General features: G+C 46.1%; 2 protein-coding genes across 4 annotated transcripts; both read left to right on the plus strand.

Moving 5' to 3' along the window:
- The first annotated feature begins 36,755 nt into the window (after nucleotides 1–36,755).
- LOC144138190 (uncharacterized) lies at nucleotides 36,756–67,422 on the plus strand. Of its 2 annotated transcripts, none has more exons than XM_077670359.1 (11): nucleotides 36,756–36,899; nucleotides 48,319–48,675; nucleotides 48,783–48,847; nucleotides 50,230–50,268; nucleotides 51,191–51,226; nucleotides 52,856–52,955; nucleotides 55,633–55,775; nucleotides 61,052–61,099; nucleotides 61,181–61,225; nucleotides 64,551–64,701; nucleotides 67,240–67,422. In XM_077670359.1, the coding sequence occupies exons 2-11, from the start codon at nucleotides 48,342–48,344 to the stop codon at nucleotides 67,305–67,307; spliced, it is 1,029 nt and encodes a 342-aa protein (XP_077526485.1). In that variant the 5' UTR covers nucleotides 36,756–36,899; nucleotides 48,319–48,341; the 3' UTR covers nucleotides 67,308–67,422. The 2 variants fall into 2 exon arrangements, with proteins under 2 accessions (XP_077526485.1, XP_077526484.1); XM_077670358.1 differs by having other exon boundaries at nucleotides 36,857–37,007.
- Nucleotides 67,423–76,588: 9,166 nt separating this feature from the next.
- LOC144139213 (uncharacterized) lies at nucleotides 76,589–119,263 on the plus strand. Of its 2 annotated transcripts, none has more exons than XM_077671634.1 (11): nucleotides 76,589–76,732; nucleotides 81,353–81,435; nucleotides 81,723–81,784; nucleotides 85,264–85,302; nucleotides 86,430–86,465; nucleotides 91,776–91,875; nucleotides 93,646–93,791; nucleotides 115,204–115,251; nucleotides 115,333–115,368; nucleotides 116,818–116,971; nucleotides 119,031–119,263. In XM_077671634.1, the coding sequence occupies exons 2-11, from the start codon at nucleotides 81,354–81,356 to the stop codon at nucleotides 119,135–119,137; spliced, it is 810 nt and encodes a 269-aa protein (XP_077527760.1). In that variant the 5' UTR covers nucleotides 76,589–76,732; nucleotide 81,353; the 3' UTR covers nucleotides 119,138–119,263. The 2 variants fall into 2 exon arrangements, with proteins under 2 accessions (XP_077527760.1, XP_077527759.1); XM_077671633.1 differs by lacking the exon at nucleotides 76,589–76,732 and adding an exon at nucleotides 78,835–78,940.
- The last annotated feature ends 5,744 nt before the right edge of the window (nucleotides 119,264–125,007 follow it).

Consider the following 125,007-nt stretch of genomic DNA (forward strand, 5'->3'; position numbering starts at 1 on the left):
CGGTGATGAACTCCAACGGTATAAGAAGGGCCGAAGAGAACGGCTGAAAAACAGAACTCCAGCAGTATAATTGACCGCTCTACCACCACTACCACGCTCAAGTGAAATCTTTGTCAACAAATGTCTCGCCGACGCAGCCTACACACGTGAAATGTATCGTAAATGGTACACTCTCAATTTGCCCCCAAGATGCCCATACTGTCACACAAGCACCTCAGCAAACCTCACTCATCTCGTGTGGTCATGTCCTACTTTTATCAAGCACCGAACATTCACTGCACTACAACTGCACCCTGATCCCAAACAACTTGACACAAAATTAATCCACCAAATAGCACTTTATTCTCTAAAGAGTGAAGTGCTGAGCGGAGACCTCACCGGTTCTACTCACAATGAGCTATTTTGCTCGGCCCACCAGGTGTGATGGACTCATTTTAAGCGTGAAGCTGAAAAGAACTCAACCCTCATAAGCGTGAACAAGAAGTCACGCTGTGAAATCTGAGAACCGCATCACTGCCCCAGTGCTTTTACTAACCTCTCTCCTTTCCCTTCCCCTGTTTAGACCAGCGGTCTCCCGTTTCAATAGACAGTTTTTGCTACTACTCATGCAAGCTCAGCATGCACGTTCCTTTGCACAGCGAACCGTTGATTGGCCATGCTCCAACAGATCCACGGGGACGAAAGTGTCGAACGTTGAAATCGGGGTAGTGGACCACATGGCATCAATGGCCCCGCCAACACTTTTGCTGACGTGGTAGGGGTGATGGGCATTCTTTTCCACTTTAAAGGAAAACCTTTCATGGCTATGGTGCTATGCATTTTTGTTCCGCGTGTGGAAAACAATTTTCAGGCAAGCCAAATTTCTCGGGGACTCTCGGCATGGTACGTTTTATTTTATCAACACTTCCGCAAAAAGAATGATTCGGCAATTTGCCGCTGAAATGGCTGTCAATATACCGAGTTAATTATCATTATCATTAGTCATTATACTTATCATTACATTACACGTATCATCATCCTTATTCATTATTCATTGTCATTATCAGTACCATTATGCTCGGTGTGGTACGTTTCATTTTATCAACACTTCCGCAAAAAAATGATACAGCGATTTTCCGCTGAAATGGCTATCATTATGCCGAGCTGCATTTACCTGCAACGATTTGTTAGTTCACACTGACGTTGTAAACGTGACAGAATTCCCGTCTGCTGTCGATGCATGCATGGACACGCACGGAAGGAATTCTGTTGCAGAAAACGGCTGTAATCCTTTTTCCAGCGAAACTATCTGTCAACAAAGTCCGTTACAATGAGCCGTTAAGACGACCATATTATTACGACAAACGTTACGTACTTCCAGCGGTCACGTAGTTCACAGCAAGGTTGTAAATGTGGTGGAATTGCCGTCTGCGGTCATTACATGGTCTTCTACGTGAGGGAAACGCAGAGCCTAATTTTACTGTGCCAGGATTAAATTCTAGGGCAGCTGAGCACTCGTCATGTGGCAGTTTAAGCTAAAGAAAGTGTAATTGTGGAACAAATATGTCGGCATTGTGTACTACTTCATATTTCACAGCTGCTGTAGATGCAGGTGGTTAAGACTTAATAGCTTATGTCCGCAAACACTGCACAGATGAAATAGAAAAAGTTTCGCGTGAAAGGCAGCGGGTTCGTTCTATGTACAGTGGTGACGTGGTGCCTACCGTGGCACGTCTCTGGTCACACATGTATTCACTTACACTTAGACTCTTACAGCGAAGCTTTCTGTGGCAGATTATTTCCAGTAACAGAGCGATAGACAAATAGTTTTAGTAGTGGTTTTAGCAGTAGTAGTAGTAGTAGTAGTCGTAGTATTAGTAGTAGTAGTAGTATGCAGTAGAAATTTTACTTTGCTCAAAAGTTGCGGTGGTTGCATCACTTAGTTCTTCCCTCAGTCCTCCAGGCAGCGCGGCTTCCGATATTTCGGGACCTCGGTGTCATCAGTCAACTGGGCTAGGGCTTCTTTCACGAGGGGAGCTAGAGCGATAAACAAGAATCGCACGTGAGGGTGGCGCCATTTCGCGGCGCCGCTCAAACCCCCGGGATAGTAAAACTAGGTATCACGCGTTCAGCGCATGAAAATAATCATAAAAAATATCCTAGGGCCTTCATATTTGAATATAAAGCGGCTTACATTGGCCCTGAAAAAAAATGTCTTCCCCGCAATGCGTTTGTGTTTAGCGGTGAAACGGACTCTCAGGGTATCGGTGCAAGCTTGGGCTTCGTAAGATGGTTTTTACACATTGTGTGTTGCACAGTGAAACATGGCCATCAATGGAAGGAGTACAAATATAGATAACAGGTGTAACTCTTGTTTCAACAAAAGTATCCCGAAACAATCTCTTCTTTCGTCAAAAATATCTGACAATTAGCTCTTAGAAAGACTGTACCTCACGCGGAGTTTCATTGCCTTGTCATAATTAGTTCACAGTGAAGTTTTAAACCTTGCATAATTACTGTCTTCTGTCAATACAAGTCCCTCTAAGAAGGGAGTTTGGCTTCAGGAAACGGCTTGATTCTAAAAGGCGTTACTAAGTTGCACTCTGCAACCAATTAGCTGGGTTCACCTTCAGTTAGTAAGCTGTATCAAGCACAGCCGCCTAGACCAGCAAAATCTGTTTTTTTTTTGTTTTCGAAAAGTTGGCGCTTTGCTCTCTTGAGCGCTTTTGTGTGTATGCTAGACTTTGATGTATTAGTGTTCTCCCCGATTTTTGTGTACGCTTTTGCATGCTTGACCAAATTATGTGCACGCACTGTCTTTATGTTTGTAGGGGTTCTTGCGAGCAGGACAAGAAAGATGTGTATTGACCCACGTGTTCCGCAGTCCTCTCTCATTCTGGAGGGCCCTGGTTCGATTGCCATATAGCGCAAAATTTACCCAGTTTTGTTGTAAACTGAATATTAATTACTTTATATAAGGGAGAAGCGCGGCGTCATTCTGAGCATTCATCGACCTGTTCTTTTATCATTTCAGCAGTCAATAATTTTGTTTGTCGTCGGTATCACGATTTCTCGATTAGTGGTCAGCCATTTTGTGCGCCATGGATACCAGATTTTCGACTAACGTAGTTAATTCATGTTTCATTGACGATATTTCTCTCGCATTAAAACTATAATGCTGGCAAGTTTCATAAAGTGATCACGAAGTCCTAGTCACTACCATCAAGGAATGATTAGGAAGAAATTTCCCGGGTCACTTAATTCTGCCTCCATGCTTTAGGGCGCAAACCTGGCTACACATAAAAACGGCTTCCGTGCTGCTACCGGGTATTTTTTGTCTCAAAGCTGGCAACGTGAGGAGATAGCAAATGGAGTTTGCGATAAGTCTGTGAGAAGCCTGTACCCTGAGGTGAGACCAATGTAACATCTGTGGGGCATAAAGAAAGCGGGTTACAAGAAACGGGTTACGTACAACACACTTGAGGTTTTGCCACTGAAAAATTTGGGGCATCTAGTGTTTAACACGCCCAGGCCCGCTTCACAGGCAACACGGAGTAGACTGCTTCCCGTTGACTTACTATTTGTGCTGCCCCAAGCTGGGTGGTGTGCGTTGAAATCACCTGTGAGCAAGTGTAGGGGAGGTGGACTGGCCAAAGTGTCTTCCAGGAGAGTTTCGTGTTGAATTTTGCCCTCGGTGGTATGGACCCGGTTATTATGGTGAAAGTTGCACTGCCATTCTTTATTGTTGCTGCGACGCATTCATTAGGTGCGTCTTGTGGGACACTGTGAAGCACAAAAGTAAAGTCCTGTCGAATTCCCAGTAGCAGTCTACTCTGGTTGGAGCTCGTCAAAGACGAGTAATTACTTTTATGATTACTACGAATGATTCAAAAGTGTACTGCTGTAAGATTAGGGTGAATTAGGGTAAATTAGTACGCATTATGGTGCATTTGTATGAAAAAGGATAGATGGCTGACTAGTGATTTATACTGATTGTTGGCGAAGGACATTAGGGGAATTATAATGAATTAAAGTAAAATACGGTTGATTAAGATTAATTGGAAATGATTACGGAGAAATAAGATGAATTAGGATAAGTTAATGACTATTTAGCTATTGAGGGTATTAGGTGAGATTGACGTACTCGAAAATGAAGGTGGATTCAGATAATGAAGATAGATTAAGTTAGATCAATATAGATCAAGATAATTAAGATTGATTACGGGGGATTAAGACGCATAAGTTCGATTATACAAGATTATTGCGAAATAAGGTGCATTAAGGAGGCTTAAGATGAATTAGGATGGTAAAAAAATGTAGTTGCTGTGTTGACGGGCGGATATGTATAGAAGATGCCCCCTTCACAATAGTACGCCAGATTTCCTCCTTCAAAACGCGTAAGAAGACTCAAGTGCTCCTCCCGACCAAGTGTTCCCATCGGCGTAACATCAATCCTATTTTTTGCGTGAAAAACCTGCCCCACCACATTTGGGGTTTCGATGAAGATTAGCGGCTTAAGCTTCGCACGTTTACCAATGAAATGCTCATGACAAGTTGTGTAGTGCCGTGGTTTTTTTACAATGGTAACTAATGATGTGGCGCTTTTATGCGATAACGTTTTGGCGTTACGTTTGCACATAGGCAGTGTACCGCCTTTTGAAGAACGTCCTGAAAGTGAACGTCGCAATTACAGAGCTGGTTTATGTAAGTCAGCGAGGAAACGCGTACCAGCCGCTCGGTTCTTGGAGGGGTCAGCGCAGATATGAGTGTGGTCATGGTTGGTGGCCTGGTGTTCAGCTTCAAACGGTGTAATCTGCAGGTGGAGTGAGCTGGGGCCATTTAAAGTTGGGTTTTCCTTGCAGTGGAAGGTCAGCGCAGCCTGCTGGTCCCAAAGACTTACAACTGTACCCACCTGTACGTGTAGCCGGTATGTGAAGAGATTTCTAGTCCTCTCACACGCCAGCCCTTCCTGAACCGTATTTCAAAGAGCACCCGGGTGACTCATGGGTGAGAGGGCAGGTAGGTCTGGCGTGTAAATAAAGCATTGCCACCCCAATCAGAGAGTGCGAATACCTGCCGTGTGATAGTTCTCTTAAAGCCGGCTTTCTTGGGAGCTTCGGAAGACATGAAGTTGAGCGAAGGGAGGGTTGAAGTTTGTATGCCAATTATTACGCGTACGCATAATATGTACGCCATTTATTATGTGTATTCCATTTGTTTGTATGCCATTTATTACGCGTATGCCTTGTATTACACGGAGACGCCATTTATCACGTGTACGGTTGTAAGGTGAAATACGTGAAGAAGGTTGAAGTGGTTCTCGCCGAAGTCCTGTACAGATGCACCGAAAGTCATTCTTCCGATTGTAAGAGAAACGTGTTTGCTATAAAGCTATAAAAAAGCAATAGTCGTGTTATCAGTTTTACACCACAGCAAAGCCACTTTACCGAGTCTCCTCAGGATCATTCGACACAAAGCAGTGCCAAGTGAGGACACATACGCCTAAGTGGCCGAAATAATTTGGCAGCTAGATTCTTTAACTCGTGTAAAATTGGTATTGCTGTCAACAAGTTTCGTATTGTTACAATGTAAGTGTTTGGTTCAACTGAAGTGTCAATGTTAGTTGCTGTGTTCCATGATACATCCTTTGGCAGTGTCGCCTACATGTCTTGTAATGGCCTCTGGGGCCCCGTCAAGCTGCGTAACGCAGCTTTTAGCCCTGCAAGCCTTTCCAGTTTGTTTCTGGAATAAAGATTTTTTTATTGATTGATTGATTCTGACGCACGCGCTATCGGTAGAAACACTTTTAGTGTCGCAGTGCTGGTGGTAAGCTGGTGGTAAGGTAACAATATTTATAAGAGAGTGCTCGGTAAACGATAAACATTGCCACACTCAGGTCGACTATGCTCACGGCAGTTTTATGGTGCCTTTTACAAATGGTATCTTGTGGATGGGAAAAACAATGCTCCCCGGTGAGTAGCTTTTCATCCAGATGGAGGGTGGGGAGGGAGGGCAGAGCCTGAAAGAAAGAAAGAAAGAAAGAAAATGAAGCCCAGTTCCACGCAGTGCGATATCAGCTGAAACGGCGGAAATGCGGTTCCCTTGTGTCAGCGGGGTCACTGGCGCACCCAGCTTTATTGAACAAGATGTTCCCGGCAGAACACGACCCCATCTGCCCGTTCTGCAAAAAGACGGAAGGCACCCTGCCGCACATACTGGCGGAGTGTACTGAGCTCAAGAACCCTCTACCTTCCCTCCCCCTTCCCCTTCCCCCCCTACCCGAGCGATGGGAGATCTTGATGTCCAGCCCCGACCTGTCGACGCAGCAAGAGCTCGCGTCCAGGGGCCAGGAGCTATTGGACTCATATGGGACTCGTGACTAGGGTTCCACCCCGTCTGACGCCTGCGAGCGTCACCTGAAATGGGCTCAGCGAAAGTTGTTTCTCTCTCTCTCTCTCTCTCTTGTGTCGCCTCGAATGTCAACATTCGCTCGACCCAAAGCGGCAGCGCCGACACTGCTCAAGTTCTGCGTTTCTCGCAAAGGCATCGGCAGCTGTCACCGGCGAAAGGCTCCCTCCCCTCTCCCTGCCAAATCAGGAGAGAGAGAAACCCGCACCTGCGAGATCCCTCCCCCCTGAAACGTTCCGTATGTACGGAATTATGGGAATATGGAGTTGTTGCCAATCCTGACCCAAGGCTGATATACTACAAGGCGTAAGGCCGATATACAACAAGGCGTTTCTTAAAGAAACAAAAAAGGGATAAAATAGCGCATACCCTTAGAAAAATTTGACACCATTTTTACTTCTGTAACACTGCCGGAAACGCCAAATTATTCTGCGCAAGAATATCGTATATACAGGGTATACGTCAAACATACGGAGCCTGATTTCGCTTTCAATTGACGATAAAAACACAAAAGCTGCGCCAGTCGTTATTATTATTAAAAATAATTGGATTCCACTGCTTTTGAAACATTACTTCCGTGGTTACGCCTCGGCGCGCTATACTTCATGTGGACACCGTATTCCCGTCGTGTTGCATATTCGGAACGTTTTAAGAGGGCTGCGCCCTCTACTGGTGGGTCTGGGAACCTGCTCCAACACTTGCGTACAGCACGACCTACAGAACATTTACAGAAACGCTGGACTCCCAACAACTCCGCTGATAAAAAACGTGGATATTATATAAGATTCGAATATACACAATAAAAACAAAATTTAAATATCTGATACCTAAGAGTGTATGCGAAATTTAAAATTCGGCGCCTAATGTTTTTACGACACGCCCAACCAATGGGTCCAACCGTAATTGAAGGCGCCTGAAGAACTTTTGCCGCCTGTTGAAACTGCGATTACTTCGAATCCTCTCGCACCGAAAAGTTGTGGTATTACAAAAGAACCTACAAAGAAAGCCCGGAATAAGCTGTTGGGGTCTTTATAGCATAACTTTGGTTAGCTGTGAAGAGTAAGTGAAAGCGGTTAATCGAGCGGCAGGGGTTTCCCTGTCAGCAAGCGTGGATTGTACTCCAGCTGAAAATAAGAAGGACAAACTCACATCTAGACACACGAGTGCAAATAAATAATCAATAAATAAATGAATTAAAATGAGAAATAAATGGTAAAGAGCAAAGTCGTGCAGAGGCTGGTATTTATCGAACTTTCCTATGCGGAATTGAACTTTTTATTGAACCAGGCGGCTTTTGTATTGCGTACCACTGTTATTTGCATAAATTTTACCCGATAAGGATCTAAGAAAGTAACGTATAAATAGGCAGCATAAGTGCAGTCCTCAAGCCGAGACTTATAGCACCCTGCAATGATCTGAGCTCCACACTCAGCGAAGTGTTTTGCGCAAGCATGTTCTGTAAATTGATGAGCTGGCAGCCGACGTTTTTCAGGATGGCGAGAAGCTGGGTGAGCGGAATTTGTCCCAATATGCACTGCAACGAGATGAAAAAGGACAGGGCTTCATCTTTACCAAACAACGAAATCTTTTACTCCGCTTTCTTTTTTGTTTTACTGTTGAAATTACGTCAACAAGCAGAATGGCACACGCCACAGCTTCCCTAGAATCATGGTTTTGCGCTGTTTGTATGTACCGGTTCTACTCACGTGCCAGCACTTCCAGATCACGTTAAACGCTCAACTAATTTCTAGTTTTCTGATTTTTGTTATGCGGGCACACTCGCTCATTAAAGCTCCCGATTCCTGGTCGATGATCCTAGCGTGTGCGTTCCACAAGTAAAGGAACACGAACAACTTTTGTTTTACGCTGGCAACATGCGGAGATAGCACTCTCGATAGAGCACTGGGCTGCTATTGTGCAGGTCCGGGTTCAAATCTCATCAGATGACCCGTGTTTTATGTATTTACTCTTTGCTACGTCGACCATTTCCTCGACTATGTAATTACAACTAAAGCAACAACCGCGCTCTTTTGCAGAATAGGGTACTTAAGATTTCGCCTTAAAAGTAGATTTTTAACCCGCCCCATTTCATACGAGAAGTTCCCTGCATAAACCGGGTCAACTTCCCATCGTTTTCGTCCCTCACAAAGCCCGATCTCAAGGCGAAGGAGCTGCTTGTGGCAAGTATACTAGAGGCTCCCCGCACCTCCCAGGAACGGAAAAGCGGATCATGCCTCCACTGTGGACGCCCAACTTGCTACCCGCCTGTTAAGGGACAGCAGCTGGACTGCATGTCCGTTCCCGCAATTCGTCGTTGAACAACATGACGATGAACACTTTTTTGCATCACCGCGAATGAAATGAAGTCCTTCGTCCTATGGTTCACAGCCAGCATTTACTGCCCTGACGGTCTTGTTTGTATAACCACGGGGGCGATGTCGGCTATTCAGTGCCATGAAGATGAAAATAACATTAAGGCGATATATATATATATATATAGCGAATCAGAAAATGGGAAATGAGGGGCTCCGTGAAATAAGACAGAAAATAAGGGTTGGCAGTCAAGAAAACCTCGGAAAGGAAAGCAAAGGGGAGGTTGTGGTGGGTCATAGAAAGAGATGAAGAATTTTTTGAGTCGAAAAGAAAGTGGTGAAAAAATACCCGCCGGGTGGGAACCGAACCCACGACCTCCGGAATACCGGTCTGGTGCGATAGCCACTACGCTACCGGCGGGGTTGTTTCCCCAGCACTTTCTCGGGTATTTATGTTAATGAATTTTTTTGTTTCCTGCACTTGGGGATGGTAGCCAGCGCCACTCGGACTACTCGGGGTGAAGGGGACCTTCTTTTTAACCACCGGGCCGTGACTCTAGTGTCTACGACATGTCGAGAGTGGTCGCCCAGCGTTGAACCCTCTTAAGCTCCCTTTGGCACCAAGACTGCCAGAACAGAGGCCCTCGCTAAGCATGTAGCGAATCAGAAAATGGGAAATGAGGGGCTCCGCGAAATAAGACAGAAAAGAAGGGTTGGCAGTCAAGGAAATCTCGGAAAGCAAAGGTGAGGTTGTGGTGGGTCATAGAAAGAGATGAAGAATTTTTTGAGTCGAAAAGAAAGTGGTGAAAAAATGCCCTCCCAGCGGGCATTTTTTCACCACTTTCTTTTCGACTCAAAAAATTCTTCTTCTCTTTCTATGACCCACCACAACCTCCCCTTTGCTTTCCGAGGTTTTCGTGACTGCCAACCCTTATTTTCTCTCTCTCTCTCTCTCTCTCTCTATATATATATATATATATATATATATATATATATATATATATATATATATATATATATAGGAAATGCGGGGCTCGTAGAAATCACACAGAAATAAGGGTTGGCCGCCAAGAAAACCTCGGAATGCAAAGGGGAGGTTGTGGTGGGTCATAGAAAGAGATGTAGAATTTTTTGAGTCGAAAAGAAAGTGGTGAAAAAATGCCCACCCGGCGGGCATTTTTTCACCACCACATGCGCACGAGGTGGCGTCTGTCTTTTATCAGCTTCTCTGAAAGCACTGCGTGGAGGACACAAACGCCGGAATCATATCCAGGATCATATAATGGGAGAAAGTGTCAAAAAATATTTAATGGCAACGTCATTTACGGACAGGGCATGGACGCGGGACATCCCCCGAGCAAGAGATGCTTCGCATCTAATCAATCAATCAATCAATCAATCAATCAATCAATCAATCAATCAATCAATCAATCAATCAATCAATCAATCAATCAATCAATTTTGTACTGAGCAGGCCAGATGCCAGGGGCACAAATCTGAAGCGGAAAATATAAGGCTTGGCGGTGTTTCTGCCCTCAGGCGTAAATTTAGAACAGTAGAAAAGAAATCATGCAAACGGCGTAATATTTGTACATGGAGGACTAACTTTTAACCATACTTTGTATTTAGAAGCAGAGAGTCAAAAACGCACTTTAGTGTTAAGGACATGCTTTGAAAGAGCAGCAGCAAAAAATTATCAAGTATAACACTTCTACGCATCTGACGTTTACAGAAGTTGCTCATGCGCGAAAATAAGTACTCCAGAAAAGTAACAGATGTACATTGAAAAAACGATAACAAGTGAGTTTACTAACAAGGTTAGAGAATGGAAAATTAACTGGCGACCATAATTGCGCATGTGTGGATAATAACCATTTTGTTAGAAATGCTGACAAAATGACCAGCAGAGGTATGTTTAACATCTCATAATTGTTTGATGACGACTAGGTTATGAATCTTTACGGCGTTGTAATGCCTTTGTAGAGCGTAATTACACAAAACTGGTGCAACATTGGCATCGTATGCAAAGTTCGTAGGACTCGCACACACAATTAAACTGGCAAAAAATTTGGTCTCCCGCAAGTACCAGTACATCAAACGCATGTTCATAAGAAGGGAGAAAAGAGCATGAAACCGCGGCAATAATTACACTGCCGATGTTGAGCGCATTGTTCAGGGTCACATTGACGCAGCCAGCTGAAAACGAAGATAAATTCGCCCGGGGTGAATTTTTCAGACATTTTCATTTCATAGAGCTTCACAGCAAATGGAGACAGGTGGATTGAGAAAACCCACACAAGAAGCTTATGTTTCTATTCGTTATGCCGCATGCCTTGCTTTTTAGACTTTTAGTAAAATCAAAACGATGACCGTTTCTGCATTGGTCTTCAAATGGGCCAAGACATACCGTAACTTATATTTGTTTTATTACCACGGGGCACTAAGTGTAAAAGAAAGTTGGCCTACATCGGTAGATTAGAGTGTCGTGAATACAAAAATTCCCCCGCAACAACCACAGTTCTTATTAACGCAGAAAATGCGAAAGCGTGAGGACAAGTACGGTGGCCTGATTACTTTCCCACACTATATTTTGTTACATCACAAAACACGACTGGTGAAGCTTGCCTAAGCTGTTTTCAGAAATGAATATAGCAGCAGGGACACGTGAGTGTAGTATAAATCCCTTTGGAATCTTTTTCCGGTCATGCGCGTTTGAATCTCGGTTAGCAAAGAATACAAAACACAATGTCTAAGCCCTAATCGTTCTGCTTTGCTCACAAGTACATCTTACATGCGGTTGAACGCGAGATCCTGCCACACTTACTGACCACTAGCGCGTATATACGAAACAACCAGAGGTAAAAGGAGATATTGTTAGCCCAATGCACTTGGGGCAACTTCGATGAACGGCGCGAGTATTTCCAATGCCTGCTTCCAGGTGGCATTACCTCCTTGGGATTAACCATCGCTACGTGAAGATTTTCGGCAAACGACACCCGGACAATACGGAGTGCTGAGGCGTTGTGGAAAGACCGCTATTTTCTTCTACACCACGTGGGCCTGCCCACACCTCTGGGCAGGGGCCGAACATAGCAAAACATTTGCGCAGCTTGCACCACTGGTGCAAAGCCGGAGAAACAGCAGGCCTTGCCGCTCCCCTGTCTTTGTCGGAGACCCGGCTGTTGCAGCTCACATTATCTCCGAACTTGGTGCTCAAAGTTCTCCATGACTGGCCGGCCCGGGTCATTTTGTCCACAGGCTTTCACTTCTCTGCCAAAGTGGACCGTGTTAGCACGCGCTAGAAACCCGCGGCCAAATCCAAAGCCAACGCCCGCGCTACGAACCCGAAGGAAATGCTGTCCGCCCGGAACGCCGTAAAAGTTCAGTCGGGTAGGCGCCGGTTTCATAACGCGAGCGACCCAGGTTCGATGCCGACCACGGAAAGCGTTCTTCTTTCCGATTGGGTCGACATGTTATTCTTCCCCGCTGCTGCTAATCGCGTACCCCTCGGGCCTTTTTGGCGGCCGAGTGGTTTGGTTGCCGGTTTCACTGCGTAAAGGTCCCGTGCTCGATTCCACGCAAATTCCAAACCACATTTTCTTCTTAAGACTTCGATGTTTTTTGGTGTGACAGACGTACAAAGCTCGGCCTTAACAGTCCTGCGGTTAAAAAAAAACCGCGGCTCACTTCCCCAGTATCATGGGAGGTCGCCATCGCAAGCCCTGACTCAGGCTGCGTTCACACTGTTGTCGCAACTGTCGTAATATATTTAAATAATGACATCATTTGTCGTCTCAGCCAACCGAACTGCGTACAACGCCGTGTTTTTACGCCCGTAGCGCACGATATGGCTGTTACGTCGGTAGTCTGAACATAGGCTTACAGATTTAAAATGACGTAATCAGCCGGGGAAGACGAGAGCAGTAGCTACTGGTGCCCTGGACGAAGGGTTCCACGTGTTATTCTCTAATCTTTCTCTCGCCCAGCCGTGTCCCTCATTTTTCCTTCAATAAAGCTTGTTCGGTCAGCGATTCCGGAGAAAGCTGCTACGCAATCACCAAGCCTCGCCCATAAATCCCGGGACTTGGTGGGCGTCTTTACCGCACCAAAAACCTTTTCTGGTAGGCTGCAGGGAAAGAGGATGCAAAGGGGCCCGAAATTTAATAAAAGGGCCAAGATTGAGTGAAGTCTGGCTTAGGTCGCTCTGGGCGCTTTGTGATGTGCCCTGAAACGTCCCGAAAAAGTGGAACAGAAACGACGGAGAGGAATGACAGCTGAAATTATTTCTCAGAAGACAAGGCATCCTTGACAGTCGAAAAAAGGCCTACAGAGTTAAAAAATGCGTGATGTTTCGTTTAAACAATGTTGCTCAGCCTTTAGTTTGTTTTAAACCGTTCATAATTTCCGGAATAATTCCCTGCTTATTCAGTCGAGGGCGACAAAAATTTAGAATAATGAAAATTACTTTAAAACCCTCCCGTATGTCCTCTATCATACTCTGAATATCTTTAGTACTGCAACCAGCACGTGCAGCCGTTATTTTTTCCGTGAATTTCAGGTAATTTTAATCAATAAACAGCCATTGTGTTTCAACTTCCCTCGCAGTAAAGATGCAAGCTTTCTCGGGGACTAATCCAAGTCCCAAGTTTTCGCAGAAGGACAATGGATCACTATAACGTTTAACACGCTTTTTTATTATGCAAAATACCCGAGAAAGGCTGCGCAAACTCTGAAAAACAACCTTTTTATTTAAAGAATGTGCCTGCACATTTAAATTGTTATGTTCGCGAAATCCTTTTACCCCAAGACACTACAATATCTAATGCACCAAATGTAAATGCACTGCTCCAGAGGACGACCACGTTGCATTTTATTGGTTGCACCTATACATTAATTGATTTATTAACCTTAACACTACTTACTTCGGTGTTCGTATTAGCCAAACCTTTTTTGAAAGGGTGTCATCTCATCACAAATCAATGCAAGGTGAAACTAAAGCCGCGTTTAACTGTGTTTAGGGTGTGTTTAACAACGCGAAGTGCGCGTGTATACCATTACTCGGCTTCCCAAATCCGGCATAAGGGCGTACTGGGATGGCCTCATTTGTTGAGTAGAGAAGATTGAGTGCCACTTCGAAACTTGATGCTACGAAATAAAAACGCAGAAGGGAAAAGCTAGAACACCTAAAACCGCTACAATCAGGTCGAGGGCAGGAGTACACGTGCAGGCGAATTAGGGCGTCAAAGATAGCGGGTGGGAAGTTTCTTGCTGTTTTTTTTTTTGCAACCGAGTAGAAACGGGATTGTTCTCGGTCAGCAAACGCTACTGTGGGTTCACAGCTAACATAAAAAAATCCGCCGTTTTTGATGCAGCATGAAACAGCCTAATATTCTTAGTCCGGAAATGCGGCGACGGCATTCGGCTACCAAGCACAGCTGATTGTCGTCAATGCTGTTGAGGCGAGATCTTTTCGCTTTATTTTGTCGTTGTAAAAAAAACCTGGATGGCATGTCATAAACGAGTACAACAGTGCAAAACTGGAAACGTTCTGCAGCTCTTCAAGTTCCGGTTCTGTGTCCGCTTCCCATTTAGCAGCCCGTACCGAAGTAGACTACGTCCTTGCACAAGCTGTAGCACGTGTCGCCACTTCAATAAAGAAAAACAAGCATTTTGCTTATGCGAGCTGCTGTTTTGTGTCCGCTTGGTATTGAGTACCCTATACTAAAATATAAATCGAAATCCTGCGCGATGATCTCACCCCCTGGTGCTCAATGAAGAGCTAAAAATGGAGCATACGAACATCTCACTAGCAGGGTAAAGCTTTGCAAACAACACATTTCATTGGTGTGATAGATTTGAAAGATTTTATTAAAAAAACGAAGGAAATTGGGGGGAGCTTTGGATTGATTGGGTTTCTTTAACTTTCCCAGCTTTATCAGGTTTTGCGCAGCAGATGATGGGGGATTGTAGGTAGGGCTTTTTTATTTATTATAAAGTACATTTGCTGCCAAACTACATAGACTTAATAGTGTGTCTTCCACATTTTCATCGCCGCCTAGTTTAACGATAGTTTAATATAACGAATAAATTCTAGGCGGAGCGTTGGGTGTTTGATGTTAGTTGAATAGGCTCGTGTCCTCGTGCCTATAGGCCATGGTAAAGTTGACTTCAATTTGCAACATGGCTGCTGGCGTCTTTTGAACTAAGAATTGCCTCATACTTAAACTCTCTGGACCCGGCGACTCCGTAAGACAATAACAGCAAAAAAGTAATTAGCATCAACGGAATATTGTGTGTTTTACACTTCTTGTGGTACTGTAAAAAAAACAGAAGTTTAGAAATAAGACAATGAGGAAAACGCGAGAACCTGTGACGCACATTATCGCCTATAACGTTTAATGACTCCGCCAAAGGCACTTGAAAAAATTTGAAGGGGTCATCAAGAAGGAAGTCCCCATTCCTATAGCAAGTATTAAATGGCGCGGAATGCATGCCGGCAACCAAGTGTGCGCTGCCATATCTGTGGCCAAGCGTCTGTTGCTAGGCGATGTTGTGCCCACGCCCCGCAGATCAGGCACCCCTCTTCTGCTTTACGCGCAAACGGCCGGGCTAGAGCGGCGGCTTGCACGCGTTGGTGGCGGAACTTTACGTCGAGACGGGGCTGCACTGTTCTCGCCGCCGCCGCTGCGAAGCCGTATCAACACAGCGCGCGCCGCCGCTCTAGCCCGGCCGTGCTGCGCTGTCACACGTTACGTCGGACTCTGCGGGATGGCGGTACTTGTCCATGCTAAGCACGACTGTGAAACACATGACTGTTCTCCTGACAAACTCTACCTCACCTGTTTTATTTTGGTGTGTTGTTGGATGCGGGTCGTTTGCCGAAGTGAGTGACCCGAAGGCTTTCGCAGCCGGTCCTCCCAGACGAAGGCACGACCTTGGGAACAATGTGAGGGCGCATGGATCGCTCCCCCTCTTTTGTTGATCGCCTCGCGCGAGAGAAAGGAATCTCTCCCGCCTCAGGAAAGACTTGCTTTGACCCCTCGCTGCTTGAAAAACTGCTTTCCGCAGCGTAGCGATTTTTGTTGTCGCGCCACGCGGGCGACGGGACTGAAGGGGGGCCTCATCCCTCTTCCACTGACGGGGAGAATTTCGCGAGGCAAACTTTGCGCCCGCTGATTTTAACGTCGCAGGTGCCCTCTTGTTCGGCTCGAGAGACCAAGCTCTGTTCACCTAAACTAAGCGCCAATGTGTTGAAACGTATTTCAGCATTTTTACGCCAGCGGCGTTCATGTGTGTGAACATAGGGCTGTCGTTAGGAACAAATACTGTTTCCGCGTTCATGTGTGTGTATGAATGAAGTGTTACTGATGCGAGCAAATACCGCTTTCGCATTTGTGTGGTTAAGCGTCGCGCCGGGCGGTCGATGCGACCGTGTGTGTTCTTTGTGCCCTGTACCGTATAGGGTTAGAACACCTAGAGCACCTAAGACATTTCCAGAGCGGTTGCATTGCTGACAAGCTTAGCAGCGGAACCGTCAGATTGTGTCACGTTGTTGATGCAATCGAGTTGGTATTCTTTCTACCCTGCACGCTGCAGCGTTAGGACTCTTTGGCGTGCTTTGTTGACGTTAACAAGCAGGTAGTTATGCCGATGCCATGGCAATTGTGATATTCGACATCGAACCAAGTGATGAATGGGATTAAAGGGCTACTGCAGCCTGTTTTTTCTGCCCTATACATTGTAGGGTTTGGACGATTTATTGGGCTTTGTTGACATTAACAGAGCGATGGCAAGCTGACAATTTGGCTATTGTCATTGGGATCGCGCCACAAAGGCGGTGCGATCGGAGAGCTATTTTTTCTGCCGTACACTGAAGGTGCGGGGAGTTTCTTTGTGCAGCTAAGCCACCCCGGCTTGGACCACATGACGGAGCGTGTTTATGCTGCTGTCTACTGTTCCGGGCGAGCTGCCGAGCCTGCTGAAGCGGTGCGGTGCAGCATGCCGCCACCAGCCTGGCTGAGAGAGTCAGCAGTCTGGTCGCTCGGCGGCCACGGGCCATCACGGATGTGCCGCCACTTGTGCAACGCTTGCTTGGGTTGGCTGGTGCGATTCTTCCCGGAGCTACCTGCCTGCTGACATCAGCGGGCGACGACCGGGCCTGCTGGTACACTACCAGCGGTGGCATTGGACGAGTGGAAGCCGGCGTAGGCAACACGATGCAGTGACTAACCATTAAATCGACGAACGAACTTTCCGTCGCCTTTAGTCCTGTAGTTAGCTCTCACCGGCGTACGGAAGGAATTTAGGAGGGAGGGATGTGGGGATCGCGACTTTCACGCGAACCCCTTTCTGGCTAACTTCCCATCGCGGCCGGCGTGCACACGCGCCTCGCTCATGCGACGGGAACCATACGGGAGGGCGCCAGCGACCGGACGGTTTGTTGTCGCCCTGGTGGAGGCGTTGACCCTTTTCCCCTCTGCCTTACCCGAGAACCAGTTCTTCCTCGATACTAGCGCCACCAAAAAGGCGAGGTGTGGTGGGTTGTCGGATGACGTGAGGACGCGCTCTTGTCTTGGGGATCCGGTGGCGCGCGGACGTTTCGGAGCGCTTGTCCTGACCTGGGGAACGCGCCACAATGGGACGCGTCCGGACGAGCTGGGAGACTGCAACCGCGCTCGCACTCCGCCGCGCTCCGCTGCTCCGGTATGCCATCGGTGAGTCGAACCATCTCGATCTCTAGCGTTGTTTAATGTCTCGCTCCCAGTGTTACCGTTATGGCCTACGATTAGTCTGTATGCAGTGTATTTGATTTGCACTTTGCAATAAATGCTGCCATTGATGTTTTGCCCTCGCCGCCTCCTGCCTTTGTCTGTCTCCGCAAACAACGAACCCGTCCGCAGCCGGCGCTCGCAAGGCATGTTTGCTGAGCGCGGATGGCTGCGGGGTGGGAAATCACTAGTGTGTGAAATGTCGAACCCCATAAATGACACAGAATCAGGCCACTTTACTTGCTCCTCTCAACAGTGCGAAAGCTATTAAACCTAGAATTACTCGAATAGAAGTTTTATTTTTTTATTACGGTAACTGCAGAAAATCTCGCAAAATCATTGAAGAATCGGGGTTCACTTTTTTTGCGTTTGTAGCAATGTACCTGTATTCTTAGGTACTGTAGTCTTAGAAGTCGATAAAAGAAACCACGGGGATGCGAGAAGCCACGAAACATGCTAAATGTCAGCTTTTTAAAACTTCGGACCGGGTAAAAGGAGTTGGTGATCTTTGAGAATCCCAATCATCCGACACCCGTTTCTGTCTAGAAGGGTGTGTTAAGAGGATGAACCTCATAATTAGTTGGTACACTGAAGAAGTGCCCACTCCTTATTAGACTTTGCATCAGGGGTAACGGTGTTAGGCATACTTCAAAAATTACCAGGGCACTCGACAAGGCTCTGGAGCGCCTAAGATAGAGAAAGGACCCGAGCAAACAACTTTTGAAGTCTTTCTTGGGGGTGCACGCGATATTGCACCGTGAACTCTCATATGGAGGACGTAGATCCGCCTCACGATGTGCCTCTAAGCTTAATGACAGTACTAGGGGCTGAAGTTACTTGTTCTTCTATTTCCTTGTAGGAAGTCCATGAAATTTGCCTGTTCATTGCAACTGCCAGGAACCGCCGCTCTTTTGAAATTTTTCTGAGGTTGACCATTTAGGAAGCGGCCGGATTTTTCACTGCATTCTTGTGGTAGGCAACGCAACTGTTTTCGTTAAAGATACAATCATTCTACGCTCTATTAGAAAGCCATGGACACTATTTTAATTTTCTTGTAAAGCCGTCTGGAGGCGCAGATCGTTCCGGACCGACGCCCCGATACAGACAACATTGGCGTATATGTAAGGGTACTGTCAGCGTGGAGCCAAGCAGTGGGGTAAGTCCGCCATAACGCAATGAAGCAGGAAAGTGCTTAAGGCACTACCTTTTGGGCCGCCGTGTTAAGGAATATGCCTGGTGCTCTCACTATCAGATGCCTGTTTTCGTTCACAACGCATTCCGCATATTGAAGTAAAATGGCATGTTGGGTTAGTTGGTGCAGATCCAGATTCGTGATGAAAAGAAGCGCAAGAAACACAGGGACCAAAAGAAGAGGGGACAGCGCACAGAACTGAACTCGCAACTGAATCTTTACGAGAAAGAAACACGTATTTATACACAAAACCATACTATCGCCTGAACAGATAGTACGGGGGATACGTACAGAGCAACCCCAGTTGACGTCCTTAAACAGCGTGGCACCTGACGATGTTCCGCATCCGAGAAGTGTCATAATCTCCCAGCGGATAAGAAATTGAAATCCCTTATCAAGTAATGACACAGAAGGAGCACTGACGCAGTTGCCCTCGTTACTTAAAATATGAAAAGCCTCTTTTGTCTCTCTTACGTGGTGGTTCCTTGTGTTTGGCTACAACGTTTGTGTCCTTAAAGACAGAACACCATCCCTACACTTTTCCCAGTGCTGTGCAATGTGTGAATAGTCATCCTTCAAAGAACATCTATGTTCCATTCGACGAATGTTGAGGCATCGGCCCGTTGACTCAAGATAAACTTGACCGCCGGAAAAATGAATAACATACACTCCACCAACACTACTAGGCACAAAATCTGACACATGTTTTCTCCACAGCTTCCACGTGTAGCTAAATATGCGAGCCTCCTATCTACCTCGCTACATATCATTCCTAATTTGTTTGGCACCGAGAACAGGACGTTTAAAGGACGGCCCGCTGCATTTTCAAAGCCATGGGACAACAGGTGCACGTATGGCAAGACCGAGAGGTTTTTTTACTAGAATCTGCTTCTCTACCCGCTACGGAACCAGATCTCACGCACTTTTGTACTTTGTCAACGGCAAAACTTAATACAGTAACCCCTCGTTATAACAAAACCGTCTTACTCGAAATATCGCTTTATTCGAAATTTCTTCTGGTCCCAACCCAATCGCATGATTTTTTGGCCGCATTACTCGAAGCGCGCGAACAGCTTGACCCGCTTAGAGCCAAGTGGAGAGCGGAGGCGCCGCCTAGCGGCGGCGACCCAGTGGCGAGTCAGACTATCATCATGGCGGGTGAACGCAAGCTGGTGTCTCCCCGGTGATTTTCTAGAGCCTCTCATGCTCGATTAGCGCTATCTAACTACAAACAAACGACCCAAATCCGTGGTATGGTAATTGAATTTTCTTCCTAGACATTGGTCAATGACGTGGACGTGACGTTGTGTGAACACTGACACTCGAATCATAGAAGTAGCAGTGCCGTCGACAACGCGGCGCCGAAAAACTCTTTGCAAGCTTCAAGGCTACACACATCGAGAAAAAATTCCCAGAGACACGAAGAGTCGGCGAGTGCTTTTCCCAATTAACAATTGTCGCAGCCACGAGATGATAGACAACAGCTCGCTTTACTGCAACCTATGGATCAGGGTATCTTCGAAACCACCTGGAAGCTGTACCGCAAGGCTCTTATGCAGCGCATGCGCACTGGGTACGACGCCAGTAAGAGGTGCAACATTGATTTGCTCAGTGCGATTCATTTTCTCAACTTTTTATGGAAGGAACTCACACCTTCAAAGGTAGCCAACTGCTTTGCGCACGCCGGCTTTTTCCGCACCGTTTTCAGTGACCCTGACGATGACCAGCCTGACGATGGCGGGTCTGGCAGCGATCTACACGAGGCTGTTCATAAAATTGCTGGCCAAGAGGTAGAAGGTGACTTCGAGACATTTGCGTTGGTGGACGCTGGAGCTACCGTGATCGCACCAGTGACGAATGGGGAGATAATTTACACTTGCTGGCCCCGACGATGACGAAGAGCCACGTGAAGTGGCAAGTATGGTGCAGACGAGGGGGTTCCTACGCGTGCTGTGAAATAAAGTTGAATGCATGGGAGGCGACCACAGCCTCATGCAGTGCTTGGTCAAATTGGAGCAGGGGTTGCTAGCGCCCGACAAGAATATTAAACAGCCAAGTCTCAGCGTCATTTTTCACCTTAACAAAAATTTTGCTTCACAAAATACATTGTGTTTCGGTTCCTCGCAGTTGTGGCCAAAATTAAAGATCAACTTTTGAGTTTCTCGCGATTGGTCGCTTATATCGAAATACCGCTTATAACAAAAAATTTTGCAGTCCCGTTGACTACGTTATAACCAGGGATTACAACATCAGCCTTACTATTTGTTTGGAAAAGCAGTTCGCATACCGATGGACACACATGCAGCATCAGGCAGATACAGCTATGCCAGCCTTAACATTCTTGGAATGCCCTGAATAGAAACAAAGCACCGGCTTCCTAGACCTAGGGCTATACTCCAAACAAACATGTATTCTTTTAATAAACTTCAGTTAGAAGAACTGAATCTACTTTTCCTTTGGGAGATCGAACGTATACTTGAGGCCTAAGCCGCACTCTTTAAAAATTTTCAGAGAGACCAATTCTGTGTATCAACTTCCACGTCGGTTTTCAGATACCTAGAAGAAAATAACCGAGGTGCTTGTGAAGGGCTCAGCGTGGACGTAGATGAACTATATTACGCCATTCCGCATGACAAACTTGTGACAACCGTCAGGGAATGTATAACTGAAGACAACGATGAAATGAATTTCATGGAAAATAGCGGCATATCGGTTAGCAGCTTCCTTGATATTATTTTGTTTTATCTTAATTCCACCCTTGCTGAGTGGCGAAATGGGATCTACATGCAAAACAGTGGAATTTGCATAGGTTCGAAGGTGGCCACAGTGCTTAGGAGTGTTTTTCTGGCCAAAGGTGACAGAAATCTTGGAAGGAAATGCACAAGGTTGTTTAGGTACGTTGATGATTTTCTAGTTTTTACAGAACCTTGTCGTCTCGTTAGCAGTGTACCTGATGTAATGAAAATCTTTAAGGAGTGCGGTTTAGGCCTCAAATTTACATTCTAGCTCTTAAATGAAAAGCAGATTCAGTGCTTGTACCTCAAGTTGTTTATTAAAAGAAGACATGTTTGTTTGGTGTATAGCCATGGCCTCCGAGATCGGCTGCCGGCGGCCGATCGCGGAGGCCGTGGTATAGCATTAGGTCCAGGAAGCCCGTGCTCAATTTCAATTCAGGGCTTTCCAGGATTGTTAAGACTGGCATAGCTGTATCTTCCTTACGCTGCGTTTTCGCCAAGTCATGTGTCCACCGGTATGCCAACGGCTTTTCTGAACAAAGAGTAAGGCTGACGACAGCCGGGTACAGACGTTCTGCCGTGGACAAAGTACCAAAGTGGGTGAGGTCTGGTTCCGTAGCGGGTAGAGGAGCAGAGTCTAGGAAAAAAAAGTTATCGTTCATGGGTAAAAAAATGTAGCACGTCGTTATGGTGTAAACGTCCTGTCGTCGGCGGCAAACAAATTAAGAAAGATATGTAGCTCGGTAGATGGGAGGTTGGCGGACACAGCTACACGTTGAAGCTGTGGAGAATGCTGTGTGTCAACTTCTGTGCCTTGTAGTGTTGGTGTGGTGTATGTTATTCCTTTTGCCTGCGGTAAAGATTATATCGGGCCAATGGGCCGATGCCTTTTCATTCGACTCATGGAGCATAGATGTTCTTTGAAGGGTGATGACTATTCACGCATTGCACAGTACTGCAAAAAGTGTAGGGATGGTATTCTGTATTTATGGATACAAACTTTGTAGCAAAACACAAGAAGCCAGCCCGTAAGAGAGACAAAAGAGGCTTTTCATATTATAAGGAATGAGGGCAAGTGCGCCAGTGCTCCTTCTGCGTCATTACTTGATAAGGGATTTCAATTTCTTATCCGCAAGCAGAATGTGACACTTCTTGGATGCGGTACTTCATCGCGTGGCACACTGTTTAAAGATGTCAACTGTTGCAGCTCACATGAATTCCTTGTGCTGTCTGGTCATGCGATAGTACGGTTGTGTGTATATACGTGTTTTCTTTCTAATAAAGTTTCAGTTGCGAGTTCAGTGGTGTGCGATGTGTTACTCTTCTTTTTGTCCCTGGATTTCTTGCCCTGTTTTTCATCATGACCCCACATATTGACGCCAGTGTCGGCCCCACATCCCCATTTAAAATAAAACCTGCTGAAATTCAGAGAATTATCTGCTAATGCGTAGCATTCTTACGCCGCCGTTCTTGAGTGCAAGTTTTTTCCCGCCAAATTTATGGCTTTTTCTAAATCCTGTCCGGCCAATAATCTCCAATTACGCTATTATAACCATTACAGGGCAACCTCCGCGAAATCTTCACTATTATGGAAATGTCATGCGGGGTACGTTTTGACATTGTCTGCAGTTTTCTTGTATTTTTGGTATTTTTTAATTTTCGAAACTCCGTTCGACCAATTATCTCCATTTACGCTATTCCAATGATTAAATTTTTAACTTTTGCGAAATCTGCGTTATTGTGGAAATGCAGAACGTTCCACCGTTCGCCATTTCCCGTAATTACTTTATATTTATTTTTCTTATATATTTGGTTTTTCAAAACTTCGTTCGACCAAGTATCTCCATTTACGTAATTATAATGGTTACAAGTGAAACTTTCGCGAATCCTGCATTATTGTGGAAAAGCCTTGCGGGTATACGTTTTGACATTTTCTATAATTTTTATATTATTATTTTTTATTTTTTCAAAAGTTTGTTGGACCAATTATTTCCATTTAGTTTTTATAACGATTACATTGGGAGCTTTCGCGAAATCTGCATCTTTGTGGGAATGCAGGGCGTTACAGGCTCCTGATTGTGGGGTATTCGGTAAAGAATGCTACGCGTTAATACAAATTGCAAGTTGTGAATGTGGCTGACGCTGTCTTACACCCGTTCAATGTTTGAGATAACGGCAATTATGGGATTTTTTCGGCACTGTGCCTGTGTCACAGAGCGTCTATCCATGTCACAGTGTTAACTACTGCGACACCAGACCACTAGTCTTATGTCCTATAAAAATTGTGACACATATTGAGAGAGCACTTGAGTTATACCATACGTGCATTGTCATCTCGCAGCCATTGTTTTCTCCTCATTCTTGCACAATCAGCTCTTCAAACTCACATGAAGAAAATGCTATTGAAACAATGTCGTTTTGCTAAGGATTAAAGGAAGGCGCGCTATTTTCTGGCTTCTGGAGTTGACAAACCTTTGAACAAAACGAATAGCAGAAAGTCCCCGCGAGGTTAATATTTCTCAGCATGAAATACGTGGTGCTATCCGGGGTCAGAAATTTTATCATGACGATACTTGGATGCGCCCATTGGTTTTATCTCGAATGAAGGAACAGTGAGGTTAGGCAGGCGTAAGGTGAAAGGTCTTGCACCCGCTTTTTTGTTTAAACGAAGGTGCTAAGGCGCTTTTTGTGTGGCGATTTCGCTTTACGCCAAAATGAATTAGCGTTTTTAAAAGCTCATCAATGACGGTTCCTTGAGTATCCTCGGGAAACAGCCAGACTTTAATAGCGGTAGAGCCACTTATGCACTTAGGAACCGGATGACAGCTGGTCGAACTTTGTGACGGAAGGCGAAATGCTAAGAGGAGCTGTGGAAGTGTGTTCAGAGCTGTCATTTTAACATTTGCAGTAGATACTTTGCGATAGAGTGAATTACGGTTTTTTTAATATATGGCCTACAGGCGTAAAGTTGCGCAACCATTCGCCATGTAGATTTTTAAAATCATGTAGAGAAGCCACCCGCCCGGCGTGTAGAAGGCACGGCCGCACCATTGGCACCGGCGGAACCCTGTCTGCGCGTGTGTCTGCCAGTGGCTCTGGCAGTCGCTGTGCTGAGTGACTCACATGCTCACATCTAGAGGAAACTGCGAATCCAGCACCTAGGTTGGAATCGGCGTTAAGCGAAGCTTGCTTGCATACTGACATCAGACTTCATCAACAGCATGTTTTTGAGGCAGATGTAGAATACTTTGCCGGGAACCATGCACTGAATTTGTTTACTTATGCTCTGTTTTTACCGCCCGGCTGCGTCGGGCTGTTTTATTGATCTCCCACGTGAAGCGCGTATTTTATTCTTTCTTTCTTATGCCCCACTGGTTTATTACATTTGATACTGAGAATGTTGCGCTCGAACATCACTAGCCAATAATAGTCTTCTTTAATCTACAGTGTTCTCAATGTAATTCGACAGTTCGAGGAACACCCACGCCGAAAGATAAATGCCCGCAGAGCAGACGCCACGTCATTCGATGCGCCGACACTCGCCTGCGCACAATACCTTGTCGACTGCTGCTTCGCCGCCTGCGTATTTTTTAGTTGTTAGCGGAGCACAAGTTCGCTCCAATAAACATGTTTTTCTTTCAAGACAACGGCGTCATCATTGAATGCGTGACGATATCGTAGCCGGGAACATCGCGCGGAGGGGTCGTGACCATAGGGTCCACCTCGACAGTCACGTTTACATTAGTGGTTTTCGCAGCAAAGGCACTCCTACTGGCCATCACAGTGTTTAGACACCACCAGCTTTAAGCGCAGAAAACGTGATGCACACATGAATTGAGGCTTCTCTGCAACCAGTCCGTTCCTGCTACTATACGGACGAGATACGCCGATGTCAACGTTATCTGGTGTAACTTTCTCGGACGGTCCCGCTTCCTCCCATTCGCTTCCTTGGCCCTACAGGCGTGGTACGCGGAGACCAGCATTGTATGATCTCAGATAAAACACAGTGACGGGTCCGACCAGAAAACAGTGAAGCAGCTGCGCCCATGAAGAAGTGCGAAGAGCCAGAGAAAGCTTCGGTTTAAAAAAAAAATTGTGCGCTTCACCGAAAGCAGGCTCTCCTGCTGTAGTAGAGCCGGTGGTGCAGCGGCTCGCGGAAATCATACTCGCTACGCTGCTCCTGTAGGAAGCGTCTACAGCAATGGTGGAGCAAATGTTCTTGGTACTCATTGTATGATTTGATGCACCAGTCTGAGTCAATTTCTTGGCTCTCTTTTAATACGTCGAAGCTCTCACTGCGACGATAAGCTAGTTCCGCCCATTGTTTAGGCGCAGGCAGCTGTTCATATTAGGTGAGAACAGCCGCTTACTTTTCTGACACGGAAGTTGCGAGCTTGCGTCTCCTGTGTCGTTGCGTAGGGAGGCCGTCAGGCGTTCGATGCCTGCGTTGGTTTCGAGGTCGTTATGCCAGGGAGAAAGTCTTCTAGTTGTTAAGCTTCTTTGATAATATTGCTGCTAGACAGGAAGGCTTAACTTGTGTGGGGAAGTAATCGCCAGCATTTTGCACACCTATTAACTAGGTAATACAAGTAAGTAGGTTACACGAACACAAAGTTATAGTAACAGAGCTTGAGTATCGGAAACCGCAACTACACCTCGTAGACCGGACATTTAGAACTGATAGACTGCATTTGTAGATTGTGCTCTCGACTACACATCCAGGTGCATCAGAGAGATCACTTCCCCACATTGGATTGTGAGATCTAAAATCCCCGCATGCTGTTGCATTGGGAGTGTCTAGCTGAAAGGGATGTGTCAATGAATCGAAAGTAGTGCGGTGAGCATCCTGCATGAACACACTTATATCAACATTGCAGACAAGATATCCGAGAGCGTCTAGGCCACTGACGTGAATGACGAAATGTCAATCTTTCCTAGAGCTAGAGCATATAATTGCTGTACAGGTGCGCCGACGATGCAATGAGGCGTAATTAACATAATTGGACCGAGGAAGGATGTCCTGCATGGACGAATAATTATTAAAATCATAGGCAGGTAAGTAAGGCTAACGATTTTCGGAAATCACCTTATGGTGTTCGCACACTGCTTGCATTTCACCAAAAGATGAACACATCAGCTTATCATTTATACCCACCATGACGCTGTAGGGGCGGTAGGTTGGTGGTACTCCAGAAAAGTAATGGAGAGAAGTGTCTTTAGCTCTGATTGGCTGCTTTCCTCTTGTGTAACGGACATGGTGGAATGTATCGGTGATGCCTAAACTGTAATGGCAGTGGGTAAGCTTGAAGCATATCGTTTCCTTGGCACCAGAATGTGGCCGGGGAGACGTTTTTTTTAGTGTGTTGCTACTAGCTCCTGGCTGCGCCTAGCTACCTTATTTTTTTAGTTTAGTGCGTTTGCTCTTTGTAGATTGTTTGTTAGAAAGAGCGTTTCACCCAGTCGTCACCACAATATGCTATTGTTCTTTGATCGACAGTTTTCGAACTAATTCGTCGGCTCCGAAAAAATAGTGCTGAGAGATAAATGCTCGCAGGGCGAACGCAGCTGTATTCTGGTGATGTTCGTCTGTGCATGTCATTTTGTTGACTGGTTCTTCGCAGCTTGTATTTTGTTTTAGTTCTTTGCGGAGGACAAGTTCGCGCCCATAAATGTTAATTTCTGCAATAACCCTGATTCGGTCATCACTGCGTGACAATATCTTCTGACCCGACGTGGCATGTCACTGAAGTCTCTCTGGTAGTGAAGTAATCCTGGGCTATGGTAGTATTGAGATTTGTACTTTTTGGCTAAAGTCTGGGTATGATTTTTTTTGCACTAAGCAATGTTCATATGCATGAACCGCACAGCCGTGCTAGCAGGTGAAAAAGTTACATATAAACACGTGTTCGTAAGCACTATTATGGCACTTTAGTTATGGGGGCGCCAAACGGTTCCCTTAAGCTTAAATCTGCTGCAAAAAACTGAAGTTAGAAATGCGACACTTAAGGAGGGACGCATAGAAAGCGATTGGTGCTTAGAAAAATTATTCTTAATAATAAAATAGCGGCTGGAGGTTTCGCGAAATATATTCATAGACTACCACAGCTGTTCTTTTCGGTCCGAACGTGCGACGAGTGGCCTGTACTTGCCCAGAATTCTAGAATGATAGCTTTCTTGCGAAGAAATCAGAAGCGAAAGGGACATAAAGGCCTTTGCTTCAAGACTTGCACTCAGTGGTTACTGAAGACGTGAGGTACAAAAAAAAATTAAAAAGCCTTTTAATAACATGGCGTTGAAATACTCTACACAAGTTGATCCAGTTTAAAATTTGTAAATCACATAGAAATATGAAAAAAAAAGAAAATGGGAATAATACGGCCAGAAACAAACACAAGAACCAAACAAAGAAGCAGAAGTACACGTTTTCAATGGGATACCCCCTTTGCCTTTATTTCTGTTATTACCACATCGGCGTTATCCCCACAGCCAGGTGAAACGCCACCAATGCTATGCGCAGCCTTCCGCTCCCATGTAGGTGCAAAACCGGTAGTTTCGGAGCGACGCTGAACGTTTTGTAGCGTGAGCTGCACTGGGCGAGGTTGAGCAGTTTCGCTTGGCTTCTGGAGAGCCATGATGCGCATGCGCGAGGAGCAATGACGTCACATGGCGCACAGAACGTTGCTCGCCGCCCGGCGTCTCTCACACACGGCATGCACCGAGCGTCTTCGCCGACCTCCATTGCGCACGTGGCGGCCCGGTCCACTTGATGATCGTGCGAGGGGTGGCCGAGTGTGGAACCGATGACTCGTGCGTCGCAGCAACACCGGCGTGAACCTGTGGAACCAGCTTATCTCTGGGGCGATTGGTGACGCTGCGCCGATGCCGCTTGATAAATATACATGTGTCACATAATGCGAATACCGCGTGTGTGTCATTGAAGCAGCAGTAAGGATGATAATCAAGCTAATCCTAGACAACCAGGAAAGCTAAGAATAACCAGCTGAACCTTAGTTCGGCTACGTATATCCTGGCATGTCCGAGCTAAGCCACTGCTAATTTTTAAACGTGTTTACAGGCTGCATCTCAAATCTAAATCGGCCTAAAATATTTCAGACCACGTTTATTTACAAAAGCAATGAGAGGAACTGATGCAAGAGAACATTTTTGGCATAAAGAGGAGCAGTGGTGTAATCTTAATAAGTTAAAAATTAATGCTTCTAAAACAAAGTTCGTTGTCTTCCATTCCCACCAAAGGGCCATAGCATCCACACCGTCTGTTACCATTGACAATCAGCCAACTTTCGCTAGGCGTCCTACTTGACTCCAACTTGAAGTATCATCATCATATTGCTAATGTAAAGAGAAAAATGGCTTACGGCATGCGCATCCTCATTAAAGCAAGATCTTTCTTCAGTCATTCAACGCTAATATCACTATACTATCCATTTATTCATCCACATATTACATACTGCATCTCATGCTGGGGCAATACATACGACACTCACCTTAACCCATTACAAATAATACAAAATCAAGCTCTTCGAATTATCTCATCAAGCACGTATAGCGCGAATGCTCATTCATTGCTTTGTTCAAATAATATTTTGTCTGTTTCCAAACTGGTGAGTTATAACCTAGGCATTTTTTTGTTTAAGGTGCTTCGCAATGAGTTTCCGTGTTTCTCTTTTTTGGCCGCTAGTCTTGTTAATACTAACACCACTAGGTTTGCTTTTAAGCACAATTTCCTTTTACCGAGAGTAAAAACTAACTACGGCAAACAGACAGCGCACTTCTCGGCTATTTGTCTATGGAATTCTATGCCAACCGACATTAAGTCTTCTAACACATTCCACAAATTCAAAAAAGAATTAAAGTGCTACCTGATGTCCCTGCCTCAGACGTAACCAAGATTGTTCCTGATGCTTTGTTTTTCAGTGTTTTTCTTTCGAAATTGATTGTGTATAGTTATTGGTACCATGTAATTTACTTATTGACTCTGCTTTACATCATTCTTGTACACTTCCCTCTTTTCATTTGCTGCTATTATTCAGTGTATTTTAAGTTATTCTTGGCAGGAGGTCCCGCTACAGTCTTTGACCTTGGGACCTCCTTCTGTATATAACCCCCATGTATCATTTGGAGATATTAATAAATTGATTGATTGATTGAATAAAATACAAATAAAATTTATTCCTCCTCCTCCTCACCTTTGTGACTTTGTAAAAGTGGATGACCAGCTAGGCTTTTCAGCATGCAATATAAAAATGATACAAAATTTAGGTGAAATATAGGAGGGAGTTTTATAACACTTCAGCATCGACGGGGGTCATCCCCAATACAGACCCTTGCACACGCGCACACACGGTAATTTTACTATACTGATCTTGAAAATGGCGCCTATTATGATAACTAATCCACTGCATTTCCAAGTGAGCAGACCTAAAAGTTTAAGGTTAAAATCATATTTCATGCGGCGTGCGACTTGCGCGTTCCAGCAGCACACACGCAAGGACGTTCGTTTCCCAACGCCGTGAGCTTGGTCGCCTTATCAGGCGCACACACGTCACACACTACGTGATACATTCGGAGAAACACATATGCCCTATGTATAGCGACGATATGGGGCCCATTCTCGTCTTCATAAATTCGCCGTGAATTCGCCTTGTTTTTTCGTAAGCAATACGTAAGCAATCAGTGACGTGTGTCAGTATAGCTATGACGAGATGCCGTGTAATTTGACGTTTAGCTTATAAAGATCACAACTAAGGTATCGAATATTACGCATAAAAGATACAAAAAACATTTGGCATGACTTACAAAAATTAGGACAACAGCTGATGCTGACAAGAAACACATTTTTAAAGTTAAAATTGGCGTCAACGCCACAAAGCCATCAAGTAACATTGATCCAAAAACTACATAAGCGAGTGAAAGGCGTGTGTTAAGCTTAATAACACGAGTCTTTTTTGCCGTATGTATTTATTTATTTCAATCGCCTTTAGTAACATAGTTGAGCTCCCTGCATGGATGCAAGTGTTGTTGCGTTATCACCTTCCCGGCCGTCACCGCCACCACGTTATCCTCGCTGCTATTTTACAAGTATATGGCGTGATCACAGAAAAAGACGACCGTTACCATCGATTCTATGACACAGTAAGGATGGTAAGGACCGCGAAACGCTACGGCTGATAACGGCAGAGCGTACTGATGCCGCAGATAAACTCATTCGTCAAGCTCTAACTCAACCAGTGAAGGAAGTAATGAATAAAAGAAACAGTTGTTTTGCTATTTTACTGCGTAGCAGTATAGGTCTAACAGCCCCCTACCCCCGGTTTTCATTCCGGTGAAGCCGATTAACTCGGAGCCGCCCCGGAGCTCCTCCAAGCAACCGCCGATTCCTCTTATCAGTGTTAGCCTCCTCGCCACCACCCATGCCTCCTTCACAAGGTACGCAATCACCTGACACCCGCCGCGGTGGCTCAGTGGCTAAGGCGTTGCGCTGCTGAGCACGAGGTCGCGGGTTCGATTCCCGGCCGCGGCGGCCGCTTTTCTGATGGAGGCGAAAAGCAAAAACGCCCGTGTGTTCGAGATTTCTGCGCACGTTAAAGATCCCCAGGTGGTCTAAATTAATCCGGAGCCCGCCACTACGGCGCGCCTCATCACCTGCGTTGCGTCGGCGCGTTAAACCCTATAATCAATCAATCAATCAATCAATCACCTGGCAACGCCGGTTGCACAGTTATCAGATGATTGCGGAGAATGAACAGAAGTGCGAATAGGCGTACAAACATTCGAAATACGCCTCCGACGAGTATGCAGCCGCCGCTTTTGCCATCTAAAATTTCACCTCGCCGAGTAGCCGCGAACTCCTCCCAGTCGAAGAGTACCTTGCCTGATCGGAACGCTGGCGTGAGCGCTAATTTCTTCTTCAGTTTAAATGGCTTTCCTAGAGACATTTTTGCCGGTGTATTTTTCGCCTAAGCATGCGCCTATCACTGGCTTCCGGTTTATGCGTGCACGGGTTGGAAGGGGAAGAACGGGGGCGTGCACGCGCATCTAAGCTTCATGCCGCTACCGATAACATGCTTGTTGTGCTCGTGGGAGATATAAACGTGGAAGACTCCGGGCTTAATGTGCCCTGTCAGCTGATACCCGTAATAGAGTGATTTGGGTCTGGGTTGGTGGGTTGCACCGACAGTAACATGCCTACGACGAGAGAGGGAGACGGACAGTCCCATGTTTGCCCTCTAGAATAAAGCTCGAGGCATTCCAGGTTTTAACTCTCTGTGGGACGGACGCATGTCGTTATCTTGGAGGAAGAAGGTCGGGAATAGGTGAAGCGCATGCCCGAACAGAAGCGCGCTTGTGCGTGAAAAAAAAAAAAAAAGCCGCTACCACCGCCGTTGCCAATTTAAGTTCCCGCTGGTCTAGTACCGGAGGAACAGCATCTCTCTCCCGGAGGAACAGCAACTTTCCCGCTTGGAAAACCGATTCGAGCCAATATTACTTGTGAAGCCTAATAGGCTTTGAGAGCGACATTTTCGACGGTATCCTTCACTTCTACGCACGCCCGCATTACCGGTTTCTGTTGTACGTGCGCAAAAGTTGGGAGTTGAGGAGAGGGGCGTTGACGTGCCGCTATGGGTTTCATGCCGTTACACATGACATGTTCGCTGTGCTGGCGGCTTGTTTAACGTGGATGTCAAACGGCCCAATGCGACCTGCTCGGTGTCCTCTCAGTAATCAGGTGTAAGGGGTGCACACTGTTGCCGTAGGTGTAAGGGGTGCACACCAGATTTCTGCGGGACGCGCATCACGTACAGGTCATCCTCCCAAACCGACCGAGAAATTGTGGAAGCGTTTTTGATAGGAAGAGAGGGGATGTATGCGTCAGCGTACCGTCTTTGGCACTATCCGCAAAGGAAAATAATATTTAAGGACATGGGAAGGTGGTTGAGCGCGGGCGGGAATTAAAGGCTGTTTGCACATGTCTGTTAAATTTCCGCCATGTGATATGGACCGGGGCTGTAATGTGGCCTGTGATATGAGTGATAGTGTTTGATTACGTTTTTTTACGATAACCCATTGTTTTTTCGTGTACTTATTGGTGTTTTCCTGTTTATGTGGCATACACTGAGTAGAAGTTCTAGCGTGTGTTTCGTCTCCTCTTTATCTGTGTTCCTGTCTTAATGTTCGCTAGTACGATGAATTCTTTAGTATACTTTGACGCAGTCTGAAGTTTCTACTGTGTGACGTAAACGTTCCCGTCTACTGTTTATATAACGTAACGTCTTCAAAGCCACCCGCAGAGATGTCATGACCTACAAGTCATATTGTTTTGAATATTAAAGATACGCCTGCGTGGTCATGTCAGCTGCATTTCGTCTGCTTTCAGTAGCTAAAAATAAGGCCAACTTTAAAACTGGGGCTTGTAAATGTCATGAAATGTCGAAAGGACTAAAGCACAGAGCCGCATTATCAGCCAGAAGCACGTGACGAAAACTGAAAGCCAATCAGATAAAGATTCCGGCTAATTCAAAATTCACCATGAATTCACGGAGCCTAGGAACGCCGCCTGCATAAACATTGCCTAACCCGTGAACAAAAAATTGCCAAACAGCCACATTCCTGTTGCTGTCTCTTATCCTTCCCCGCTCTGTAGCCTTCCTGCGTGCTTTCATGTCCGCCGGCCAGCGCCGCTTCTCGGAAACTATGCAAAATAGTTGACAGTTTGTTTGGCGTTCCCCAGGCGACGCTCCTACGCCTTTTTCTTTTTCATCTGCCTGTCTGTCTTGGTCTGTCGCTGATAAAACCGCTGTTGCCTCGGAGCAAAATCACTTGCGCTGCCGCAGGCTGATGCCGGCTTTGCGTGCTTATCTACTTGGATCACGGGCTCCGAAATCGTCTGAGTGGGGAACCCCCTCTGTCCCCACCGCATTTCGGTCTTGTTGTGACCCCGCTGTTGGCACTCCGCACCGGTACGCACATTTAAAATTGAGGATTGTACTCTAAAAGCACCCGGACTGCGGGGTGGACCCCTCAGCTGCTTATCCTTTTGTTTTCTATAATCTTCTGAAATTTACAAGCACGCGATATTTTGGAAAGTAATTGTAGAAGTGAGCGCCTGAACAAAAAGGGCCCATCTCGCCGCGAGGGGGACTCGAGTAAATGCGTCGCATAGGGGGTGGGTGTATTGCGTTAACGTTTAGTGTTTGGGGAGTTGGTGGTAGTGAATGCGTTGTATCAGCAGCTTCTTGACGTAGTTTGAATGAGTCAAGGATATAAGGCGCGTTCGTAGCCTTTCATTCTGTGTCGGTTTTGTGGCGCAGTGGGAAGAGCACCATGTACCTCGCGTTCCGCCCACAGGTAGTGAATGCGTTGTATCAGCAGATTCTTGACGTAGTTTGAATGAGTCAAGGATATAAGGCGCGTTCGTAGCCTTCCATTCTGTGTCGGCTTCGTGGCGCAGTGGGTAGAGCACCATGTACCTTGCGTTCCGCCCACAGGGTCGTGGGATCGAAACCAGGCGCCGGTAAGTATTATTTTTTTATATAGTGCAGGGGGAGGGGTGCGGACCTGTTGTTTAGAGCGAGGAGGGTAGCGTGATGCGGGAGAGGAGGAGTGGGGGAGAGGGCGCACCTGGAACGGCTGTTGCGGACGCCGAGGCACACCAACGCCGACAACGCCGGGTGACATCGTGAGTTAAAGAAATGCTCTGCATTTAAAAAACGTGCACGCAATTTTTTTAGATGCGAATCATATCATGCTCAGGGCTGTGTCCCTCTCTCCATTGTCGTTGTCCGCCGTCCGCACTCTACTGCGGATGCGCGTCTCTTCAGCCCCGTCAGCGTTTGGGCTGACGTCAGCGCAGTCCACTATAAAAAGAAATAGTTAGGCGGCGCCTGGTTTTGATCCCACGACTCTCTGGCCGCAACTGGAGGTACGCGGCGCTTTTCCCACTGCGCTACAAAACCGAGACAGGAGCAAGTGCTACGAACGCGCCTTATGTCCTTGTCTCATTCAAACTACGTCAAGAAGCTACTGATACAACGAAGGCACGCGAAGCTGAACGTCAACGGAAACGACGAACGGAAAACTTGGATGTTGAATTTCCCGTGGGAAAGCTGTGGCGGGAAGCGCCACGCGCCTTGCAGCTCAACCACAGAAGTGAACGAAGAGGGCGGGCAGCGGGGTAGGAGCGTCAGCACGCAACAAAGAAAGACGACAACCAGGAGGTGTTCGATCAGGCAACGCGGATGTCGGTCTCTTCGCTCTCTCTACATATCTCTACAGTTCTCTACATTTCTCTGTATCTACATCGGGGTTCACACTACGTTCCCATTCGCGCTCCGATAAATGAAACAACATAACGGTAACACAACGAAACCTACACGGAACCCCCATGATGCTTCGCATCCTCCTCATGGTTCCCCACGGGAAGATGGTGTAATGTTTTTTTTCCTAAATCCCCCAGAGAGGAAAACATCAGTAAAATATTGGCTGCACCATCCGAAAATATCATCTTTCTATTCGCTATTTGTCTACCGGGCAATTAATATGTTCTTACACTATTTCAGTTCCGCCTCCGTCAGTTATCTTTGAAAAAATGCAGCAAGTATGACGCAAGCGCCACATTGAACGGGATCCCCAGTGCGCCCCAGAACTATCTCCCCTTCGTGGCTAAGACGTGAGCGAAACGGCTCTCGAAACCGTACAGGCAAGCTAACAGACACACGTCGTAGAAGGGGGTGCAGCGTTCGCGACTCGCGAGCAGTGACGTAAGGCGAGATGTCTACCGGCGCGCGCCACATAGCGGATGAGTACCTGAACTAGGCATCCCTACTCTTCCCATTGAAAAGCGCGCGACGCGTTAGGCAATGCTTATACAGGCGGCGTTGAGCCGAGAATAGGGCCCATGCACTTGCATGGGTTGTCGGCGCTTTCGGCTTTTTTAGGGGAAAGGTTGCGTACCGCCGGCAGTGGCGATATGCGTTTGCTTTGGAGATAAGCTGTGTATTTTTAAGCTGGCTTTTCCACATTGCTACTCACCGAGGGAGGTAAAAACAGACAAAATGAGACACAGACACTTTCATAGGCTTGCAATTGTAGCTCGCATTTATTTCTGGTGCTTGGAGCGTGTTCACTTCTTCGGATGATGCCTTCCCGTCTTTTGACCTACAGTGTAACTACATCAGCGCAGCGTGTGTTGCGAAAAGAACAGCTTTGCACTGACGTGAACATACCCAGAAAGCAATCAAGAGTAAAGTGGCGTGGCTCTTCCCAAGGATTCGTTGTTAAGGTGCACACTTCCAAAAAAATGTCAGCTGGAATGGCTTGTCGGCGCCCAGGCGATGCATGGTGGCGCAGGGAGAATACACTAATGTGATATGTATTGTTTGTGGACCACTCGGTGGTAAAAACATCTGTAAACCGCGCAGAGGTTTTTTTCGCCAGTGCCACAGAAGATAAAGTGCTCTCTGCGTAGGTGAGGCCAACGCAGCAAAAATGTTAGAAAAATTGGAGGCCTCCGTCTCCGGGAAAGTGTAAGCCGGCAAAGCTGTAGCTATGATTGGTTTTGCTGTGTTGCGGTTTTTCTACAGTGAATTACATATTGTCTTTACTGACTCACGTGGGCGTTCCATGCAGGCAAGTGCTCATCATCTGGGAGAGATGAGCAGCTACTCGACGAGGCGGAACTTGAAGAGGCAACGGTGGCGGCTACACGTTCTGCGGCAGCGAATTCCCATTGTTTTTGTTTGCATTCACGCTTCTGCACGCTCAGATGTTCCTTCCATTTCCGCTATTCTTCCTTCTAGCAAAGGCCCGCTTCCACCCCGTAGCAAGTTCAAAGCACAACTGTTGGTAACAGTGCTAGCGCCCTTATCAGCCGATTTCGCGACCTAAGAAGGAGGCACCGCTGGCGACGAGGGGTATAAAACTATTGAAAGAGGCATCGGCCGTGGCGATAAAGAGCGGAAAAGGCTATGCTGAGTAAATCGTCGCCTCAGGAAGAGAAACCTGGGAATCTACCCCTGTACAGTTAAGCTGTATAAAATTTCTTGTTACGAATGCCTTCCTGGAATCAATGCAAAGAGTTGAGCAACAGTGTGCCCAAGAACTTGGATACAGAACTGCTCTTGAAGAAACAGCTTCAATGCTGTTTGCCTACTGCCGAAGGGATGCAACCGCGCTTCGGCCGTTGTTCGTGGGTGAATGCGCTGCAAGCTTATTGTGTTGCACTGCTTATAAAGTCGATTTGTTAGGACGGGGACCGACTTGCTTTCAGTTACATATGTTTGAACAATGGCCGCCTGGAAGGCCACAAACAATGGTTCAGTGCGAACGTGGGGACTGCTTTGAAAGAAAAAAAGAAGGCAACAAAAGTTCTGACTTCAACAGCTCCTTTTTCGAACAAAAGGGTCGGACCGCGTTACACCTACATGTGGTCTCCTCTCCATTAGTTCTTGAAAACGTGTTCCGAAGGCGTTGATCTTGACCCGCGGCGGTAAGTGTTTTTCGATTTGTCTAAATATATCTCGCCATGAGCAATGCTGCTGGGACGTTCCCGCGTAGATAATGAAGTCTGAGCAAGATGATGATAAGAAGGGCATTAGTAAGTTGCAGTATTATTTATTTCATTTCGATGATGTGTAGTAAATATTTAAACATTTGGCGAATTGCATAAAATAAGAGCATTGCCCTTTGGACTCATTGTTTGTCAGCAGCAGTTCTCGTTTGTTTCGTAGACTGGCCGATGTAAATGGTAGAAAATCTTAGCTCGCGAACAAACGTGGTAATGTTCTATCACGTTATTACATGATGGGGACGCATTAGAATTGGGACAGTTGATAGCGTTTGCGATTTTTCTGTATTGCTGTGAGGAATTCGGTTTGATATAAGTAAGGGATTTATGAGAGTTTCATAAGAGTTGCGCGCAGTATCCAACTGAAATGACTTACTGATTACCCTAAGGAGCTGAGTTGCGCTCCGCACTGCGAACGGGTAATCTATGGCTCGAAACGTCCGGTGCAAAATTGTGATGTCGGATCTTGAACACTTTTAACGAAATTGAGGAATAGTGCTAGAGAAAAGAAACAACGCAATCACCTTCACGTACAATCTGCTGTCAAAAGCAGATTGTACGTGAAGCAGGAGTGTTGGTGGAGCCAGAGTTAGGTGGACATTTCTACGCAAAGTAATCACAGCAGGTTGAAGTGAAACCTAAGCAATTGAAGGCATCCGTTTTCCGAAATGGACCGAGACAGCGAAAATTAAACGCGTGCGTCTCAAAATAGGTACTGAGTCGACACGTGTGTGATGTTTAGGGTAAACAAGTGTTTAAATCCTTAAAAAAGTACAGTTCATGGCTTGAAAAAAGCAGACTTCTGTGTTCACTTTACGTTATGAAAAATGGCACAGCTGTTACGCTAAATCTACCTCCATGCGAGTTGCTCTTGGGGCTACACAGTTTTCGCTGGAGTCACTGACAATGCACCTTCGCAGCGGAAGACATACATAATTACGTCTACTTCGTCCATCTACAGATGTCCTTACGAATCACGTTTGCCATTTATTCGAATAAGTGGCAAGATTAAAAAACAAACAAATTAGAGCCGAGCAGGGTAATCGCTGTTACGTTAGTTCTATACTCGCCTTTACAGTATGAAAAACTGATACAGTTATTTTGATCTTAAAGTTAACTGGGCTTGCTATTGTGACTGCTTTACAATACAATATAAATTCTCTACGGGTGACATGAAGTACCGCGGAAACTCTGCTGGCGACATATGATTCTTGGAAAGGTAATTCGTTCTTTTACAGCAAAAAGTGTTACAAATATGTTATTAGCATCAGAATTATCATCACCATCGCCCTAAACAAGAGCAGCAGACTGTTATTGTACGATAGATGGATTACAATGCACTTTACATGGTACCAAGCTTTTGGTAACTTTGGGAACTTGTTTTTAAATTGTTTATTTCAGCTACAGCCTTCCAAACACGGTATGAGGTATTTAGCGTGAACGATATATGTATATTCGGGTACAAGTTAAGAACGGCAATATCTCATATACGGTATTGCTCCGCCTAAGCGACGGACGCGGATGTCAACGGGCGAGCGCGTTTTGAACGGAGATGCTATGAATACGTGATATCGTCTGACTTTCCTCGAGTAGTTTGTCTGCTGTCGCTGCGGTACTTTATAAGCATATTAAGTACAGAAAATTGCGGGAACAGCTCGTGCCATGTTCAAAATATTCCCAGTAACACACTACATGCGGCGAGCGCAGTAACATGTGACTGAGGTGATGAGGCACAGCGGCAACTTCCGTTGCCGTTCTTAAGTTGTAACCGAGTATAGCTTCGTTTCATGAGTACTGATTGCCTGGAACTGGTGCTGAAATTTCCTCAGCCGACAACCCCAAAGAAACACTCAACAGAGTTATAACCCCTTCCTAATCTCGTGTTCAAGTGGTTTATCAAAGTGTGCAACCAAACGCATGTCTTTGGAACCACGGGAGATTATTTTTACGGGAAAAGTGCGCCGCAGTGCATGGTTTCTATACGATTCCTTTAGAGTGATGCAATTCGTTCAGCTGTGATGACATACAGATAAACGACAGGGAACCAAGTGCGGGTACCTGTGTGTCGTATGTATAGGACGTCAACAAAACCAAACTTAATAATAGTGGTCGAACTGGTTGGATAGAACATAGAGCGATAAAAATCGCATTTGAGGTCATGGGACGTTATTGAACTACAGCTCGTGAGGTGGCTGTGAAAGGCACCCCGTGTTTTGTTGGTTTTTTCCACGTTAAGTTGGGAAACAGTGTTTCATAATACGGGCAAGTGTAAAAGTTCGCCGATCTTCGCTTATCTTATCTTTTAAAAACCTCGAGACAGCTGTTTGAAGCAATCTGGTGATGGAGAACCTCAGAAAAAAGCAAACACCTTATGCAGGTCATAGAAACTGCGGCGCATACGCGGAGGTGTCTTTTTCAATAAATAATTTTTAGCTGCCACTAAAGACAAAATAAATGGTTTGCTCAATGTAACCAGACATGCCAGGGTCCGCGAAATTGGTAAGTTCCATTCAGCGGTGTGACGGCAATGGTAAAGACCTAGAAAGCCTTACCAGTTTTTTTAAAGAATCTTCCATCGAATCATTAAGCATGCAAAAAAGAAAAACAAAATGTTGGCTTTGTTTTGGTGCTGCTTGTTCAAGCTACATTCAGAGTTCGTTTGTGCATTTACTTAAAATTGTGGAATCAGCCTACGGAAATATTTAACTTTGTGTCCCGACCTTTTATCTATTTTGAAAAAAAAAGTAGCTTAAGCTCCAGAACAAATCGCCATACCCGGCTGATTTTTTTTGAAGAAATACAGTAGACTCACGGTAGTTCAGACTGGAATAATTAAAGCTTGCGGTTAAACAAATTTCAAGAATTTGGTTGGCTTGCTAAGCTTTCACTTCATTTTAAAGCCGCTCGTTAAAACTAATCGATTAGGTATTTAGGGTAATTCGTACGTTTTGCTTGTTCTAACCAAAAAAAAACAGCTGTTTTTGCCACTCCTAGCTGCACATTTGCGTTCTCATATATATATATATATATATAGCACGATAATAGGTTTTGTAAATGAGGGGCTCGTTAGAAAATGCAGGAAGAAATGCCGGCAGTCTACAACGCCAAAGAAGGCATAGGGGAATGGTTAGAATATTTTTTACCGTTAGTGACGTTACATTATTATTTATTATTATTAATTACGTGAGAAAGAAAGAAAGAAAAACACGCGCCCAGAGTGGGGACCGAACCCACGCCTTTCGATTAGATCTCGAATGCCTCACCAATATATATATATATATATATATATATATATATATATATATATATATATATATATATATATATATATACATATATATATATAACTTTCGCAGAAAACTCTCGCAATAAACTGGCTGCCCTGGCTGGCATCGAAAGCTTTCTTTTCGAACTCTCATGCAAAGATACACCGCTCATTCATTTGTGACTTTTTTCGAAGTGGGAATAGCAATTCAGTATTGCGTATGAATGTTGCATGTATGAGAATGCTTCGTTGCAACCAAAGTTGGCATGTTACCCCTGGTTACATTTATAAGGACTTTGATTATTAAGACTGGTGATAATACATACCAAATATTGACGTTCTTTTGAGTTTGAATTACCGCGAGTCTAGTGCACTTGAATCTGTGGAAAACGTTTCTTTAAAAAATGTAACTTTACGCGAGTGGGGCAAATGTTTCCGAATAAGAGTGGTTGAAGCAGTACCGAAGTTTACTGCATACATAAGATTCAACCATACTTCAGTGCCTACACTAACGTGTGGTTAATTAGTTATCACTGATGTAATTAGATGAGGGAAAAAGTACGTGAGGTACGGTACGGTACGGTACGGTACGACAACTTTATTGATAGGGCCTGCAGACCGCTTGTAACTTCCCTTCAGCACCATCAGTCATCCCCGACCATATAGTCTAACTACAACACTGCAAGATTCTAAAATGACACTAAAAACTAAAGTGGTTAGTACACTGCGACCGCAAGTTAGCTTAGGTTTATAGTTTAAGCGAGCATGATAAAAAACTGGCCTGAACAATGAGTTATTTTCAACCCTTGTTGCAGAGAGCTTTGCGTCCTCGAAAACATGTAAGGGCAATAACATATACCGAAATAAGGCTTTGCCGAGGCTAAGTGCGACTATATGCACGAACCCCGCGCTCTTCTTTAATACGCCAATACGTCCCGAAGGGGCAAGAGCTTGGTTTCGTCAGCCTTTACGACACGGTGATGCTCAACACAATCACCTGTAATTATAGTAAACACCTTCGATTCATCTGACGTTTGTGGTGGATTAGACGTACGCTGGATTCCAAACAATGGCTTTCCCTGGTGAACTTCTGTTTTCGGTGACAGAAATGCAAGCCTACATTCAGACGGGCGAAGTTTCCAGCGTTCCCTTAGGCAAATAAAGGCTATCATCTTGATGAACCAATGACCAGCAATTGATATGAGCCATTAATTCACTCGGTAACATTGTCCTTGATATGATGAACTGCGAATTGCCGAACATTAATTGGTGTTTAAGAAGCAAGGGGAAATGTGTTGTACGCCTGGCATATAAACAAGATTCATCTTGCAAATTGTAAGTCTGCTTTGGCAAATGATATTTATCTATGTTTGTTAACTGTAATTAACTTGCAGAAGGTCTGCATTTGCAGAAATCTGAGGCAGTATAATTTCAACCTAAGTGATAAAGGGAGCTAAAGAGGGCTAGTTGATGTGTGTTGCTGCTTGGTAAAAAAAAATAAAAGCTGCTTTCTTAAGAGAAGCATGGTTCAAACGCGAAGCTGACTCAAATGCAGTCTAAGTCAAAGTCCAGAATCTAAACTCGGAATGGCGCACTCGGCAAGATGTCGGCTTCTTGACGCGATGGACCCAGGTTTAAATTCGACCATGGAACGAGTTTTTTAAATGCAGGACGCTACAGGGGCCCACCTTGTCGTCGTCGCGCCTACGGTCTCATGGTCCGCTGTCACGATATCACGCGGCACCACGCACCCAAACAGAGTGACACGGCGTCACGCACCGAAGCAGAAGCTTCGACAAGATGCCCGCTTGTCCCTAGACTCATTCTTGCAGCCAAGAGTTAACAGCACACTTGAAAAAGCGGTGTATATAGCCATAACCATGCGAACCTCCCGAACCGCTGGCACCCTTAAAGGAGCCATGAAGACAAAATACAACCTGGGTTTATTAGAAAGACTGCTTAGTCTGGATAACAATGATACCAATATCATCGCAATCTCCGAACAAATACATAACGGAGATATTAAATAAAACGTGTGAAGCAGTCGCGACCCCCTAGCCAATTTCCCGCAACTTTTCTATGACTTCACGAAACCTTGTTTGTGCGATTGGCGGCCGCCTAACTGACGTGTCGCGACCACACATGACTAGACGTCTGTAATGGAGCCTCTAGTTCCATTTGACCGCATCACTTGAATGATAACGTGCAGTTAGCGCACTAAAAATTGTTTTATTGTTGCCCCCGTATGACGTAATTCTTGCTCATAGCACGTCACTGTGGCGCAATATTTGAAAGTTTTTAAATACTTCTTGCTTTTTTTCGTTAAAAAAACATCTTTTGTAGCTCTAATGAAGCTGAGTGAGATACTGAATCCTAGTTTTTTCAAATTAAACCAAGTTGTATTTTCTCTTCATGGTTCCTTTATAGGGACACTGAAGTGATTTGTAAACATTGCGAGATTACTAGCGTAAATTGTAGTCCGGAGTCCATAGGCCATGTTTCGACCACTCTGAGCGCGTTTACACGAATTTATTTAGTAGAAAAAGCAATTCTAAAATGCTGTCCCCCTCTCTGCACCCTTGCTCATTTTTTGTGGTGCTTTCGTGTGACGTCACGAGGAGACGAGCTGGCAATTGGCTGCGCTACTGCACGGTTCACCGACCTTCCGATCGAGTCAGTCGGTACAGCGTTTAGACCGCCGGCCGCCGACGGGTCGTCGCAATTGGCTCACTCAATTTAAACTAAGCCACCACACGTTTGGGAATTAAAGAATGTGCCTTTCTTTACTTTGTTAGTTTGTACACTGTATCTAGCTCCAAGTCGAGTCAAGGTCGCCTCACACAAGCGCTGCACAAGCGCACATGCGACGCTTTGCTGACTTTACGCTAGTAGGAAAATTTAAGGCCACTTGAAGGCGGCAGAAGAGTCAACGAAGTCAATATTGGTACTTAGAAAATAAAATCAACTGAAACTTTTACTGTACAGCGCAAAACTAGGGAGCAGGAAGCATTTTTTTGCGCTGGGTGAACAAGCACAGTGGTCAGCAGCACGACCGCACTTCTGCGAACGCTGTTCCGTCCAAGAAATGCAATTGCTAGACGTGAGATATTGTGGAAGTTCGGGGGACGCTTACTGCACGGGCGCTATACGACAAATAGTCACCTAAAGTACTCCAAATGATAAGACGAAATAAAAGTGTAAACTGGTTATACATTATATACCTAATATATCCAGCCTCGTTAGAGCTGTTTTGTGGTCGAGTGGTCTAAGGCGCCAGGTTATCGTTTTGCAAATCGCAGCATCGAATCCCCGAGAGTGCATCGTTTTTTTTTTTTTTTTGCTAGTCGATTTTTTCGTTTTCGGCCGATGTTTTCTAAACTGAGTTTGCCGTTTTTGGGCCGTAACGTTCACTGTTCCACGAGCGAACTTGCAGAACGCGCGCAGACTGCCACTGACGCTCTAGCGAGTTCTGCTTAGCGTGCTGCTGCTTGCGGGCAGTCGGCACAGGCCTGAATCAGCACACCCTTGGCCTGGTGCGAACACGCTTTTTACGATACAGGCATGAGTGAGGCAAGCTCCGAATATGATTGAAAAGCGCATGGCATTTGAGCGTCAGCGGAGACGCGGAGGGCGTCATCCATGCGTAGGCCTCGGCTAGTGATTTCTACGATTCCAAGCCGTCCTGGGAGGCTTATCTCAGGCATTTTACAGCCGACAATATGGCAGAAGGGCGGTACGGCGATTACTGAGATATCAAAAACGCCCATCCAACGATGACGTCGGATGTCAAACATCTTTTACAGAACCGAAACCGAAACTTGTTTGAATGCTAACCTCGGACATCGTCCAATCACGGTGCCATCTCCTCGCGACGTCACAGCTTTAGTTGGTGCGGCCGCCACACACCGTGCATGGTAGTTTTTCTCCTTTCCCGCTTTATAAAATAATTAACGACTGATCAACCGGATAAACGATGAAAAGTGTGGTAATTTGAGCCAGTATACGCAGTGCAAGCAAAAACAGGAGCTTGACAAATTCACTTCAGTGTCCCTTTAACATGTCCCCATTTTTTAGCGCAAAGGAAACTGCAGACACACTTGCGGCCGAATATATGTAATTAACATGCAGCCCCCGCGCCTATACAGTTAGGAACGCTCGTCTGGCTGGTTTCTACGATAGTGAGCAAAAAAAATGTGGCCGTGGAAGACAGAAAACGACGCCTTCAAAACTGCGCCGTAAGGCTGCTGCACATGCTAGATGAAAGCCAGCACGAAAAGAAGAGAACTCCCGCTCGGGATGTTCCAGGCACAGGGGGCGGGAGCACTGCGGAGGCGGGAAATTTGACTTGCATTGGACGAAACCTCTGTTCAATTCATGAAGAGAAAAGTGAGACAGGAAGGCGAAGAGTGCGAGGGGTGGCAGCAATTAGCGGACAACGACACCCCAGCTCCTCTGGCGAATCATTGCTCTGCACTTCCGACAGCTTTCACGTTGAGTTAAACTGCTTTGATTTTTTGTTTCTTGGGGCGCTTGCATTTGCGAAACCCAGTGCGTCAATTGGCTTTCCTTCAGTGTGTTTCGGGCCCAACGATTTGGATTTCGATCTTTGACTTTAAACTTCCCAGACATTGGCTTTGGTCCAGAGAAAGCTTAGCGTTCCAACCACCTTTCATTACACCTACGATCATCATTATCGCCGAAAAAATCGGCTTTTATTCGGTGAGTTTTGGGGCAATGTCGGCATTAGCGAGGCATAGAAATATGCGGATTAAATACAGCGCTAAAAAACTAAATGATTGATTGTAGGGTTTAACGCGCCGACGCAACGCAGGCGCCGAGGCGCGCTGTAGTGGAGGGCTGCGGATTAATTTTAACCACCTGGGGATCTTGAACGTGCGCCGAAATCTCGTACACTCGGGCGTTTTTGCTTTTCGCCTCCATCAGAAAAGCGGCCGCCGTGGCCGGCATTCGAACCCGCGACCTCGTGTTAAAAAAACGAAACGAATGTAGGCGGCGAACAGAGACAATGGTGCCGGCGTCCGATGACACCACCATTTGGAAACGCATTTCACGAGAAACGTAGGAGGGCAATCGACGAGTCTTTCAAGATCCACACAACGGTAACGCGATGCGCGAGCACACACGGTGGGGATTTGTTCTAAACGGAGACAGTATACCTGAAAACATGATCGATTTCTTAGACATGAGCTATTTCCATCGAGACAAACAACTTTTTCTTTATGTTCAATAAAATGTATCATGTATTTGTTACTGTTCAAAGTGAAACGCAGTTGGCTGTCAGCGTAGTGTGTGGATTTTCTTTTGTTCGTCTTGTTTTTAGCTGCGTTCTTCTCCGAGTGTTTTGACATGTGTATTCAATGTTCAATAACTTCCGGGGTCATGGAGCGTTAGAAAGTAAGCTCGTAGAATTAAGAAGCTTCTCACAAAAACTTGAGAGAGCGGTAATACAGGCGTGTCAAGCAAGCGTAAATGGTGTTCAGAAGGCCTCGTGAAGAGCGCAGGTGCTAGCCTTCAAGTCATTGCAGCAAAAGAACACAATGAGGTGCTCGCCGCGGCAAGGTTGGGGCGTAGGCTGTAGTTTATTTTTGCGGAATATTTTACACGATATCAACGTTTTAGAAAAAGGTTTCAAAGCAGTACGCCTTAAATTATTGGATGCCATCTTGATAGGAATGATTTTTTTCCAATCACAAATCCTGGCGCAATAAAGCTGCACGTGTAACCACCATGAGATGGATAAATTGAAACATTTTTAGAGTATTCGGTTATGGTTTAGAAGAAGAGATTCTAGGACAGCTAAACATTCCTTATGGCGTAGGCGGTGGTGGTGGTGGTGATGTTTATCAACAGGTGAACCAGCCTTGCGTGGCATGCCGGCAATTGCTCCCCCGATCAACACCTTCTTGCCGCTATGGCGGGAAATCACCTGGAATCACTGAGGCTTGTATCATTTAAAAACCTGAGGATCAGGCGCAAAATGTCTCTCGTGATCCAATGGCCTTTATTTTAAATGACATCGTCCAAAGAGGCATGCGGAGTGGCTCTCCTTCTAAGTTCTTTACTCAAAGCTAACCGCTCCGTGGAATGCTCTCAGCAGGGCACCAAAAAAATGTGCCACCTCACCTGTTACACAACACGGTGTGCAAAGAGGTGAATAGATAAGGTTCAGCTTACGAAGCCACGCCGGTGACCACGCTGGCATGGTTCGATTGCGGAACAGTAAGGATGCCTCTGTCCCCTTCCTTCCCTGGTTAACCCAAGATTGGTGTTGTGGTCACCTAAGAGATCGGAAATATTCTTTAATGATGGTTTTTAACATGAGCCGTTCGTCTGGAGTCACTTTCAGGAATGAAGTACACGATGTCGCTTCAAGAGCGAACTTGTTCGCGGTTTCGTTTCCAAGCACTCATACGTGGGAAGAAACCCACTAGAAGCGAACGCTGAGTCCGTTTTCATTTCCCTGCTGAAGGAGACTTAGGGAGTGTTGGGAAGTTTCATATGCGGGAAATCCAAGCTGCAAAAGCTACATGGTGAAGGGCCTCAATAAGGCGGGATTTTTTTAAAAAAAGTGCTGCTATAGAAAAAAAGCGTGTAATTGTGTTTTCAAAATACCTGAATACCTCACTCACCCCTTCATATACCGAAATTCTTTTTGCTGATATATGTAGCCAGTAAGATTCTCTATAATGTAGCTTTACGGTTTTGTCCCTAATTAATACAGCGTAAATTAGGGCATTTCGGAGCAAGATGAGTGTTTTCAGAGATCTCCCAATATTTGCTTCATTCGTTGATACATTCAAGTGGGTCTTGTCGATAAATGTTTCTCCTACACATGCAAAAAGCAGATTTTAATGTTTCGCCTTGCGACTCCGCGCGCACCGCGAAAAGGATTTCTTGAAATTACACCTATGGCAGGCCGAAAAAGCCTAACATTAGATGAGAACACCAAGCCAAACCACTGGTTGTAAAAGTTAAAATTTCAGGAACAAATTGATAATATAAAGTAGGAGCTGAAGATGGTCTAGTTTTAAAAACAAATTACACTCCTGTGAGAGTGAGAAGTGGTAGAACAGTGTTCCACAAGGTTTTATTTTTATCTCAGGCTCGTTGAGCTATCGGACAAGTTTTGTTGATATAGGTAATCAATGCAAATGCGTAGAAGCTGTTTTTCAAGATTATCTCTTCGCAGCAATGTAATAAAGAGAATGATGTGTTTCGGAAATTGCCTGTTTCTACGGATTTCTCAATAGCTACTCAGATCATTGGTACACCCAGCTCGTCTTCGCTTATAAATGCTGCATATAAAAGTGTCCCAAAAATTTCAGGATTTTTTCCCAACGAGTTCATGAAGAGGCGAGTGTTATTCCTAACATTACACCTCTCTCAAGCTGAGATTCAGTTCAAGCTACCTCTAGGAATAGAGCTGGCGATCTGTTGGGAATTTTTGTAACCACACGGCTCTAGTAGGAGCACATGTTATTTATTAAAAACTGTGACTGATGGGTATTTTTCGCACCTACCACATAATACTTTGAATAAGTGAGCGGTTCTAAAAAATAACGAGTTCCAGCCGTTTCCCATAACCACACGCGTCCTGCAGGAGCCCGTGTATTGAGAGACGGCAGAAGTTCCTAAATGTATGCAACTCTACGGTAAACTTCCTAATTATGACAATTAAGAGATAACTCAACAAGCGTTAGAACCATTCCTGCAATAAGTACAGTAGCCCACCCGGGAATTGCTATATATTGCGTCTGGTGGTGGAGTTATATGCCTTCAGAGCGTTAGATTTAATGCTGACGAAAGAAAGCCTACACTCTAAAGACGTCCATTTACGTCGTGTAGATAATATTGTTGTTTCAGCCTCAGTGCGTAAAGGTATTTTCACCACGAATCTGCGTCCGTTGCATGTATGATTATCTTCTTTATTACAGTGTGTCACACGCTATGAGGTTTGGTTTTGTACATGCGCTGGCTTATGTGATACAATACAAACTAAGATTCCAATTTTGTGTAACGTGTAGAATTAACGGACAAATATGGTTGTTTTCGCAGGTGGTTTTAGTATAGCAGCCATCATGTGTTTGCTAGTGGTCATTGCAACATGTGTGGCTGCTGTGGCCTTCGTGGTGCCCGAATTTTACGCCGCTGAAGTGGGAGTGAAGGAGAACCCTGTTTCTGAAGCACTCCAGAGCCCTGAGCTAAGCCTTGATACTATGCAAGGAGGTGCAGTCGTTGTTCCGACCGTGGGTACCAAGACAACTACTGGTTTTGCAAAGATCTATCCTGCTCTGCCTGGCGAGGCTGCGGAAACAGCCACTGCTGCCGGGCAATTACCTGGGGCTGAACGCCAGGAGTCAAAGCAAGCCTCACAGGTTCCAAGTACACAAGTCAAGCAGGTTTCAAAAAGACGTAAGCCATTTTCGCCGAACATTAGATTGGAAGAAAAAATGATAAAAGCTGTCTTCTGTTGAACTGAAAGAAAAAGCTAATCGAATAACTTTCTTGTGTTTTTCAAGCCTCGATATTCGCACGAGCAAAATGTTATCCCTTGAGCTTCCCGGACATTTTGGACATCAACAAGGTAAGACAAGCAAATCTTTACTGTCTGCAGCTACAATTTAAGAAAGATTTCACTGCATTCTTGAATGCACCTTTATAGGTCATGCTTGCGTTTATCATAAAAAATGTGTAAAACGGAAATATTCTTTTAATTATATGACATTTCAACCATGGGTTCACGGTTGAGGCGAAAAAAGAAACATTTAGTTACAAAGCTTCAAAATCGACAATACCATTACGCATGCTACCGCATTTTTAAGCAGTTGTCTGGCTCCATTTGCAAAAGAAGGGCTTGTTTCAGCGGCCTCTTATGCTGCTATAATGATTTTGGCTTCCTGATAAAACATAGCGCAAAGCATGTCATGGGTTGAGGTGGCAGATGTCCATAATGGTCCAGAAGAGAATGTACACTACACTGAAAAAAAAAGCGCCATAAATTGGCACGCATTTTTTCAAACATAATGTTGATACAGGAATGGAGTTTTCTAAATACGGACAATATCCGTGAGACGCTTTTCGGAGGCTTCGCAAACTTTTAGCATTGTCGCAATTTAAACCCGCTCAGTGGTTAGTATGCTTTAACATTTTTTCTCAGGCAACGCACGCACGCACGCACAAAATTCTAGCACCGGTGGTGTTTAACTATTCGTGAAATATTTTTTCGTAGTGCAGTGCTTTCACGTTGAAAACAAACTGGGGGTTAGGGATACTTTTTGTTTTCTTGATTTTTCATCGGTGGGTGTCGTTTCTAATAGCCATTTAGTTTTACTTTGAGGAACTGCTTGGTTTTAAATAGTACTGTCATGAGAGTCAAGCCATCCAAAATCGCCTACTCCAAAGGCTCAAAGCCCTGCTCGAAATCACATTTTAATTATTCTCAAAGTTTGAAACCTATAACCCACAACTCCATATCTGAATAACGCCATAACTCCATAACTGAAACCCATAACTCCACAACCCAATTTTATGTTTAAAAATTCCCAAAATTAGTTTATTGTGATTTGAAGAACTTCATTTGTTGGGGAAAACACTTCATACTAACTTGTTTTGATAAGAAGAATTTAACGACGTTTCTTTACTAAGACTCATTGTATGGTTTGAGTTCACTGAAGCTTCTTCTCAATTCACTGGTGAGGTGCATAGATTTTGCAAGCAAATGTCTGGCATAAATGCATGGAACACACATTCTGCTTGTGCTGTTTGTGCCTCGCAAGCAATTTCTTTTCGAACCACCCACATGCAAACACGAATGACTTTTTAGGGCATCAGCTTGTTTTCAGTACATAATTTGGGCAAACTTTGCTTTCTTAGTTCCTTACAGGTTGGGCTTTTAGTTAAGGAATTGCATATCACACCCCGATGATGCTTGCACCTTGTGAAAGCTTTCTTCCCGAAATTTTACAGTGCCTCGAAGGCTCCGCAAGCCTATGTGTTAAAACTAAGGTAAGTTCAAAAATAGCACAAATTCAAGCTGTAGCAGAAATAGTAAAAATTCAAGCTGAAGTCATGCTTCGCATGTTACTGCTACTGTCCCTTTTTACCCTGTTGCTAAACTGTTGAAAACTATTTGTTTTGCTAAAGAAATGTTGTAGCGATGTTCTGCCGTAACAATGCTGTTAACAAATACGCTTGGAATGCAAAACACTAACTGATGACGTTGGGAATGAAGTCCTATTCGCAAACGATGAATAGCAATATCCTTTGCAAGATAGAAAATCATAGTGTGTTCTTGTACAGAACTGTCGAGTAATGTAGGCTGCTTTGTTAGGGAAATTTATAGCTTCGTCGTTATTCTGATCGAAATGCAATTATCAAGTTCAAATTCTCCGCCGCAGATTTTGTGTACCATTATTGCTTGGTGCTCTATACTTAAAAAAAAAACAGATCCGATGATAACTATCTGAGTTGATTTCCTGGCAGGGCTTTTGAAACTATTTTTTAAAATCATTGTGTTTCCAATATGTGTTTTCCTTCTTAAAAATATTATTAGTTATACATGATGCCCGTACAAGGTGGAGTTTTTTCGCGTTTCAAATTGTAAAACACGGGTGCGACACCGCAGTTAGCCAATTGAGAACAGCGTAAATTTGAAGGAAAGTGAAAACAAGATGTAAGAAAGCGAATATTTGTCTATAAAGAGTTCTGAAAGGATCAATTTTTATTTATTGAACGTTCGAGTGCTTATCAAGTAGCAGTGAGAAGTAAGATAATAATTTTTTTTTCTGATTTCTTTACCTAAGAGTCGGATTCAGTTATATACGTCCTCTTTCTCTGTGAACCAGAAGGAACTAATGACAAAGATCGCCAAATTTTTGTCAAATTTATGTTAAATGCAAAAAAAAAAAACGTTTCTTATGTTTTTTAGAAAGACTTTCGAGCAGTTCTACGGAGGATCGCCTTGGTGAGTACCGAAACACAGCGACTCGGACCTGCAAATGCTAATTTTCATGAATAAGAAAATAATTGAGGAAACAAGAAGCTCCGATTACGTTCACAATTAGATAAATGCCGCATAAGCCACTGTCACAAACAGCAGCGGTCTTGTGTAAAGAAGTGCTAAAACGAAAAAAAAAATTCAAGAAAAAACTAATATAGGTTACAGGCGCATTTTTGCATTGACAAAAGCAAATTCGTCCAACCCGACCCGACTCGATCCTCCTCTTGTTTCTATAATTCGCGGGGTAGTATCCCTTACGCAGTAATCATAACAATGCTAATCATTTGAAGCAACACTGCTGGGCAAGTCATCGTGATTGTGAGCTATGTCCAAAAATTTATTCTAAGGTATGTAACGATGAAGCCAACCTCAAAATTAACCTACAAGCAGGCGTGGGAGTCCGAATTGGAAAGCTTCCCAGCCATCTTCCAAGCAGTTAGCAGAGAAAAAATACAGAGACATAGAAAATTGGGGATACCATACAGCATTATTATTATTGTGCATGGCTAGTCACTGATTGTTCAGACCTCTGAGCCATTTCGAGTGCGTGAAGAAATACCGGACAGTCGAAGAAACGTCTGAAGTTGCCGTCTTCCTTTGGGCGCGGTGTGAGGGAGCAAGTGTTATATCGTGTAACTTCGCACCAATCTAGGGCTGCTTCATATTACGTAGCATGCGCCCGCCTGGCATCTTTTTATCTCCGAACAGTGGGAGTAGAAAACGCTTTAAAAAACTCCCAAGTTTCCGCTCTTTCGTAATCGCTTTTTTATATTCTAACACATAGATTTCTAACTCATAAGTGGAAGCGAAAATGTGCGTATCATATCCTACCGAAAAGTGCGTAAATTGCCGTGATCTTTACGATAAACAAGATGTGTGCACAAAACATGCTGGTAGTTACCAATATTTAAAGAGAGCTGCTTGCTGTAGGTGTAGAAGCGACGTTGATGCGTAAAAGGTCCGCTACCAGAAAGTAAAAAAAGGTGCGGGACCATATATTGCACTAGAATAAATTCATATGTAAGAAAAATTAATATTTTTTCAGTTAAATGATGGGAGTTTGTTCAAAGCGTTAGAACGAAATGGTGTTCTCAATGCACGTACTATTAATTCGCTACTTCACCTACCTTGTGGGGGTGGGCTAACCATATATGACTAACTTTTTGTGCACTCCGGATTTGCTTTGAAGGGTGCGCAAGAGCACTATGGAAATTGTGAAGGTGAAGCAAGCGCTCGCGTAGTGTGAAGCATATTCGCACTACTCGCACTCGCACTATTTGCACTGCTGACTCTTGCAACACTCACGCTCCAGGATTACTTTCCCGTACAGTCTCGTATTTGCATCTAAGGGTGTCTGTGAGGTAATCACGAAGGAGTACAGCAGGCCAAATTATAGAATTCTACCGCGAAAATAGTAACCGGAGATGGAGACGCCTGTAATTTCTTCCTTGCCACGCAAATTTAAATACCTTTTAAGGTAACGGTGTACAAACATCTCCTCTGCAAATGCTTTCATTTTGTTAGTCACTGCCGTGTTAGTACTCTTGTTGGCGCTTCAATTAATGTTTACGTAAAACTGTTTCTATTTTTCAGTGCTGCGTTAAGGCCATTGCCACGGCGAATTTTGGGCTGATTGTGCTGAGGGTGCTGAGAGATGTCCTTATAATAGCATTGAGAGTTGTCTTTCCAATGAGTAAGAAAAGCATGTTTCCTTCGTGTTTTTTGCGTTTTGATGCCAAAATTAGAGTGATAAAGACGAACGTAGAAATATTAGGCTTTTGTTGTAGGCTGGTTCAGAAAATCATATTTTCTCCGACAACGGCAAAGATTGCGCGGTGAAAGTTGTTAGGTTTACTTCAGACATTTTCTTTCAATAAAACGCAAATTTGCTATAGTTGGCTGGCTTACGAATCAATCGAAAAAATTACGTTCCTTTGCGTTCAGCGTAACTTTCAATAACGAGAGAATTCTTTGCATGAGATATTGTTAAAGTGAAAACTTGGTTAAAATCGGACCCATTAAAAAATAACAAAAAATATACATAGGTTACGTTGAATTCTCAAGCAGAATCAGATTATTGTCTGCGACTCATTTTTTGGAGCTCAATTAAGGTAACATGTGTTACAAATTAAACACATTCCTCGTATTTCTTGCATAATTGGGCATAAAACTAACAAGAAATGTTTCAACATGAATAAACCGCGTGAAGAAACTTAAGCAAAAAGTACCCTTCCTAAAAATTGCGAGGCCAGCTTCAAAAACAGGATGTTTCAGTAGAAAATTTCTACTGCAGCGTTTTTGCTTTGAGAAAGAAGTGGTTGATTCGTGACGCACAAAATTACACCAGAATTTGCCTGTCTTCAAGGCGCAATACTGAGACCATGTCTCGGCCGCGAGAAACACATTAAGAATCAGTTCTATGTAACCTATTTTATACGGATGCCCCCCACCAGATTGCTGTAGTGTAAGTAGCTAGTGGGCTGATGGTAAAAAGTTAGTGTTGCTTAGGTTTCAGCTTCTTACATAGCTTTACGCTGCTAAAATATTTGAAGACCTTAAGAATTCCGTGACGGCCATGAACTGTCAATACAATTATATTTTTATAACTTCTAATAATATCATTTTATTGCCTACTGCTTTATGAAACCGAAATCATTTTGTAGCTTTAACCTGCGCAGAATCGGTATCAAAAGAATTTTTCTTGTTCTGTATGAAAGACAGCTTGGCTTGTTTAGTACTTTAAGTGCGACAACATAACGAGTGTTAAAGAAATAACATAGACTTGTGCGTTGTTAAAAAAACAAGATCGTGTGACAAGGAAGTAAGAAAGCTGTTCTGAGAGCACTGGCGTAGAAAACATTTGCACCCGAAAGCTTCATATAAGCTTCATTATAACATGAAGAGCAGATAACTATAAGTGATTAAAATACTTATCGAAAACCACGGAATTACATGTAAGCCCCAAAAGACAGTATAGAGAAAATTAGACCATAACAGTACCGTGCAACTGTATTCAAGTATTCTTTTTTTTTCATCTAATATCAACGACTGGATCATGCTCCAAAATGAACTTGTGTGATCAATAATTGTATCGACTGCCATGAAACGTGTTTCCTGAACGAACTGGTTGCTGTGGTCCGTATTATTTGGTATTATGTTCTGACCTGTTAAGAAGACGCACCTGTATTCCCATCCTATAGCTTCTTTTTGTATGTTTACTCGTTGTTATTTAGAATAACAACGAGTAAACTCTTTAGAATAAGGCCCACCGGGGGCAAAAGGGTATTTGAAATAAATACCTAAAAATCAGCGGCCTTTTTCTAATAGAGAGATGGTTAAAACGCGAAGCTTCCTCTCATGCAACCTAAGTGAAAGCCAATGTCCAAAATTCGAACTGCTTGGACCTTGTCAAAAGGCGCAAGCTTGATAACACAAGAAACCCAGGCTCTATTTCGAACATAAGAAGCGTTTTCGTTTCTTTTGAGACGCTTGATGTGTCCATGAGGAAACCATGGAGGAAAGAAAAACTTAGGGAAGGTCCTTACGTCATCTCTACTGAAGCCGGAGACTCCATTTTCGGAGGTTGCCCGTATTTGCTTTTATTTTGCGTTCTCGTGCCACCTCCATTGCCTTCGCTGTCTCTTTTGTCGTCTGCTTCGTCTCCGCCTTCCGACCATTGTCTACCGGCAGGGCCGCGCAGTGACGTGGGGCCTCGGTGGGTGGGCCATCGGCGCCCTTGCTAGGACGCTGTCGCCAGTGGCCTCCCATGGGAGGTAAAAAAATCACGTGGTTTTCTCTAAACTTCTCCGAATGCGGCGGGAGCCACTCCGGGGGCCAGGTGTAGCCGGGGGCCACAGGAGCCTCTCCTAAGCTTTCTTTCCTCCATGGTGGAAATCCATCATCGTCATGTGAATTTTCGCGTACGGTCCATATCAGCGAAGCAAATAAATATTGCTTTAATAAATAAATAAATAAATAAATAAATAAATAAATAAATAAATAAATAAATAAATAAATAAATAACCTCTTTTACAATAGATGCCTTGTATAGCTTTTGTTGTTCTTCCGTCGGAACATGCTGTGGTCAATTCACTACACCGCTAAGGGTAGGAGGAAAAGCCCCGGGGTTGATAAAAATGAAGAAAGGAACGTATGACGTGGTTATCAATAAACATAACTTTTATTTCCACTCAAACATAGGTATATCAACCCGATACATTGAGTGGGTCGTAAAATGAAACAATATGTTGAGCTCTCAACGATCTCCATGGCTGCAACATGCAAGTCTTTTATGAGAATCGCGCATAAGAAGTGTTCAAGGATGCATGCAGAATCGTTAGTTTGTCTATACATTGTGTTCTCTCCTTTAGCCAGTGGGAAACTCCTTCCACTTCTGATAAAAATGAGGAGGCGCTTCAGGAAGCAGGAAAATCAAGCGACTATAATCTTCACTTCAAGGCCTTGCAACGAGACTGTAGACATTTATTTTCCGGACTTCCTCGGCGTTGCCGACGTAAGCCATTTTCACCTCCCTTGTTGTTTTAACCCGTATACGAGCATATCACAAACTGTCCAACAGAAGACGTGAATTATGCTTTTTAAAAGAAAATGTACATGCTTAACATTGCAGCCAGAAATTGCACACTGAAACGGGAACTTTATATAACTTGCCAAGAACTCTAGCAAATAAAAAAGGAATGTTATCATGAACTTTGGTAACCTAATAACATCTGCGCAAGTTTGGCAAACGAGTACTTTGTGACTGAGCATATGAAACGTGATTGGAATGTAGGGTGTAACGCGCTGACGCAATGCCGGCGATGAGGCGCGCCGTAGTGGAGGGCTGCGGATTAATTTTGACCACCTGGGGATCTTTAACTTTCGTCGAAATCTGGTACACACGGGCGTTTTTGGCTTTCGCCTCCATCAGAAAAGCGGCCGCCGCGGCCGGGATTCGAACCCACGTCCTCGTACTCGGCAGCACAACGCCTTAGCCACTGAGCCGCTGCGGCGGGTAGCATACGAAACTGCCTCAGCACGAGAGAGTTTCAGATGTTCAGCTTATTGAGGTGCAAGGAGAAAGGTTAAGCTTTATTTGAAAATACAACCGAAAATGTGAATGAAATTTAGTAATCGTGGCTACCGTTTTGTTGAGCTTGAAGGAACTTGCCGCGCAAATTGCTTCAGCACTACTCTTATGGATTGTTGTCACGAATCCCCAGTGCTGTTTTAGAAGAGTACCTTGAACGGTGGAGAGTTTTTGAGCGGATAATATTCCTTTGTGAGCTGTCGTGATATTTTAAGGCGCATGGCTTACGTGTCTCAACAAATGCGAAGAGGGACCGTACCCAAGGTCGTTGTCATTGGCCTAAACCCGAGTGGTATTAAAGTGGCCACCGCTGTAAATCGAAAATAAACGGTGGTCGTGTGGAATTTGGACTTGGGTACCCTGGGCAGCAGCGGCGTGCTAACCACGGCGCCAACCCGCTACACTACCGGAAGGGAACAAGAATGAGCTTGATGCGTGCCGTGACAAATGCACGTGGCGGCACGGAAAGTCATGCGAAACTAGGGCGTGAAATGGGACCAGTATGCCTGTTTGAGCAACTAGCCTTTAAAGACTACCAGACGAAGCGAGAAAAGAGACTGGAAGACTATGCAGCAGGAAAGAAGTCCATAATATTCGCTAGTCTTTCGCATTCAAATTGCGGAAGAAGCCTAAAACTTTCGTCGGGTGATGATGGCGCTTTCCCGGCTCTGATTTGGGTCCCAGGTCCAACTCCGCCGCCGGGCTACCGTGTTTACTGTCGGGCTGTTCCCTGCTGATCGAATTTATTGGGCGCAGGTGCACATTTGCATGTCCATGGGGTTTTCTCACTCCACGAGGTCCAACACGCGCGCTTCATCAAGCGGTTTTGAACGGAGTTTTGTTCCGCGCGCATGGCGGGCATGTCCGCGCAAGGGTCACTCGATGTTGAGACAAATTTATGCGTGATCCATCCAGTTTACTCGCTGCATCTCTATCAGTCGCTGTATCAGAAGCAGCAGCGGCAACGGCAACAGGACATACTGTTGTTGCTGCATGAAACAGCCTGGCAGTAGCTTGTGCTGGAGCTCTCGGAGCAGAGGGTTCTTTGCCTTTGTCAATTCCTCATTTATAAAAGCGGAGCTGTCGTACTGCGAGACTTTTCGCAAGTCTGTTAAACATATACTGGTTCGCAGTAGAAAAAAGTCTAGCGTACGTGAGAAATTTCACCCGCAATGTCGGTTGGTCTTCAGCTTCTGTTGAATCAGTGGGGCAGCAGCATGGATAGTTATTCTGGATAAAGTAGCGGCAGTCAGCGTAATATCGAGGTTTACCTACAACCTTGGTTATACTGATGTCAACTATACATAGTCGACATTGGCAAAGGCTCGGCTGCAATTCTAGCCAAAAGAAACTCTTTGGGAAAGAATACGTTATAAGATCCTGTGCAACGTTTTTGCACCGTGCTTTAAATGAAAATATTGTACGCGATAGTATTTGTTGCGTAGAGCTGAGCAAGATTGGCAGCCGCATGGTAACAGCAATTTCCTTTCACCACATTCTCCCACCTCGGTACGGCGTCGGTGATTTAAAAAATACATACCTCGAAGAAACTGCCGTTCTCACTGCAGGCATTGATCTGGGACGGCCGTCATACCTACTTTTCCACCTGTTCGGCTTGTAAACCATCCCCAGAAGGCTTCTGCAACAAGCGGGGCTTCAGTTGTGGTGACAATGCTGCAGCCATTGAAGATGTTGCATCAATTAGTGCTTTCTCCAGTGGAAAAATATTCTGTTTTCGCGGAAGAATGACGGCGGTTCCACGCAGAGATGAACGTGTTACGTTCTTCGGGTATCGTATACCCTGGCGGCCAGCATGGCCAGCGAGTTCAGGAAAGAGGCGTCTGCACGCAGCGAAATCGAGACCCGAAGTATGTTTATTTGTAAGGCACGCACTCTCGTTCCCGGCTGCGCGCCCTCTCTCCAGTGATGGGTTACGTACTACCAATTTCCCCTCTTCGGAGGCGTTGTGCTTGAACGCAGGCTCAAAGTTGTCGGCGAAACTAGACTTTGGAAGTACAGTAAAACCTCGTTACAAGAGGCACTCAAGGTACCCAGGAAACGTGTCTCTTGTAACCCAGGTCTCTTGTATGCAATTTGCTAACATGGTAAGCCTAGGAAAACCGACCAAACCGCCTTCATTCAAATGTCTCTTACAGCCAAGTGTCTCTTGTAGCAGTGTCTCTTGTGACGAGGTTTCACTGTAAAGCGTTGCGCTGACGTCACGCAGCGTTCCGCTGCGCGTGTGCACGAGGGAGAGGTTCAGGAATTCTGGCTCTGGCCCACGTGGCTGGATGAGTTGTGCGCTAGAGTTGTCGGCCGCGGTGTCTTGTACGCCCGGGCTGGATGTTTTTGTTGGCGTCATTTGTGTCAGATGCGTTCGGTTTCCCCCTGATAAGCCTCACGCCCGCTTCAGCTAGTCGGTTGCTCTGTGGGTACCGTGGGGTTGAAGTGATGTGGCGGAAATTGTACTGGCGAGGAAATTCCGCAAAAGCTGACGAGTACGTGCACACCAATTCGAACCCATTGCCGGAGATAACGTTCTTAGGAATGCTACGTCTTGCGAACACCGACTTGCAATGTGCGGTGACACCGTCAGACGACAGGGATTCGAGGTGCGCCATATCTGGGGGTCTATTCGTTTCACCTGCGCCACGTGAACCATTTCAGGCGGTGTGTCACTTCGCCGGTCGTTTCAGTGGTGCAGCTCGCGGCACCTGAGCCGCGCCGTTCGATTCACCGGTGGTGCCGACGGGTGCAAAACGAGTTCACTGCTTTGCCTGCATTCCTTGCCGAGGAGGTGCAGAAGCAGACGAAAAACGTGCAGGGCTGGTTCCAACGATGGCGGAACCCAATTTGCACCGCTGTGAACTGGTTGAAGAGGCGCAGGCTGAATCGAATAGACCCTGGGTGTCTGGAATAGTATGTTCATTCACAAGGGCCGCATCCTCGTTCCCGGCGGCGCTACCTTTCTCCGGTAGCAGGATACGTACTATACAGAAACCAAAGTCAGAAGAGCCAGCTAAATGAGTATCGTTGATTTTACCAGGGCCTCTGGGATAGATATGCGGACAGTTGGTTATGACATTTTCTATGGTGCCATACTCACTTGGGGTTGGTAATATGGTAACTAGTATTATGGCATGGAAGCAATGAGCTGCTGGAGATTTTAAAAACTTAATATAAACTTGCGGAAGTCTGTGCCATTGGGGCCTTTCTGTGGACTCTGTGTTCTCGAATGACTTCTGCTATTGCTACCGGATTTGTCGCCCGCTTTTACCAGCATTGCCAATCAGTGCATGTGGTATGATGTTGTTCTGTCTTTAGTCATATGCTTAGTGTTTTCATACCAATATCTTCGGTTGGTACCGTGTAGTGGACGTTTGGCGACTTTTAACACAATTACGCGGCATAAGACCTACCTTTTCAAACCACCACAAGCATATGTGGGTTCGTCTGGTAAGGGTAGCGGCTCCGTTTACCGTTGTTAACCTGTGCTAAAATTTGCTGCATCAAATGCGGCATGTAAACGGAAAAGAAAAGTTTATGATAGTCGCGCACAAAGCCTTCACCTGCAATACATTAAAAAAGCTCTGATAATTCCCAAGGCTTACGTAGGAGGATAGAAATTGCTTTGTTACGGCAGATTTGCTTGCTTGTTTTAAGTTGAATCACACGCAAATTTAATTCTTGAAAAAAAAAAGACGCACATTTAGGCATGATCAATATTTATTATCATTGTTTACTATAAGACTGAGAGAGCGCCAATGATTACTGAAAAGGCTAGCGATGCGTGCGGAGGTTGCTAATGCAGGCTGAAGGGAACAACGTGGAAATTAAAAAGATGTTCTCCTGGAGTAAGACACCACGCTCCGGTGAAATGTACAAACAAGGTATTTTTGCGTATTCATCTCATCATTACGAACATTCTGTAAATTGCAACGACGGGAAATTTTATTGATTGGTTTACCTATTTGGACGACCATTTAACAGCTAAAAAGCTGGCTTGGTAATTAGTCCATGCCGTTATGGGATAATTGTTTTTTTTTAGAGAAACTAACCCTTCATGCTGAAACGCATTTGTCAAATTAAGGGCAATCTTGCGCAAAAAAGTGCAAAGTACTGTAAACGATACCTTGAACCCACTCCTTAAAGTCAGTAAAAATAGCCATGTGAAATGCTGCGTAATACGAATTGTAAAATAAAAAAATCCCCTCTTGTCCAGATGAAGATGAGGTGGAGGAATAGACGTTTATTTGGTAAATTTAGAGAAGATGGGTGGCCGCTTTCGTCCAGGTTGCCGCTTACTCTCGCTGCTTGGGTGGCCCGCTGAATCAGGTCTTGCGGCCGTGCAGGTCCGAGCTGTTCGGCGCGCATTCCCAATGCTGGAGTGCAGATGAGTAAAAATAAATTTACGCGTACCAAATTTGCTGGAAGCTAAAATAAAGTAGTAGTACTCAAATACTTTGTTGGAAAAGGGAAAGCCAGTTGGCCAGAAGCGGGAAAAGGGAATACCAGGGAGGGGGAATAAACATTTCTTAAATCTCCAAGGGTCGTGTAGGCAGCTTCCAACGGAGGAAATAATGGTCCAGTTCGAGGTACCGAGCGGGTTGTAGATCCTGCTTACAGTACCCATGCCAGACCCGACTTGCGTTTAAATATCGATAAATGACATAATGACTAACTAATTCGAATTATTCCAGTGTATTCGACCTGAAAACTTCATGTGCACGCACAGTGGAGACATAGACGTGAGTACTGGTTTAGATCAAACAATCAGCTAAGCCAATTTTCTCTAAACTAACAGCGCTTCACTTTTTGTTTTCATGAAGCTGTTGCCTACCCAAGCACTTACTTCACTCCTGCTCACTGCCGTGGTAAGTGCTTTATTTGATTTTCATGCTGGGGCAAGACAATGAGGAAATTCATAGCAACGGGGTCTCAACAAGTGAAAGGGCTGTATGAGAACATGCGACATACTAGCGCTAACATTTGGTCCTATTAGAAAAGTATGCCTCAAATGTAGGCGAACTCGCTAAGCCACCAGCCAAGTTAAGGCAAAAAAGTCTCACGATATATGTCTACCGATATTTTGTAGCGTGAGGTACACTGGCCGAGGTTGTGCAGTTTCGCGTGGCTCCTGGAGAGACGTGCTACGCATGCGCGAGGAGCACTGACGTTACATGGCGCACAGCTGGCACGTCGGAACTACAGTGTACTAGAAAATTCTAGTACACTGTACCCGAGCCGCCGCCACCACCACCACTGGATTGAATTGGATTGGATCGGAGTGAATTGAATTAAATTGGATTGGATTGGATTAAAAATCGTTTGAGCAGCGGAAAGCATGGTAATCAGCCAATCCTAGACAACCAGGAAAGCTAAGAACAATCAGCTGAACCTTAGCTCACACTACGTATATCCCGGCATAGCCGAGCTAAGCCCCTGCTAATTTTTTTCTCCTGCATTTAGGGGTAAATTACATCCGGGCTTAAACGGGGAACACGCGTCGTAGGGGCAAAAAACAAGCGTGATGGCAGCTAACACAATGGTTGCGGTAAAAATGAACGAGTTTTATAAACAATCCAAAAGGTATTTCGATTACTGTGGCTCCAACTACGCATTGTATAGCTGCAGTCATTTATTTATCGCCGTTTTGCGCGAACAATACTTGCCGTTCCTTACAGGGTAACTCAAAGGAAGACTTTCGCCATGAGATATGAGCCATGCACATGTACGCTATAGCTGACCCGGGACACCACGTTTTGATGACCCCGTTTCAGTGCACAATAATATATATATATTACCAGCTGGTATATAATTATATATATACCAGCATATATATTACCCTTGTCATTCATCGGCCTATTATTTCATTTGTTAGGGGTTTCTACTAGGAATACACATTGTAAATAATTAGGCAACACCTTTGCTCCAACAGCGTCCTTTCTAGTCTTGAAGGAGCCATGAAGACAAGAGAAAAAATTGGTTTACTAGAAAGACTGCTTTCTCATGATCACAGTAATACAAATTTTATCGCAAACTTTACACAAATATCACTAGAGAGGTTGGCCCTTCAAAAAACAAGATAAACTACACAAAATGGACCGGGCAGGTGATGACCATGAACCAACTAGTCCAGCAGAAAGTTTTATTAAGCCATTTTTTCACACAAATAATCAGGATATACCGAAGACATATAAAGCGGTGGCACCTCCCCGACCGCTTTCTGACAATTTATCTATTAGGTCACAGAATCTTGGTTGTTTTTCTGGGGGCAGGCAACAAACATGGCTGAGCAAATGTAGTGGGTCTTCCGGTTCCGGTTATTGCATTACTTGAATTAGAGCGTGCTGTTGACACTCTGATAATATGTTATGGCTGTCTTGTATTACGTCATTCGTGTCCATATTACGTCACTGTGGTGTGAAATGTGAGAGATTTTCAATATTTCTTGTATGGTACGGTTTAAAATGTTAATTCGTGGCTGGTATCACGCTGGGTAAGTTACCAAGGGCTTGTACTTCCAAAATGAACAAATTTTTATTTTCTCTTCATGGCCCCTTTCAAAACTGCGTGTCCTACAGGGTCTAAACGGCAGGGAGGAAACATGATATTTGGTTTTGTTGGACGATTACGGGAATATTTCTGCCATTTTCTTCTCCAATGGTCATAAAGGTGGCACGGCACAGCCATAATTTTTTAATTATTAGCAAGAGGCCATTGCTCAACACCAAAAAGACGGAGAAAGTTGTAGGAGTTAGAAACTACGTAATGATGAGCAATATGGTCTGGTACGCCATATCTTGAAAAGTTTGCGCCATATTAGGAAAGGTTTGAACGCATCTGGGAAACGACGTTTTCTTAACAGTTGTATGTAGACCGACCGAATTTTCACAAAACCTCTACGATAAAAGGTGGACTTATATTTGAACAAATCAACATTTGTGACGTGCATGGTATATCGATGTATTGATGGGAACCAAGCATAGAGCATTTTTTGGACCTAAACGTTAGTGACGGAATCAGCGGCGGCATAAGTTTTGAGCACCAGTCCGATTGTGGACATAAAGCTAAAGGGCTATAATATAAAATAAAAGCCCAACCCGTACCACGTACGTATCACGGGTGACGCCAATTAAAAATAAACAAACTGGACCGAGGTCAACTAGAGTTTTGAAGAGAAGGAAATACCCACCGAAGTGGAAAATAAAAGGGAAAAATGCTACACAGCGACACCACAGCCAGGAGAGCGGGCCCGGGGAGACTCCCCTGATATCCCCTGGGACGGTAGCAGGAAAGGTTGGGATGAGGGATGCGGATGGTGGTAATAGGGAATGGGTTATGGGAAAGTGGGTGGTAATGGGGACAGCGAGGATTTTGTTCTAATCCTTAGATTTCTGACTACTAAAATAGGCCTGAAAACTCAGGATGGGCGTCAGACGGGGGCTGGTTGTGAAAGGGGTCCAGAGATTAGGTGTCGTCACTCCGTCGCAGGTTCTCCCTGTTCTTCGATGTCGGAGCTCAGATCGTTGGAACCTATAGTGGGGTCCGCTGAATTCCGATTGTGGACAGAAAGAAGCATTCATTTTGCTTTAAGCCTATGCGTCAGTGGAGCAGGATTTTCATGTGGGCGTAACGTACGCACCTTTTTTGTGTGCCACATCTGTGCACATGCCCACCAAAAGCTCTGATGGTAACAAAGCTTTACCGGCCATATACAAACTGTAACGAACGTGGAGGAAGAGGGCCGAGAATACGACTGGCTTTAATGATATTACACGTCTATGTCCGATTGAGGACACTGTTTCCAGCCCTAAAATGAATTGATTACAAACAGCTGTTTACAGACTTATCAATCTATGGCTGCGAGCTTGGGAACATCGTGTTGTTTGTAGTGTACCGAGTGTAATTGTACAATTCTGAGTTAGATTAAGTGGTTTACCCACTATTAGGAGTAAACTTGTTTACTTTGTAACACCTTAAGCAATACTACTTGCTGTTTTTCAGAATGAAGATCTGGAGTGTTCGCTTTACTTTTTTGCATACTATTATGGCCTCAACGTTTTCGCATGCCAAACTACAGAACTACTTGATTGGCAAAATGTCAAGTTTCGATGAATGTGTTGCCGGAGCGCCCTTTGACGAAACCTTGCACGCCTCAAGAGTGCTAATTGTACATTTGGTGGTACATGTTTGCAGTGCATCCTGAAGAAACTGCCATTTTTCAAACCATTCACCATAATTTGGCAGCTGATATGTTCTGCTTTCGACTTTGTACACATGACCATCGGAAAGACGCCAAATACATTTTTCTACGCTTTCTCGGAGATGGGTCAGCTAATCTTCCAATGTAAGTCCACATTTTAGGCTTTATAGGAATATAAATTGTGTAAGAAATATTGAGCAAATTATGTTTCCAGTATTAAAGCATGGGTTGTGCTAACAGCACAATTAAATGCCTTTGCTCAAACCGCAATGATGTGCATAGCCGTATCGTAAAAATCTGAGCCACAGTTTAAAATCTTGTTAAGATTCAACTGGACAGAACACTGGTTATGCAAAAAGGCGACAATGTTTTACCCGCGCGTCTTGTATACAACTGATTTATTTCCGGCACCCTGAATAACAACGCTAGAGGTACGGTAAACAGTTTTGATGCCAAATGGGCAAGACGGAGTTGTTTTCCGCAGTTAATAGCACCCCGTATCATGGTGCTATCTCATGAACGATTAATCTAGAAAATGGAAGTGATTCAATTCAAAGCATATTTTTCACTGTCGAGGCTGTGCAGCGCCTTAGTTCACAACGGGATTGAGTTTAAGTCCTACACAGGCTTGATAAACGGATGTTTAAAATAATGGCAACAATAGGTAAATAACCTCATAACACCACGGCAATGTTCGGTAGGATAAGTAGTGCCAGATTTTCATGACATGTAAAAGTCACATCCAATAATATTTCTTCTGTTCGAAATTGCTTACACCCTTAACAGTAATTTTCGTGTATAACTAACACTCGTACACGCCAGCCAAAAACAAAAGAAAACAACCCTTTTAATGAGTGCTTTCTTAAGATTTCTTAACGTGGAAGAATGTTAGCTATACTACACGCCATTTAAAATGATGTTCTTGTATTCTGGCTGGGGTGTAAGGGTGATATAGACCGTGGGAATTCCTCTCAAAGAGGTAAATTATTTTACATTGCAGCGACAGCGTGGAATGGCGCTGCTTTGTTTTGTGCTGGAAGAGATTTGCGCCGTTGACACTTGAGAAGGATAAAAGCGTAGAGGTTCCAAACAGAAAGCGGTCTCAGATTATGTATGTGTGAGATGTAGCAGCGGAAAAGACTAAACCAATCAAGGGGGAACAAAAGATTAAGAAATTTGCATAAAAAGCGAGAAACTGTAAATTGTCACACAAGATTTGACATGAAGTCGGATTAAACGCTAAAAAGCGCTATAAATGCTATGTTGCGGCCTGAGAGTTTTACTATTTAAAGGCCAAAAAATAGTAATCTAAAGCCCGTAACATTTATAACGACATAAAAAACACCGGCACCTTAAAAAAGAACACAGAAAAAACAACACGGAACAAGAACAGAACGAGACAAAACACGTGTCGTTAGAACACCAAGTGAGGAAATGGTATGCTACAAAGGAGATCTCGAAAAAACAGCCCTGCGATAGGACAACTCCGCAACAAAACAGCACCGAGACAAAGCAGCGCGGACAAAGCAGACAAAGCAGGCTTGTATGACATGCCACTACGTGTCATACAAGTAAATCTTCGAAACGGCACGGTAGGAGGCGGCGTTTCTCACCGACTGTATTTGGTGAATAAACAACGCCGCCGCAGATTAGTTTCTTAGGGAAGACATGCAAACTAGAGGGTAGATAACAGGAATTATTCATCTTCAGCTTCCCTCAGGATGGCTTTTATCAAATCTTAACGTCGAAGAATTTTCACGAAATAAATAATTTTCAGCTCCTTTTGTCTTCCAGTCATTCTTTCCTAGCTTCACTGATGGACTAGAAATCACGTTACTAATGTAGTTTGAAGAACACGCCAGTGATTGAGAAATGCATAGTGAAGTGTATATTTGGCATGAAAAGTTTCTATGCCATTTTTAATTCCAGGTGTTCGCAAACTCCAGGCAGACTGCGTGTATCCAGTGTCACAAATGTTTTTCAACGATGCACCGTAGAACGCCCTGCCTCATTACAAGGCCGTAGTCATCGCCGTCATCAGGGAGTCTTAGAAGAGAGTTACTTCATCATTCATTCAATGCGGGACACCTCCCATGGGCGCTGCCTTGCGGGTAGTTCATGAGAGGGCATAATCGGGCCTAAGGCGCGTAGATTGAACCTGAAAATGCAAACATGGCACGGTGCTTTCCCTTGGGAGCTGCTTTGCATAAGATTCAACAAGCTAAGGTACATTGCCTGGCCATTTGGTGCGTGAGCTTTGGAATGCAATAGAAGACCAGGGGCCGTCAGTGTTTTCACCTGTGTGTGCAGAGTTCTGGGTTACTAGTTTCTACACTCGAAGACGCTTTATGCAACCGCAAACCAATCGGCACTAAATGCAGCGGCACTAAATTCAACAATATTTCGAAACAGCTTTAAGCTAAAGGACATAATTCAGCGACACACTATGTGACAACTAACACACGCTCATTTGGGGGTGTTAAGAGTCGCCCAGGTACGCTGCCACCTGAGTTTTTTTTTTGGTGGGGGGCGGTGATCTTTAAGTTCGTCAAAATATAAGAAGAGGTGCGCATTCTCCAGCCTAAATTACCAAAATGTATGGTACTGTTCTGTGCCCGTTTGAGAAACACACTTGAATCACGCGAATAATATACAACTGGTTTTCATTCTTTCCTTTTTCAGGCCAAATAAAGAACATCCTACCGGCGGGAGTAAAGGGCCACTTACAAGAGCTCAAAGTGTTCTCCTAGGAGCAAGATTTTTCACTCGTTGGTTTTTAATGAAATGCAGTTTGGTTCAGAAAGGTGTACAAAGATTTTACTACAATGCAAGCGAGCAAATAAAAAAAGTTATTCAAATATGAAAGCTTGTCTTACCAATGGATCAAAAAGTTAGAATTCGAGGAATGAACACTGCTTGTTAGTGCAGGAGGTATTATGATGGGAAGTGAATATAAAAGACTACCCTATATCTACAGTGAAACCTAGTTAAACAGTACCCGATGGTGGCGCGAAGAAAGTACGTACTAACCGGCGCTACGGTTTATCCAAGCGCACATTAGGCGAAACGAAAACCGAGTCGGGGAATTGGCTTACATACGTATTAAAAGAAACTGCGGCTTACGCGGGTAGGGTTTAACGAGATTCCACTATATATATATATATATATATATAGCGAATCAGATAAGGAAATGAGGGGCTCGTCGAAAATAACACAGAAATAAGAGTTGGCAGTCAAGAAAACCTCGGAAAGCAAAGGGGAGGATGTGGTAGGTCATTGAAACCGATAAAGAATTTGGAAAGAAAGAAAGTGGAGAAAAAATGCCCGCCAGGTGAGATCCGAACCCACGACCTACAGAATACCGGTCTGTTGCGGTAACCACTACGCTACCGGCGGGGCGATTTTCCCCTCCACTTTCTGGGGTATTTGTGTTTAGGTATTTTTGTTTCCTGTGCTTGGGGGTGGTAGCCAGCGCCACTCGGACTACTCGGGGTGAAGGGAGCCTTCTTTTTAACCCCCGGGCCGTGACTCGAGTGTCTACGACATGTCGAGAGTGGTCGACCAGCGTTACTCTCGGCCGTGCGCCTATAGGCAGTGAAAAAAATGGCAGTGTGAGGTAAATAGCGGCATTCTTGAATTCCAGGCCTCGAACTGGGGTTGATCTGAGTGCCGATGGTGCGGAACCAGTTACTCCTGCTTATTTTTAAAGACGAGAGTCTTTTTGTGAAATCCGAAAATATATGACTGCCTGTAAATATTGTTGGGAATGACTATCCCACCGCTGCCACCACTGTTGGGAATGACCATCCCACCGCTGCCACCACTGTTGGGACTGGGCCCTCTCACCGCAGCCTCCAACTGTTGCGACTGGCCACCCGAGCGCAGTCACCGGTGTAGCGATGTTGCCTTGCTCCGTCCGCTATCGACGTGGCGCAGAGCAGAGCGAAGAAGTTCTCGAGCCGACGAAAACTTGAAGTAACATTTATATATAGTATTTACAGGGTAAGCAAACGTTACATAACTCGCACAAAGGCGACAGCACCCTTTTCACTCGGTGCTTCTGAAGAGACTGGTGCCGGAGAGAAGCCGCCGAGGAAAGCCGACGATGAGAGCCTCCGGGCTTCTTTTATAGCCTGGGAAGTTCGTTGTGGCCCCAAGAAGTTCGAAAAGCTCCAATCAGGGCTCTCGCTGCCTGAAGTTTGAATTCCGACGAATGGTAGCGAAGCGGTGAGTCAGCTGCGCCGCCAATGGGGAAAGGGAGAGCGATGCCGCCGCCGTCTCCGTGACCTCGCCTCCGGGCGTAGCGACATGCCCTTGCTTGGGTCGTTCTCCGCTGAGGGATTCGGCCGCGCCGCAGCGTTTCGAGATGCAGGAGTCGGCCGCGCCGCAGCGATGAAAGGGAGAGGCGTGACTCAGCCTCGCTGTCGGCGCGTCGCCTCGTGCAACGCCTTTGGGCCAGGCGCTCTGGCACAACAATATGTCTGTCCGTCGGCCCCTAGATTCAAACTTCTGGCCAAAAGTTAAGGGAATGCATGAACGAGAGGTTTATATAGGCTGAACTTTTCGGAACCCCTAAATCTGGACACCCACTTCCTACTTGTCAACATTGTTAAGGTAAAAGAAGACATAGGGCATATTTGAGGCAAGACATCAATACATAAGCGGTATTTGCATTGTCAGTGTGTATAAATATACGTATGGCTTTTATGTTTTAGCAATAGTAAAAAAACGCGTTCCAAAGAATAAGTTGACCCAAAAATACAAAGTGAGCACGCGACGAGTTTGGACCACGTGGCGGCGTTCCAAGCTCAACAGTTACGAAAGGTTGCAATAGATAGCGTGCGAGTAGTGAAGCGCGCGAAGATTGAATTGACTTTAGCAAATATTCTCAGTGCTCATGGTGGAGAAGTGAATCCGTAGGGCAAGAACATGACAGATCGGCGAGAGCGAGAGGAGAGCCATTTACGTGGCAAGAAGAGTGGCACTAGCCTATCGTCTTTCGACAGCATTTGCTTAGAAGTGAGGAGATACGCGGGCAATTTTCGATAAAAAGATGGTTTCAGTGTTCTTTTACCTTCGCCAGGTACCCTGGAGGTTTCGATATGCTTGCCTGAACTCTCTAGGAAGTGGTACTCCAAGGAAAAGCTCGCCAAAAGATTTTGAAGGGATGGCAGTATCACCTCAAACCTCGCGTTTTTCATCAGGTCAAGCTGTGTAAGAGCACGCAGCTGAAAATTTCCTTCTGGATCTCGTCGGTGACAAGCTTCCCAGGGCAGCCTGCCATCTAGCCGGCGTAAACTAACTTTATCTGGCCGGTGGAGAGGGTTCTGTGGGTTTGCAAGCTGAAGTTTTCTAGAAACAGACTTCTATCCAGCCTTCTACCAAGTCTTCTACCCAGACCTCTACCTAGTCCTCTAGCAGACTTCAACAAAGAAGAATTCTAGAAACAGACTTCTTCAAGTCACTCAGTCCATAAAAATATTACCCCGTGAGCTTGCAACGGGATCCGGGAGTATATCGGAGACGACCAGAGGAAATAGGGGGTTTGGGATGGGGATATGAAAAAAAAGACGTTTTTGCTGCTCTGCCGTGAACCACAAAGTCTTTTTACCTACACAACCCCACAATGCGCATTAGAAGGCAGAATCCAGCAGCCACCGCTACCGCTATCAACCGCTTGGGTTCTCTTCCTTCGGTTTCTTCCGGCAACCGGTAATGATTGCCAAACTTTCAGTTTCCGTTTCGCAACCGCATAATTTTCTGGCTGATTTGCTTCGGTGGTCAAAATTCTTATTTACAACGCAGTGTTTCGGTGCGGCGTACTGCCCTTGTGATGTCCATAGCAGTAGATAATAGTATTTTGACATTGTCATAGAGTGCAGTGCAGCCTTTAGGCATTATGCAGGTGTGATTCCAGGCTCTTTTGAGTGTTTCGCATCCAGCAGCGAAATGGGCTGCAGCGAATGCTTATGAAAACCAAAATATATCCCAGTGTGAAGATCACAAAGCTGGCCCAAGATCCTCGTGAGGTTTAAATTAATGCGTAGCTCCGATTGAGGTGCGTGTGACAGCCGGCATAGATATTTGCTGTATTCAACCGAGGACCGACTCGATGGCAACCTGCAATTGGGGTTGGCAATTGTTCGATATTTGAAACGGCGGAGCGACATAACGGTGCGAGGTAATTTTTGGGCATAAACACATATCAGTTAATGGTAAAATTTTGAAACAAGTAAATACGGAGGTTTTGTTCGGTTGCGGACCGTATCACCGAGGCTATTTGAATAAATATCACGCTGACGTCTGACAAAATTTACATACAAAATTTCATTTTTGCTCAGTTCATGTCTCACTAACGGCAGTAAAATGTTATGAATGTTTTACCTTCTCTTCACAAGATTTAGTGGTGCTTACAGGTTACAGCGTACCTTTCATGAGACAAAATGGGTTTGTTCTTTAAATGAGTTTCAAGTTTGTACAAATAATATTTACAATAGCAGATTACGGTTCGCCAAGTAAATAATTAGTAACAATAGGTTACGAGGTAATTGGGCGATAGGTGCTGTTTAATACGGAATGCAAGTTTTGCAGCTGAGAGAAGTTTCAAGCACGCCATTTTGACTACAAGTGTTGGTCCGCAACCGGTGCTTCACAAGTGGAAAAAGTGCAACTAAGACCGGTGCTACAGCGCGAAGTGGCTAAGGTGTAGCAGCTGTTTTGCGCGAGGGACGTCATCTACGCAGCTGTGTTATCTGTTGGACGCAGCTGCGGGTGGGAAAACAAAGCATAGAAACAACAATTTTTAAATTTGAAAAGGGGCTTTTTCCACTAGAAGGCTTGCGTCATCCCTTCTTTTTTTGTTTCGGGTACTCTGCTCGACAAATTCGGGATAAAATACGAAGGTGCCTGCTCCCGTGTTCGAATGGAAAGTGCCAGAATGTCGAACACATTTCATTTGAAATCAACTATATTAGAGTGAATCAGCACAGATTGCGCGTTTAAGTCGAAAGTGTACAACCCGTTTCTGCTTGCTTTTTCTAGAAGGGAGGGCCAAGTAGTTCACAGCTGCTTTGGGTATTTTCAATAACTAGCATCAAGTGCGGCCAAAATTTCGGCCCTTACACTATCAACCGTAACTGCAATCACGCCTAATGGTCACGCGTGCAGGGAGATTACTGGTGACGAGCATTACTTACAGATGCACCAGTCGGGACATGCAGTGAGTAGCAAACGGGGAGGGGAGAGAGTGGAAAGTCAGGGGTGGAGTAGCGGATCTAGTGATGGCAACCACCAAACAGTTTGCCGTGAAGGCGTGAATAACTTTAAAAAGGCCGGTACGCTGCTTGGGCTGCAGAAGCTAGTGCGCGTATTTGTTTTCTCTTAGTTGGGTGGACTTCGGTGGTCCTAGGGATACAAAACCATCCCAACGCTGATAAAGGTGCAGCACGTTCAAGTAATGCATGATGCGTAGTGCTGTTATACAGACTCTCTTCAACAGAGCTTTTGAACTACAAGTGCTGGTCTAAAATTTTAGTTTTAAAATTAAATGAGATGTGATTTTAAAAATATCCAGGACACCTAAGCACTCCTTTTAATGGATGTATTGAGTGCAAAAGCATTAGTGCTGAATGGCTGAGCGGATAGGCCGGTATTGTATGCGGTGCCACGTTCCATGGGGATCACGTGCTGGAGTGTTTCATTCTCTTGGCACATGACACTGTTTGCGCAGCATCTGTTGGGGAAGCGTCATACGATGACAGTTGTTTACTGCTGCTATTGAGGTAGAAGCCTCGCAAACAATCGCAGTGGCTTTAACGTCTTCGCTGTCGTATACGTCCCTCTTCTCCATTTCGAGTCCCTGTTGCTCCGCTCTTTTTTTTTTTCTTCCTCCTGGTCTATGTAACGTTACTCGGCGTTTGATTGTCCGCTAGTCTGGCTCAACTTGCCGTGCCCCGGCGGCACCGGTTCTCTTAAACGCCGTAATGCGTGGGTCACCTTGCTTCACAGCTGGTTTTGATGTTGACAGTTGAGAGCAACGTTTACAGATACTTTTTCAGTTTCGGAACTGCGCCTTCCAAAGCGAGCGCGACTTTACCCTAGGCGCTGAGAGGGCGCTCCGGTCGCGAGTTGCGCTGTGTCGGTGGCTGCGGTGGCGGCTCCGGCGGCAGCGTTGACGGCGTTCGCGGCCGGTCCGCTGGGCTCAAAGTTGCGGCCGCGGTGTAGTTGCGTGCCTGCTCTACGAGTTTCTTGTTTTCGCTTGCGTTTGTCTTCACCGTTGCGGGAGAAATTACTTTCATGTGCTGGGCTTGGTGCAATGCCGACTTGCTGAATTCGCAGTCGGCTGTACGAGATTTTACAGCCCACTTTAGCAGTGATGCTTGTGAGGAGGCTGGGCACATGCATCGTGCATGGGGCACGTGCCCTTTACAAAATGTACAACTGTGAGGAGGAGGGTGGAATGTATATAGCTCCTCATGCTAAAGAACTATTATTAAAACAAAACAGACTAGTGAACAAAAACAAAAAATCCTAATGCTAACAATATAACCTGAAAACATGCAATTAAAATCTCAATACAAAACTTCCTAATTTATCCAGGATTTCGGGTTAGCTTTAACCAGCGAAACAATTTGATTTCTTCGGAACAATAAAGGATACGCGGATGTCTTTCATAAAGAAAGCATGCAGTTGCTGCGCATGGCTATCAGGAAATATCATTCGTGCTGCAACGAATTTGCGCGATTGGCATGGCAAGTGAAATCGTGTGCCCACTTGACATTTATTTCAAATTCATTTAAAATGCTGTCGTTCTTATTAGTATTTTATCCCCCTCTGGGCGTACGTACACATCCTTGCATAATTGGCCCGCTTCAAATAAATCACGATCTGGAATAGCGCGGTTGAGCAACTTCCGAGAACAGTTATTTCCTTTCGAGTACTGAGCCAGAGCTAGCTGGTCACAACCCGAGATGCCGGGGCGGAACGTACGCTACGGGAGGGCCGGTTTTTGAATGAGGGCGAAGGAGTCCAACAGCGAAAACAATCACCTGACCACTAACCCTACGTTACGTGTTACGCCACGTAGGTTTTTTTTTTTAGCTTTTTTCCTGATGGTTGTATTTCTCTGCCATTCTTTTCTCTCTCTCTCTCTCGCGCGCGCGCTGCGTTTGCCCGGCGTTGCGCGCGCGCTCCGGCAAGTCGACGTTCTCATGTGGTGCTGATTATTCTTCTCCGTGCCTGCCCTAGGTTCAAGCGCACCGAGCTTTTTTTGCGCGCTCACATCCCGGCGTTCACATGCGGTTTCAGTTATGCTTTCTTTCCAAGCATGGGTGGGCGCCCACATCTGGTAATTGTGTACATTCTTGGAAGCAAACTGCTACAATAAACAGATGGCAATACAAATTTTTTTGCCCCTTGTAGTGGCTCTTCTGAGTCCACTTCTCCAGAAGAGCTGCATACGCGTGCTCCAGTAGGCTGAGTAATTGCGTGTCTCTACAAGTTTCTTCCTTTCGTTTACGTTTGTTTTTTACCCCTGTGCGCGAACTAATATCTATTTATAAGTCGTAGGAAACAACGCGTTAACTATGTTAACGTACGCATCTCTCTGTCGTGAACGAGTTGTCCCAGCCTTATTGCATTCGGGAGCACCGCTGTTCGAGTCCCACCCATAGCAAAATGTGCAAAGTTTGTGCAGTTCAAACAGTTATTTTGTTTCTAGATTCCCTGAGAAATGTGGCTGCATTGCGAATATGCACTGTCAGAATGTGCCTGCAGTTTCCAGTATGTCAATCAGTGTATTTTGAGCTACAACAAAGCCACCGTATTGTCCTTACTGACAATGCGTGATGCAAAAGTCTTTACCCCGAGGCTTCTTTCCAGTCATTCACCTTCGCAATACGTAGAGCCCTGGAACTTTGCTGTGTTTTTTCTGCCATTTTTTCTTCCCCCGTAATATCTTTTCTTTTTTCGGGGTCTGCCCGCCCCAGCCTCTTTAAAAACAAAATCCGGCATACCCTGCGCACTTCCGCCCTTCGTAAGGTCCGAGCGCACGCTGATGAACGTAGACGCGGTGCGAGTTGCGTGCGAGCCAACTGCAACCGCTGTGATGAGTGGGGCAGCCGGAGTTATATCATGGCGGATCATTGCAAATCGAACGAAAGTGGTTGTATGGCGACTCTATTAATTTCGCAGCAATCGCCTCCGTCACGTACACGGATAACTTCAAGACCATCAAGAATTGCTTTAACATTGGTTCATTGATTATAAGATCTAACGTGCCGACGCTATACAGGCGATTAGACGTGGCGTAGTGGAGGGCTCCGGATTAATTTTGACCACTTGTGAATCTTTAACGTGTGCCTAAATCTTGACCCCACGGGCATTTTCGCTTTTCGCCTCCATCAGTAAAGCGCCTGCCGCGGCGGGGAATCGAACACGCGTCCCTGGGCTCAGAAGCGAGAGAATTGCTTTTACATCATTGTTTGCACATTTTGCTGGTGTTAAAGCTCACTGCTCTCTGCGACGCCCTCGGGTCCTGAACGTAAATATACGAAATGAAATGAAAGTAGGCGGCGACAACGCAGCTGCAGGCACACCGGCACCAGAATAGCAGCGGTGCTTGCGGCTCTTTTTGGAGTGCGTAGTCGGGAAAGAGGCCATGTCATGCTTTTAAGGGTGAACCATTTCTCCGATATTCATATTGGTTTCAGTGTCCTGGCTGTATGGCCTAATATCAAAGTTACGATCGAATACGTCGTAGCAGCTACCCATAGAGCAAAATTTGCGGCGAATACACACGGACACGCATAGGCATGCAGACATGTACACATGCGCAGGCACGCACGCACACACGTATACACACACGCACGCACATAAACGCGCGCACCCATATACATAAAGAATATAGTAGATTTATTTCCTGCAATTAAGGCTTCAGGGGGCTTATCTCTGAGTGGGCGTGCGAGATAATAGACAGTAATGGTCCCAAGCAAAAGAACTCTCCGCATTCAACGACAGTCTTCAAAGATAATTTTCGCTTCTTTTAGACCTCCATGTGGAGTCGATAGGTCTGTGTGAAGGCAGAACGAACAGAATGTTCATTGTGTGCTGCACTCTAAAAAAGAAAGTTTCTGCACAAGTAGCCTAGTCTAGGATCATTACATCCTGGATATTTTGTCGTAGCTGGAAACACGAAATTAAGTATTTACTTCTTATTCATAGCGTTCGTACTGTGCTTGCCTCGACAGATAAAAAAACTGTTTGGGAGGCCTTCGGTCCGCGGCCGTGTTGAGCGGACCATAACCTTGCATCGGAATCAGTGAACATTGGAAACTGGAGGTATGCCCTTACCTCCATCGGTGTGACCAATGCAGTGACGCAAGGTTACAGAACTTAAAGATAAATGTAACCCAACTAGAGGATCAAAACAAGTTGAAAAATACAGCAAGGGGGGAAGTTGTCAAGCAAGCAAATATGATCAGCCGACGTCATCGAACGGAACGATGCGTCATATGGTCGGCCACTACGTGTGTTGGAACTCAGACCTTATAATAACACGGAAAACAGTTCTCAAGGATCTATTGTGGCTATGGCAATTTGAAGAATTGACGCAACTAGCAAATTCTTGCTGTTAGGCAAGCTTATTGTGAGCCGTCAATACCAAAAATAAAACGTATACGGCGGCGCCTCCCAGAATTGTGTGACAGTGTTCCATTTACAAGACCTAGCGAGATACCTCTACCACCGTCACATGTAAATAATAGAAATAGGATATTTTCGATGCCCGAAGTACCGACCGTTTGATGTCATTTCTTGAAAGATGGTGACTAACACGTTGCGTTGTCTGTTTAAAATTGAAAGCCTGACAGTGGCTTCTATTTTCGGATCATGGCGAAAGCGGGAAAAAACTGACACAAGAACACTACTTCAATTGTTCGATGAAAATGTAAGCGTAAATGTAATCCAGATGAAATGTAATACGATGAAATGTAATCCAGACACATACACCAAGACCTGTTCATAACTTCGGCAGTATTACTGCTTTACACTACAAACGTTTTCATACCACGTTGATGTCCTTGAGTGGGTGTTAGGCGAATGCTCTTCGTGTGGAAATTCAAGTAAGCCTCGTTACAGTGGACTACGTGAGGCTGGCCCTAAATACATCGTGAAATAGGTGGGTTTAGTTTTACTTTTACAGAGAAGCTACTAAGGGTAGCTCTTCCATTTTTCGCGTGGGTGCTATCGGCCGCAGAAGTTTACGGGATGTGCAATGCGTGGCGGAGCGGTGCAAATCTGCACTGCTGGCCATCTTCCGCCCAGACCGCCGAGTCGAGGCTCAAGAAACTTGCGTGTCCAGCCCCCTTTGTGCATGCCTCTCTTCACTTCGTTATCATCGTTATCAGGCATTCGCTTCTCCGTGTCGTGCTTTCGATATTAGCCGCTGTGGCGCCGCATGACTATCACTCCCGGTCTCCTCCCGATTGGTGCAACAAACACATTTATCTCGCGGCCGCCTTTTGTGCGAGGGCCAAGTTTGTCTCAATACACGTTATCTACGAAGTGATGTGCTGATTGAACATTAAAGTAATTACAATGGAGCGGTTAGAGGCTAGGATCTGAAGAAAGTTTCTTGCGTCGACAGGGTGTGGTGCTGTAAAGCGAACTGCCTGGTGAATGCTCTATACCTCTTAGTCTAATGTAAGTATCTCGAAAATGTAATTGCCCGCTTGGACGACTATGTAAGTACGCCGATGGAGGTTCATTTACTTATCATAATTAGCTCAGAGGGTAGTTGTAAATATTGTGGAATTTCCATCTGCTGTACAATACATGGATGGTCCCATGTTTGTACGGCAGCATAAATTTTCAGGTAATTTTCATTCAGGTAATTAGCCAGGAAGTACGCTCGATCGCAATTTACAAATGTGTCAGTTTCGTGCACTTTTGCTGTGCCCAGCTCCACGGGTCATCTTTCTTCACGGAGTGAAAGGACACTCAGCTTTGTCCCAACTCACTCGTCCGCAGTTTTATTCAGATCCCAGCCGATAACGCCTCCGCTGTACTCACTTCAATGTTGTAACGGACCATCACTTAGTAGATAGGATATATTAAGACAAACGTGATGCCCGCGCAAAAGGCGGGCGCGAGCTACGTGTGTTGTTGCATTAATAGCAAGCAGACCCGCAGCGGTGGTCACGCAGCGCCACAGCGCGGCGGCCACGAATATCGAAACCATGACACCACGGGGAAGCGAGGAACCAGAGATGCCTAATAATGAAGTAAGGAGAGAGAGAGAGAGAGAGAGAGAGAGAGAGAGAGAGAGAGAGAAACAGTTATGTGGGAGCGAGTTGACGAGATTTGGCTACGAGCGAGTTGACGAGATTTGGCTACGGGCGAGTCCCTCCGTCCAGGGCCCCGGCCTCCCACTCCTGTCCAGGCCCGAAAAACACGCATGCACAAAGCGCGCCTGGCGCGCAAATTTCTTCAACCTCGACCCGGCTGCCTGCTGCGGCAGATGGCGCAGCAATGTAGATTTGCGCCGGTCCGCCACTCACACTGTACATACCAAAAACATTTGCGGCTGGCAGTACATCAAGAAAAGCCGGTTTGTACCATACTCCTCACTTAGGCACTCCCTCTCCCTTTGTCCATGTGTTCGTCTCCGCCGCTTCATATTTTGATGTAAGATTGCGTGCCTTGCCAAACGAGAACTATCTTTTCTACGATAAATTTGTGTTTAGAAGTGTCTCCAAATTTAAGGAAACCGATGTGAACTTTGTCTTTTTAGGCTGGTTTTCCGAAAGTGCGTGCTTAGGCTAGGCTGGTTTTTCCAAAGTGCGTGCTGGACAGTGAAGCGTACTCATAAAGACAAAAAAAAATAAAAACAGGCTGCAATAGGCACGAACGTGGCGGGAGGAGACCACCGAAGACGATCGGGCCGCGCACGCTGAGCGTAAGTGCGATGCTCATCGGGACCTTGAATACCGCGAGTGGGAAAACGAAAGGCGCCGTGCTCGCTACGATTCCACTGAATTCCTCCCGAGGAGATGGCGTTCTTTAAGCGGGACTTTCAGAAAACGAATAACCCACAAATAGCTCCGCTTGCCGTCTACCTGCACAGCGTGAAATGGCACGGAATTTTTTCAACATAGAACTTCAGAAAAAAAGGCTTTTGTTTCACGCACCCTGGCTGTGCGTAGCTTTTGGCGTCTTCTGACAACGTGAAGCTGGTCGGTAAACAATGCGAGAATGTGAGTGACATCGACATTTATAGGTCGGTGCGATAGCACTTAGTGATCGGCCAGCATACATGTCGAACACATGCCGCTGTTAAGTGTTGCGCACTCCGTTCCGTAGCTAGGATCACTGCGAACGGCAAAAGGTATGGAGCAAATTGTATTTAATGCTAGATTTGCTCAAAGGGAAGTAAATGCGTTCACGCTTTACGTGCATATTAAAGCAATGTGGGTAATAACTTATTCGTCTCCATCCAATAGTACGGAGCAATGTTCTAGGTTCTTACGTCACCATATTTCGTGGCTGAAGAATAAAACGTACGTAGTTGCCTTGACAATACACTGTTTCACCCTTATTGCAATTTAGCCACATAAAGAAAGGGTAGAAAAGAATTTGCTGCTATAAAATTCTCATGATCTTCGAGAACGAAAGAACATGTGTGAGGCCTTTGAATTCAATCCTCACCGGCCTTTTCATGGTAATGCAGGGGCAACGTTGCAAATGCAAAATGGAGGGTGCCTTTGAAAGTGATGTAATTTTCTGCTGTAAACTATATTAAAAATGGCCTGCTATTTCAGGAAACAATGTACTGTATTTTGAAGCGTATCTCTTAAGCTTACCGTGGAATATTATGCCAGGTTTCCTATTTGTACTATTTGGGTTCAAAATTTTATAATTTTTCTGAGATAGCAACGAAGCTAGAAGGAGGAGACGGAGGAATAAAATTTATTTAGGCGAGCCTGAGGTTCTTATGTCTGGGCAACCGCCTGAGGGGTGGGGGGGGGGGGGGGGGGGGGAAGGGGGGTTCCTCTAGTCCGGCATACCCTGACCTTCACTTGCCACCCGGGCACTCTCCTCCAGGCTACGCTGGGAGGAGAAGTCGGAGCTAGTCAGCCGTGCCACCCACTGCTCGTATGTTTGAGAAATCTTAACAATGTTTTATTTTAGCTCCATAGTAGTAATAACTACCAGAAATGTCAAGGAAGAGGTTTTCCAAGAGGCTCCTGTTCGCGCTATGCGAATGGTACAACCGATCTTGTCAAGGCCCTTCACAAAACAATGTTACTTAGCACCACCGATTTGGTTCTACAGTTTCACGCACTCAAAAACTACTCAACACTTCGTGGTTTGAACAGGAAATCATTCTGGGAGTTAGAATTGGTCATTCGGCAGTTCACCTCTGACGGCAGCTTTCAACATCACTGGGCAACTTCCCGAGTGGGTGTTGCGGGAATGGTGGTTGAGTATGCTGGTATGGCAGCCAAATGAAGATCGGGAGATCGGCTGCCAACTTTTGACGATAGCTGTCACCGTGGTTGGCCAATATCCTTTTCAGCAGGTATGTCACCGTGCCTAAGACCATTCAGAACTGAAAAGGTATGAATATGTAGTAGCTACATGAAATTATCATGACATCACTGAGATGAGTCAGTAAAGGATGGCCAAGAGAAGCAACAACACTTTGAAATTCAAAGCAGCACGTAAGCAGTTTTAGGTTTACCTCGAAAGCCATGCTCCGTGTGGTGAAAGCGTAGGGTAGTAGTTAAGGGGACACTCAATTGATTTGTTAACATTGTGGGATTACTTGCCCAAAGTGTAGTCTGAAGTCCCTAGACAATCTTTCCACCACTCTTTGTGCGTTTAGTTAAGGGGACACTCAATTGATTTGTTAGCATTGTTGGATTACTTGCCCAAAGCGTAGTCTGAAGTCCCTAAACCATCTTTCCACCACTCTTTGTGCGTTTACGCAACTTCATTGAATGGAAAAATCAATTCGAAACGGCTGTCCTCTTCCCTGCATCCTCTTTGCCGATTTCCTATGAAGTTTCGTATGGTGCTTACTCGAGCAGGCTTGGCTTGATTACTTTACTGCCTGGCTCGCCGACCCTCCGACAGAGTAAATCGACCGGCCACCGGTGGGTCGTCGCAATTCATTCGCTCAGTTGAATCTAAGGCACTGCACGATTTGTGCCCGGAAGAATGCGCCTTTAATTTGTTAGTTTGTAGGCTGTATCAAGTTTGGTAAAGTCTATAGTCAAAGTAGCTTCACACAAGCGAACATGCGACGCTTCGCTGACTGGTACGCTAGCAGAAAATCTAAGGCCAATTATACGCGGGAGAACAGCCGGAGAATTTAATATAGGTACTCAGAAATAAAATCAGTCGAAACGTTTATTGTAAAGCGTACGACCAAGGTACGGGAAGCACTTGTTGCGTTGGGTTAACTAGCGCGGCCGTCAGCAGCACGAATACACGTTTCCAATCGCTTTTCCTGTTAAGGGTTGGGATCGCTATACGCAAGATGTTTTGCAGGAATTGTAGGGGACCTTGTGCACAAGCGTTTTTAAAGAAATAGTTATATATGCTGATGGGAATGCTGAAACTAAAAAAAACAACACAGGCTATGCGATGTATTGAAAACACGCAGTATTTTGGGGCCGTCCACTGCTCACACTTCCGGATTTTTCGCCTCATCGAACACATATTTCTTTTGAAATTATATGAAGCTGTTATGTTTTTCTTTGCACTGTGACCACTGTTTCCTTTTATTTTTTAGGATGAGTGCATTGACCGAAGGTCTGCTGTTGGCAACGATTGTAGCAAGCTTGGCTCTGTTACCGCACGTCTGTGCCGAAACTAGTGAGTTCGAGTTAAGATATCCTCTTCCTAATAAACACTAATATTAGTGTAAATCTGAAAAAAATGGGCAAATGTTTTGCCAGTCTCGCTTTCCAAGTCTAGTACAACGTTTCTACTCTGACCCACCAAATGGCAATAAAACAGTGAAATTTTGTTTTTTCGGAAACTTCAATCTCTTCCATTAAGATTGGCTTACAAACGCTGGTATTATATGGTAAAACTATAATTGTGAAATAAAGAACTACTACATGAAAACTCTAAGAGGAATGGAATTCGCTTTGTTTCAGATGAGATCGTGCCATCTGAGTGCTTTCACATGAAGTTCCCTGACCTGTTGAACATCTCAAATGTAAGAAGCATGCTTTCTCTTTCTTTTTTTAACTTTGGGTTGCTTTTGATGGCTCCGAATTTTTAATTGAGTGAAGCTCAGTTAGCATCAACTGAACATCCTTTACGAAATCTTTAGGGCAACATTCGTGCGCACCATCGCGTTTTCTTCACGCATTTTGACAACTTGTTTCGAGGACTGACTGGCCTACACACTCGGCTTCTTATCGAACAGAGACGCAATAATGCATTATAAGTGCAGTTTTCGGTACAGTTAAGTTCGGGAAGGCGCCCCCGAACCGGGCTTTGTCGCCTCCGTCATGTGTGGTAGCCTGGTGGTAGAGCCACCAGCAAAAGGTGCTGCCATGATGTTGTCGACAAAAAACCGGAGGCCAAGTTTACTGGTTTACTGCGGGGCGAGAGATGAACAACGACAATAGAGGAGCAGTACTCATCCGGGCGAGGTTACAGCAGGGCTCGAACAAAGCGATAGCGGGTACGATGCTCTCAAAAGAATGCCTTCGACTCTCGGAGGCCCCGCGTATTTATCCCCGAAGTACTAAAGGTAAAACCATTCTCCTAGCGTGTTACATCCCGAACATGGTACAGACACTTAAGCACTCCTTGCCGAGTTCGTGATGTCCGGTAGTATCGGCGCTAGTTGAGCCTGAGAGAGGGGGACAGGAGATCTCGGCTGCGGCGCCCGCTTTGCAGGTGCATGTATGAACACGAACAAGCATCGTATTTTGCAGTCTTCGAGGTCGAGTCACCTGACATCGATACGCCCACGATGCGGCCGTTCACCTACGTGTCGTAGCCTTCGTGTCGTAGGCTTTCTTTCACTGCATTGGAGCTCTAAGCAAAACTTGTAGCACGCGCGAGCAGGGTAGCGGCGCGCTGAATCGTAACAGTACCTTCTAGAGACATTACAACTGAAGCCACAGTTAATTAAAAATTCATCTCACAATTTATTTAGCAATAATTTTTAAATCATACTTTTCGAAGGGAAATTTTCGAATTTGACGCTTTAATATCTTTTACTTTTGCCTCCTGTTTACACGAAAAATTAGATACATTTTCACGCTTTAATGGTCAGGGAGCTAAATCTTTACGGTGGAAACCGTATGTTTTTAAACCTCATAGGTGATAGCAGCGAAATAAACAATTATGTGAGTGGGTGAATAATATCTTAAGTAAGACTTTCTTTGTTGGTCATGAGTTTCGATTTTATCGCACTTTCACCTGCAACTTATGGCGGATATTTAACATCCCAATCCACAAATAAGGGCTAATTAAAAGACAAAAGGAGGCAACAAAAAAGGCCCGCACATATAGAAATACTTCCGATGGTTGAGACGGTAGCTTACAATTTGTAACAAGGGCAGCTTCCAGCTTTGAACGAGATGCCCTGAACCTGGAAAAAGCAAGGCTGGCTTACACTCTAAGAAGTCCCCATACGTCATCTTCACCACAGCGCTCCAGAATGCATATTGAAGTGGCCACGTGTGCAGTTTCGGCGAATGACAAAGCCCAACATATGATACGTGTAAAAAAGTGCATGTGGGCCGGGACAACACGCAAGGCGTCAATGGCGTTTTTCTTTGCGCGATATCTCTGCACAGATGTCCTTTCTTATTGAAATTGAATGCTCGGCCACAGCATTTGTCCAATTTGCACATTATGCAAGTTAGATTGGTCATTATGAAGCATTGCGGGGAAGACACCCTACTTGGCTTCTTAGAGTGTTTGGCTAATCATGTACTTGGCGGTCGAGGAACATTTTAAAGCGCCATGAAGACAGAACCGAGGTTTGTTTCATAAAATGTACTGCTTTGTCCAGTAGCAATATTGCACATTCCAATTTGAAGCCAAATATTCTAGCTATTAGGGTAAATTTGTGAAGGAATACCGGCTCCCCAACCACTTCGTGGCGATGTCTATATTTCGTTACAGATCCTTGTTTCTCGAAACGGCCGCAGCCGACCAAAATATGACCGGGCGATTGCAGTTCGGCTTCTACATACGTTTGATTATGTCACTTGAATAGCAACCATCAGTTAACACATGATAACTATGCGTTAGTGTTCCTTGTATTGCGTCACTAGTGACGTCATGTGAAACAAAAATTGCGAACTCTTTCAATATGTCTTGTGGTTTTTCGGTTGAGAAACGTTTTTCGTTGCAGGAGAAGAGCGGACGGAGTTTCCAAAGGCTAGTTCTTTCAAATTAAACAGCGTCTTATGCTGCGTTCGTGGCCGCCTAGGGCAAAAAAGTGCAACCCTGAACTTGCGCAAACAAATCGCAGTTGCCATAGGGTTGTCATTCCGGGGAACTTCTCGCATTTGAGGTGGCCTCCTTGTCCACAGCTGGAATTCGCGGTTCAAGTGAAATATTGTTGCGTCAGTTGGTTCCAGGTTTTATTACGCCATGCAACCGCATGTTTCCGCCGTTTTGCAGCAAAAGCTCATGCAACGCTGAGAGCGTTTAATGCGAACATTCCTTGGCAACTAACCCTGCTTCAGCAGCGTGGCTGACTTATTAACTTGGGTAATTTGCAACGTGCGCAGCGAACACGGGCACGCTCGCTGCGCGCGTTGCAAATTGCACAAGTTGCTCGCCTTCGTTTGAGCAGTGCCACGTGGTGGCCAGGTATCAGGACGGGCTGCGGCGGGACATCAGAGAAGCGTGGGAAATTCACACCCATCCGCAGGATCGCATCAGCACACCCTCCGTCGCTTTTATACGGGGAAAGAAATTGACTATCTTGGTAGCTAGGAGAGATTTTGAGGGCGCTGTGATATAAATTGTGCTGATTGCTGCAGATTTAACAGTAGTGCAGATCACTTTGCCATAGAAGATTTTTAGCTTTTAGTTTTAATTTTTTACGTGCAATACTCTTTTTTGTATTTGTATTTTTGTATTTGTATTTGTATTTTGTCTTTGTTCTGTCTTTTCAGATTAATTGCCTGCTCGCGACAATAAAAATCAGTTGTTAGTCAGCGCCGTGTGTGCGTGATCCTCCTGTCATCCTGTTCCTGCGCTGTTTTGCAACTCAATAGACACAAAAGCACGTGCAGGCACGCACGTTACGTGCATGCGCACACACGAACAGCATGAACTCAAGATTCTTCCAAGCCATGATAACACCCTTTACTGATAAAGACAATCAGCGGGGATAAACATGGTATTGCCTAATGGGACCTTTCTCTGAATACTTACACGTATTGTGCAACCAAAGTATAACACATTCAGAGTGCCCAGAGCCTTGTAAAAGTCATTGGTCGAGGTTCGGGCGAACTGAGGACTCACCCAACGGAAAGGGTTAAAGACGCAGCGCCTGGAACGAACTTCGGTACCGATATATAGTTTAAAATCTGGCGTCGATAATACGCCCTGTATATTGCAATAATTTGCAAGGGACGAACCTGCAATTGCATTACAAACCCTGCTGTATTTATTATTACACGGGAGATTGATACCTTCTGTCCCTTTTTGTTTCAGTGCATTACTCCTTCAATGTCCATGTGCCACTCAACCGGCGTGAGCATTTTGCCCATTTTCCCTTCAGTTTGGAACTGTGTTACTCAGTTACGAGCAAAAAGTAATTGCCTGTAATTTATAAGGATTTGTCAGTACACCACGTTCTGGAACAATGCCTACGAAATGATCCACATAATCTATTATAGGGGGAAGCCTATCTAAATCTTTCTTTACACGCTTTCATGACGGGTTTATCTGCAGCATCACTATAGCTTTAAAGGTCATAATGTGGTTGTAAGAGTTTCCCTGCTTGTTCATAGTGCACTTTGAACACTGTAAAGAGTACTTTCCTATAGAAATGTCGGTTTCCGGAGATACAAAACTGTGTTTTGTGGCGCATGTGGGCTTACAAGCACTAGAAAGGTATTGGTTCTACCCATAAATGGGATTTACCGCATCCTGAATTGCCATGTATTTGAATGACATTGTGCGGTCTCGTGGATGTTTTTATTATACATGATGATTTAATGCATAGTTAGTGTGAATTTCCTCAATATACGTGAACAATAATATTGACGCCCTACTTGCGTTTGGAAAAGTATCTTAAGCGCGTTTAATTGCCTTGTCCCGTATCGCGCTTAAAAAGTTTTATAGGTATCCTCTGGAGCGTGCAGATGTTAGAGCAGAAAACAATAGGGAGGTAATGCAAATCTTAGTAAGAGCCCTGTATTTTCTTGTTCTCAATGCGGAGTTTGTTGTCTGCAACACGGCAACACAGCGGGGTACCAGTTAATTTGAGAAGAGTCCGCTGTAATACTTTTAGTTCATGCTTTTAATGACTGTATGCAACAGCAACGCGTATTTTCGGCGTTGCAGTCTAACCTTGAAGCGAAGACTGTCGTTCCCGTAGATTTGGCGTGCCGAATTTGGTCACTAAAATGCAAGAGGTACGAGGATCGATACCCTGCACCTCACCAAAATGTTACGTTGTGGCAGGACAGACGACATGAACGATGAGATAGTCAAACGATGTATTTACAGTTTATTTACATGTAGGCCAAGCTACGTGCACCCAAATAGCTTCTTCGTATTCGGCGGCTGGAATCCCAAAGCCACGCTGCATTGTCCTCTTCACCGTCTTCTCGTAACAATATCTTTCAAGCAATTTTCTTGTAATTTTGTTGCAGTTTGCTTTAAGAAGGAATTTGGAGCGTCTTCACACAGTAAGTAAATTTATCAGCTACACACCTATTCTTTCACTTTGTTGATTAACCGCAGGTGTAGAATTGCAATAATTAGCCGACCATCAAATGAAAGCATTTGTATTCTTTCTAGAAGCAGTGAAGAGTAATAGTACCCACAACTATTTGGTGTCTTAAAACGACGTGTATAGTTCCACACTTTGAGAAAATACTTTTCAAAATTTATTAATTAAAATATTCATTAAGTACTGCAGGCCCATTTAAGGCTCCACGAAGGAGGGGTATAACATCAAGGTGTACATAAAAATACATATTGCAAACAATTTTGTTGGGTGGCATCAAGGTTTACCATGTTTAAGGATGAAAGCACGTCCCACATTGTTAGGGTTCTAGGGAAAAAAAGAGTATTAGAAGATGTTAGTCCTGGCGTAGTGGGGGTAAAAGTGATATGAGGTGCCTATTTCATGACAGCCGAGCTCTTAATGGCTTGATGTAAGAGTCAGGTAACAGGGATAATTTGTTGTTTTTAAGTAAAAACAGGAAGTTTAACCGTAAAATGTTTCTTCGAATTTGCAGCGTAGGAATTCTATGCTTCTTTATCAGGCGGGTAGGAGAGTCAGTTTTTAAGTAAAAACAGGTAGTTTAACCGTAAAATGTTTCTTCGAATTTGCAGCGTAGGAATTCTATGCTTCTTTATCAGGCGGGTAGGAGAGTCAGTTGTACGATACTTAGAATATATGAATCGTGCAGATTTACATTAGATCTCCTCAAGGGCATCGATATTAATTTTTGCGCAAGGGTCCTATATCGAACACGAATACTTCAATTTTGGCCTTATTATTGAAGTATAATCGAGGAGCTTAACATTAACAGGAGCACGACGCAGTTCATGGCGGAGGTGCAAATATTTTTAACGTGTTTAATCCAACCAAGGTTTTTTATTAAATTTACACAGGAGTAGTTGTATTCCAGTACGTCTGAGAGTGGACGGGCAGAAATATGGTATGGGAAGGAAACGCTGTCGGTTGTTACATTTTTATAGAAACATTTTTATCTGGACTAAGCTGCATTTCCCATTCATCACCCCATGCAATTACTTAATGCAAGGAGAAGTTAAGTAGTCGCTGGTCGTAATGGTTAGAAATTTTCTTAAACATCATCAAATCATCAGCAAATAGACTAATTTACATAGAGTCCGAGATTACGTTAGGAAGTTCATTTATGCATATCAAAAAAAGTAAGCGACCTAAGACGTGTCCGTGGGGAACGCCGGAGGTGATGACGGTGATGAAGGTGATGAATTATGACCATCAATGCTGACAAACGGACCGCGGCTAGAAAAATATGCAAAACACCCCGTTAATTATGAAAGGTGGAAGAGAAATGGATTTGAGCTTATGCAGTAGTTTGAAGTGTGAGACAGGATCAAAGGGCTAACAAAGATCAATCAAAATAGCGACACTTCGACCCAAGGACAGAAAGCTAGGACGCCAGGACGCAAATCTATGAACAACTGATGTTAACTGAGTGACCGTAGATTAGCATTTGCGAAATCTATGTTAGAAGGAAGAAAGTACAGCATTATCATTCAGGAACGTTGTTATGTAAGAAGCTATAACGTGCTCTAGCATACAGCAGCTTGATGAAGTTAGTGATATTGGGCGATAGTTACTGAAGAATGCACTGTCATTTTTGTTCAAGACCGGTACAACGCGCCCTGTTTTCCAGTCAAATGGTTGTCCGCCTGAATTGTGATGAAGGAAAAATGACACGAAAGTGAGAGAGCATCTCAGCGCAACGGTGCAAGGACGTGTTTGATATGTTATCAGAACCTGGAGTTCCTTTAGTTTTTAAATTAATAACGTCGCAAATACACCGGGTTGGGACCCAGTATCATTGTGGCTTTGGGAACAGGATTTTTTTATTGCAATAGTTACATTTTGTTGTGAAAACCTACGGGCAAAGTAGCGGTTCAATTGCTAATAAATCTTTTCTTTATCGGTGACAGATGTGCCATCATGCACCATACGGCTTAACGGTTGTTTCTTTTTGCTTATAAAGGTCCAAAATTTGTCAGAGTGGTTAGTAATAAAGTTTGGAAGAGCATGCTGAAAATAGTGCCGTCTAGCAGAGCCCACAGCGTGATTTAAGGCAATTGGGTAGCTTGAATTACCCTTGCTCCGGCACGTGCTCTCTCTAACCGTTTGATTTTTCTTTTTAGGGGCAAGATTTCTCGCGTAAGCCAGGGATTTTGCTTCCAAGCTTTTTGTGTTCTGTTATGAACGAAATGATCTAGACAGCATGTGCATATCTTTTTGAACTAAGACAACAGTTCACAAGTATCGGATCCAGTAAAGTTGTCAAGAGAAAGTTCCGGGATAATCAAGAATGCTTTCTTCCCTGGCGCGCGAGCAGTCTTTAACATATATAGCCTTGGCCACAGTGACGCAATCGGCAACTTCAAACAAGCCAGAAAAACAATTTTTTGGTCAGACAGCTTATGATCAACCGTAATGATAAAAGTTCCTGAAGACCGCTTTACAAACGCAAGGCCAAATATGGAACTCGATGAACCCTGAATAAGCGTGGGCTGAGTAACAACCGGTCGCAACTTGAGGCTTAACATAATGTCAAATAAAAACTTGCAGGCACGCCAGAGACGGGTTTCACAATGCAACAGTCCAATGATCACCGGGCAAGTTAAAATCACCTAGAAATATATTATCATGTCTAAATGTACCCATTTGCGCTGCTGAGCACGAGGACGCGGGTTAATTTCCCGGCCGTGGCGGCCGCTTTTCTGATGGAAGCGAAAAGCAAAAACGCCCGTGTGTACGAGAGTTCGGCGCACGTTAGAGATCCCCAGGTGGTCAAAATTAATCGGGAGCCATATGTGTTCGGACAGGGCACTCAAACAATGAGGTGGGGAATCTGGAAGGTGATAAACAGCAAAGAATGAATCGGCCTCGATAATAAAGCTTGAGCGTAATACTCTCATGATGATCAAGTTGCCGATAAGAAAGGATTGAATATTATGGTTAACTAAAACAGCATAACCGCCTCTTCGAGTTGATCGCTCGCACCGAAAAACCTGATAGTCCGTAGGCAGCGCGTCACTATAATGAATTTCATCATGCAGCGAGGTTTTAGACTTCAGTAAAAATTGTGGACATGATTTAGAATAAAAGCCTGTAATTGTTCACTTTTGTTGGCAACACTACGAATATTAATGTTTAGAAGTCGAAACTCTTTCACGTTGGAAAAGCTAGAACGGGTGCTCCCTGTCGCACATGACTTAACACAACACGCCCGTAAGACATTCCTGTCATTCTTTGGCCACTGATAAAATTTGGGAAGTTTAACTCTTGTGTTAGCGGTATCTTCCCATATGTACAGTTCATTGTCAATAGTGATCTTATCGTATATTAATGTGACTTTCTATTTACCTTGTCGTTTTTGGCATTTTCCCACAGTAGTTTTCTCTTTTAAAGGGCGGATTTTGAGTAGTCGTTTTGCATATAACGTTTAGTTTCTCTAAGTTATTGGGCATCCTGAAGAACATCTTGTCTTTCATTGTACTTCTGAAAAAAATATTATCACTAGCCTAATATTTCCACTTCGTTTGCCGAGGCAGTGGAGTCTTCCCACAGAACTGCAGGGAACACCAAGTTTATCCTTAAAGAGCTCGGCGAGAACTTTCTGTTTTAAGACAATGTTGGTTTGTTTTGACTCTTCGGGCAGTCCAAACATAATCGAGTTAGAGCGCCTGCTACCAGCTTCTAAAACGTTATCACTTTCACCTGTAGAGAATGCATCGTTTGCTGAATGGTATCAATGCGGGCGGTTTGTTTTTCTAAGTCAGCAAAGCTGGAAGTTAGGTCTGTTATCAGTTTTTCAACACTGGCTTGTTGTACCCTAAGAGCAGCAGTATCGGATGAGAATTTGTTTTGGCCTGCATGCAATTGATTAAATAGATCAACTGTAGTCGTTGCAGGCGTATCAGGTCCGGGGTACACTTCGACATCACCGCTGAAGAGCAATTTGCATGCGCATGCATCATACGCAATGAGAACACACTGCTGTTGGCACGGCAGGACCAGTAAACCGCGGCAATCACTCCTAATAGTACCGGAATAACAACAAACCTGCACGAAGCAGAAAAACGGATTGTAAAGACACCTAGCGCTGGATGGTACACCATGCCCATTGAAGTTGAAGGCCTGGCGTGGGCATCTTATAGGCATGTCCGAGGTAATCACATGTCCCGAAGCCAGCGGTGCCAGTTGAACGTCATGCTGCGGGGAAACCAGGTGACGTAGATGTGGCGTCGCCAACCGCTGATGACACGGGTTGAAAGAAGTGAAATCCGTTGATACGGGTAGACAAAGCAACAAAACCTGCACAAAGCAGAAAAACGGCTTGTAAAGCCACATGGCGCTGGATGGTCCCCCGCAACTACTGAAATGTAGTTTCTGCTTTTGTCAGACTAAGAAACGTGTGATATCTGTGATTGCTGAAGTCCAAGTATGTTGTAAAGCTTGTTAGACAGCTGCCTATTATTATAGCTACACCATGTCACATCGTATCAGTCCCTGGGCATCAATAATCACTAACCACCTTTAAAGTAAGTTTTATCACCGTGGAGAGCCATGAAAGGAAGATTAGAGGCGTAAGGCTGAGTAGTAGAAAAGAGCCTCATCACTTAAAAAAAAACCACAAGACGCGCAGGAAACACGCTAGCTCAAATTGGCATAAAGAAGTGCAGTAATTGGGAACGAGGATTGGATGTCGGAGATAGACGTCAGGTTGACTACTGGAGTGACCAAATCCTTGCCGAAGGGCGGGTTTGAGAGGTCAGAGAATTGATAGAATTGCGTGGGAGGGTGACCTAAGAACATCTGGTGGCAAAGAAGGGGTGGGGTATCTAAATGAAACATGGTAGGAGTGGTCGTAAATTCTTGGGAGACGCATTCGTGTTGTAGTTTACATCAAGCTTCTAGTTGGTACAGTCATGGCTGGTACAAACTTTCCTGACCCGTATTTCGAGCTAAACTGCTCGGTTGCGAGCCTCCGCGAAAGATGGGAGCCCTTTATTTTACATGGTGGGCATTTTGTCCAGAATTTTGAGTGTTGATAGATGTGCTGACCGTTTTAAAGCGTTTATTTCCTTACTTGCGCCCCATGAAAAAGATACATTTTTCTAAAGGGGTCATTTTAACCAGCAACGCGTTATGCATCCTGTCTCGTCTTTAGTTAAGATGCCGTGGAGGGGGGGTAGCCCGCAAAACGTTTTTAAACATAAATCGCATGATTTAAACTTTTTATTTGCAGTGCATTATGGAATCTATATTATCACAAACGTCTGTAAAAGTGATTCTTACGTTCCTGAGGGCACTAATAATATTCTGTTTCGAGAAATTATTTCCAAGAGGTAAGATATTCTCGTTTTTCATAAAAAGACGCAATAAGGTGAACTCGCGGTCAATTTCTATAGTGTAAATAGGCTGGTTTCAGAATACCGAGAAAGACATGAGTATATCCGGCCGGAGTATTAGAGCCTCGATTGAAAAAAAAAATGTTTTTCCGGCTCGACGCGTGCGTCAGATAACGTCTACCCCATCCTTATTACCCCATGCTTACGTTGGGAAGCCAGCGTATAGTAAATTCAAAACCAAATTAATCAAGGCAACATACGATATGCTCTGCAGCTACGAAAGGAAATTTATCGTTTTACACAGGAGAACACTGCCGGTGATGACACTTGGAGCTGAGACTTGGCGCCTTACTAACAACTTGAAGGCAAACTTCAAGTTGCCTTCAAGTCCACTCACGTCCACTCACGTCCACGTCAAGTCCACTCACGTCCACTTTTACGCAGCCTGGTATAGAAGGCCTGGTAAAAAAGAAGAAGAAAAAAAGAAAAGTAACACCCTGCGGTATTTGAACCCGCGACGTTGATTTGGCGGGCGCGAGGCTTAAAAAAAGTCCACTGCTCCACGAAAGAACTGGCAGTTGCATGGAAATAACTATATCTACATTGAGACATGTCCTTTGTGCCACGTCACTGCTTGCTGCCTGATTTCAAGGATTCCTTGCTGGTTAACTGAACATTTCTTGAATCACAGTTACGCAGTAAGGTTACATGAAGACCCACAATAGCCGATCTCCAGCAACAGCACTGTTTCGGCTGCGACTGAGATTTCGTCCGGCGAGTGTACTGCTCACCGTGCGTTTGTTTTACGCTTTACGCTAAAACATTTGGTCGATATCAATTCATTACTACCTAACAAAGCTTCCGTGACTCCTTTTCTGGTCTTAGCTGAGCTTATAGTTTCTACAAGCATTGCTGGTAGTACACGAATTTGCAGTTTGCAACTCCGGGAAGTAATTGTTGCCAAAGCCAACGGCCGGAGCGTCATAAGCCGGAATACGGATTGTATTAACGCTAGTGTTGAGTTGTATGAACATCATGGACCCTACCATGTTTATTACACTCTAGGAATTAACAGAATAGAACCGCATTCATTACAGCACGAATGTTGTCGGGGCGCAGTTTTCGCGTCTCGACCGATCCCCGACGACTGTTCGGCCGATCGGTTATGCCAGCGTCTTCAGTCAGCGAGCCAGTCCCACCACTTTTACTTTCTATCAGCGGACATGTTCGTGTCGCCGTAGGCGTTGTGTGACAATGCGGTATGCCAATTCGGAAGTCGTCGTCGCCGTCGTGTCGTCGTCGTGTCGTAAAAAGATCAGTATGGACGAACACGATAGCGTTTATCGGGATGCAGGAAGCGCTAATTAACCAAAGGCGCCGCCGCGCCCCTTTGACGCCGAACAAACGACGATTCTCTTCGACGGAAGTTGGAGAAAAGGCGCCCAATCGCAAGATTTCTGCTTCGTGACGCAAGCGTAAGAATCGATGACGTGCTTGTGGGAAGATGGCGGAGTCCAAAAACATGCAGGAAAGGGTGGGAACGGGGAAACAAACTTTTCAACAAAAGTGTGAGCTTCCCGCCGCTTGTACAAATGTTATATTTGGCACGGATGACGATAGATACCCAATCTAATGATTCTACTAGTTAATTTGGTGTGCTGAAGGCGCCTTTCAGGCTTCAATATATTGTCATTTTTTTAGTACGTGTTATTCCGACGCGCCTACTTTTCTGGCATGTTGTCGCACTCATTTATTGTTCATTTGCAGCTGCCTCTGTCTTGGTGCCGATTTTGAAGGCAGTCTTACCAAAACCCTGCAAAAAGAAAAATGGCTGCAATCACCCGCTGCTGTCCGAAAATCCTTGCCGAATTACAGTAGACCTTTCTTTCGTTGACTACGTTGGCGTCGGACAGGTGAGTAGGCGTAATAGAGTGTTGTTGTGCATGCGTGCAGCGAAATAACTTGGTGCTTGTAATATCTATGTAGAAGGGCCCCGTCTTGCATTGCCCGAGAAGCGGTGCTTTTTAGCAAATAGTTTTCAACTAGGTGAATTAAAGGGACACTGCAGTGAATTTGTCAAGTTCTCGTTTTTGCTTGCACTGCGCAGACTGGCTCAAATTAAAACACGTTTCGTCATTTATCCGGTTGAGAGTAATTATTTATAAAGCCCGAAAGAAGAAAAACTACCATGCGCGGTCTGCGGTGGCTGCACCAAGTAAAGACCGTGACGCCGGAAGGAGGTGCACCGTGATTGGACAAAGTCCAAGAGTGGAATTCAAACAAGTTTCGGTTTCGGCTGTGTAAAACAACATGTTTGACATCCGACGTTATCTTGGTGGAAAACAAAAGCGCTCAAAAAACAGGGACGAAGGAGGACATAGATAACACGGCGCTTTTGTTTTCCACAAAATGGACACATACCAACTAGCCCAACTTTCCGTTCTTCTGCAGTAGAATCCGACGTTATCGTTGGATGGGTATTCTCTATATCTTCATAATCGCCATACCGCGCTTCTGTCTTGTTGTCGGCTGTAAAATGCCTAAGATAAGCCCCCTAGGACGGCTTGGAATCGTAGAAATCACTAGCCGAGGCCTACGCAGTGGATGAACGACCTGCGCGTCACCGCAGACGCTCAGATGTCACGCACTTTCCCCCCATATTTGGAGCTTGCCTCACTCATGCCTGTACCGTAAAAAGCGTGTTCGCACCCGGCCAAGGGACTACTCATTCTGATTCTGGCCTGTGCCCATTGCCCGAAAACAGTCGGTGCTTATGGCAACAGCACGCCAACGAGAAGTGGCTAGCGCGTCAGTGTCTGTTTACGCGCGTTCTGGGAACTCTCTCATGGAGCGGTGAACGTTACGGCCCGAAAATGGTGAACTCAGTATAGAGAACATCGGCCGAAAACTAAAAAATCAACTTACAAAAAAAAAAGAATGCAGCCTCGGGGATTCAGACTTGCGACTAGCAAAAAAAAAATTAGTAGTGGCTTAGCTCTGCTATGCCAGGCTATACGTAGCGTGAGCTAAGGTTCAGCAATCCAGTCCAATCCAATCTTATCCAGTCCAGCCCAGTCACTGCTCCACGGGCATGCTCAGCACGTCCCTTCACGAGCCACGCGTCAGACTTGGCTACTGCGCAATTGAGGCGCACACCTGGGCACGCGCCGCCGCCAGTGCGTCTGCCGCGGCTATGACGCAACACAATCCAACACAATCCACTTTAATCCAATCCAATCCAAATCCAATCCAAGCCAAACCAATTCAATCTAATGTCCCTCGCGCTTGCGCAGAACGGTTCTTCACTGCACACGCGAAACTGCTCAACCTCGGCCAGTTTAGCTTACGCTACAATAACACACCGAGCACTCCAGACCACTTGGCCACGGGCCAGTGCTGCCGCCGTCGGAAATATATGGTATACAGGGTGGCCCGACGATATTTGGAACACTTTAAATTTTTTTCCTGACCGAACCGCCGCTCTGTTCGCGCAAGGTCGAATTTTCTGGTCTATTTTGTTTCACACTGGGAACAACGACTGTACTTACATGGTTATTCTGAAAATAAATGAAAACGATTTTCGCCTATGGGAAAATTTAGGTTGATTTGGACGTGCGAGCCAGCGCAAGTTGACCTTGGAACGACGGCGCCAACTGGGGTATGCAGAGCGAACCTCACGTTTGAGATTCACGGTAGGAAGGAGCGAAATGGTGCAGTAGACGATCAGAAAATGCACCTAGGGAGGAGGCAAATGAGCTAGCAGACTATCAAAAAACCCGCTTTGACATTTTCTGATCGTCTGCTACACCATTTGGCTCCTTCCTACCGTGAACTCCCAGCGTGCGTTTCGCTCTGAATACACCAGGTGGCGCCATCGTTCCAAGATCAACTTGCGCTAGCTCGCACGTCCAAATCAGCCGCCATTTTCCCATAGGCGAAAATCGTTTTCATTTATTTTCAGTATAAGCAGGTAAGTGCCGTCGTTGTCCCCGGTGTCAAACAAAATAGACTACAAAATGCGACCTTCGTGTGAAGTTTGAGCGTGAACAGAGCGGCGGTTCGTTCAGGAAAAAATTTTCGACTGTTCCAATTATCGTCGCACCACCTGTTGTACCCGCCGCGCACCATACGTAGTAGAGAGACGCAGAAGCTACCTCGTACCCACGGAAAAGAGCCTTTATTCTTGTTACATGCTATTTATAACCGGGCTTGTGGTTACTGATGATGATGCTGGAAATTGGCCACTTTAGCATTGTGCGCAACCTGGTGGCATGAACCGAACTACATTACACAACACAACATCCCCTCCTTCCAAAAAGGGGCAGCACACCGTCGCACAACACAACATCCCCTCCTCCCAAAAAGGGGCAGCACAGTCACTGCATTGTCTCATAAGTCATATTCAGCCAGCCACGCAGGCTTGCGTCGATCTCTGGTGGATCGCCGTGGAGCCTCATCTTCAGCACTTGTCTCAGTCCCTCCCGACACGTTCCTTGGTACACTCATTTCTGTGACATCAACACTCGGCACACCAGTACTTGCAGTTGAAGTTGGAACTGCCGTTCTGTCGGTGCTGGCCGAGGTAGTAAGTGGCTGGAACATCTGGGCACTCGGGGGCTGTGCTGCGGTGGAGCCAGGAGTTCCAGGGGAAACGCAGGTTGCCTCTGTCGCAGGATTCCAGGCTGCAGTGTATGGAATCGCCCCTCACGATTCCAAACGCGACCGTCGCTCAGCTCGTACGTGTCCTCATGTTGGCGCCGAACCACGGTGAAAGGAGGTGATTACGATGGGGAACCCTTTGGTACATGTCCCGGTAGCTTAATCCGAACTGCCTGTCCTGCGCTCAATGACGAATGTTTAGCTGCACGACGTCGATCCGTATAGTGCTTGCTTGCAAGCTGTTTCCGAGTTACCCTTTAATTGACGGCTTGAAGCTCCACGCCTCCGAACTCAGGAACACTTCCAGTCGGTCCTGCAGCGAGATCGAGTCTGGTCCTTGGGTGACGGCCGTGTAGGAGAACAGCAGGTTTCTGACCCGTAGTTGCATGCGGAGTGCAGCGGTAGATCCCAAGGTACTCTGTGAGAGCCTCCTTTAGTGGGCTGTGTTCCTCCAGACAAACCTGAACGTAGTCCTTTAACACACGATTAAACCGTTCCACTTGTCCATTTGACTGTGGATGATAGACTGCCGAAAATGTGTGGTGGATACCTCTATTGCGCAAGATTTCTTCAAACTCGACGGATGTAAATTTAGGCCCATGGTCACTCACTATCTCCTTCGGATAGCCTTCACGGCTAAATATACTCCGCAAGAAGGACATGGTCGTCGCTGAAGTGACGTTGGAGGTGAACCCTACCTCTGGCCACTTGCTGAAGTAGTCTACTAAAGTAATGGCAAAACGACAGTCCTGAGGAGCCCTTGCGAAAGGACCAACGATGTCGATGCCTATCTTCTTCCACGGTGCTGAAGGAAATGGTACCGGCTGCATTAGCGGCACAACTGGCTTTGCTGATTTGTCAACAGACTGACAAACGGCACAAGACTTGATCAGCTGTTCGACGTGCTTGTTCATGCCAGGCCACCAGTATTTTTCTCGGAATCGTTGCTTTGTACGCGTGATGCGTGGGTGTGATTCATGGGCGATATCCAGAAGTCTGCTCACCAACGAAGAAGGTACCACGAACTGTTCCCCTCGGAGCAGCAGGTCATTCCTCACTGACAGTTCGTCCCGAACCCTGTAGAAAGGCATTTCTTCTGGAGGCAGCGTCTTGGCTGATGGCCACCTGGACGTTGTCCACTGCATTACTTGGCAAGTACAGAATCCTGCGCAGTTGCAGTTACGAATTCCTCGTGAGTTAAACATGAAGAAACAAAGGAAACAGCATCCTCCGGCTCCGGACGGGCTCCATACTTCTCCTACGGTAACCGGGAAAGGGCATCTGCGACAGTGTTTTCAGTGCCCTTGTATTCTATTGTGTAGTTGTATGCCAGCAGCCTGGCATGCCATCAGGCAATCCTGAAAGGTTGACGGCCCGCTCCATTTGCACCGAGCAGCGTCACCAGTGCCTGATGGTCTGTACGTAACGTGAAGTGCCTGCCCCAAAGGTACCTTTTCCAGTGCTCACATGCCCACATGCAGGCTAGTGTTTCCAGTTCGCCTACAGAGTACTGGGCTTCAGCCGGTATTAGGCGCGTTGATGCAAAAGCGATGGTATGCAAGTCATCACCCTTCCGTTGCTGGAGTACAGCTCCTATGCCAATGCCAGAAGCATCTGTTGTAACAACTATTTCCAGAGCAGGGTCAAAAAGCTGTAAGCAGTTACTTGCCAAGAGGAGCTTCAGCTGGTCAAAACAGGCTTGCCTTTCCAGCGTCCAAGTGAAACCTACTCTCTTCCGCAGGAGCGGTCATAGAGGCTCAACGAGTTCAGCATAGTGCGATATGAATTTTGCGTAATACCCAACCATGCCAAGGAAAGAGCGCAACGTTGCTACATTTGTGGGGGCTGGAACTGTCTGGATGGCCTCTACATTGCTCAAAAGTGGGCGAACCCCTTCTTCGGTCACTCTGTGACCCAAAATGTCAAGCTCCTTCACTCCAAAAATGCACTTTTCATTCAGTTTTAGCCCAGCATGGGCAATGCACTTCAAAACCTGCCGAAGGCAGGCGTCATTCTCTTTTGTGCACCCAAACACAACAATGTCGCAATGTAGCAGAGAGTATTTCTGCAGTCTTGCAAGATTGTAAACATCATTCTCTGGAAAGCAGCTGGTGCCGAAGCGAGTCCAAAACAGACACGCTTGTACCTGTACAGCCCATTCTGTGTGATGAAAGCAGTCAGGTCCCTGCTGTCTGGGCTAAGAGTCAATTGATAATAATCCGAGGCCAAATCCAGTCTTGAAAAGAAGTTTGCACCATGCAGCTTGTGTAGCAACTCTTCAGTGTGGGGCAGGGGAAAGGAGTCCACAATGATTGCTTTGTTAGGTTCCCGCAGGTGTACACATATCCTAATTTTCCCGTTCTTTTTCTTCGTTAGAACTATTGGGGAGACCCAAGGGGAACTGTCAATTTTCTCAATCACATCTGCCTGTTCTAGCCGATTCAGTTCAGCTTCCACAGATTCCTTCACCGCCTACGGCAAGCGTCGAAGTCTAGCGCTTACAGGAGCGACATCCTTGCGTATCTTGACTTTATGCACGAAGCCCTTTGCAAGACCCAAAGTCCCGTCAAACAGGTCAGAGAACTGGGGTAGCAGATCAGGAGAGAGCCCTTCCGGTTTACAAGAAGTGTGGAAGCAGCTCAGTGACGTACCATTTATCTGTAGTTGCAGTGTGTTGATGGCGTCGATGCCCAGGAGATTTGTGCTTTGTGGTACCACGTAGAACAGGAGTTGAGCATGCCGGTTCCGATACTGGACTGGAGTGGCGAAGCATCCTTGAATGTTGATTTTTCTGCTTGAAAAATCGAGCAATGTCGCCGATGTTGGCTGGAGTGGTGGTGGAGGCCTCAGTTTGCTGTACGTGTCAGCAGCAAGAATTGAAACTGCAGAACCCGTGTCCACGAGGAAATCGACGGGAGTTTCTTGAACCTGTACTCGTATGCGCACTCCGGTGCTCTGTTCCCCGTTAAGTTGCAGTACGCTGAGAGCTGTTCGATCGTGGTGGTGGACTTCTTGAACAGCGAGTGACTTCTTGCTAAGCTTCTCGCTACGACAGACTCTCTCGAAATGGCCTACCTTGCCACAGTTGTTGCATGTCTTGTTCCTTGCTTTGCAAATACTAGAATTGGCTACGTGTTTCGCAGAGCCGCAGCGAAAAGAAGTCCTAGTATTTTGTCCCGACGAGGCATGTTCGGCTGGCCCTGGATCCGAACGCTTATCCACTTTTGCACGTACCCTGCAGGGCTAGCGGATGACAACTCCTTGGAATATTTTGCCGCTTCTTCGATACTTCGAGCAATTGTGAGGGCCCTGTCCAACGTCAATGAGAAGCCTTCCAAAAGTAGCCGCTCCCGAAGTACGGGGTCGCTCGTCTTGGCGACGAGTTGGTCGCGTATGAACTCGTCGGCCCTGTCATTAAAGGCGCAGGAAAGTGAAAGTTCTGGCAGCGAAGAAACGAACATGTCCGCGGTCTCACCCGGCAACTGAACGCGTTGACCAAACCGCTGGCGTTCAATGACAACGTTAGTACTTGCTGCGTAGTAGGCCTCGAGCGTATGTAGAGCAGTCTTGAATTCGTCTTCGTCCTCCGTAGGTTGCTTCTCGGGTAGCGTGTAGTAGATTCGTTGACCCTCGACCCCCAGGCAATGTAGAAGGAGGGCCTTGCGGCGTGCTGGCAGGTACGCGTAGCTTGCCGACGCTACGAGGTAGTTCTCGAACAGCCGACGCCATTGCGTCCACGGTATGGTAGGCTTTCCCGGTGTCGGTAGAAATGGCGGCGGCGGCGGCGTCAATGCCATTGAAGAAGATTGCAGTATGCCGTACTTGAGTAGTGAAGTGGCGTTCCGCCCGCAGCCGAAAAGGGTTACCTCGTCGCCATTATGTTGTATCCGCCGCGCACCATACGTGGCAGAGAGACGCAGACGCTACCTCGTACCCACGGAAAAGAGCCTTTATTCTTGTTACATGCTATTTATAACCGGGCTTGCGGTTACTGATGATGATGCTAGAAATTGGCCACCTTAGCATTGTGCGCAACCTGGTGGCATGAACAGAACTACATTACACAACACAACACCAACCTGTAAAATGTATAACCAGTTTGCACTTTTATTTAGTTTTAGGATTTCAAGCAGCTTAGGTGACTATTTGTTGTATAGCGCTCGTGCAGTAAGCGTCCCCAAATGTCAACAATATCTCACGTCTAGCAATCGCATTGCTTAGACGGCAGAGCATTCGCAGTTGTGCGGTCGTGCTGCTGCCCGCAGTGCGTGTTCACCCTGCGGAAAAAATGGCTTGCTGCTCCATAATTTTACGCTGTAGGGTAAAAGTTTCAGTTGATTTTATTTCCTCAGTAACTATATTGACTTATTGACTTCGCTGGCTCTTCTCCACCCTTCAAGTGGCCTTAGAGTTTCCTACTAGCGTACCAGTCAGCGAACCGTCGCATGTGCGATTGCGCAGCGCTTGTGTGGAGCGTACTGGACTTGGAGCTTGTTACAGTGTACAAACTAACAAACTAGAGAAGCGCACATTCTGCCATTCACAAACGTGTCGTGGCTTAGTTTCAAGTGAGCGAACGAATTGCGACGATCCGTCGGCGGCCTGCTGGCTAAACGCTGGGCCGACTGACTCTGTCGGAAGGTCGGCGACCCGTGCAGTAGCACAGGCAAGCCAAGTCAGTTCCTCCTGACGTCACACAAAAACGCCACAGAAAATGGGCGAGGATGTAGAGAGGAGGACAGCATGTCCGAATTGATTTTGTACTGCATAAATGCGCGTAAACGCACTCAGAGTGGTCGAAATATGACCCATGGACTCCGGAGTACAATTTGCGCTAGTAATCCCTCAATGTTTACAAATCACTTCAGTGTCCCTTTAACAGCTGATGTTAAATATTATATCCTGCAACCTAAAAGAGGAAAGAATGCAACTGATATGCATCTAATGGTGTGGTAGGAAAAAATGTGGCAAGTGCAATCATGTTCTGTCCAAGATCCCTTAGTGCAAGACTCGACACACGGATAACATCGCAGGAAGAAAACCATCCGCTGCTGCGCCTCGTGCAAGGCCACGAGAATCATAATGTACGCAGTCAGATATGAAACAACCCTACAATCATTTTTAAAGCGAAGCTTTCTATGTTTCACTGATGCGTCCATGAACGCCGAAAACACTCTGCAGGAAAGCCAACTTTCTCTAACCATGATCTCGGTGGGCGCGGAAGCGCTTTAATTGAAAAAAAAAACTAGAACCGGGGTCGGACTTGAACCTGCACACCTTGCGTTATAAAACCGACGTCGATCAGCACCACCGCCATCATCATCATCATTAGAAGCAGCAGCAGCCTACTCAAATCCACTGCAGGACCAAGGCCTTTCTTGTTCACTTCCAACTGTCCTGTCCCGACATCTATCCCATCGCGTTATTCCAACACGGAAATACCAGTTTGGATTTGGAGGGGTGCATACACGTGCAAAATTAGAAAAATCACGCATCCCTCTGTATAACGACGACGGCAGTTGAACGCGAAACTTTCTTCGCGTGAAATCAGACGACGAAAGGTCAAAGCAAAGCTTAAAGTACAAACTGCTTGCAAGCCAAAGTCAAAACTAAACGGCTCAAAGTACAAACATCGTGCGTGTCAAAGTTGAAACTCAGGCGACCGCAAGCCAACTTTCTGTGACGAGAAATCATGCACCCTTCTGTGTAACCACGGTGATGGTGGAACGCGAACCTTTCTTCGTGCGAAATAGTATGGCGAAGGGTCCAAGTCGAAGAGGCTGCTATCAAAAGTTTAAACGGCGTGCGAACCGTCTGCGAGTCAAAATTCAAACTGAGGCAACAATCAAAGAATGATGCACTAGAACGCTTCGCGTTCAAACATCGTCGTCATCTGACGGAGGGTCGCATTACCTGTTCTCATAACTAACGGCGAAACGTAAATAGTATTTCATGTGTGAACAGTACTGCTCATCGTACACCATCATTCTATCTCATGGCAATTTAAATCTTGGGCAAAGCTTCCAGAGAAATAGTCCACGAATGACACCGGCTACCTTGTATGTTCGGAGAACTCTGCGCTGTAGATTGAGCCACGGGAGTACGCTGCTTGATGTTGCGTTGTTGCTCACACGTCATTGCAGTGACGCGATGAGTGTCAGTTTACGCCCGTCCTTTCGGTGTATGTTCCCACTATATCTGGCTTGATTCCAGTGCTTATGTAGCGGCCTTTCGATGTGCACCGCAACTATACCATGCCCGTCACTATTTGTCTTAGTAGTTAACATGACCAAATGATCATCTGTGACTCCATATATGCGGATTGGCCGTGGATAAGTGGGGCTCAAAGCCAAAACGATACGTATGAAAGGGAGGTGATTTGAAGACAATTGCCTTTCTTTGGCTATCTAACCTTGAAGATGTTTGTCGGTCGGTCTGGCCTCTGGCTGTGTGTCGGTCACCCGACTCTACTTTTTTTGTTCATGCTACAAAATTGGCCACGTATAGTCTTTCTTCATACAGCACATCTGGCTTCTGCAAGACGACAATATTCAACGCAAAGAAAACGTGTGGCATTTGGAGCACTAATATAACTACACAGTTGAGAGTATAATCGCTCTTTTATATAAGAAAGTACATTACATTCTTTTTACAGCAGCAAATAAAAAATGCTTTTAAACATTGTCCAAGAGTGCCACATCAAAACAGCGCTGTTCGAAGAGCTTGTGTGCTTTCAGTCTGAGCGCGGGAAAGTTAAATTTAATTGAAGTAACCTCAACTGCATTCATAACGGTATTAGTGAGAGGGGAGGAGAAAAGCGTAACGATTTGAGAGAGAGAAAGGACGAGGAGTTATGGGGCAGGAACGGCAATGACTATCGTCTTCGTACAAAATTTGCAGAGAGAGCGAGAGAGAGAGAGAGAGAGAGAGAGAGAGAGAGAGAGAAAACTTTATTCAACAAGGGTTAGTGCAGCTTGGTGGCCGAAGATGGTAGTGCTTCGGCGACTACGGCTGGCTGCCCGACCAGCGATCTTCTTCTGGAGATGCAGGTTTGAGCAACCCAGCACTGCTTACCACTGGTCGGGGGATATGATGAGACAAAAGAGGTCAAATTCGCCGGTGCACATACGATATTGCTCTGTGTCTCATTCTCCGCAGTGCTGGCCCAATGTTGTGGGATACGGTGAGGCCTCAATGGGATAAATCATGGCTAAACAGGGTGAGATTCAGTTTGTAGGAAGCAGGCGTGAAGCTGACGCGGCTTCTCGCATTTAGGTCGCGTAGGCCCGGCCAGAATGAGGGGCCGCCCAGCTGCTGAGTCGCGTTCCAACTGTGTCGCGTGGAACTGCTCACGCACCAGTCCGCTGATAGTGACTGTCAAAGATTGCGGATGATGATGATAGTGACGCTGATGGTGACGATGGCGATGATGTCGCTGCAAGTTTAAAGCTGAAGCCAAAGGCATTCGTCTTCCACGGAAAGGGATGGGTGAGCGGGGGCCTATTGGGAGAGGCGGTAGTATTCCGTGATATGCCTGTACGTGAGTAGAATATCATGTTTTATCTGGTCCCATGGGAGGCAGTGATGCCACCACAGGCCAGGGAGACGAGAGTTCGGGCTGCGGTGTGTGCCACTTCTTCCAATATTTTTGGGGGTTGGGAACCACATTAATTTGGCTGGATGAATATGTGGCTTTTCATTCGGAATTCGATGGAACTAAGCCTTAATCTGGCATGCGGAATAATTTAGAAGGCTTGTTTTGTAATCTAAAAAAATGAATTGAGAAAGGGGTGGCATTGGACTATGCTTGAGTGAAATGCTATCGCCGCCTCTTCCGCCACTGTAGGGTGACGAGTTCGGATGATGAGGGCCGTCAGTGTGGGAGAATTGAGTGAGTGAATGAGAGCTTAAGAAAAACGCATCCACGAGACGATACACCGCTGTATCAACGTACAAGGAGCACGGATGTGATGCAGGTTGTTTTTGTAAATGAGGAGGTTAAAATTTACCGGGCGGACAAGAGTAGAGACGATTTGGCTACGGACAAGGACCAAATTATATTGACGGGACAAATTAAAAAATAACGTGCACAAATGAACATCCAGCTAATCTAATGACAACAGTCCTATGATAAAGTCCCCTGCGAGAAGTCCCACTCCAAATTGTTCGCGCTCACGTGTAGGTCACAGTCGGCGAGTTGATTCGTTGCGCAGGGCTCGGTGCGCGGGGCTCGGTGCCCTTGTCGATGCCGGTGCTGTGCCGGTGCCGGCGAACAACACGTCGTATTTGGCCCGGGTGTTCTGTGGACCGTCTCGTCTGGAAGAGACCAGGTGTTGCTCGGTGTGAAGATCTCCTGAGCGTTGACGCCCAGCTGAGAGCTTCCAGCAGGGATGTGCGGCTCCGGGACGAAGACCCCCTAGGCGTTCTCGCCCAGCCGAGAGCTTCTGGAACCACCTGCTTCCTGCCTCCAGCGCTCGCCACCTCTTCTTCCTCCTCCTCTTTGCCTCTCGCGCCCTGCTTCCACCTCCGCACACACCTCGTCTTCCTCGCTTCGACCTGTCGACCCCTGTCCGGTAAGCAGCGCCTCCTCACAATTGCCCCCATCGAAAGAAGTGTTTTGGGGGAAAAAACACTTCCGGTGAAAAGTCCGTCGATGGTCACAGTGGAATGTCCAGTCAGCTTACACGCAAGGCACCACGTATCACCACTACCACCAGAACACTTTCACGTCATATAGTAACACTTCCAAAACACTGCATAACAATGAATCCAAAGAGCACACAATCAAACAATAATTAAACTACCACCGCGCAAAACCGTCCAGCACTGTATACGGACGGCCGTCGTCCAAGGTGGCTCGAGTAACCGGTAGACAGTTAACAGAGTACAACCCTTGAAAATACTACACAACAATCTACCACTTTTCTTTCCTAAAAAAATATTTTGAAACCTTTTCCTCTCGTTTAGGCATGGGATTTCTAGCCATGTCGAAATCGTGTCTTCAGTCCCGTTTGTTAACACGTCACTTCATCTTCACCTTCTTCCGACGCGTCCACTCCGCGCCCTTAGGGTTGCGATCCCTTTTCTTCTGAGAGCGAGCTCTTCTGGAGCACCTAAGGCACGAAGCCTGGCTCAACGGTTCCGTTAGAAACCGGTGCTTTACTAGATCGTCCACTACCTTTCGCGTGCGAGCGATTCTTCGAGCCCACTTGTAAGCTCGCACGCGGAGGGACAATTCAGGTAGTAGTTCGCCAGTTTGCGTTTTCTGACCTCCCCGACAGTGCGGATAATTATTCTTTCCTGTTATCTTGAACCGTCGCCTGCATGTCTGTTTCTTTCTGTGCGCTATTGGCACGAATTGCTTATTTGGCCTGCATTTCAACTCAGGTCGACTCTCGCCTGTATCAACAACACGACGCTTTGACCACTTGACCTCCCTCTTATCCGCAGGCTTGCAGGAGGGTGCACACTTATGCTCCAAAAAATGTGTTACAGCTTGGTCCCTCTGGGTTTGCAAAATCTTTTTACCGGGCCCCACGAGCTCGTGCAGTGAGTCCCTCTCTTTTTTTCGAAGCTCTTTATCTACCCCCAAGAGCTTCCCTGCACTCTGCAAGGATACCTCCATGCCACACTCAACACGTGCACCGTTTCGTGCCTGGAACAAGTCTTTCACCTGTACGTGTGGCAGTTCGGAATCTGTTCTTTTTTCTTCCTTTCCGCACGCGGCCTCATCAGAGCCACTGACCCGCATGCCCTCTGTCGCACGTGCGTGGAGTTCCAAACTTTTTTTCCATCCCTTTCCGCAGACGCGGCGCTCTCTGTCTGCAATTTTGAGATCTAAAGCTAGAGTCGCGCGCTTGTTATCTTCCAGCTGGATTTCACGATCTAGCTCGTCGCGTTCGAGCTCAAGCCTGCGAATTTCGGCTTGTCTAGCGAGCGCTCTTTCTTGTCTCGCATCCTGTCTTTCCTGTCTTTTCTTTTCCATCTCTCTCTCGACCCATTCCTTCAGCTCACTGCCCACCAGGCCTAACTCTTTTCCCACTGCGAGCAATTTGTCCATGTCCATTCCGGCGCCAAGTGCTCTCCTCTCCGCCGCGAAAATTCTCTCCTCGACTCTCTGGAAGTTACGCAGAGAGTCCTGTCGCGGACGCCATTTTTGTGATGCAGGTTGTTTTTGTAAATGAGGAGGTTAAAATTTACCGGGCGGACAAGAGTAGAGACGATTTGGCTACGGACAAGGACCAAATTATATTGACGGGACAAATTACAAAATAACGTGCACAAATGAACATCCAGCTAATCTAATGACAACAGTCCTATGATAAAGTCCTCTGCGAGAAGTCCCACTCCAAATTGTTCGCGCTCACGTGTAGGTCACAGTCGGCGAGTTGATTCGTTGCGCAGGGCTCGGTGCGCGGGGCTCGGTGCCCTTGTCGATGCCGGTGCTGTGCCGGTGCCGGTGAACAACACGTCGTATTTGGCCCGGGTGTTCTGTGGACCGTCTCGTCTGGAAGAGACCAGGTGTTGCTCGGTGTGAAGATCTCCTGAGCGTTGACGCCCAGCTGAGAGCTTCCAGCAGCGATGTGCGGCTCCGGGACGAAGACCCCCTAGGCGTTCTCGCCCAGCCGAGAGCTTCTGGAACCACCTGCTTCCTGCCTCCAGCGCTCGCCACCTCTTCTTCCTCCTCCTCTTTGCCTCTCGCGCCCTGCTTCCACCTCCGCACACACCTCGTCTTCCTCGCTTCGACCTGCCGACCCCTGTCCGGTAAGCAGCGCCTCCTCACAACGGACCAATCCGGTTATTCTTTATTATGTACTTCCGGTTTCTCGCTGTTAATACGCGGGCTCGTTGCGTCCTTCGTTCTGTTTCGTCATGATATTGCCGCGAACCATACATTGGGTTTGTTTATTTGTGTTTTGCTTTTGCCGCCCGGCTGCGCCGGTCTGTGTTGTCTCTGCGCCAAGGGAAGCGCGTGTTCCATTCTTTCTTTCTGTGCCGCATGTGTTATCTGTCGTGATAGGGAGAGCATTCCGATCTAACGTGAACAGCCCAGAATAATCCTCTTGGATCTACTATGTTCTCGATGCGAATCGACGTTTCGAGAACCACGCGCGCCGAAAGATAAAAAGCCTGCAGTGTGGAAGCCGGAGCATTCGATTCGACGACACTCGCCTGTGCAAGTCACTTTGTTGACCGCTGCTTCGCCGCCTCTGTATTCTTTTGAGTTGTTAGGGGAGCACAAGTTCGCTCCAATAAACGTATTTCTCATTCAAGACAACTGCTTCGTCCTTGTCTTCGTGACATCTGGTGGAGGTGCTGGGTACGCACCCTTCATGCCCACTTCAACCTCTGGAAGCCGCCAAGCCAGTCCAACAAGAGCCAGCCTACGCGTGCAAGATTTACCACCCGAGTTCGGTCTACTACCGGAGTAGACGAAGAAGAAAGACGTCGCAACCAGCACCATGCTCAACCAAGCCAATCCTCCTGTCGTTCTGCAGCAGCCACGGGAACCGCCATCATTCCGAGGAGCCCCCGCAGAAGACCGAGAAGAATGGTTGGAAAAACTGGAGCGCGTCCGGAAATTCAACAGGTGGGACGACGCAGAAACGTTCCGGCACGTTTTCTTTTACATGGAAGATTTGGCTCGCACTTGGTTCGAGAACCACGAGAGCTCCTTGACAAACTGGGCTCAGTTCAAAAGCGAGTTCACTAAGACCTTCACTACCGTGGTCAGGAAAGAACGCGCAGCGCTTTTACTCGAAACTCGAACGCAGCACCCCAACGAAGGGGTAGTGATCTTTGTTGAGGAGATGAAGAGGTTGTTTCGACGTGCGGATCCGGAGATGACAGAAGAAAAGAAACTAAGGTTTCTCATGCGAGGGGTAAAGCAAGAGCTTTTTGCTTGCCTTGTCCGCAATCCTCCCAAGACGGTGGCCGAATTTGCGTCTGAGGCGGCCGCGATGGAGAAGACACTGGAAGCTCGAACGAGGCAGTACGATCGCCCGGTCAACGTGATGGTTTCCGAGACGATCGGTGCCGGGGCTACAAGCTCCGACACACTGCGTGAGACCATACGAGCAGTGGTCAGGGAGGAGCTTCGGAAGCTTTTTCCGACGACGCCGCAACCTCAAGTGGCTTCCCTGACTGACGTCATCCGCGAAGAGGTTCAACACGCTTTGGGCACTTCTATGCCATCCGAGGCACCCCGCGAGCCACAGGCGATGACCTATTCTGCGGCTGTTCGTCGACCCCGCCCTGCTCCAACCCGTCTACAAGAAGCTCCACCGTACCGCCGTCCACTCTCGCCGCCGTCCCCACTGTCGCCGCCGTCGACCGTACCGCCGTACACAGCTCAAACCCAGACGCCGAGGAAGACTGACGTTTGGCGAACGCCAGATCATCGTCCGCTGTGCTACCATTGCGGGCAGGCCGATCACATCTATCGTCGCTGCCCGTACAGAAGACTCGGACTGCGTGGTTTCTCTGTCGACGCACCACGCCCCCGACCCGGCCAGCGCCGTACTGAGATCGACGAATACCTGTCCAACACCAACCGAGGACCAGCCCGCTCACACCGATCGCCATCGCCCTACCCATACCAGTCGCCTAACCGCCGTAGCAATGCTGATTTCGCACGTGGAAGGTCCCCCAGCCCACGCGGGGGAAACTAAAAGCAGCAACTTCTGGAGGTGAAGTTGCTCTACGGCGAAATACTGGAAACCCTCCAACGACGCAAGGACGCACCGAAAACAGTGATTCACGACATGCCCTCATCCCGACGACCCGACCCAGCCCTGACGAGACTCCTGAACACGACGACAGCTACACGGCGCGACGCGTACCCGATCTGACCGAGACGTCCGTTGAGAAGACGACGACAACGACGATGCACAGTGCCCGACCGTCAACACGTACAAGCAGAGATACGACGCCCCGACGAACCCGGAACTCGAGGAAGACTCCATCTGACGGCAAGGTGTCCATCGACGGCTTTGACGTAGTCGCCCTCGTAGACACGGGAGCTGACTATTCGGTAATGAGCGGACCATTTGCGTCTAAACTGAAGAAAGTTATGACCAGATGGGACGGTCCGCACATACGCACAGCAGGAGGCCACCTCGTGACGCCAAGTGGAACGTGCACATCGCGCGTCACCATAGGCGGCACGACGTACCCTGCCGAGTTCGTCATCTTGCCTAACTGCTCCCGCGACGTAATTCTCGGAATGGACTTTTTGACGGACAACGGCGCAATAATTGATCTGCAGACCAAGTCGATAACTTTTTCCTCCGATCACTCCATGACGCCGGAACCGAACCCCGAACACCGTGCAGCTGTAAGGATAGCCGATGATCATGTCACCCTGCCACCCCGCGCAAGTTTGATGATCACCGTCTACTGTGAAGGTGCTGCTCCTGACGTTGACGCTATCATGGAGAGTGACCAAAGGTTGCTACTCGACCGCGGTGTGTCTGTCGCAAGAGGCATTGCGCGCTTCAAGGAACACCAATCCCACATTTTGGTTACTAATTTCACCGAGGAGTACCAGCATTTAAACAAGGGCGCGGCAATTGCATTCCTCGAAGAAACGCAAGAAGCAAGTGACGTGATCGCGGTCGCCGACTTTGAACGCACCCCCGTAGAAACCTTCAAGCTCCCGCAGCCCTTCGACGTGAATCCGGCGCTACCGCAAGAACAACGGAACAAATTATTGGCTTTGCTGCGTCGCTATAGCGAATGTTTTTCGTCGAGCGCAAAACTACGTCAGACCCCTCTAGCGAAGCACCGAATAATAATCGAAGATGGAGCCCGACCTACCCTACAGTCACCGTACCGCGTCTCTTCACACGAACGGGAACCCATCCGGACTCAAGTCGACGACATGCTCAGCGAAGACATTATACAGCCATCGAAAAGCCCCTGGGCTGCGCCCGTCGTACTCGTAAAGAAAAAAGACGGCACATTAAGGTTTTGTGTTGACTACCGGCGACTGAACAAAATCACGAAAAAGGACGTGTACGCCCTGCCACGAATCGACGACGCCCTCGACCACCTTTGCCACGCGAAGTACTTCTCATCGATGGACCTGAAGACCGGCTACTGGCAAATTGAAGTGGACGAGAGAGACCGAGAGAAGACTGCATTTATAACCCCAGACGGCCTATACGAGTTCAAGGTGATGCCGTTTGGGCTGTGCACAGCACCAGCGACGTTTCAAAGAGTCATGGACACTGTGCTAGCTGGTCTTAAGTGGCACACCTGCCTCGTATACCTTGACGACGTAGTGGTATTCGCCCGGACTTTCGACGAACACCTTGCAAGGTTGGAGTCTGTACTCGAGGCCATTCGTACGTCGGGGTTGACGCTGAAGCCTGAAAAGTGTTTTTTCGCATACGAGGAACTCAAGTACTTGGGCCACGTCGTCAAAGCCGCGGGAGTCCTACCTGACCCGGCAAAAACTTCAGCTATCGCGAACTTCCCTAGGCCGAAAGACAAGAAGGGCGTGCGAAGATTTCTCGGGCTGTGCGCATACTACCGGCGCTTCGTCGCAAACTTCGCACGCATTGCAGAGCCACTCACGCGCTTGACGAAAGACAGCACCCCTTTCAGCTGGGAAAACGACCAAGAAAAAGCATTCTGCGAGCTGCAAAAACGCCTGCAAAGCCCGCCCGTGCTCGCTCATTTCGACGAAAATGCCGAAACGGAAATGCACACGGACGCCAGTGATATAGGCTTGGGTGCCGTCCTTGTCCAAAAGCGAAGCGGCTGCGAAAGGGTAATCGCCTATGCCAGCCGTGGTCTGTCGAAGGAGGAGAAAAACTATTCTGCCTCTGAGAAAGAGTGCCTGGCTATTATATGGGCGATTTCAAAATTTCGCCCATACGTGTATGGAAGGCCATTCAAGGTTTAACAGACCACCACGCGCTGTGTTGGCTCGCCAATTTGAAGGACCCCTCTCGCCGTGTTGGGCGGTGGAGCTTGCGCCTGCAGGAGTTCGACGTTACAGTCGTTTATAAATCCGGCAGGAAACACTCCGACGCCGACTGCCTGTCCCGCGCCCCCGTCGACCCACCACCACAAGACTCTGATGAAGACAGCGCGTTCTTCGGGATCGTGACGGAGAGCGACCTAGCCGCCCAGCAGCGTGCCGACCCCGACTTACGCGTGATAATCGAGTACCTCGAGGGATGCAACGTTGCCGTTCCTAGGACCTTCAAACGCAGCTTACCAGCATTCAGCCTGAGAAACTCCGTCCTCGTGAAGAAGAATTTCAGCCCCGGAACAAGAGCGAATTACCTTCTCGTCATCCCCGCGGACCTTCGTGAAGAAATTTTGGAAGCGTGTCACGACGACCCGTCTTCCGGACATCTCGGCACAGCCCGCACTATTGGAAAAATCAAGGCGAGGTACTACTGGCCCGGCCTTACCTCTGACGTCACCCACTACGTCCGGAGCTGCCGTGACTGCCAGCGACGAAAAACGCCGCCGACAAGACCCGCCGGACTTCTACAACCGATCGCCGTCCCATCGAGACCATTTCAACAGATTGGAATGGACCTTTTAGGCCCGTTCCCTACGTCACGATCACAGAACAAGTGGATTGTCGTAGCGACAGACTACATGACGCGCTACGCAGAGACCGCCGCTCTTCCGAGGGGGACTGCACAAGAAGTGGCAAAGTTCTTTATAAGCCAAGTTGTGCTGCGACATGGAGTCCCGGAAGTCCTAATCACAGACCGCGGAACGGCATTTACTGCGGAGCTGATGCAAGGAGTATTACGCTACAGCAACACGGATCACCGAAGAACGACGGCGTACCACCCCCAAACGAACGGACTAACAGAACGTCTGAACTAGACAATCGCAGATATGCTGTCAATGTACGTTGACGTTGAACATAAGACTTGGGACGAAGTGCTCCCGTATGTCACGTTTGCGTACAACACGGCTATCCAGGAGACGACGCAGCTGACGCCGTTCGAGCTTGTCTACGGTAGAAGGCCGACTACGATGCTCGACGCCATGCTTCCGCACGTAGAAGACGACGACCTCAACGCCGACGTCCACGGATATCTTCAACGTGCGGAGGAGGCCCGCCAGCTCGCTCGAGTTCGTATAACGGACCAGCAGCTGGTGGATGCGGGCCGCTACAACCTCCGACGCCGAGACGCCGAGTACCAACCAGGGGATCGTGTGTGGGTTTGGACTCCCATCCGACGACGCGGACTCAGTGAGAAGCTCCTGCGACGCTATTTCGGACCCTACCAGATTCTACGACGTGTTGGCCAACTTACCTACGAAGTGATCCCTGATGGTGACTCCGGCACATCACGACAACGCAGGCGGCCTGAAGTCGTCCACGTGGTTCGCCTAAAACCTTTCTACGGACGATGACGAACTTTTATTTTCATTTGTTCGGACTGTCGCTTATGTTAGCATCGGGTCGATGCACTCTTAGAGGGGGGGTAATGCCGCGAACCATACATTGGGTTTGTTTATTTGTGTTTTGCTTTTGCCGCCCGGCTGCGGCGGTCTGTGTTGTCTCTGCGCCAAGGGAAGCGCGTGTTCCATTCTTTCTTTTTGTGCCGCATGTGTTATCTGTCGTGATAGGGAGAGCATTCCGATCTAACGTGAACAGCCCAGAATAATCCTCTTGGATCTACTATGTTCTCGATGCGAATCGACGTTTCGAGAACCACGCGCGCCGAAAGATAAAAAGCCTGCAGTGCGGAAGCCGGAGCATTCGATTCGACCACACTCACCTGTGCAAGTCACTTTGTAGACCGCTGCTTCACCGCCTCTGTATTCTTTTGAGTTGTTAGGGGAGCACAAGTTCGCTCCAATAAACGTATTTCTCATTCAAGACAACTGCTTCGTCCTTGTCTTCGTGACAATATTAAGGGTGCGTGGTTTGAGGAAGGGGTCGAATAAGGGGAATCTCTCTCGTTGCGGCTTCTATGAGTGAATTCTGCTCGGGCTCTTGTAGGCAGCAAATACACACGTGATGGTTATCTAGGAGGGCTCTGCCGGCTTACTACGCGTTTGGTGGCCAAGCTGAACCGTGCGAGATATTTCTGTAAGGTCGTCGGCCATATTGAATTATGCAGTAGAATGTCCTGGGGGTATTTGTTGCGCGGCTTTGTAGGCCATCTGAATTACGCAGTCCACTTTTTGAGTTACCGTTTCCGTAATGCTAAGGTATGGGATCTCATTTGTTATTCTACTTATTAGGAATGCTTGTATTCGTTTTAGTCGATCTTGATCCTTGATGCCGTGTCATTAGGATAAATTGGTCTGAGAACCCGCATATTTGTGCTGCATTGTCCGATAATTTAGAAATGTACGCTGTGTTGTGTCAGTCCTGTTGTAAAGGCAGCCCAAGCATGTTTTGTCGCATTACCCGTGGGAACGGGTGTGCCCCCAAGTATATTGTGATTGAGGGGTCTCGTGGTGCTCTAGATTTCTTGAGTGGGAGGAATGAACGCTGGTGTTTGGCTGGTGAACATTAAGGGCCTGCTAAGACCGCGCCTTCTAAGGCTGTCGCTCCGGCCTGTAGAGTGGCTATTAGTTCAGCATCACTACCTCGATTGACCCAGAGCGTGATGGCTACACGTAGGGGGCGTAACTATAGTCCAGTATCTCCTGTAGGGGGGGGGGGTTGCATTTGCCACTGTTAAGTTAAAGAGAAGCAAGGAAATAACGGATCCCTGGAGAGTACTGTATGATGGAGGTTGTATATCAGGCAGTGTGAGATCTCTCAATCAGAGAGTTGCCGTCCTTTCTGTGAGAAGGATGCGCACGTAGTTGTAGAGGCGATCTCCTGTTCCTATGCGCTCCAGCATTTTCAGGATATCGGTAGATAACTCTGTCGAAAATTTAGACGAGGCCACGGCCGGCAAAGCAGTGGCGCCCTCTATAGGTTGGCTTTCCAGAATATCATGATGTAGCCTCAAGTGGATATCATTTGGAGCAAGCTCTGCTCGGAAGCCGCACATATTGGAAGACATATCCTTAGTATTTTGGATGAAAAAACGTACCCCCGATAAAATTACCCGTTCTAGTAATTTGCCAATACACGAGCGTAGCAAAAGAGATCTCATATTTTCCAGAGATGGTGGCTTGCCCAGCTTTGGTTTGAATGTAATGTTCACATGGCGAGACTCTTTGAGGAGCGTGTCCCCCTACCTACTGGTAATTGAATAGTTAAACTAAGTAGGCTGTACTGGCCTCATATAAATTTCGTAAAACATTATTGAAAACTGTGTGTTGATCCGGGGCTCAAGTTCTACGTATTTCATGAAATGGTTCTCGCAGTATTGCCTCAGGGACATCTTCAAGATACGCGCCAAATGCTTTCTCTCAAATATACCTCTTAGGAGCTAACAGACGACTCTTGTTCTTACGCTTTCTTACAAAAGAAGCAAAATTTTGTGCATGGATTGCATAACCCTGAAAGGAGTGAGCAGTTTCGGGTCATTAATTCCCGCGCATTAAAGGAAGATGAGTGCGTATTAGTTATATGGTTCACGTAACATGCTTATGATAGTTGGATACAGCAGGCCTAGTTCAAATAACCATAAATGTTTCATTTGGGCTCAACCCCCACCTAAAAAACCGGTACGTTTTATTGTTTTAACCAATGATTATTGTTTAACATTGTTACAGTGCATTGAGGTTAAGGAGTTTATGTGCAATGACAACATTTACACAAGGGTAAGTAATAATTTTTGACACACGCGCACTGGTTAAAATGGAAGATCCGAGTTTATTAATGAGCAAAATTTATCCGTACAGGACGAGATTGTAGCCACTCTAATGAAAATGGGAGTCGTAAGTAGTACTTTCACTTCTAAAAACGGATTACAAAACTTGTCAACAAAATATTTCGAAACCTGAAGCTTGCTTATAGCTAACTGCTTTTTTTTTGTTTTGCTAGGTCTGAACCTTGCAGTCTGTTTAAAAGGCCAGGTACTAACACCTGGCGGAAACGTTGCTTCTCGTCTTATACAAACCGTGTAACGTTTTTATTGCGTATTTTTAGCATTTTACTGCTTAACAGTTTTGGTGTTGTGCGTTATAAGAAAGTAATGAAAAAAGGTGAAAACAGATCAAATTTGTTGTGTAATTATAAAATCCTACGGTAAACCTATCTGTTTGTACTGTCCAATTTTGACGCTGACATGCTGTTGCAAACTTACGGCAACGACGACTCATTATGTCTTGGAATCTGTGTATCTGGAGCTGCGGAAAATGCAAGAAAGTTTTACACAGCGGGAGCTGTTGTCGTGTCGAAGCGCAGTGTCGATTAAAAACACTTTATTGCAGCTCAAACCTCAAGCTGCTTCTTGAAATGTACGCAGGAAGCTGACGCTACGCATGTTAAGCGCTTCGGTCTGTAGACGCAATTGATATTTTGTTTCATGAGATAATCAATTCGAATATTGGTTAGGAGGGCAAGCTGCTTTAAATAAAAACGCATTTTTTTTATAATCGAATGCAAGTTTAAAGTTTAGGAATATACAGCCGAGGCGCTCTTTCACAACGGTTTTTAGATGCAAAGCATCTCTTGCTCGGAGCAATGTCCGTCGGTGACCGTCCGCACCTCCCCCTTCTCCCCACCAGCTGTACGATAACGCCGCTCTCCTTCTTTCCCTCTCTCCACGCCAGCTGTGCGATAGCGCATGCTTCACTTCCTCTCCCCCTCTCCCCACCAGCTGTGCGATAGCACGCGTGCTGCTTCTCCTCTCCTCCTTTCCGCGCGCCGCTCCCTCAGCTGCTGCTTGTCCGATGAACTGAATGGACGCCAACAATTCTGTCAGCGAACTGGCTGGCACAGCTTCAACCAGCGCCAGCCAGCTCACTCCCAGAACTGCGAAGAGCTCTTAACACAAGGCTGCGCAGAGGAGAGCTCGAGATGCAGAACGCAAACGTCGACGCCGAGCAGCGGATCCAGATGGCGTTCGGCAGCGCGACGCCGCTTCGAAACGTCGACGTCGAGCAGCCGATGCCAAACTTCGAGAAAGTGAAGCCGCTTCGAAACGCCCGTGTCGAGCAGCGGATCCCACACTGCGAGAAAGCGAAGCTGCTTCGGCACGCTTTGCATCACTACATAGTTTCCCTTCGGGGAGATGGTGTACTTTTTTTCTTCATGAAACGACTCCGGGGCGTTACGATATAATCAGCCTACTTCAATGAAAACACCAATAGCCGCAATTGGCAAAAATCTGCGGTCTTATTCCGGCTCCCTTTGTAACAACCCTTTCACTGAATTTATTTCAGTGTGCTATGAGAAGATTACCGAATGTGAACTACGGGAAGTTGCTGAAGAAGGTCCTCTGCAAAATTTTGAGACTGCTTATCAAGTGGTTGAAGGGGTTCAAGAGCTCCACAAATTTGGAACCGGTTTATGACGCTCTTCACAATCTCACAAGTTGTAAGTACTGAGTGACGATCGAAAGAAAGTTCTGGCTGAATGAAGAATAACTGCCCTCACGGTTTCGAATATGTGATACACAAGTCGTATTTTCGGTGAATCGTAGAATTTTCCCATGAATTTAACCACACCCGGCATTCAGAAATAGGACAGGAAGTAAGCCAAATCCCTGGAGGATTTCGAGACGGCAGGTGATTTTAGATTGAATGTATGCTTGTTATTTCGGCGATTCGACCTGAACTTTTACTGAGGCGTTCCTATAAAAATGTCTATTGGTTTACCTGCAGCGCGTATTATGTGCAGCGTACTTGTTTTACAAAACTCTAGCTGCACTCTAACATCAAGCAAGAAGGGTTCAAGTGGGAATAGAAACGCAAAAAAGGTAATCCTACTACAGAAAAAGCTTTTGAATTCGTACTGGAAGGGGGCCATAGAATTGTTCGTATTAGCGGGTAGGCGCTAGAACGAATGGACATCGCACCATGCTGCGCGGGCAGTGCACAAAGAAGCCACCTCTGGGCACGTTATAGCGAATTAGGTGCTACCACATGTTTGTGGCAAGTGATGCCGGAAATAATGTTCGCGGAGCTCAAACAACAAACAAAATTAATTAATCTGATGTCGAAATAACGACGCTGTTTATGCTTGAAAACACGTCTATTTTCAATACAGGATCGACGCAATCAAAATTAAAAATACTCGGTCGATTACTTCCATTTTTGGCCGCATCCTGGGCCGACTTCTTCTGCGAGGAGCGATGGGAAATAGACCCCATTTCGAATGAACCGTTCTGGATGCCGACGCGTTAGATTTATCGGGAGTTTTCCCCAGTCTAAATATACAGGATTCTGCCGGGACCAGGGCGTCAGTTCGAATTAACTGTAAGTTCGAATTAACCTAGTTAGAATTAACGAGCTTTTACTGTATAGCCAAAGGAGTAAATTGTACAATGTACAAAATGGGCGCAGGTTGCTATAAAAAATGGAGGAAGCTCACACTAACAGGTGAGACTTGCTAGCGAAACTGCACTCAGCCTTCGCGACCACCACGAAGGCTCAGGTCCACGATTGCAGCCAAATTAATTCTTATTCGCGGCCGCAACGACTTTTACTCATCATTGTTGCTATAAGTTGGAGCTTTCTTCTATTTTTCAAAGTGATAATGATTGAACATCACCTTGGAGGGGCGTACGCTATGACGTGTCTTTGTCGTTCCGAGCAAGTTCTACCACGATTACGGCGAACGCTGGAGGTTTTTTGCCAATCTCGGCCAATCCCCCCAAGCGGGTATGCTTGGCTTGACAAACGTGCGCCGGGGACGCTGGGCGGTCGTCGCGAGGCACGCACACACAAGCTCGGCCTTTCTTGGTCCATTTTCAACTGCCGATACGATTTCTTAAACACCTTGCTGTTAAAATATTCACTGAGTGTTATTGAAAATAAAAAACACTCAGTGAACATTTTTATAGACGTGTTGGAGGCAATAAGATTGGGAAAACTGAACTGCGACATGAGAAACAAAGCAGAGAACGGTCCTGAAGCAACACAGGGAGCTAAGTGCCGTAGCCGAGCACTGCGAGAAGTATTGTCATAAAATTACATCGCTGGAAGTAATCGCTGGAAAGTACACTAGCACTTTAGCATGGTAAATACAGGTGTATCAATTAATGAGCAGCAATGTAGGTTCCCACTAATTGTCCCTTTTTTCAGGGTGATGCGGAAACAAGTAGGCACTAAGTCGTTGTCACGAAGGCGAGATAAAAAACGCAATTTAAAACGATTATAATAATGAAAGAATGCGTTCGGCAATTGGTCATTTTTTTGTCAATCATTACGTCACAAGGGGTGCTGAAGTGTCTCCCTAGCTTTCAATGTCTTTGGTGATATGTCATGCTCAATCTATCCTCTTCGTTTTGAATCTTTCATCGTGTTTTAGGTGACTTAAATATCACATATAAAGCCGGCAAAAGTTCTATCAAGTGAACATGGAATGCATTGTTTCTTCCCTCTAATAACTCCCTTGCTTTACCGATGTTAATGACAATTTCTTTTTGTTGTAGGTCACACGGAGTCGCCAATTAACCCAAAAGCTGAGCGGCGAATCCTGCAAGAGCTCCAATTTCGGTTGGACCAGACGGGCTTCAAGTTAGAAAACATGAAACGCTAATTGGGTGATCCTACTCGGCCCTGAACTTCATCCGCGTTTACGGGAACCTATCGTTCCGCGTTTTGCAATAGCTGTATTGCAAAGACCTCGCACTTACACAATGTTCCTTCTGTCAATAAATCGTGATCAACATTTTCGTGTATGGTTTGAGCGCTTGAAGATTGTTTAATCACGCCATTAGATTTGGTTTAAAATGAGGCAACTGTATTGTTTCAGTATCAGGAAGTCGCAGAAGTAAATATAGCCTTTGCCTGTCCTTAAAGGGGTCCTGCAACCCTTCCGATAAATCAACACTTTGACTCTTTCCTTCGCGTGTAGAAGCATTGGTGAAAGTTATAGTTATCGCCAGCACGGAGCGGCCCTGGATGATGTGCTCGTCGTAGGAAACCGGCCTTCCGTTTCTGCTTCGGTTTTTAGTGCGAAGGACCTTAGGAGCCCGGCTTGCCGTCGTAGCTCGTCCGGAGTCACGGTATCTAGCCACCGTATTGACGCGGCTTCAGGCACCAAAACAGAGCGTTTGGCAAGATCATCGCTTCCCCTGGTAGGGATAGAACGTGGGTTCCACGCGTTACGAAGCCGATGTCAATCCCACTAAGATACATAGGTACACGTTCCCTATACGCAAAGTGTTGGGGGTAATTTTTGTGCTGCGCCGTTGCCACGGAGGCTACCGTTGGTAAGCCGCAAATAAGTACTCAATGGCAATAGACAAGATTAAAATCATAAAAGAACAAATTAATTACCAAAAATACTGAAGAATCAATCGAGCGTCTCTTTATAGGTTTCGTTAAGGGCTGCGGCGACCTCTCTTCACTGGTTTTGATGTCAACGCCAGGATGATACCGAAACAAGTCAAAAGACGACGCCACAGCCCCACCCCCCCCCCCCCCCCCTGGCAAATTACTGCTTCAAACTTGGCAACTTCGACACCATGTGGTACTGCTTCAGTTTTGTGGCATTTTTTAAAGTTGCTACCAAAAGCGTGTATTGACGCTACTGAAAGGAAGCTGGCCATTAGCCCCTGCATTGCTGTAATGACGTAATTTCAACGCTTGAAGAACGTCGGGACCGGGAAAGAGGGAAAATATTTTAAGCACGTTTCTAAATTACCTGGTGGGCACAGAGCAGTAATGTGTGTCTGACGTACTTTGTGACCCCCATTTTGAGCACTACGTTGACCCCCATCTTGAGCTGACTACGTTCTGAAAGCATTGAAGATTTAGAAAAAAAGACATCAGAAGAGTGTTGCAAGGGCCCTTTAATTTCCTTGGAGCCCACTCACCTTTCTATGCACATAGTCACCGAATTAGCAGTGGTAGTACCTAGCATGTAGCGTGTACTCTAGGAATAATGTTTCAGGAAGAAGCAAACGCTCGTCATAATCACCCGCCTTATGCGTCAACTCACTCGTTTCTTTAAAAGCAGCCCTCAACAATGTGCTTGAAGCAGTGTGTTCGCGGCAATATCACTTTCAGAGCCAGGGATGTCAGAAGAATCACACAGAGGCTGGCTCCCGTACAGAACAACGTTTATACCTGTGCAAGCCTTTACGAGTTCATTCTTTCCTTTACCTGCAGATACACGCTGAGATAGGACTAAGTTTCGCGTTTGCATACAAGTAACGGCTACTCGTATATGTAATGCGACAAAAGAAGAGTTTGGTCTACTAGTACGTACGATGAGCAAGTAGAAAATGTACAGCCTTGGGCAAAACTTTCTAGGCCATTACAAAAGCGTGTGGGGAACAAAACAGTCAAAGTACGAGATCAGCTTTTGAACAATGCTTAAATGTTTTGTTACAGAAAGCAGGAGAAAGTCCCTTTATTCTTGTCGAAAACGATGTAGCAGTGAAACGCTAGGATTTCACATTGAATTTTTCGCATTACCGAGAAAATTGTGACAAAGACTGTGCATGTTTTTGCTTCTATGATCAGTGAGGAGGCATGCTGGCACGCCAGGTTCATGATGACTCCGTGGTGCAGGTATTTCATATCGACATCAAATATTAAGCTTCAAAAGGCAGCTACCTCACCATGCAACCATGGAATTGAAACATGCTTATTACATTGAAGCTGTAAATGGTTAGGGCAAGGAGCATGTGTGCTAGCGAGGAAAAACCCCCCGAAGCAAAAAGTCTGCACCTGCGAAAGAGACTGAAAATGAGGGGCGCCAAGCAACAAAGGCAAACGAATCTTGCGGGCTTTGGATTCTAAACGCGCCATGGCCACGTGTTTGTGAAGTTTGTCATAAGATGCAATGGGATAGGGAACATTGTCACACTTCGCGCAGGAGCGGCGCCGTGAGCCGAGAAGGAAGTGCGGCCTTCATGGGCTGGTGAGGCAGCGGGAGCACGCCCGTGCTGCCGATTGTAGCCGTCCCTGTCGGGCCAAAGCGGCGGCACGGGATGCTGAACAGGGCCTCGAGTCCGAGCGCAACCGTCAACGTTGTTCCGATGCCGCGGCGTTCGAGGAATAGGGGGCCGCAACGCCGAGCGCAATAAACGGCATCAAGACGGCGACCCCGCTGAAACACGAAAAAATCGTCAAAAATATCCCATAAATGTAGACGTACTGTGAAACCATCGTGTCGCCAATGAAGCTTCGCTTGTCAACCCCCCTTGATAAAGTGATGATTTTTTCTCTGGCTGCAGCGTCATCCCCGGTCCCGACTCCGTCTCTTGCATATGGCGGGTTGGCACCACTCTTGTTAACCAGCCACGGATGAGCGTGACGTTGACACTTGCACTCAGCTTTCCATGATGCCGGATAGGTCCGACGATGACGGCGGCATTCATCGGTTCTTTTGTTCTCTCCCTCATGAGCAAGTGGCGCTGCGTTGACGGGGGCATTCCAGCCGCTTCTCGCGAGTTCGTTCCTTGTATGAACACGTGATCTGCCGCGAAAGCTTTTTAACACGACAGTGTTTTATGCCCCGGATACACGAAGATCTAAACGACCTCATATCCATCACGGAAGTGACGGCGCTATAAAAAGTTCCATTGATGCTGCAGCGCCCGGTTTCGAGCGCACGACTCTCTCTCCAGAACGTGAGGTACGTGGCGCTCTACCCACTGCGGTAGGAAGGGAGACTTCAGCAGCCCTACGAACGCGCCTTATGTCCTTTCCTATAGGGACCGGGCGGCCGTTGTATGGCACCACCGTCGCCTCAGCGAACAGCGCCGCACGTGGCAAACCGCTCGTCAGTGGAATGCCGGTGGCGGTCAGCGCAGCGTTGTTGTGCATGGCTTTCCGTCATTCTGCTGCAGTGCGGCTTGGAAAGCGTAGATAACTGCAAGGACTTTTTCAGATCGGTTAATCTTTAGCCTGGAGGGGACCTTTGCGAGGCATGCCACGTCTGTGATTTACGCCCACACTCAGTAACTACAAATAGCAGACGACGCCCAATGCGCCCAGCTGGAAGTCAAGCTGGAAGTGCAAGTTCGTTTCTTCGTGCAATTTTTTCATTCCAGCATGCAGTTTGCCGTATCGAGGAAATATTTCAGTGCTCCTACAAAGCCGGTGTGTGCAGGCGATCCAGGAATTCTGCTGTGCTGGCTTTGGGCAGTTGATGACGAAACGGCTCTGGGCACAAGCGAAAGACAAAGTTGGGGGGGGGGGGGGGGGGGAGCGGGGGGGGGGGGCTTGTAAGATTTACCTCAAAAGAGAAATTGTGATGGACGATGCTTCTGTAACTTCATTAAATACGGTAGCAACGTGTTTAATTTCACAGCAATGCGCTTACTACAGTCATCGGGAATCGTTTACAGAAAAAATATCGCATGATAGCAGAACGTTATTGCTTCTCGTCGAAAAGCACTGCTTTACAGGGATTGCAATGGTTTCTGGATAGTAGGTTAATGGTTTAAAAAAAAAACAATTCCTGCGGGGCTGAAGGACGAGAGACCGGAGGGTGCCATAAAAACCTGTCCTCAGTTCATTCACAACTGAATGCTGCGGTCATTTTGCAAGCTGCCACCTAAGCTTGGAAAATCATGCACTCCTCGGTCTAACGACGATGATGGTTTATCGCAAAGTTCTCTCGTGTGGGTTTGCTTGGTTTCCTTCTGGATTTAAGCTTTGACAAGTTGAACTTTCAATTTGACCAGCACGCAGTTTGGTCTTTTGATCGCAGCGTCTTTGACTTTGACCATTTCCCATTCGATTTCGCACGCAGAAAGCTTCGCCTTCAACTATCGTTAAACGGAAGGCTCGACGATTTTGCTGTTTAATTTTGCACCTCCGTGCACACCTCTCAAAATTTTAACAGCTTCCATCTGTCGCAAATGGGTCTGTGCTGGAGAACCCCGGCTGATGCACCCCTATTTGAGGCAACTGGCCGCACCTTTTTGGCTTCTTCACCAGGCCTTTCACAATTTTTTTAGGTCCTCGGGAAAGAATGCCTAAGCATTAAACAACACAGGCTGACGTTAACACTGCCACATTTTTTAATTATCAGTGCCAGCCTTTATTCCACGCAGGTGGTAAAATGGGAAGGAGAGGAGGGATGATGTGTTTCTTGTGCTGTTGGGCGGTTGAATGACTTTGGCTCTTGATAAAGTGACCACTACAAACGCGGGAGTTTCGCTTCGGCTCTGAGGCTCCATGCTGTCACAGTGTCGCTCACCAAAGCCGAAGGCACAAAGCTCACCGTAACAGTAAGTGTAAACTGTCACACAGTTTCCACGGCCACACGTTAATCGATCTCGTACGTTAGTGCCTGTCTCTTCAAAACACACATATCGAGGTATCCCAGCGTTAAAGCTGACGTATAAAGCGCAGTCATTGAAACCAGTGAAGACAATTTAAAGTTGTAGAAAAAATACTAGTATTAAGAGTTTTATTCCTACTCAAATCGCGCGGAGCCAGGCGCAGAGCACTGCAAAAAGGGCTCATGTCAATACGGCCCATTCCAAAATTTAGAAGCGTCAAATAAGTTTACGTAGCCGTTAGTGCATTTAAGAAGAAATTAATACTAATAATAGTAGTTTTATTCGTACACAGAACGGGTGGAGCCAAGCGTAAATCTCTGCAATATGCGATCACGTCACTGTAGCCCATACCCAAATTTAGAAGCCTCTACAAGTTTACGTAGCCGTCATTGCATCTAAGAACCCAAAACATCTGTTTAAACTTCGTTTCACCGCACATATCCACTCACAACACCACCAAGACATTTAAAACACAGAAGCACACACGGCAAAAACAACGGTAGGCTGCGTAGTGCAATGCACCGGCTCATTCCAGTAACGAAGGGGGTGCCGCGTGGTGGCGCCACCCGTCCAGCTGCCCGGTCCCTATCACTCATTCAGATGGCGCTGCCGTCTAGGAAAAGGCAAGCGAAGTAGCGCATCACGACGCTAATGAGCGCCGACAGTTCGCGCCTCGATGCCAGCGCCTTCGTGTATGGGGGACGCGCTTGAATTGAGGCACCATCCAAGGCACCATCCGCCGTTTTTTGTTTCTTGCGCGTCGGCGTCACTTCGTCTGGCGGGGTCACGCTCGCGAACTCTTCGCACACAAAGGAGGTTCCTTTAACATTCAACTGCTCCTGTGAAGGCCCCTTTCACTTTCGTGTTTGGCCGATTCCTAGGAAAGAGGGATCAACCACAGTTTTTCCGTCGCTTTTAGTGCGCACTCAAGCAGCCGCTACTGTGGTTTGGAGGCTTCGTCGGCCTCGTAACTGCGCGAACAAAGGAAACACTGAAGACAGATGGAAAACGCAAGGGGGAAAGTGTGAGGGGGAGGGCGGTATGCCGAGGCGGCGCCACAGAAGCCAGGCACGCGCTGCGTGATGCACGTACATAGGTCCTTCGTCGTCCTCCTCGTTTCTCCTTTCTCTTTCAACAAAGCATCTCCCTCTCCCTCCTGATT

The sequence above is a fragment of the Haemaphysalis longicornis genome, unplaced genomic scaffold (assembly GCF_048455015.1).
Source record: "Haemaphysalis longicornis isolate Haplotype H1 unplaced genomic scaffold, Haemaphysalis longicornis Haplotype H1 scaffold_5, whole genome shotgun sequence".
Classification (NCBI taxonomy): domain Eukaryota; kingdom Metazoa; phylum Arthropoda; class Arachnida; order Ixodida; family Ixodidae; genus Haemaphysalis; species Haemaphysalis longicornis.

Coding starts and splice junctions, on each gene's coding strand:
- LOC144138190 (XM_077670358.1), top strand. CDS start 36,971: ATGAAGTCTGAGCAAGATGATGATAAGAAGGGCATTA. Junction 37,008..48,318: donor TGATGATAAGAAGGGCATTA/GTAAGTTGCAGT, acceptor TTGTTTTCGCAG/GTGGTTTTAGTATAGCAGCC. Junction 48,848..50,229: donor ACATTTTGGACATCAACAAG/GTAAGACAAGCA, acceptor GAAATTTTACAG/TGCCTCGAAGGCTCCGCAAG.
- LOC144139213 (XM_077671634.1), top strand. CDS start 81,354: ATGAGTGCATTGACCGAAGGTCTGCTGTTGGCAACGATTGTAGCAAGC. Junction 81,785..85,263: donor ACCTGTTGAACATCTCAAAT/GTAAGAAGCATG, acceptor TTTTTGTTTCAG/TGCATTACTCCTTCAATGTC. Junction 86,466..91,775: donor ATTTGGAGCGTCTTCACACA/GTAAGTAAATTT, acceptor TTTTATTTGCAG/TGCATTATGGAATCTATATT.